General features: G+C 39.5%; 4 protein-coding genes and 1 long non-coding RNA gene across 7 annotated transcripts in view; 3 read left to right on the forward strand and 2 right to left on the reverse strand.

Moving 5' to 3' along the window:
* Positions 1-631: 631 nt before the first annotated feature.
* LOC124291802 (ER lumen protein-retaining receptor 2) lies at positions 632-8910 on the forward strand. 2 transcript variants are annotated; one of them, XM_046728875.1, is made up of 5 exons: positions 632-814; positions 2752-3011; positions 3355-3607; positions 4836-4863; positions 6605-8910. In XM_046728875.1, the coding sequence occupies exons 1-5, from the start codon at positions 724-726 to the stop codon at positions 6654-6656; spliced, it is 684 nt and encodes a 227-aa protein (XP_046584831.1). In that variant the 5' UTR covers positions 632-723; the 3' UTR covers positions 6657-8910. The 2 variants fall into 2 exon arrangements, with proteins under 2 accessions (XP_046584831.1, XP_046584832.1); XM_046728876.1 differs by lacking the exon at positions 4836-4863.
* Positions 8911-8913: 3 nt separating this feature from the next.
* LOC124291801 (DNA polymerase subunit gamma-2, mitochondrial-like) lies at positions 8914-31063 on the reverse strand. 2 transcript variants are annotated; one of them, XM_046728873.1, is made up of 11 exons: positions 30859-31063; positions 29887-30095; positions 29460-29564; positions 28461-28513; positions 27658-27799; positions 27327-27432; positions 25422-25591; positions 22157-22310; positions 19747-19922; positions 11490-11586; positions 8914-9487 (listed from the first exon to the last, which is right to left on the reverse strand). In XM_046728873.1, the coding sequence occupies exons 2-11, from the start codon at positions 30048-30050 to the stop codon at positions 9428-9430; spliced, it is 1227 nt and encodes a 408-aa protein (XP_046584829.1). In that variant the 5' UTR covers positions 30051-30095; positions 30859-31063; the 3' UTR covers positions 8914-9427. The 2 variants fall into 2 exon arrangements, with proteins under 2 accessions (XP_046584829.1, XP_046584830.1); XM_046728874.1 differs by having other exon boundaries at positions 22157-22306; positions 25418-25591.
* Positions 31064-31195: 132 nt separating this feature from the next.
* On the forward strand, positions 31196-67088 carry LOC124291800 (diacylglycerol lipase-beta-like). Its single transcript, XM_046728871.1, is given in 15 exon segments — positions 31196-31362; positions 38594-38741; positions 38743-39080; positions 39662-39752; positions 40381-40443; positions 40446-40684; positions 44041-44170; positions 45056-45139; positions 45922-46077; positions 49305-49435; positions 50150-50291; positions 57419-57574; positions 58290-58307; positions 60851-60951; positions 66204-67088. Coding segments are annotated over 15 exon segments (2082 nt in total). The 5' UTR covers positions 31196-31267; the 3' UTR covers positions 66394-67088.
* A 2569-nt stretch (positions 67089-69657) lies between these two features.
* LOC124291804 lies at positions 69658-71580 on the forward strand. Its single transcript, XR_006902281.1, has 2 exons — positions 69658-69797; positions 69916-71580. It is a non-coding gene; the product is annotated as an uncharacterized LOC124291804 (long non-coding RNA).
* A 580-nt stretch (positions 71581-72160) lies between these two features.
* The window catches only part of LOC124291803 (E3 ubiquitin-protein ligase SMURF2-like), a 74877-nt gene continuing 2858 nt past the window's right edge, over positions 72161-144179 (reverse strand). The window contains 19 exon segments of the mRNA XM_046728877.1: positions 72161-75941; positions 77884-77948; positions 77950-77969; positions 78420-78621; positions 79286-79406; positions 89252-89389; positions 89760-89938; positions 91637-91751; positions 91923-92026; positions 93543-93650; positions 93653-93707; positions 94427-94597; positions 100367-100451; positions 100903-101114; positions 104205-104288; positions 120815-120983; positions 124718-124839; positions 128730-128850; positions 129317-129355. Of these exon segments, the coding sequence (XP_046584833.1) occupies positions 75842-75941; positions 77884-77948; positions 77950-77969; positions 78420-78621; positions 79286-79406; positions 89252-89389; positions 89760-89938; positions 91637-91751; positions 91923-92026; positions 93543-93650; positions 93653-93707; positions 94427-94597; positions 100367-100451; positions 100903-101114; positions 104205-104288; positions 120815-120983; positions 124718-124839; positions 128730-128850; positions 129317-129355 (2210 nt within the window). The 3' untranslated portion in view covers positions 72161-75841.

Below are 144179 nucleotides of genomic sequence, written 5' to 3' on the forward strand. Positions count from 1 at the left end.
GAGCCAAATAACTATATTTTGATGAAATACGTATCTATGTTTATGTTGACGTTGAGAGATATTTTGCCATTTAATGTCACTAAGACAGTCAGACACTATGGCACAACATAACCCTTATCACTTGAAGCGCGCGCACACACACACACTATAAACTCAAACATTTCTGTGTGTATGTGTGTGTGTACTTACACATGGCATCACACGATAGCTGTTGTGCCATTTAAACATGAGAACATTAAGTATGAGATCACGTACTTGTGTGTGTGCGTGTGTTTGATCTCACACCTAATGTTAACATGGCACAACCCCTATCGTTTGAAGACTTGCCACATGTCATTGTAATCAGACCCAGCTAAAACTGTCGAGTACTTCCTTTCGAATCACTGATTGCCGACGTGTACACTTGTAAGTGGCATACTCATCATTGCCCCACACTCTTCTAAGAGTAGGGAAACCAATCTATAAATCTCCATTATTATTATATCCCTTCAAAATATATATCCGGACGATGCATACGTTTGTCGAAATGCCTTAAACTGTCTATGATGCACCACCTTCCCATGAACGTGGAACAATTTTTGACACGACGTTTATTATTTACAGGTCAGTTTGATTATTCGTTGTGAATTATTTCCCTTGATAACTTCCTTTCCCATAATACAGTTCGAGCCACGTCCGCAGCCGCCATAGTGGAACGTGTGAGAGCTAGCAGACGCATCCAACATGAATATCTTCAGACTTTGCGGTGACATGTCCCATCTTTTAGCAATAATATTGTTATTGCTAAAGATGTGGAAGACAAGATCATGTGCAGGTGAGGTATTCTTTTATTTTGTACGTGGTTTGGGTGATTTAAATAGCGACAGGACAACCGGCGAATACACCGGTGACACGTTAGCTGCCAAAGTTGCTTGGTCCCAATAGGTGTTTGTAAATAAGATACTGGAGAACTTTAAACATCAGTATATATTGTTATATTGTATGTTTTTTGTGTTATTGTAAAGTATAATTTTACAATTCCATTTGTTGGTGCTTGGTGAAATAAATTGCAGGATACATCTTTCGTTAACGAAGTGTAATTTGATCCCCCAGGCCGAGTCAAATCCTGAGAAGTTCCAGTGTACACGTAGCAACCCTTTGCCCATTGGCAAGTGGCACTGACGTGGCACCGTCATTTACCATTTTTTTTAAAAACAACAACACACGATCGTTTAATTAATAGAAGCGTTAGCATCTGAGAAGCCATGAAGTAATGAACAGTATGGGCATGACATTTTGCCTGAGAGAATGTTTGTTTTACCTCAACTTAAATAGTTAGTTTCCCCCCAACATGATCCATCAATTTTGAATATAAGTCCCTCTCCATTTAGAATTGTACCTTTATGGTATATTTCATATCATTGTTATGAGTGATATGACTTGTTGGTCTGTTTTGATTGAGTACCCAATGTATGTACATTGCTATATATGGTAGTTTTATTCACACCAGCATAATCAAGGTACATGTAGATAAAGGGCTGTACAGGTTTCTTTGGCCCCAAATGTAAGACTTTATGATTGTGTTGCTTGAGGTGTTCGTGATTATTTATGTAGTGTAAAGATATTCATTTATCTTTTTTTCCCTTAAGATGCTTGAACTAAATCAGTTTACCAACAATACCAATGTAAATTACAAACAGTCACATTCCAACCCTTGCCCATGTTGATTGTCTTTTGATCAACAATTCACAGCAGTTTGTGTCATTACTTTTGTTACCAACACTCCAATAATGATCATATTATACCACAACCTATTATTTAATGAGCCAGATATTGATGAAATCTGTAAGGCAAATTAAACTGATAATGTTTCTTCATTCTTTTTTGCATGTTGCCTATATCACCAGAACAGATACATTTAATCTTATCATGCAAATGCTGTAATATTCCAAAATGTGTTTTTCCACAGCAGGGATTATAGCCTTTAAAACGTTGTTAATTTGGACAGTAGTCTCTTTAGATGCAGAATTTGAATTTTGAGGGCTGAGCTTTACCATATTTACTACTCTTTAGATGGTGAAACGAATATGAGTTTATGACAAGTATCCTTGATTAGTTGGGTTTAACTGCATGTCAGGTTGAGGCTTTTTTATTATTACCAGGAATGTTGTGACAGTAATGGTCAGTATGTTCAAAATATTTAACTGTTTATTCAACAATACGAAATATGTGGAACAGAGCCTCCCTGCTAATGATGCTTAACTTTTACCAAGTTTCTTCAGTCGATTGTGATGAAAGCAGTGCAAAGCACCTGCCCTATGGCTTATATAATGTTGTGCGTTTTGTTCTATTATGTCAGTAGGTTAGCATGCAACAGAGAGTATCTCAGCCAAATGGTTTCTAAGGATGGCAAACTTTACAATAGGAATTTATTGGAAATGATATATTGGTGAGGGGTGTCGGCTTATGTACGAAACATGCCTTTTTGATACTGATTTTAAGGGTCAAGTTGGGGGGGGGGGGGGTGTCTGCTTATCTATGAGATTGGCTTATCTACGGTAATAGGTTTTGACAGCACAATATTTAGTGAAGTGTTGATTGTTGTCATAAACCCTTTTATGAATAATGTTGATCCAAATAACGCGTTATTTTTGTTTGTGTGTAATTTTATAAGATAATTACGACAAATAATTACACACAATACCTGCTCGGTGGTTAAGAGTTTAACCATCATTAATAATTTTGACCAACTGATAATTAATATATTTTCAGGTATCTCTGGCAAGAGTCAGATTCTTTTCGCCCTGGTCTTCACCTCGCGATACCTGGATCTGTTCACATCATTCATCTCTATCTACAACACAGCCATGAAAATCTTCTTCCTTTCATCATCATTCTTCACAGTCTACCTTATGTTCATGAAGTTCAGGGCCACTTATGACAGTAACCACGATACATTCAGAATGGAATTTTTGGTGGTACCAGTCGGTGGCTTGGCCTTCCTTGTCAATCATGAGTTCTCTCCCCTTGAGGTTTGTGGTTTTGTTGTTGATTTTGGTAGTCAGCTTTTTTGCGTTCTCTTAAAGGGAAAAGAGCTAGGGGGGGATATCATTCTATTAATCATTATTATTCAAGCAAGCACACTTTTTTTGTGAGAGATGAAATGTCAATTCATAGAATCACAGCAGTGTGATTTTTCATAACGTGGTAATAGTTTCGTGGTGTTGCATCGTCAAGCTTCTGAAATGGCTTTATACGTTTGGAACAAGTATAATTTATTGTTCATTATTTATTCTTGTATACTTAGTTACATGCTTATTATGTTCAAATCTGTTGTTTTTGGCTATAATTTTGATAATGTCATTGATTGTACAGATTCTGTGGACCTTCTCCATCTACCTGGAGTCGGTGGCCATCCTGCCACAGTTGTTCATGGTCAGCAAGACCGGTGAGGCCGAGACCATCACCAGCCATTACCTGTTTGCCTTGGGATCCTACAGAGCTCTGTACATCTTCAACTGGCTGTACCGTTACTACTTTGAGGGATTCTTTGACTTGATAGCTGTGGTCGCTGGATGTGTACAGACAATATTGTATTGTGATTTCTTCTACTTGTACATCACGAAAGGTGGGTATTTTAGCAATATTTTTTATTTTGGTTTAGTAACTGTTCGGTGCTGTCTTCTGTGCTCTGTTGTTCTGAAAGTGCTCCAATATAACCCCATGATTAGGCAAGTACATGTAGTTGGCATCCTACCCTAGCATGAATGACAGTGTGCCTGAAATGAACTTGATGTTAGTGTTCTAGTCACTTTACTGATTTGGCAAATGGTCATTGGCTTTGTGTTGAATTGGCAGTGTCAACAGCACTGCATTAATTTGTTGCATTGTTACACTAACATATTATGAATTCTGTGTTGTATTGAAAGATTAAGACAGTTTAGACTGTTGAAAAAGTTGTAAAACCGACTCCAATTGTTTTATCTTCTTTAAAAAGGCCTTATCTTCTTTTTCTCTGCAGTTATGTTTTGTGGGGGATAGTTTAAACTCATTGGGAATAAATGTCCTGATTGTTGTGATATGTAACAGGCATGTTGATGCGTGTACTTAATTCATGTTTCACACATCCTGAGTAAACTGTATTGTATCCTGTAATATGGGTCATTCAGTATGTGTTCATGACCGGTGCTGAGGAAAAGTATGTTAAATCAACATGTTGCCAAATCTATCTTGTGGCATGTACAATTTATAATTCTGTTCCTATGGTTATTGGTTGTTTCTGTAAATGTTTATGGTATGTAGAAGATACTTCTAAACCAGTTTACGTGTAGAACACCCATTGATAACATTTTCATGAGTGTATGATTGATGTGATAAAGACAGGTATTCTGTTGTTTCATGTTGATTTTGCCAAAATCATGGGAAAGTTGTCCTTTGCCAGAAATCAGCCTCTTTAGTTCAGAAAAAAAGGCTGATTTGAGTTATTAATATCAATATACCATCAAGGAATCTAACTGTTTGAGTATGTAAGCTGCTATGACAAATTACTTGGCATCATTTGCTGATAAGATGACACAACAGAAAGGGAAAATACTTTCCAAATTTTTGGCCCATTTCCCCTTTGTGCCTTTATTTTGGATGTTTGTGAAGATTTGGGATCTCTGTACATATATTTGAAGAGGCAAAGAAAGATGTACATCAACCTGTTCATTTAATTACATTAAAACGCATCACAATTCTTTGGAAAAAATTATAAAACTGGTCAGGGGAAATTGAATGTTTATATATTTTGATGCCATCCCAAACAAAATTCTTCTAACAGATGACATGAAAGTATTCAAATTAATCATTTTCAGGTCAGTTCAAAGCATTAAAGGATATGAGGTACGAAAATCGTGGGAATGATACATGTTGCTGCCTTCTTGGTTTGCATGGCTAGAGTAGCATCATTGAGAGTCTAGGAGACAAGTGGCTTTGGGTCTCTCTTCCATTGGTTTAACCTTCTAGTTTTCCCACCTGCATTTTAGAACCTGGAACTTCCATGGGAAATAATTTCCGTTTATTTATTTTTTACTCTCCAAAAGCACTCCAAAGTTTTACTGGAGGCAAATTGTTTGGGAGCTTTTCCACAATGTTTGTTACTTGTAATAACAAATTTGTCTTTATCCTGTTACCACTTTCAAATTTCTATAATATGGACCAATGAGCTAGATTGAAACCTTGCCATATCCACCCACATCATTGTGAATATAACACTTAATATTTGATGGTATTTTTGTAACATCCTTTAATCATGTCTTTCATGATAACTGAGCATTCCTGTACACTTCTCAGCTTTTTGCACAATGTACTCACATCTTAACCTTGTAATACATCATTGTACACGAAATGATACAACAAATTGGATAGTGGTGCTGTACATACCTGCTGCTTATAGAATTACATTCAAGGCATCCACCTTGTCAAAGATCTTATAATTATAATAAGCATGGTTATTCTAGTTTGCATATTTCCCATATTTATGTCATTAACTGTAAGACACAGTCCTGGACTACAGATGGTTTCCCCCTTAACTACCCACCCACATGCATGATGGACTTCCATTCTAAATGTGCTGTAGTGTATACTAACCCATGATTCAGAGACAAATGCTTTATGCGTCAACATTTTTTAGGATGCAAACTGCATATGAATCTCCATGTGGTTATTCCAAATTTTCTTCATGATCGATCAAAAAGAATTCCACATTGCTCCTTAATTTTTATATTCTGAGATCTACATAAACAATATGTAAGAGGTGACTAATGAAATCAGGTGATCACTGACTTGGTTGACACATGTCTTCGTGTCCCAAGAGAGAGATGCTCATACGAGTAGTCATAATGTTAAACAAACATAAACAATGCATTGGATATTTACATGCCAATCATGTGGGTTGCTTTATTTCATTTTTTTTCTTTTGCTTATGATTTCATAAGTTTCTGTCATTCATTGTAACCACACCCATGGTTGGAGTTCTTTCCCTGTGGACATTGTATGTATTTATATTGCTGACTTAGTGTTGCTTTTGTATGTGTTTGGGAATGTAAATAATGTGTACATGTTGATACGTGTATCTGTTTGTGTGCATTTGCCACAGTTTTCTGTTTACAAAATGGTATTGTCACCTAGGAAAATGAAGTATGATGACATTATAGGGTTCAAAATAATGTGTGTTTCTCGACATGTATAAATGGCATGTGACTATGCGCTCAGTGAGCTCACTGCACCTCAAAGTACCCAGTACTATCAAACAATTACTAGTCAGTGTCCTTAAACTTCATTTGTGTAGTATATGTCAAATTTATCAATTGTCTGTTTTTTCAGTGTTGGTATCAGGACAAGTGCTAATAATTTTTTTGCCAAGTTACACCAACTTCATACTGTTGGAAGTTAGCATGGTTTGACCGTGCAAGTATCAGAATGGAGTACACTTGTGTTCTGAAACACGGATGTCAGTAGCTTACCGGTAGTTATATTGGAGCATTTTCAGAAATCTATTGAGCTTGAGTAATCAACAAATGATAATCACTTGTTATATATGTTCTTTATCATGCAATTTTCATTTTATTTCTTTTTGTTTCAGTTTTGAAGGGGAAGAAACTAAGCCTACCAGCTTGAGGATAGATATTGTCTAGAAACTTTCCTCATGTGAATACTGAGGGCTGGAAAAGGGTCAAAGTTTGTGGACTGAAAAAGTAAGGCATGCTTCAAGAAGCCTCCAGGAAGTTCAGAACAGAAATTGGATATCAACCTGCTTCCAGTTATTGACCATAGCTGCAAAGTATATCCTATATAAGATATTTTCATGAACAAGGACTATAAATAATGATTGTTAGCATTCTTGTGTAAGGTAGTTGGAACAATTATTCTATCAGAGAAGTGAAATGATATCTGTAAATGGCTTTAACATTTGCTGCTCAGTTTTTGTTTTTGTGTATTTACAAGTAACCAGTGATTTTGGTCTTGACATGACTAGGACACTCCAGCGATTGTGTACATGATCATGTACCTACTAACACTAATCATGAAAGGTCTCTAATCACAAGACAAGTGACAGATCTGTACACTTCCCTGGTCGTTGTATCAACAAAGGAGCATGCTTTACTTGATTGGTCAGTTGCTATGAAGTTGATCATGCTGCGGTATTTTAATATAGCCATCAGAATGTATGTTGTGTATGTTTGCCTGCAAGGTAATGAAAAGTATTTTATAAAAGGACTTTGGGCTTTTTTTCTAACTGGCCAGTTGGGCGTTGGACTTTCTGTTCTGAAATTCTTATTGGTATGTTGATGTGATGGGCACATGTCTGATTTGTTTTGTCCGAATTGTTCTGAACTACAAAAGCCTACTTACAGAAACCTAGGCCTGGTTCACCACTAGATTAAATATCTTGCTGCTTCCAAGTTAGATATGTGCCCCTCAGGTATGTGATGTGAACAGATACTATCAATTCTATTGTTCTATATTATCATTATCAATAGTTTTAGTTTTGTTACAATTATTTTATAGGATATGCTTTTGTTGGTTCCATTGTTTGCTAGTATACACACTAGAGGTACAAGATAAGACCTTGTATCAGACTCCCATGTTCAAATTTTGACAGATGAAGAAATACAAAATTGCATGTATTTGACTACCAGTGATTCAAGTTGAGGATGTTCCGTGAACAAGCAAATAATTCTGGACTTAAGGGAGCAGCATACTGTAGTCTAGAATGGTCTGTGTGAATGTAAAGTTGTTCAACACTTGTTTTGTGAGTCATGTTAACATCAAAACTTCAACCAGCAGTAGGATTGTATGAAGCATATCTGACTTCCATGAGGGATATAAGATAGTACTATTTTCTTAATAGGTGCATTTTGTACATATGTCATGTCTACTGATGCCATATTGTCTGTGTTTGGTGTCTCTAAGGGGACCAGGGATGATGATGGTGGAAAATATTATGTTGGTGATCAAGTCACTGTTTCTTGTTATCTAATCTCACTCTTACAAGCATGCAGGACTTGTTGCATAAGGTTCTGTTAGGTTTGCTTGCTGCGTTTTTGTAAGGGCGTAAATGCGACAATGTCCCTTCTGGGATTCCATACGAGAGACTAAGGAATCATGCAAAAATAAGTATGTAAATTCAGCAATATGTTAAGATAATGTCAACCTGTATTAACGGGCCTTGATTTTTCGATCACTGATATGATTAACGTACTGCCAGTCATTATGTAATGCTAGTGAATTCTTTTGAATTTGTTTTCCATGGTTTGTAAGAGTGGGAATCCATGTTGGGGCATCAAGTAGATGACTGGTACCCCAATGATGATAGAAACAGCGCTACCACTAGTCTGTACTGTACAAGCATCCGTCTTAACTGTCGAGGCAGGGGTCCTGCAGCATGTACAGTATTCAGCCTAGCCAGAATCCATCAAGATGTTTCACAATTATTATTATCTTCTGTTAGTTTTTTAAACCTTGTTAGGTCAAGAGGTGTGGTGTTTCTTTTTCTGCATCCATGAAACTAATAATTTTCACTGCTTTGTTTACTGCTGATGTACTCAACAAGACTTGGGTTATTCAGGTACTCTCCATATCAGAAGTTCTAGTTATCTGCACTCTAACCACTGGATACCATGGACCCCTGTCGTCGTCTCCTGTTATTGCCATTTCATTCATTTGTACAGACTATTTATTCATTATTTCATAATGGTGCCTGGATTTGATTCTTCGTAACAGCTGTATTCTACCATATTAAACCATGTGTAGACTGTTGCATGCAAATAGAGTAGTTATTCTTGGTTTTGTTGTTAAAATGATATGATATGCGACATCTTGTCAAAAACCTTTCACCAACTTGCTGTAAGCAACAAATGAATTGTATAAATAAAGACAAACACTTAACTGAATTGTTTTCACTTTTCATTTTATTCATGGATGTGCTTTACCAATGGGGTCTTGTTTAATTTTGACCTCTGTAAATTGAGATCAATGTCTATTGAAAATTCAGGAAATTATTACAGATACCAAGAGCCCTTGCATAAATAGCACTATGCAGACAGTGTTTTGTTATATTCAATAAATAGTTTCTCCATACACATAACAGTCCACATTTTTATTGTATGATGTTTTTCAACTGATGAAATATTTGTGTAATGGCAGACATGTAGGGGGTAATTTACAAAAGCAGTTGTTATCCATTTGTATTTCAGTACATATCTCGCCCATTACACATTCACTCTTTAATCTTATGTCTACAATCAGTGGGATAGAAGACAAAACAAGTACTCTGAAGTACCACTCAAGTTCAACTGAAGCACCACAAAGATATTGATTATCCAATATAAGTTCTTGAACAAGGAGCCTTTTGTGGTGAAAGATCTTTATATATATGCACTGTCACCCTTCACACTTCTTGTCATCAGACCGGACTTGTGTAGCGAACCAAGCGCTCCTTAAATTTGGCAATGTGAACTTGCTCCTGAAACAAAGGCAGTATCTTGAGGCATCAGACATTCATTCTTCACACAAAGTGATCCCTAGTTTGTCACACTGTAGGCTGCCATGATATTGCTGGAATATTGCTAAAAGCAGTGTAACAACTCACTCACTCGGGGGCAATCTAGTGGTTACAGTGTTCGCTCGTCAATAGCACTCTGAAGACCCGGGTTCGATTCCTCACATTGGTAAAATGTGTGAAACCCATATCAGGTGTCCCCGCCGTGATATTGCTAAAAACCGGATAAAACCGCTCACTCACACAAATCTGAAGTTATTCCCTATTTCAAGGCCCTGACTACTCATTCAGAGGGCTTGTAGTTCATTTAGCTGCTTCTACACATGTTCTAGCTTCACTGTTGAAAGGACCCAGAAGTGACAGTCCAGCCTGTAAACATAACTGTAGTGGCTCAAAGTAATAATGCCGACCCTAAACAGTCTTTGAATGGCATTTAGAAGTGATACACATATAGGCGAACATTTATGGATGTCAGCTTCTCTATTTGAGGAACCTGACATTTCGGTGTATATATTTACTCCTTCATCTGGTGAATGAAAGACTAGGAAACAATAGTTATATATGTAATGTGAAACAACAACAGTGTTAAGAAAACAAGGGATGCCAGTAGTTAATTAGCGCTAAATTGTTAAGGTGGATGGACTAGTAAAATAATGTGGGCCAGCTTTACCACTGACTGACATCACTGTAGGAAACTACTGCCTGCTCATTTTTCTGTGGAGGGCTGTGTAGGAAACTACTGCCCGTTAATTCTGTGGAGGGCTGGCAAAAAATAAATCTTACCAGCCCGACGGCCAGGCTCAAATTTTACGTGTGATCAAGAGAATCTCATCTGTAATGACACTGTTTCTTTTGTTGGGCATTTCAATATATATGAAAGCAAAGATACTTAATAGGTTTTTTTTTTATTATTGCTGAGCTGAAATGTGAAATTGAAGTTGGTCTGTCAACTTTTGGGAAGGGCTGGTAAATTTTCAGAGTTACCAGTTATGGTGTCTGGTAGAATTATCTGTTAAGTTTCCTACACTGACTGACATGAGCAATGTCCCATGCTGTTGAGGTACAGTAACAAACAACTACATGTACTAGGTGTACAGGTGACAGGAACCAGATATGACCTGGAATACCTGCAGACTTCAAATACATAACTAAAACTATACTGGTCCCACCAGTTCAAATAACAAGAGAAACTACCTTGAGAGAGATACAGTGAGTGAGTGAGTCAGTTTGGTTTTACACCACTTTTAGCAATATAATAGCAATATCATGCCAAGGGACACCAGAAATGGGCTTCACAGATTATACCATAAGAGATAACACCAATTATAAACATAACAGCTGTTTTGTGATGTTCCCTCTTTTAACCCTGACAATAAACCTTGTTTCATGACGTGTACATATTTAAGGTTTGGTTAGCCAGCCAAGCATCCATTGTATCGTGGAATGCAACACATGGTGGGACAATTGTGGGCCCCACATGTCTCCCAGATCAATAGAGTCTAATTTCATGTGGTACTATTCAGATATTCATTGTCACACAGAGTTATTTACAGGATGTGGTGTACTATTAACTCCATAAATGAGGTACAATGATAAGCCTGCAACATCTTGTTCCAGTGTACCACTCTATGCTTCATAAGGATATTTTAACATTCCATGATACTCAGAACTCATAACATGTCAAGTGGATGTTTAAACAGAAGGACAAATCAGATTATCCCTGTCAAAAGTTGAGTAGACTAGTTCATATTTCATGAATGTGTAATTTGGGTAACCTTGGGTCTGTATGTTCAGAACAATCATATTAAATGATGTTTGTGACATTTTTTTTAGATTTAAATGTTCAATTACTATGATTGATTAAAAACCCATTTCAATATAAAAAAATATTTTGTAAAGGTTAGTGCAGGAACTGCATTCCACATGAGACCATATAATAGATCATATGGTCACTGATTCCACCTACCTTCAACATGGTGTCTCGATGACGTATGGTGATGACTCCAGTGTCGAGAGTTTGATCATTTAGCACTACAGTATATGGTACACCCAGCTCATCATTTCTGTAACATGAGGACATGGTGATTGGGATATGGAGAGCGACTAAAGATTGTATGGAGCAGTAAGCTACAGTACAACCAGAAATTATTGAGAAGTTAAGATTGTAATTTTTTTTTTTTCACTCATTACTCACGTATTAAAAGTGAACATTAGCAGAACATAACTCCAGACTCAAAGACAGGTGAACAGTTAGTATTTTGTCAAGTCACCATGGGCAGCAATGCAGGCTTCAATGCATCAGGGCATACTACTGATCAAAGAAGTTAGAAAGTCGTGGTCCATGCTGTCCCAATATCGGACCACCTCTTCATTCATTTCAGCAATATTTGTCAGATTTTTCTTATTGACACTTTCCTTCATAAGTCCCCAAACATTTTCTATTGGATTTAGTTCAGGGCTATAGCTTGGCCAATCTAATAATGTCATATTTTGGGTCCAAAACCAGGCCTGTGAATGCTTTGAACGATGTGTTGGGTCGTTGTCCTGCTGGAAAATCCAAAATTTTCCATAGAACACGTGAGCAGATGGAAGTAAATGTCCCTCGAGAATATCTGTGTACCGCTGACTGTTCATATTCCCTTCAAATACACAGAGGGGCGTTGCCCCTAACACAGATATGCCATACCACACGTTAAATTTCGGACTGTACTTTGGGCGCTGATACAAAGGTTTTTCAGTTTGTTTGGTCTAGAATTTCAGTGTATTAGGAAACAGCCACACAGAACTTTCATCTGAGAAAATCACATTGTCCCAGTTAAAATTTCTATGCTGTAAGCACCAGTTCAACCTTCGCTCCTTTTGTTCAGGTTTCATGATTGGTGATGGAATTCCTCGACTTTTCTGCCAACCCATTGCATGCAGCTCAGTTCTAATTGTCTCCTTACAGACAGCCGTAGTTCCTCTATCAATCATATCCAGCCTTAAGTTTTCTAAACCCCTTCGTTTGTTTTTAGAAACAAGAATACCAAGCCGCCTCCTGTCACCGACAGTCAATTTTCTGGGCCTACCTGCGCCTACCTGGTGCTCAATGCCATATCCATTTGCAATATTTTTCAAAACACGATAAACAGTGGACAAAGGGATGCCTGTTCTACTTGAAATCACTTTAGCTGATCTGATGTCCTTGTTATAATACTCTAAAATCAACTTCCTCTTCTCTAAATCATCCATACTGAGGATCACTGAAAATGTCAGCTGCTAGCAAGTTAACAAAGGGGGATAACTCTTCACAAACTAATGAAAAATGATTAATGGAGTTGTCTCTCTTGAATGAAACCAAGCACTTGATAGCTGGTCAAGGTTGTTTATACTAGAAATCCAATTAAACATATTCCTAAAATTCTCAATAATTTCTTGTCATACTATATATGGGTCATTCCACAAATAGAGGCCCAAACACAGTCCATGGTGTTAAGCACTATGTAAAAATTTAATAATTTATAAAAAAATTATGTTTTTGCTGAAATGAAAGATGTTTATACATCCTTCAGTATAGTATATACAAAAGTTAATTGAGAATAAGTTTTAAAATGATATATTTTGAAAATTATTGATTGAAGTATGTATAATTTCTCATGTCCCAAGCACAGCTCAAGCATTTTCACAAGTCCATAAAATCAACATATCAAGTTAAAGAATTTAAAAAGTGATATATGGACATTTCTGTATACCCCGTTTATGCACTGACTGGTTTTTAGGTTTAGAAAAACAAATTTGATTAAAGAATTTACATTTTCACAATTTAAAACTTAATGTCCTGAGAAACCCTGTCACTACCGTCACAGCATCTAAAAATAGAAATTCATGACACAAGGGAGGTCATTCTCACTAGCCTCCTCATCCTCTGGAAAAGCAACATGGCTACCATCATGACAAGACAATCTTAGAAGGTAAGGTTTTGTCTAAATAGCAACAAATATTAAATGCATTGCACATATATGGCGAGTATTTTTATTCCATGTCATTACCAAACGCTACTTATTGACAAAAGTAACTACTATTTTGCAAAAATAATAGTATATGTCACCAAAACCACATCTTCATTTGCCATGTGCTCATGAGACACACCAATTTTGAATTTATATTTTACTGTAGCTTCTTTTCAAATATTGAAATGTCACTACCGTCACAGGTCATTACTGTCACATGAAAAAGTGATGGTAATGACACGCTGTGACGGTAGTGACATTTCTTTACAAGGAAGTTTTAAATCCACATTCAATAAACATTTTCATATTATGTATGATAAAACCAATAATGATAATAACATTGTCTTTACTACAATGATGTGTTGTAAAGTCTATATGGTTCTAGGTCATATTTGTTTCTTTATTGATCTTCAGATGCCAGAACTGAATCATGAAAAAAGACTTTTATTAGTCCTAGAAAAAGACCTGACTGAAACTACAGAGAGGTTTGACTATTTCCTACATTTCCATCCAAGAGATAGTGCTGTGCGTGCAGCATGGGCTAAAAGAATTGTAGATTTGTATGAAAAAATACAAATTACTAAGGAAAACATTCATCAGATTATGAAAGAACAAAGGAAGGACAGAGAAAATGGCTATGAATGCAGCAGAAAGGGCGAGGAAGTATAGAGAAAGGATAAATGGTGACCCCAAGAAAGAGAGCAGCCTATCTAAACAAAGAAAAGTTAAGAAATAAAAAAGAAGGAAAATGGCATAATCAAACCAATTTCTGAACATTCATCACGGAGTCAACGTGAATCAAAGAAGGAGATGGAGGAAAAATCAACAAAAAGTGAGAGAAAAAACAGCGGAAACAGGAGAGACTCACACAGAACCTGTTGACACCGCCTGGGTCTCCGTGGATGAAGCTGTAGGAGAGCTGGAGGTGATCAGGATGGAAGAACGACACACGGGTGGTAAGAAGGTGCATAGAATGAGGAGTGCAGCTTACAGAGAGATTTTGAAACTGAAAGTACAGTTATCAAATACCAGGAGACAAAAGGAAAAATACAGGAAACAGATTTACAGGCTTAAAACAGCAGCAAAACTTAAGGACTCGCCACAGAAGAAAACACAAGAACTCCTTAAAGGCCAGAAAGTTTCAAGTAAGGTCAGAAAGACCTTGCTATTCCATAATGTCGTCATCAAGGCCATACGGACTAAATATCAGAGTACAAGTCCTGAAAAGCAGAAGCAATTGTTTTCACAAATGTTTTCTGAAGCAATTCTCAATAAATACAGGTTCAAATCAAATGCTGCTGCATCTCTTTCATTCTCAAGAAAACGCTTCAAAACAATAGGACAAAAGGACCAATAAAATACAAACGAAAGAAACGCAAACTCTTTTGCTGGAGCCCTGAAAGCCACCATCTTACAGTTCTTTGTGCGGGATGACAACAGCAGGCCAACATCCGGGAAGAAGGACACGATAACCAAGCTCAAAGTGAAACGTCAAAAGAGATACCTGAATGATACTCTCAAAAACCTTCACTCAAAATTCCTGTCAGAAAACCCTGAAGTAAAGGTATCCTATTCACTCTTTGCCAACCTAAGACCATTTTATGTGCTAATACCTACAGCATCAGACAGGGAAACATGCATTTGTAAAACACATGATAACCTGCAATTGAAGGCAGATAAACTGTGTCAGCTTGGCGTTTTAGGAACATGTGATCTTATGAAGATTGCTGCAGAAATCTGTTGTTCAGTTGAAGATAGGAAATGTATGTTTAGGGAATGCGATGAATGCTGCAGAAAGAACATCCAGAAACACAGTTTTGATGAGGGAAGTCAGATCTTTTGGTATGAGTGGCAGAGAAGGGTTGAGACAAGAGAGAAGGTAACTGCTGGCAAGCAAGGGACCATAAATGTTCAACTCACAAGAAAAGAAAAAGTAATGGGAACTGTGGCAACCTTAGTGGATGACTTTGAGGAGAGTCTGAAAGTGTCTTGCAGACATCTTTATACTGTATCGCACCAGTACCTTGCCATCCACAAATTGAAAAAGAACCTAAACATGAATGAGTGCATCATTCACTTGGACTTCTCAGAAAATTATGCCTGTAAATATGCCAGTGAAATTCAAAGTGTTCACTTTGGTGCATCGCATCAACAAGCTTCTCTTCACACAGGTCTTGTCTACACCCATGAAAAGTATGACAATCTGCCTTTCTGTACCATTTCGCCATCATTCAGACATGATCCTCCTGCTATATGGGCTCACATGAGGCCAATCTTCATGCATATCAAGGGCAAATACCCAGACATTGACACTGTCCACTTTGTAAGTGATGGGCCTACTACTCAGTATAAACAGAAGAAAAATTTCTCTATGTTTGTGAACAGACTGTATGCATATGGATTTGTAAAATCAACATGGAACTTTCTGGCTGCCGGACACGGCAAAGGACCAGCTGATGGCATAGGTGCTGTTGTGAAAAGGACAGCTGACAGACTGGTAGCTCATGGTGAGGATATTCCAGATGCCAAAACTCTATTTGACACCTTGCATGGAGAGACCTCAGTTTGTATGTTCTTCATGTCACCCACAGATATTGAGGAGGAAGACAAATATATTCCTCCAGACATAACAGTCATACCTGGGACAATGAAGATCCATCAAATATCTACCAATGAGAAGGGAACATTAAGCTACAGAGTCCTCAGCTGTTTCTGTTCCTATCCTGATCAATGTGTATGCCACAGCCCATTAACAGTGCAGGTGCAGTATCAAGATCCAAACTTTAGTGTTCAAGCTTTAGACAGTACTTCTCGTGACAAGAACACACGGTCAGGTCTCATGGACATTGGGGATATTACTGCTGATCTACATGGAAAGTGGTGTGTAGTTACTTATGATGGGTTGCCGTACCCAGGAATTATCCAGGATACAGGCGAAAATGAAATCGAAGTCATGGTTATGCACAGAGTGGGAGACAATCGTTTCTTCTGGCCATCTTTGATGGATGATATCCTCTGGTACAGACGTGATGATATATAGAGAATCTCACCCAAGTGTCTTCTGATATCAATTATATCAACACGAGTTGATAAAGTTACAAATATCCGAGGCTTGCCGAGGATATTTTTACTTTATCAACGAGTGTTGATATATTTGATATCAGAAGACACGAGGGTGAGATTCTATTTATCATCCAAAATCACTCTTCTTTAATTTTCAATGAAAAATGTACATCTCTGAACATGGTACTGCCAAGAGACTTGCAGTGCAGCGATGTCATAGCATTGTGACGTCATCAAGTACATGACGTCATAGCATTGTCAGGGCATTGTACAAAATCTACTGTCAAAACGATATCTCCTAGGAGATATCGTTTGATCTCACATAAGCGATATCTCCTGTGGAACACAGTTTTGGATGATAAAATAACCCTCATCTCACCACCAGAACCAGTAACCAAGCGTCATCACCAGATTGACAAACTTATTTGGAAAGCTATCACTGAGAAACTGGATCTCTAAGGATCCTTACACATCCACAAAACTTTAATCCGTGACATTTCCTGTTAGCTACTAATGAGTTAGATGTTACTGTTTAACCTATCCGTGAGAGACTGTGTTGAATTGTTTCAAGTCTGTAGTGAATACATATCAACTTCCTTCAGGCTTTATTTTGAGAGTTTGCGTGTTTGGACGGTATATATTTGAAGTTGGTTTGACTTTAACTGTTCAATTCATAGTTGCATTTTTCACACATTGTGTTTATCTGTTAGAATAAATGTTATAGGTTTCAGGGTTCATAGTACCTGGTAAATATGGTTTGAACGATGTTTAGGGAGATAGCCATCAACCTTTGATTAAATGATTAAGATTGATGACTGACGTTTCTTTATAGTTTGTTCAGAAACATGAAAGTGTAATAATAACGCTAAAATGATAAAGATGTCATAACAAATTGTCACTACCATAACAGTCTGTCATTACCATAACAGTCCGTCATTACCGTAACATGCCAAGATATTGTTAAAAAAATATGATAGATTATCAGGTTATTGAAAAGACCTTAAATGTACTAAAAGAAAGGTAACAGTTTTATTAGTTAACATAATTAACTTTCAAATACACTTTGTTTTAATGATTGTGCTATTAACTTCATAATTACTGAAAGTCACATTTTATGGACGAAGTCAATGTCACAAATGAATTTCATAGACTTGGACCTATAAAAGAAAATGGTAATGTATTCTTTTGTTGACACACTTTTGTCATTGAAGACCTATGACCTTAATAAGAAGGATTTGGTTTAATTGAAGTATTTTTGTTGTTAATGGACAAAAGGGTTGTGTGACGGTAATGACACATTATATAGGGGACAAAAACATACATTTTTTAATTGAAGATACAGAGTATAAAAATGCGTCAAGAATACGACCACTACTTGTTCTGATAATATTAAACACTTACAAATGATAATATTGCCAAAAAGATTCCACAACTGAATGTTTAATTTTCAACATTGCTAAAAGTTGTTTGGGCCTCTATTTGTGGAATGACCCATATCCAGTTTTAACATGACATCCTAGAAACAATAATATCTCAGTCAGGTGAACCAGTGGTTGACAGCAGGAGCAGCAATACTCGCTGTCAGGGCAAAGTGACACGAAATCAGCCAGGTCGAACATTGTGACCTGTTGATGTCTTCTGATTTATTAAACAATAAAATGAAATAACATAATTGTTGTGATGTTTCAAGCCTGGATCATCAAAAGGGATGGGCACACTTATTTTCACAAAGGCACACCTAAATTATCTCGTGCCCAATGGCACCCTTTGAAAAAATTGCATTTCTATCCCCTGCAGAGATACAGATGTGACATCACTTCTCAAACAAAGTCGAAGTAGTGAAAGAGTATTGGTCAACCAAGAGTGAAATATGCTTCACAGGCCTATAAGTATATTTTATAACCAAGTGGGCATATGGCAACAAATACTTTTTTCAAACTAGCCCATGCTAAAATCAAGAAATCAAGCCAATATTGTAGGTAGACCAATACATCTAAAACCTTTATTTTATTATGTACAAGTCATAAATAACATTAGTCTTGGAACTGATAAGTAGTCACAAATACTTCATTGTTTCTTTAAGTAGCATTTATTTTATTTATGAAGCCAGTTGGACAAAGTATTGAAAGGGTTAATGTTTACTGGTCAGGGATCAAATCTAGAACCACTTATGTTGCCTGGATACAAACTGGTTGACACGGTGACAAGCAAGGGGTACCAAGGACCTAGTCTTGAATCACCTGTGTTGCCTGGATACACACTGGTTGACATGGCGACAAGTAAGGGGTACCAGGGACCTAGTCTAAAATCACCTCTGTTGCCTGGATACACACTGGTTGACATGGCGACAAGCAACCGGTGCCAAGGACCTAGTCTGGAATGACCTGTGTTGCCTGGATATACACTGGTCGACATAGCGACAAGCAAGGGGTGCCAGGGACCTAGTTTGGTATCACCTGTGTTGCCTTTGGTTAAATGCTTTTCTTTATTCTAGTCAAGTTCAATCAGAGCTATTCTACTATTTAATATATTTGATCAAATGTAGTGAACTGAACACTTGTGTCATTTAAAAAAATCTGCACCTGTTGCCAACAAATATTAATTGGCTAATCATATGGTGAATAGAAGTCAGGTTTGCTCCATATTAGATCTATAAACACACTGAGATAGGGAATGTCATCATGCTGTTCAAATTGATCATACAACAACAATGCAGTAGAAATTATACGACCACAGCAACTGAGGGTAATGCAACTAGAGGTACTATGAGACAGGGGCACTATTACCCGCCTTGCCCAAACCATCAATGCAAGGTGGTTAACAATAAAATCCATAGAAGGACCTGTGGCAGTTAAATGGCTATACATCTCTGGTTAATATGTATGTATTATAGAAGTATGAATAATGGTGAGGTGTCTGTAAATGGTGCAGAAAAGGTAAAAAAATCAGACAATTTGTTATGTGTGTTGAGACATATGCCTGCAACATTGAAATATGGACTAAAAGAAGACACCACATTGGCAAGATTATTGAATATTTAGTTGCCCATGTGCTTTGTTATGAAACCTATAAAATGTGGTTTCAATGATTAGTTGTCAGACTGATCCAACACCATCTACTATAGCCATTGATTTCTATAAATCAAGTTATTTTGACAGCAGTTTGTCATACCGCTTGAACTGAGCTTCCTGTGTCAGACTGACATCAGCTGTGTCTAGCACCCTCAAGCCTGCCTCTCGCAGCTCCTGGCACCAGTGTGTTGTTATGAGTCGTAGCTCCCTTGACTTGGAGCCCGTGTTCACCATGGAGACATTGTATGGAGCTAAATGTGGATGAAATTGTAAAACCTGGGAAAATATGAAATTGAGACAATGGTCATCCCGATTTCACTCATAAATTATTATGCTTTTTACGGTTAAACATAAAACTATAAAGTGTTTTCACTTGTAAAAACAGATGTCTCCCCCTTCCCCCAATTCAACGTTGAGACCTCAAACAAATCATTGGATTCCTTCAATTTCAAAATCTCTAAGTATGAAAATACATATTATGGATAGTATGTTATTATGTTTGTAAAGTCTTCATTTAATATTTTTATATTCAATTGAACCTAATTGCTTATCAACAAATCAACAACTCCACAGTTATATTTTACAAAACATTCAGAATTGTAAATGATTCTATTTCGAAATGCATGAATGAATCTGTTGTTTTTCAGTCACAGAGTTGTCTCTCGTCAATAAAAATTTCAACAAATCCTGAAATCAAAATCAAATTTTATCACATTCAGTTATGGATGTAACTTTTTCACTGGAATCTAATCAAGAACAAGATAGGTGATATCATGGAAACTGTAGTAGCATGGAACAACACCAGATCTTCAGTATGCTGTATCTCTCTCATAAGAGAATAATACATAAATATGATCAATAAGTGAAAAAGACAAAAAAATAAGAAGAGAAAGTCATCAATATCCCGCAAACGGCAAAATACTATTTATGAATATGTCTATGAATACTAGTTACGATTATGTCAGATGTTTTGGAGTGTATATAGCAAAGTGGAAAGAGAGTATTGAAAGGTTTTAAGATCTGCTCCAGAAAGGAGCACTACCACCAAATTCAGTTGAAGCCTAACTTGTTGCCATGGAAATGCAACAAGATGACATCCTCATAGTCACAGCCTAAGTCACACTTCCACAGAAACCACAAAAAGTAAATTTGTATCTGGGTCTAACCATCAAATGGCATATCTATGGATCATGCTTGATATGTGTACCAAGTTTGATGAAGCTAGCATGTATAGTTTAGGAGATCCTCATAGCCACAGCCTCAGTCACGTTTCCATGGAAACCACAAAAAATAAAATTCATATCTGGGTCTTACCCCCAAAAGGCACATCTACGGATCATGGCTGACATGTGTACTAAGTTTGGTTAAGCTATCACGAATAGTTTAGAAGATATGCTTCGGACAAAGTGTGACGGACGCCACGGATGGAACTCGTTTGTATATACACGCAACTTTGTTGTTGCGGGGGATAATAAAATTGAAAGAAAAGTCCAAACCCCAAAAGGCACATCTACATGATATGGAGGGGCAGTATAGCAAATTTGGTGAAGATTGTTCGAGTAGTTTTAGAGTTATGTTCCGGAAACAATAGGAACACCGACACCAATGCTGACAGAAACTCAACCAAAAAAAATATGTCTCCAGATCCTTCGTGGGGAGCCATAAATATTTTTAGATGTATTAGATATTCTAAGATGCTTCGGTGAAAGATCAAAGGCGCCGACAGTACTTTATCAGACGATAATGTGCACTTTTTTTAATTACGTCACAATGTATTGGCGTCACTGCGCTATTCTAGTGACGATGTCACGTTGCATGTCATTTGTCATCGCCTCATACAGCCTCCTACAGTTAACTACTCCGTTGCATCCCTTATCTTGGTTTCAGTTGCTTCAAGCAGCTAACATCACTGGTGGAAACGTTAAGTTTATGTTTTCCGACGTTTAAAATGCCTCAATTCGACTCACAAGTTAACGTTTGCAATGTTTACATTCCCACAATGCAATCGTGGAATGTCGCTTGACTACTCAGCTTCATCTGGATGTTCTGATCTGAACTTACGTTGGTAGTAGAAATGCGACGTTCATATTGCCCCATATGGTTTACGTTAATCACAGATGTAATTAAAATAATTTAGAGAAGATATTTAATACGAACATAAACCGTCATCAAACTGTTTATCATTTGTTTTTTCTGGTAAAGTTTGTCTTAACGTAGGGGGCAGACACATCAATAGAACAGTGCGCCAGTCAGCCCTGTGCGAGGATTTTTAATTTAGATCACAGACACCATCGTTTGTTTTCTGCCTTAGATTAATCGTAATTATCCTTAGAATGTATTAAATTTGGCATCTTAGAAAAGAAATACAGTTCGCTCTACCACCATGTATAGTGTAAATAAAGCATACTTTCGTCCTGAACTATTATAACGTTAAAGCACTCGGACGCAAGCGTCCTTGTGCTTTAACTATAATAGGTGAAAAAAACTCAGTAAAATAGCTTCACTATTACCATTCTGGCACCATTCTGCTTTGTGGTTTTGTTTGTAGAAAAGATCTGTTTCTCCTGGAAAGCATCAGCAAGAAAAGCTGCCATAGCATCTTCTAGTGATGTCTGGCACTCAATGACATGGGGATACACCATCTTCCTGCTGGCTCGAGCCTGGAAGCAGACACAACAACCATGATACATCATACTCATGCTGGATCTTGTTGACACTGGGTCAGGTTCACACTGGATCATATATACTGGGTAATGCTTACACTGCATCACATATGTTGGATAATGTTTACACTGGATCACAACCCTGCTGGATCATGTTTACACTGGATCCTATATACTGGGTAATGCTTACACTGCATCACATATGTTGGATAATGTTTACACTGGATCACAACCCTGCTGGATCATGTTCACACAGGATCACATATGCTGGATCATGTTTACACAGGATCACATATGCTTGATCATGTCCACACAGGATTACATATGCTGGATCATGTCCACACAGGATCACATATGCTGGATTATGTTTACACTGGATCACATATGCTGGATCATGTTTACACAGGATCACATATGCTGGATCATGTTTACACTGGATCACGTCTACACAAGATCACATATGCTGGATCAGGTTTACACAGGATCACATATGCTGGATCATGTTTACACAGGATCACATTCATGCTGGATCAGGTTTACACTGGATCACATATGCTGGATCATGTTTACACTGGATCACATATGCTGGATCATGTTTACACGGGATCACATATGCTGGATCATGTTCACACTGGATCACATATTCTGGATCATGCTTACACAGGATCACATATGCTGGATCATGTCCACACAGGATCACATATTCTGGATCATGTTTACACGGGATCACATATGCTGGATCATGTTCACACTGGATCACATATTCTGGATCAGGTTTACACTGGATCACATATGCTGAATCATGTTTACACGGGATCACATATGCTGGATCAGGTTTACACAGGATCACATATTCTGGATCATGTTTACACTGGATCACATATGCTGGATCATGTCGACACAGGATCACATATGCTGGATCAGGTTTACACAGGATCACATATGCTGGATCATGTCCACACAGGATCAGATATGCTGGATCATGTTCACACTGGATCACATATTCTGGATCATGCTTACACAGGATCACATATGCTGGATCATGTCCACACAGGATCACATATGCTGGATCATGTCCACACAGGATCACATATGCTGGATCATGTTCACACTGGATCACATATTCTGGATCATGTTTACACTGGATCACATCCATGCTGGATCATGTTTACACTGGATCACATATGCTGGGTAATGCTTACACTGCATCACATATGTTGGATAATGTTTACACAGGATCACATATGCTGGATCATGTTTACACAGGATCACATATGCTTGATCATGTCCACACAGGATTACATATGGTGGATCATGTCCACATAGGATCACATATGCTGGATTATGTTTACACTGGATCACATATGCTGGATCATGTTTACACAGGATCACATATGCTGGATCATGTATACACTGGATGACGTCTACACAGGATCACATATGCTGGATCAGGTTTACACAGGATCACATATGCTGGATCATGTTTACACAGGATCACATATTCTGGATCATGTTTACACAGGATCACATTCATGCTGGATCAGGTTTACACTGGATCACATATGCTGGATCATGTTTACACTGGATCACATATGCTGCATCATGTTTACACAGGATCACATATGCTGGATCATGTTTACACTGGATCACATATGCTGGATCATGTTTACACGGGATCACATATGCTGGATCAGGTTTACACAGGATCACATATTCTGGATCATGTTTACACTGGATCACATATGCTGGATCATGTCGACACAGGATCACATATGCTGGATCATGTCGACACAGGATCACATATGCTGGATCATGTTTACACTGGATCACATATGCTGGATCATGTCCACACAGGATCACATATGCTGGATCATGTCCACACAGGATCACATATGCTGGATCATGTTTACACTGGATCACATATGCTGGATCATGTCCACACAGGATCACATATGCTGGATCATGTCCACACAGGATCACATATGCTGGATCATGTTCACACTGGATCACATATTCTGGATCATGCTTACACAGGATCACATATGCTGGATCATGTCCACACAGGATCACATATGCTGGATCATGTCCACACAGGATCACATATGCTGGATTATGTCCACACAGGATCACATATGCTGGATCATGTTTACACTGGATCGCATATGCTGGATCATGTTCACACTGGATCACATATGCTGGATCATGTCCACACAGGATCACATATGCTGGATCATGTCCACACAGGATCACATATGCTGGATCATGTTCACACTGGATCACATATTCTGGATCATGTTTACACAGGATCACATCCATGCTGGATCATGTTTACACTGGATCACATATGCTGAATTATGTTCACTCTGGATCACATATGTGAGAGCATGTTCATGCAGGATCACACCTCTTCTGGATCACATCCATGCTGGATCTTAGAGGCAACTAACGGGATCTTGGTTGACACATGTCATCAGTTCCCATTTGAGTAGATTGATGATAATGCTGTTGATCATTGGATTGTCTGGTCCAGACTCGTTTATTTAAAGACCGCCGCCATATAGCTGGAATATTGCTGAGTGCGGCGTAAAACTAAACTCACTCACTCACTTCATGCTGGATCATGTTCACACTGGATCACATATATATATGCTGGATCGCTTTCACGCTGGATCACATCCATGCTGGATCAAGCTCAAACCTGATCACGCTCACATTGGTACCACACTCGCTCATACTGTATAATGCACACTCACACTGGATCACTCAATTGTTTTGTTCTTGAATGAGGTGAATAAAAGTTGATAATGGTCAGTGCAGCAAAATTCATGACATATCTAAGTAATAAAGTTCTGTCTGGAATAATAGGAGATAAGTATATACTACCTCTATGGGCCAGTGAAACACAAGATATTGAGGAGAAATGCTCTATTGTGGAGTCTCAGAAGCTGCCTGCTAATATTTTTTATTACCACAGTGAGCCATATTCAAGTAATATCACATCAATGTCAATTTTTACAGCAAGCATCTGGCCTTGGGAACCTATTCTACATCATACTCTACACAGACCACACTAGCTGCAGCCATTTTTGTACTTCATATTTTACTTACTTGATGGTTTAGCCCTGACTGCTCTTCCAACTGTTTGATATCATGATCACCATGGTTACAGACTGTTTCTATTGTACTCTGTCCCCATGGAAACATATACTCTATAGATGAAGAGGTTTTCCCATCAGGTACATCATTGTTGCTGGTCACAAACTGCGAGGGCTTGCTGGAGAACTGAAGATAATCACAAAAAATCAAGTTCTGAAACATTATACCTTGTGAAATTGCAAATTATAATAATATATTACCAGTTTGGAAAGAAATCCACCAATCACGTGTTTTAAGAACAAAGATGTATAGAATGACAAGAAATTATGGAGAATTTTAGGAATATGTTTAATTGCATTTCTAGTATAAACAACCTTGACCAGCTATCAAGTGCTTGGTTTCATTCAAGAGAGACAACTCCATTAATCATTTTTCATTAGTTTGTGAAGAGTTATCCCCCTTTGTTTACTTGCTAGCAGACGACATTTTCAGTGATCCTCAGTATGGATGATTTAGAGAAGAGGAAGTTGATTTTAGAGTATTATAACAAGGACATCAGATCAGCTAAAGTGATTTCAAGTAGAACAGGCATCCCTTTGTCCACTGTTTATCGTGTTTTGAAAAATATTGCAAATGGATATGGCATTGAGCACCAGGTAGACGCAGGTAGGCCCAGAAAATTGACTGTCGGTGACAGGAGGCGGCTTGGTATTCTTGTTTCTAAAAACAAACGAGGGGGGTATAGAAAACTTATAGGCTGGATATGATTGATAGAGGAACTGCGGCTGTCTGTAAGGAGACAATTAGAACTGAGCTGCATGCAATGGGTTGGCAGAAAAGTCGAGGAATTCCATCACCGATCATGAAACCTGAACAAAAGGAGCGAAGGTTGAACTGGTGCTTACAGCATAGAAATTTTAACTGGGACAATGTGATTTTCTCAGATGAAAGTTCTGTATGGCTGTTTCCTAATACACTAAAATTCTGGACAAAAAACCCTGAAAAACCTTTATATCAGCGCCCACAGTACAGTCCGATATTTAACGTGTGGTATGGCATATCTGTGTTAGGGGCAATGCCCTCTTTGTATTTGAAGGGAATTTGAACAGTGAGCGGGTACACAGGTATTCTCGAGGGACATTTACTTCCATCTGCTCACGTGTTCTATGGAAAATTTTGGATTTTCCAGCAGGACAACAACCCAAAACATCTTTCAAAGCATTCACAGGCCTGGTTTTGGACCCAAAATATGACATTATTAGATTGGCCAAGCTATAGCCCTGACCTAAATCCAATAGAAAATGTTTGGGGACTGATGAAGGAAAGTGTCAATAAGAAAAATCTGACAAATATTGCTGAAATGAATGAAGAGGTGGTCCGATATTGGGACAGCATGTCTTTGAATCTGGAGTTATGTTCTGCTAATATTCACATTTAATACATGAGTATTGAGTGAAAAAAATAAAAAATTTACAATCTTTAAATTCTCAATAATTTCTGGTTGTACTGTAATTATTTCTTAATAACTGAGTTAATTTTCACAGTGCCATTCCAGGTGTGTATATCCACAGCTCGGAGCACACTATATCACAGTCCAGATCAATAACAGTGGCATCTAATGATGAGGTATCAACCCATATATCACATCCATACTGTGTCGGCTTGTTGACAATACTTCATGATGACAAAAATGCACATGCTTTCTTCTGTGAATCAGTTTTTAAACAGTCCTTAACTCAGCTGAAAACTTTAAGACTTTATCGTAACATGATTTGTTTACAGATCCACCATCCCTATGACCATGGGAATCATTCTCACAAATCCAATCCAAACAGTACTAGTTTTCTCTTCCACTGAATACAAGCTTAATAAGTGTTCACCTCAGTAACTGTAAACCAGGAAACACTGAAGGCTTCATTACCTGTCTCCACCATCGAAGTCTGAGACTTAGCCAGTGATCATAGTTCTGTGAGGCACTGCCCGGAGGACTGTAGTACTGGTGGACCAGCTGTGTCTGGCACAGCCCTCTGTAACACAACAATATCATATTTCAATAATATTTCTAAACATTACAGGTTAAAGATCAAACTATCAGGTACAAAATTATACAATAACAGAGTATGAGTCCTACTGACCAAGGATGAAAATATTTGAAACACTGGTATCCAAACCCATGATTAGAGGATCAACCATGCACTGCTAAGGAAGTTTCTGTGCACAGTTTATTGCAGACCAGCGCGAGGACAACTTACTTTGAAAGAAGTCGGTGTTGGGGTGAATTGTTGTCCTCAGACTCGGTCCGACTGAACTGAAAGCAGGTACCGACTGCAGCCTGTGCAAGGGGAAGTCTTCTGTTGACTTGCTCCAGACTGTGAAGGTAGCTGCTTAGCAGATCTGACAACAAACAAACAAACTGTGGATATATTTGCAAGGATACTCATGCAAATAGTTTGATCAAAATAGCTCAGTAAGTTTTATTCAAAATCAATCCAAAAATTGTATTTTCTTCTTTGTGTGTGTGTGTGTGTGTGTGTGCGTGCGCATGTGTGCACATGTATGTGTTCTATATTCTAGGACCCTGTGAAGATCCGGGGTAGAATAGGTCTTCAGCAACCCATGCTTGCCATAAAAGGCGACTATTCTTGTCGTAAGAGACGACTAACAGGATCGGGTGTTCAGGCTCGCTGACTTGGTTGACACATGTCATTGGTTCCCAATTACGCAGATCGATGCTCATGATCTTGATCACTGGATTGTCTGGTCCAGACTCAATTATTTACAGACCGCAGCCATATAGCTGAATGCGGCGTAAAACTAAACTCACTCACTCACTCACTCACTCTATATTCTAGCATAATGCACCACTCTGAAACATTAAAGCTATGAGATCCTTCAGTGGTGCAACCTCTCATCAACACCAATATTGCATTTCACTTTCAACTAAACATTTTTTGCATGTGTATTCTTCCTATTTAGTCAGAATAAAAAGATAAACAAACATAATATTTTGAACATCACAAAATTGAGAAGAAAGACTGAAAGACGATGTATTTACCTTTAGACAAAGATGAAGTTAGGCCAACATCTGTAACCATACCGTTTTCTTCCCTGAGTAAGACAGAAGCATAATTTAAGAAATACTTTCTACATTGAGACACAATCAGGAATACAAGAAACAAAACGCTGAATCCTGCACAATTTCATCAATTCAGAAATTCAATTCATACTTAGACATTTCTGTTACATTTACATACATATAAATGTAGTGATTACATAGCCACACATAGACCACCCACCCATCAAACTTGTGAAAATCTGCAATTTACTTGGGTTTTTTTCCCAAATCCATTTACATACACACACCACATTCCTGAAATAAGCATGGCAGAGGCAAGTACAGGATAATGAGATAATGGGTGCACATTATACACAACTTAAGATGTGACTTGGCCCAGGGTACAGTTAACACGTAAAGAATCGGGAACAAACGGGTGTGGTGCACCCACTGCTCTCCTTTTCTGGATCCACCAGTGCAGTGATGGACTTCAATTAAATATCTACACATCAGAGTGAGTAGAGTTTTACGCCGCTTTTAGCAATATTCCAGCAACATCACGGTGGAGGACACCAGAAATGGGCTTCACACATTGTACCCATGTGGGGAATCGAACCCAGGTCTTTCGAGCGAACGCTTTAACCACTAGGCTACCCCACCGCCCCTCTACAGATCAGAAGCCATTATAAAGCTCCAAAGTTGTATTTTACATTGATATCACTGGAAAGAAACATTGAACATTACATATCTTACATGTCAAAAGGCCATAAAGGCTATCCAACACATATCCAAAGCATATTTGCTTAATTCAAAGGAGACTCCCAAAATGCCCTGGTGTTACTGTTGCAAGAGTCTGAGAGCCAAATTACCCTTCGGAGCATCACTTCAAAGAAGGTGAATAAGAAGGTGTCAGCAAGACAACACAACAGGGAGATCATGGGATTATTCCTCATCCTGCTACAATCCCTTAACAGAAACTAAAAACTAATAAATTTATACCTGGGTCCTAATGCTATACTGATCCCTGGGTCCGACAAGTCAGGGGAGACAACTGATGCTTCCACTGGAAATGTATTCTCTTGGAGAGAAACCATGTGATTCCACCTGAAATGGTACATCTCTGGTTGTCTAGAATGTCCTTTTCAATTGTAATGAAAGTAAGATTATAACATACATATAGAGACATATACTTAAAAACATATTACTAACAATGTTATCTAAATCATTTTTCACACTGGAAAGTTGTTGTTTTTCACCTTTACTATCAATGGTCAAAATCATCTTTACTAAGATACAAAGCAGTAAATACTGTAATTTCAATTGGCATCAACCTTCTGATATAATAATGTGACAACTTATAAAAACAAATCTGTCAAAATGTCTGTGTTCTTTACCTACAGAAATATTCCAGTCTGAATGTGCTTACCATTCACTGAGTATATTCTTCCTCAGTAGCACCCCAGGAGTTCCATAAGAGTACATGTGTGCCTCGGTTCCATTCACTGTACATATTCTTGACATGACAAATCTGTGAATTCGCAACAGCTCAGAGAGCTTACTGATACAACCTGTTGCTGCCTCAGTTCCCATTCTGCTTGCAGTGTATGTTGGCACTGTCAGAATCTGTTAACACCCCTAAATTAACAATCATATAAAATCAGTCAAATTCGCTCCCTAATACGTCTTTAATTCCACATGAATTATTTGCACTAATTCCGTGGGTATTGAGTTTACATATACTTAGTCAAACAACTCAGTCACTCTGCATTTTACATTTTGCACAACAAATACACAAATACTGTTTTCAAGTATGCTACAAAACCAGGAATGTTTCCGTTTGAAAAAACACAAGCTTTCATATTCTAACAGCTTGATACACTACAGTCTAACATGCTCATTGTCACATTTAAAAAAAATTAACTTTCTTAAAATGTGTCCAAAAACTGAAGTAAGTTACAAAAGTTAAACATTCTCAAGAAAATACTGCATGTATCAAGTACAACTTTGCATTTATATAATACAGACTTGTTCACTGGATCTTAAAAAGTGACAATATATTAAAAAAAATTTTTTTAATAATGATAAAACCAAGTCAGTGAATCCATTTTATCAAATCCTATCTTAATTGTTTTCTCAAAGACATATAAAAGCATAAAGCGCACAATATATAAAAGTCTGATGTACATGTGATATTACTTTATTTGAACGATGCCACCTAGCTAGCTATTAGTGCATTTGCAATAGTAACAACTGATCTTTTAAATGTAAATGCTTTAGATTCTGTGTATTTTTCCTTTTAGCCACCCATACTGTACAGTGTGCAGAAGAAGTATGCCTACCTACATGCATAACATGCATTCCCTCCCTGAATGAGTATTGATGTATCACATACACTTACGAGGATGTATTCACACAGTTCATTTTTATCAGTGGTTGTCTCACAGACATAAACCACAAGATTTGCATATTCCAGACTGTCTGCTAAGGGTAGGTAGTTAAATCAAGACTGTACTTCTCGAATACAATCTCATATGACACTCATGCGTCACATGTCAATGTCTCAGACTATTTTATCAACAAACCCACGTGTTTGACGCAGTATCACTGCGCATGCATGTATAACGGTAAACTTCCTTTAGTCCATATACCTTTCATGATTGGTTAATTTGTTAGGGAACCTCGCATTTTTAGCCAATTGAAAGCGTTATAATAAAACAAGCCTTGTAATTGCCTTCAAGGCAAGATGGCTACTGTTTTGCGGAAACACTGTCGACCACAACGCTGAACAAATCGTAAAGCTCTCAACCATGCCTGGCCTCGTGGCCTTCAACAGGCGCTGGGGTATAGGCAGCGATGATCTTGTCTTCCCCGTCATAATAGAAAACTGCTTCAGATTTGCATGGTAAATGCTTAGTGACATGTTTATTTGTTACACTTGTTCGGTAGGCGACTAACGGGATCGGGCAGGCTCGTTCGCTGACTTGGTTGACACACGTCATCGTATCCAAATTAAGTAGATCGATGCTCATGCTGTTGATCACTGGATTGTCTGGTCTGGACTCGTTTATTTACAGACCGTGGCCTTATAAGCTGGCCTATTGCTGACTGCGGCGTAAACAACAAACCAGACCAAGCTTTCACTAGTTTCAGTGGGTTTCAAGCAAGTTAATAGACCGATCCAGTCCCGGCCGATAAGCCCCGCCCACTTCGTTTTTGACGTTAGGGGGGACAACCACTGGCAAATCACAATGGCGTCACCGCCGGCGAAACGTTACGTGATTGCGAACGTTGTTGGTGAATTCTGCTTGTGATACTTTGGCATCCGTCGTTTGTGAATGTTATATAAAGAGACAAGTTAGACGTATGTGATTTTTAATATATTTTAGCTGGCAGATTACAACTGGCGAGTGAAAATGAGTTACATGCCCGATGAAAAAGCATCTCGACTAGCTGCTGAGACTGTAGGAAGCGTAATTTCTTTCGAATCAATTAATCTATCTGGCAATTATTCACCTCCGTCACAGATATTAGCAGGGGAAGGATAACTGAAATTTGTTGTTTGGGTTTATAATTTTTAAAACTTCGTGAACACAACCACATGTTCATGTTGCAGATCGCTTTAGGTATATAAATAGATTATCAACACTGCGCGTGCGGCTTTTACTCATCCGTTGGCGTTGTTCAAATTTAGTTCAATAATCTGAAAACATGGGTTTCTATCTTTTAATGAATTAAGAGAATGGTAAATAAAAAGCAGAAAATATTTCCCGTCTACTACTTCATGCACCTTATTTGTCTTTACAATTAATGTAAACAAATCAATCACAGCATAACCTATTTGATCTTATTTGGAAATCTGGAAAAGGTAATTGGGCTTGTAAACAATATGTTTCCATGGACGTATCTGGACATACCCAGAAGCAAATATTCAACAGCTGATCTGCAGCAACTCTCAGTAAAGTTTCTCTCTTCAAAATCTGTACACCATGATTAAAATGACACTGAATATAAGGAAATCATTTTTTTAATCATCATTTCCATTTAATTTTTCTATATGTACTTTGTTGTGGAATCCTTATTTACATACAAACTTCCATAATACTGGACTTCATGAACTGCCAGCGTTTATGTACAGGTATGTCACAGTACAAGAACACAAAGAAGATCCAAGTTACTGTCTGCACCTGTACACTAGCTGACCCATCTTCCAGAAATAGGAAACATGTGATGCAAAATTTTGGAACAGAGCATCCACAGTTATCCGAACAATTAACTAGCATTGAAATAGAATGTTACACAAAATACAAATGTAGTCGAAAGTTGATTCAAAATTTGGTAAAAGTCATAACAAAGGTTTAGGAAAACAGACATGAAAATGCCCTGAAGCGTTCACCTCCTACAAACCAGTGTGCAATTTAATATGAAGCTCATTTTGCAAATAACCATCAACAAACCTTGAACAATTTGTTAAATATCCACCATCTTAATAAACACTAGCTTTGGCTCAGTCTTCAAATATTAGTAACCTCCTAAAAACTTATGATTTATCAGAAGAATTGCATCAAATATGGGTTAAATATATGTTTCAATCTTTATTCCGCTACATGAAAAGTCAACTGAGATTTTTGTAAGTTATTCTGTTCCAGGACTGGATAATGCCTGACCAGGGTTTGACCAAAACGTAGCCTTTGCTTTTCAAATTTTCTGGATGTTGAAATAACTTTAATGAGTTATGATACTAGCAATCACTTTCAGAATTATCTTATTAGTAAATGTAGTATTTAAAAAACATCTAAAAGCAGGAGCCAAGAAACTAAGTTAATACCAAGTGATTGTCCTGCCATGATATGTATGGTGTTTGTTTGCCTAGTTCTGCCTTTAAAATCTAAAAATCTTATATGTCAATCAATTGAATAATTATTTATTATTGATTAGATTATTATTAATTTTATTACCCTTCCATCGCTTACTAAAAAACAGCAAGATTCTTAAAACATACCTTGCTATCATTTCCAGTGAATTAATCAAAATTACATTTGTAATATTACTCCTAAAATGTACCATTAATGTGAATAATTTATGTGGTAACAAAACTTCAAATAATGTTCTCGTAATTAAGATATACACTTTATTTCACTCCGTCCAATTCTCCAGAAAGTCACTATTCTTCTCACATAGTTTTCGATTCGATCAACATGGAGGAAGGTAATTCAGTTCAAAGTCCCATGCAACTCTTTATAAAAATCTGAAATTTTAAAGCATGGTTTTATAGGCACTCATATGAACTAATTTTGATACTTGGATATTGCATGATAGGCAACTGCTGACACTGACAGTATCCGCTTTGAATAAAAAATATTACTCCTCGAATATTTTGCTCTGTTAACAAGATACTGTGGGCCTTCAGATTGTGCTTATGAAACTTAAAACATCCTACAATGTGTGACAAATTGAAGAATATCTAAGAGCTTAAGGGGACAATATCCGCCACATTGTTCTTTCATGTAACAAGTTTTGCTATTTCGGTTGACCCTAACCGAAATGAAGATTTGTTTACATTGTGTCACGGCTTTCTCGCCTGTCTCATTTGAGCTTTATGGTGTACCAACTCAATGCCTAGTAGTGACTAAAAACGTTAAGCAAAAACAATTTTGTAGTTACAAGAATTGTCCGTGTTTATAACACTTGCAAAGTCTTAAACTGCTATTTGTTGTCATCAATTGGTAATGATTTTGCACATGTGCAAAAGTGTGCAAATTCGTGCAAATTCGCATCAGCAGGCAGACGTAGGTTTCCTGAACGATGGTGCAGACATTTAACTGATCGTTAGGCCTATCGCGTTTCTTGATCCGCCTCCATTTTTGTTGTCTTGGCCGTAATGGTTTCGTGAAGGTACACATCAAATCGCAACAATATGTAATAAATATAGCGAGTGTAAATGGCATAATTCGAAGCACATCGCTTCGGATGCATCGTTTGACCCCGGAAATAAGTCTGACAAATCCACACAGCGCGCCCGGCCTGCTGATTGGCCAAAATTGACGCATGCGCCAGTTTTGATTGACAGACTGGATCGGTCTATAACGGTGTTAAAACTACACCGAAACGTCACTCTGATTGTAATACTATGCCGTCCGGTAATTTAGCCCGCCCACAGCGATCGCAACACGGTAGCTATGGTCTCTTACTTTTTGTGGTTTACGTGACTAAACATGCTGGTAAGTTTTATTGACGACTATAAGATTCTAACGTTGCATTATGCCAGGGATACTCTACAACAGGGATAGGTCTCGCTTGCTTTCTTTACCATTTGTACTAATTAACGTGTGCCTCGTCATGCTCCAACGCACACAGTGACTTGGTTCGGTCCCAGCGCAACTTCGGCTGCGTTTAACAGTACTTCAGCCAGTGTATTGTATCAGTCGGAATTTTACAATGAATGAATGAATGAATTAAGAGCAAGAATTTTATGTGAATGAATGAAAGAAATTAAGAAAAAGAAAAAAGAAAAAGAACATATGTGAATGAATGAAAGAATAAATGATACACCACGGCCATCCCTCCCCAAACATGTTAAAGAACACAAAACTATCGGTAGAACACATATGTTAACATCAGCTGTCCATTTTCAAAAAAAAATTACTTTGAAACATGTTTTTACATTAGTAACTAATTCAGATATCTTATTGCATGTGTGGAATGACATGGGCATTGACAGAATGTTAACTGACACTGTCACAGACCCCTCAAGAACAGAAAGTTTAGAACTATCACAAAGCGCTGTAAACACCTTTCCAGTTTTGTCAAATACTAAGATCAACAAGAAAGAAAGAAGTTTTAGAACTATAACACTCAAGCATCACAAGCACCAATGGCGATATGTCATATTTTTCACACACCTCAAATACACACTAACAAAAACAAAAAAAAATTAAAAAGTATCAATGTTACTTGCAAAAACCTTTCACCTGATGGTATATACCCCTCATAAAAATTAAAGGTGTATGTGAAAGATGTTTTAGAACAATAACTAGAAACACTCAAACAACGCCCTGTAGTATTTCAATGGCAGATCGGCGATATGTCATATTTTTCACACACCTCAAATACACACTAACAATTTTTTAAAATTATAAAACTATCACTATTACTTGCAAACACCTTTCACGTGATGGTATATTCCCCTCATAAAAATTAAAGGTGTATGTGAAAGATGCTTTTGAACACTAACTAGAAACACTCAAACAACGCCCTGCAGTATTTCAATGGCAGATCGGCGATATGTCATATTTTTCACACACCTCAAATACACACTAACAATTTTTTTTAAATTATAAAACTATTACTATTACTTGCAAACACCTTTCACCTGATGGTATATTCCCCTCATAAAAATTGAAGGTGTATGTGAAAGATGTTTTTGAACACTAACTAGAAACACTCAAACAACGCCCTGTAGTATTTCAATGGCAGATCGGCGATATGTCATATTTTTCACACACCTCAAATACACCCTAACAAAAATTTTTTAGTTATAAAACTATCACTATTACTTGCAAACACCTTTCAACTAAAGGTATATTTCCCTTCTAAAAATTAAACGAATATGTGAAAGAAGTTTTTAGCGATATAATTTAGTCTTTCTTCGCTGTGTACTGAGAATTGAAGCCAGTGAGCTACATGCCCACTTGAAACTTTACTACAAAGCTACTGTACTTATACTGACACTAATAACAATTATTTGACTTGAAATGAAGTGACAGAATAGGTAACTTATCTTCTACATGTAGGTTTTCAGTTGTCACAACACTCAGCGTATGTAATCAGCTGTTGAAAATAAACCGGGCTCAATCTTAAAAACCACGCTGCCGCCATATTGGCTACACTGGTCACGTGACGAGCCGAGGCATAGCTTAGGAGCTTTCCGAGGAGTGACCACTCCCCCTTATAGAGTCTCCCTGATTATGCCATACGGTTGACCTTACCAGCGTTCTGACGACATCGCTTGCTGTCCGGTAATTCTGGGTAGCAACTGATGCACATGACATCCAGCTGGAGATCCGAAGTATGGAAGTGTATTAGGGCCAGATTATTTTCAAAAATCACTTCATCAATGTAAGGAAGGGTGTTTCATAGTATGAATAATGAAGAAAAAGGTTTAAAAGTCTGAAGAAAACAAGTTTTCATAAAACTGTCCATTTATCTGTCTATTACTGTTATTTACTTACCTTTAGTGATTAAAAGCCGGTCTCTTGTAGAAATGTCCCGATTTCAAGCGTAAATGTGGTAGCAGACGATGTTTACCTTTGATACGGAAGTACGCTATTGCAGCTGCGCAGAATTACAGGACGGGCAGAATTACCGGGCTCACTTGTAAACAAGTTGTTCATCCATATATTTGTTATCCTTCCAACTATTACTCTACATGACGTAAATTATTGTTAGGATGGTAATACGCCATTACAGACACATAATGAATAGGATTACAGCTTTTAACAGACATGTTCATTGAAGGATGGATGGCACTTACGCAAATTAGCTGAACAGTTCATACACCATATTGCCATACAGATACATCATCAAGTACATATTATTATGTTGGCTTACCCCAGGTAGTGCTACTAAGTTAACAGTTTGCTTAATCATTCACTGATGTTTGTTTTTGTGATGGTCCTTTCACCATTGTTATGCCAACAAGGGTATAGTTGCCCAGTAGTTCACAGAACTGAACCTGTTCAGCAGTCCTACCAACTTGTTTATGGTGAATTGGGCTAGAGTGCAGTTTATGGTGAGCATCCACTGACCTGCTGTATCACTGGCCTTGCTCAAACAGCAGTGGCTTTGATATGTTAAGCTTAGTCATAGTTTGCTTTAACTTTACTAGCAAACACCCCTTTACCATCTTTGGGGATCCTAAGCTAAGCCAGTAATATGGCAAAGTGCATTCAAACGACCACAGAACTAATTGGATATGAAAAAGTGTTTTGTAAAGTGCACTACTCCTGTAAATTGTATCCTTGTATTACAGGTTTTTGGATGCTGAAGAAACATTAATAGTTTTCCCGCTAATCAGACAAGGACTATATAACATCTGACTGAATGCAACTTCATGTTTAAAACAAGCCATTGTCTGACAAGTATTTACGATGTCTGTGTAGTGTAGTGAAACACACATATATGCTGCAAAACATATCATCCAGCAGTATTAACAGAACTAGACCTGCTTTAGTATATGTTTGATGTCTAATATATTCCATTCTGGTTTGAAAGATTATGAAATCCTGTAAGGGTTGGGGACCCAAATTTGACTTGAAACTTGCATGTGGCCCCTAAAAGAAATATACTTTTCCAGACAGACAACATGTGATACTACATATGTGTTTACCATCTATGGATATGTTACAATACTGAAACTGAAATGAGGTAGCCTGATTCGCAATGTTTTGTTTATTATTACTTTAAATATTATGAACCCAAACCCACAAACACAAAATGATGCAAACAATTAAACCTCACACCCTATGGTTGATTCTAAGATGCTTCGGAGAAAGATTAAAGGCGCTGACAGTACTTAAATTTGGCATCTTAGAAAAGAAATACAGTTCGCTCTACCACCATGTATAGTGTAATAAAGCACACTTTTGTCCTGAACTATTATAACGTTAAAGCACAAGGACGCTTAACTATAATAGTTCAGGGCGAAAGTGTGCTTTATTACACTATACATGGTGGTAGAGCGAACTGCATTTCTTAATCAGGAAAGCAAGATCTCCAATAATATATAGATATTTATCTCTTTTAACTGACATCCCTGGGGGAGTTAGAACTGGACAATTAAAACAACATTGCTGGTAATAGGCTGAAGATATGTTAGGAGTCATCATTGTCTCAGCAGACATGCAATGCTGTAGAATGAAAACCCTCTCCTATCAAAGTGAATCTAGCAGTTTATGACCCCCCCAGCAGTGATAACATTTATTATCACCAAAGGATTAGGCTATGGGATATGTACTGCCTGTGTGCCACCATTTATTTTCATTTGATTATATTACCGGTATTCCAAATTTTTGTATATAATTTGAATATTTGGATTATTTGAATTTGTAGTTTTCAATTAATTATCTACTTTTCAGGTTGATCGCAATATCTGTTGTCTTCCATGTGAACAAAGATGCTTTTGACTGCAGCAGTGGCCATCTTCTCCGTATTTACTTCATTGGGGTAATAACTATTCTGGTAACCAGTGCCGTCATGAATATAATTATAATTCACACCAGCATGAAGGGGAACAATCACAAATGTAAAGCCTCGTCGTGGTATTCCCATCATGCTGTACTTCAAGTTAGGGCTCCTAGTACCAGAGACTCTCTGGGTGGTACTGGGCACATACTGGGCATTTGGCAAATCCTATGAATGTGACCCAGCAGTAGTGTGGACTGTGAAAGGGGCAGTGTTGTTTGCCTGGGTGGCAGGCTTCTTCATGCTTGTTGGAATCCTCCTGGTATTTGATCCTGTTGGAACACAGAAACAGAAGAACAGGATTGCACGGAGGATGACCCATGGATCAGAGATGCGGCTGTCAGATTCCGTAGATGCTGCCAGCAAAGTGTGGGAAATGAGGTAACATTGCATTGACACAACATTCTTCATCATTTGTAAACACATATAGCTGATGTGCAGTCTAGCATTGCATTGTGTGATTTCTGCCATTGTATCACATTGAGGCAGTGTGTGCTGCTGTGGCACGTGTAGTGTACATTGTCAGGCGGGAAAGATTATCATTATTCATAGAATGGTAAATGAAACCAGTTATCTTGGTAGTCAGTAACCTTTTTGTAAACATCATGCCATGACTTGTAAGGGACGGTGGGGTAGCCTAGTGGTTAAAGCGTTTGCTCATCATGCCGAAGGCCCGGGTTTAATTCCCCATATTAGTACAATGTGTAAAGTCCATTTTTGGTGTCCCCCACCATGAAATGTCTGGAATATTGTTAAAAGCAACAAAAAAACCCATACTCATGCACTCACTCATGACATGTCATACATTGTAAATCGTTGTTCTGTCTCGTCTGTTGTGCCAATTAGGCATTACATAACATTAGATCATGATATTTTATCATTGTCAGTTGCACCTCATAAGCAGTACATTACATCAGAACATAGTACATTACATTTGGTCATGACATGTACATTGTTTTCAGATGTCGCCTGTTGTGCTGTTGTGTAGCCTTTAAGCAGGACAACCGAAATGCTTTCACTGATGTCTCTAAACTTGTGGCAGATTTCTTCCAGGTAACATTTCTTAAAGGCTCTGAGTTGTTAAAAATGAACACATTCTCTCATAAACATGTGAAAAGAGATGTTTTTTATGTAAATTCTATGTACACATACTGTACCATTAAGTCATATGTCAGTACATCGCATCATATGTGTTGTCTATATATATATATATGGAATATTTCTGAAGAAATGTAATATTTAAAAATTGAAATTGAAAAATCTACATTGTAGAGGATTTTATGGTTTTAACATTTGTCATAAGGAATAAAGTATTATCAAAAGATCAGTGAAGCTGAAAATCACAAAAAAATTAGATGAAGGGGGAAGGGGAATAGAGTGGGCATTAAAAGTACAAATAGTCCCAGTAATATTGATTAAAGTTCTTAGAGATAATAGAAATCTTATCATGTCATTGACCAATATGATCTTGTGGCTCAGAAATGATAAAAGTGTCCCTTAATTCTCTTGACCTTTAAACATCTTTTAGATACTGTTGCTGTTTTTATTGTGTTTATAGATGGGCACTTAAAATATGGTCCAATAGTTTTTAAACTAGTAGAGATCTAGGTACCTGAGAGATTCCTTTACAGGAATTTGTAGGTATTAAGACAGGTAAATCAGAATTATTTTCATTGTGCAGGATGTGGACTTGGTTCCGACTGACATAGCAGCTGGCCTTATCCTGATACAGCATCAGCAAATGCGCGTCGTGGGCGGGAACTGATGTCTGTAAGGGTGGAGGGGTCAGCTGGGGAGTTCCATCCGGACGGACCTCAGCCAATCAATGGTATCATGTCTGCTCCAAGTTGTCTGGTGCCTGAAAGTTGGATGACTGTCAAGATGATGGCTCACTTCATGAACTATGCCCTGGGGAGCTATGGCTGGCCCTTCTACATGTACACCAATCTTGCCACTGGTCTCTGCAAGCTGGCTACCAAATGCAAGTGAGTAGTTGATGTTTTTTTAAAGATTTTCACTGAGTACCTTGATCCATATTGTAGCTACCTTTGAAGGACACTGTTGCCCAAGTCCTGAAAGGTCACCTTATTCAGAAGGTCTACATGTTACCAAGCTCAACTGTGTCATGCCCAGTACAAGTTTGTAGTGCATTTGTAATGGACTATAGTCCATCCATTAATGCATGGTCAGAGCATTGCCACCATAATTACCCAGGTCAGTGTGCACTCTTTGGATACATAAACAACTGGTATGATCCAACCAAATGCAACCTCCAACTTCCTTAAAGATCAAACCAAGTGTGATAATGTATTACATATGAGACCTCTATCGTTAGTAATGTTGTGTACAGTCAACTGGTGATGGTTTTATTGCATGCTGTATTTTGTTCTTGGATACTTTGATTTTGAATGTGTTTTGACTGTTTGGTAATCATGTTTGTTGATCACGACGTTAGTGTTGTTCTGATCTCTTGATCATGTTAATCATGGTTAATGTCTGCCGTGTATCAACTCTGCCACTTTCTGAATTGTTCAAATGAAATGGCACACTTGTGATATGACAGCTGAATTTAAATACCCTTTATGAATCTAAATTTATTAGAAACATATCAGTGTAGAAAGTGTTATCTTTAGAACACATTCATGCTCCCTTTACTGTTGGGACAGTCGGGTAGCTTACTGGTTAATTTGGTTTTTTTGTAATGCCTCTGACTCTGTTTCTATTCCCCATGTGGGTTCAGTGTATAAAGCCTATCTCTTATGTCCCCTACTCTTAAGTTGCTGAAATATTGCTAAAAGCAGCATAAAAGCCTACTCATTCACTCACTCACTTTACCATGTTTACTGTCATGCAAATTAACATTGATGTCTTTTTTATTTGTATTTCAGACCAACTTCTAGTCAAATAAAATTGCCTCGTTTCCTGAGATCATTTATGAGTAGATTTGAAAAAAAGTCTTATTCGCCATTGTATACTGGTAATCCTAATATTTATAAGCATGGTCGATGGTACGAGGTTTTAGATGACGATGAAGATGAAACCCGACATCAATCATTTGAGTGAGTTGTAGGCTAGAGTAGGCTGCATCCTCAAATCCTGGGTAGTTTTATACCTACATATATCTGTTTTAAGCTCATCTGATTGTGACAAACATGATGAAATGACAAGAAGTAAAAGCAACGATGTTCAGTGAGGATTTCAAACATCCAGTATAGACACTTGCAAGGCAAGAGAAAAAGAATCTTTTCCTAAATTTGGATTCTTGTACAGTTGGTATTTTTTTGTTAATTTGTTGTACCGGAAGATTGAAATGCTAGTCATATATCTGAAGCAGAGTGTTATAACTTCCACCACTCCATTATGTGACCACCATCAGTTGTTCAGTTTAGTAATGTAAAAACTAAGCAAAAAAGACCTAGCCTTCTTAAGTCTACATGTTAAATGGTCCTTTTGTCAGTTAAATGCAAGTCACCTCTACCAACTGTACAAAGCTGTAACATAACTTATAAATATTTTAACATGAATTAGGAAAATGTAACTCCAGTTTTGGATTTTTTGCTGTCTTCGTGAAGCCAAATATCTGCCACGGAGCAGGTCTGGGTAAATCAGACTGTGACAGACTGTTGTTATCCATGTCCGCAGCAGTGAATAATGAATGGTTGTTAATTAATCATTGGTTATTGATGAGTCAATATTGATTCTGCCATATTTAAAGAGATGTATATAAAACTACCCTAAGGATGTTGAAGAGGATGAGCAGCTTCAGAATTTCCACGTATTTTGTTTCACTCCTCCTGACAAAATTCACCCCTTTGCTGGTCTTGGTGTGTTTTATTTTTGTACTGGAATGGGTGGTGTTGTAAAAATTAACAAGTCGTAATTATTTCTTTTAATTGATAGCAAGCTTCTTCTGTACCTTATTATGTTTCATATCATTCATATCACACTGGTGTAGCTACTTGTGTTGACTTCTCTTTACTCACCTCTGTAACACTTCAGTGTACCTAGCACAACCTTGTTGACTAACATGGTCTTCAATATAGTTGGAGTTCCATCTGTGAATCACATCTATATGATCGTTATTTTTCCTGATACAGAAGTACATATCCTGTCAATTTAAGAATTGCTTTCATATGTTTTGATGTTTCATCTTCATAAATTCAATTCCACACCCTTTTATGTAAGTACAAAAACACTGCATTCATCAGTTGAGGAACATCAGCAAGCAGTTTAAGGATTGGCTGTAGTGTGGAGTATTTTAAGTATGTTGGTGTTTGTTTGCCTGTGTGCTTGGTATTCTATGTTTATGCATTATGGGATTTTTGTCTTATTAGGCCAGACCAATTTTATTTCTTTTTTTACGGATCTGCCGGTCATATTTTTTCAAGAATAAGAAAGAAAACAAAATTAATTTTCCCCGCTCAAAAATTAAAATCCTCATGTTTTTATTGGCCAAAAATGTAATGTTTTGATTGTTTTTTGCCTCATATGCACTTCATAAATTGCCAAAAATATAATACTTTTAGTTTTTAAAAGGAATGTTACTTTAACTGGTGATTTTTATTTTTAATTTTTTTCCCTCCTGCCTTTAGGTTTTCTGGGGACAAAAATCCGTAAAACAAGAAATAGAATTGGTCTGGCCTTAGCTAAATTTTAAATGGCTGTAAGAATGTTGATGAAACTCACTCAAGTCTTTAAGTAGCTTTTTTCATGTGTGTGTCTAAATTTTGAATTATCCATTGGAATGTATCAATAATGGCTAACACTGAGATCATCTGACAGACTTGTAGTACAAGAGTCCCAATTTGGTCTGTCAGTGCAACAAAGTCAATACACTACGATAGGGGGCACAGGTGGCCCGGATGGCCCACTCATCTGAAGTACCACAATTTGCTGTGCTGAGTTCCTCCCCTTAGTTGAGCCAGAAACCTGTGATCATGGGTTCACACCAACTTACTTTTTAGGTTTGTCAGCACTATTGGTGCTAATGAGTTTTCACCAAAGGGGTAAATGACTGAGACAGACCCCTTACGGCTTTCCTTCCATGTTTAGCTAACACACCAACTGTAAATATTGTTCAAGGAGATTTGAAACTAAAATTCACTCACCCACTTGCTCTGCCATTGCAGGCTGTGTTCCCTCATAATCTATCACATGCATAATTTGTGGGTTTCCTCCAACATTAGGCATGACACAGTGTGATGGGACTGAACTACTGCAGTATTAATCCGAGCTCACTCACTTTTTTGCCTGTCCTTACTTGAACTTACCGGTAGATGACTTTTTAAGGGGATATGTTTTTACTGCAAGGAAGATCAATGCTGCGTCAATTTGTTTCCAGGTGTTGTGCGTGTATACGGTCCAGTGAGAATGTTAATTTTGACAATGCCTGTGAGTGCCACACAGCTGCCATAAAGAAGGTGACAGGAATCAGTGACCAGGATCTCATCTTTGTCAGTTTCCATAACAAGGTGAGCCAACCGTCAGCTGCCAAATGGTCATGGACCCTGTAGATCTCATCATGGTGAGCTGCCAAATGGTCTCGGACTCTGTAGATCTCTTCATGGTGAGCTGCCAAGCGGTCATGGACCCTGTAGATCTCATCATGGTGAGCTGCCAAATGGTCATGGACCCTGTAGATCTCTTCATGGTGAGCTGCCAAATGGTCATGGACCCTGTAGATCTCTTCATGGTGAGCTGCCAAATGGTCATGGACCCTGTAGATCTCATCATGGTGAGCTGCCAAGCGGTCATGGACCCTGTAGATCTCATCATGGTGAGCTGCTAAATGGTCATGGACCCTGTAGATCTCTCATCATGGTGAGCTGCCAAACGGTCTCGGACGCTGTAGATCTCTCATCATGGTGAGCTGCCAAGCGGTCATGGACCCTGTAGATCTCATCATGGTGAGCTGCCAAATGGTCATGGACCCTGTAGATCTCATCATGGTGAGCTGCTAAATGGTCATGGACCCTGTTGATCTCTCATCATGGTGAGCTGCCAAGCGGTCATGGACGCTGTAGATCTCTCATCATGGTGAGCTGCCAAGCGGTCATGGACCCTGTAGATCTCATCATGGTGAGCTGCCAAATGGTCATAGACCCTGTTGATCTCATCATGGTGAGCTGCCAAACGGTCTCGGACCCTGTAGATCTCATTATGGGAAGCTACCAAAAGTTTTTAAGGGGCCCTTATAGACTCCGTGTCAGATCATGGAGGGGTGCGTTTGGGTGAGATGTTTTTACTGTTCTCTTAATGTTTCCACCATATCTTGGGTAAGGGAAATTTTATGTTTTGAAGATTCATAACAGTTTTCCTATAATGTTTGGATGATATGGAGTATCCCTTTATTACAGTTCAAGGAGATCCCCTTCTATGTGGCAATAGACCGAGAACACAAGAGTGTAGTGATCAGCATAAGGGGCACTCTGTCGCTGGAGGTTAGTAGATTACTTCCGGGTCATCCCTACAACATTCGTTGGTTTCACATTAATTTTCGACTCACTGTGCGCATGTGCAGAGCGTGTAAAAATATCCACGGGCCAACTTCCGGTTTGGTCGTAAGCTTTACCGATAGTGTAAACACACTCTAAAGAAAGCAAAAATCAAAATCAAAATATGGTTTTATGTCGAATTTAACTGATCTCAATTCATTTATGAATGGAAGGGACTGGAATTAGTTAAATAAATAGCTTAACGTTTGTTAACAAGCTCTTGTATGAACACATCTCACCACCACCCGTCCACTGTCCTTCCTGCACATCCCCTTCTCACAAGTAAAAAAACACATCTCTGATGCAATGCCACCAAAATAGGACATTAATTATTGAAAAGCATAGGCAAATGGATGTATGTACTCAACTATGAACAGTTGTCACGCGTAAATAATATTCATACAACATTTATTTAGAGTGTGTTTACAATATCGCTAATACGACCAAACTGGAAGTTGACCATTGGATGTTTTTACACGCTCTATGCATGTGCACAGCGAGTCGAAAATTAATGTGAAACCAACGAATGGCAGTCAATTTGAAAATTTAGAACAATAGTCATCAGGGAATTTGATATACATTCAGTCCACAGCACTTACTTTGTCATAATTCCTTATACTGAGTATTTTAATATTTTGTTTTCTTGTAGATCTTGAATTTGGTGATGATACATTTTTCACATATCCAGGATCAGAGACTAAGATGGTATAAATGTTTGTATATCCCAGGATGCTCTTGTGGACCTGTCAGCAGAGGGTATGCCAATAGACATTGAAGGTGTTGACAATGCATATGTCCACGGAGCCATGCTGGACTGTGCTAACTATATCAAGGACAGGATCGATGCTCTACAGCTACTGTCCAAGGCCTTTGACACGCTGCCAGTACGTTGACTGTGTTGTTACAGCTATGTTGGAGATATTTCATGAATAGGAAATAGTACGAATTAGAATAAGATTGAAAATTTCCAGGACTCCAAGAAGAATAGGTCTTAAAGAACAAATAAACTTTGTTGTTTTTTTACTCTTTTAACTATTACATATGAAAGATTTGTGGTTAGTCTTATGCGGAACACTAAATTCATTCTTTAAAAATTCTTAGAACCGAGCCATTAAAAGTTGCCAAAAAGTCGCCTGCTTCACTCTCGCCCGCCAACGAAACCACAGACAGGTTACGTAACTCTGTCGCCAGAGCACTGCAGTGACGTCATATGAGGAAAGATTGTCAGTTAGTTGTATAGAAAGTGTGTAGCAAGCTCGTCAGTTTGATGATTTTTCGACATCAACGAAGACATGCCATATCGTTGCGTTGTCGTAAATTGCTCCCAGAGGTCGGGCGATGGTGTCGCCATGCACAGATTTCCACAGAACCCCACAGTTCGTGCAAAATGGGTTATGTTTGTGAGTGCGAAGAGAGCGTTGTGGAAGCCTGAAACGATATCTTACTTGTGTTCAGATCGCTTCACGGAAGTTAAAGAATCAAAACTACTTACTAGTCGTAGTAAAATATGTATATGATTGATGACCATAAAGATTTTCCATGACACAACTTGTAACACAACGATTTCTGCCTCAGAAGCGAGGTTGTGGTCGAAGTAACAATAATACTGTAAGTACATGTAGTATTATATTGACACTCACCTCGCTTCCGCGAGAGAAATTGTTATGTTATACGCTATGTCATGCAAAATCCTATTGGCCATCAATCAAATACATATTTTACTACCAGTAGAAAGAAGTTTTGATTTTGTAACTCGGTGAAAACAAACCTAAATAGCATTTATACTCAGACTGGCGGATGTTCGTGAGAGGGCGCCGCCATTTTTGAAAATCGTGAAGATGGGGGCTAAAGTCTGTTAGAATTAATGAGATTATGGGTTGTTTTCATCAAGTTAGAAAATCAAAACTACTTTCTACTCGTAGTTAAATATGTATTTGAATCATAACCAAAAGGATTTTGTATGACACAACTTATAACATAACGATTTCTTCCACGGAAGCGAGGTGGGGGGAGGCGAAGTGACAATACTGCGCGACAAATTTCTTGCTACATTCACGTGGTTAACGTGCACTCACCAGTATGTAGATACTAGTCAATGTACGTCTTTATATTTGGTCTTATAATCCTAATTAGTTTATTATCATACTTGTATGCATTTTGAAACTAAATAAAAAGCAGACGATCTGCTGATACTTATAGTGCAGTTATAACAGGACTGTAATATCTAGGCATTTTATAGTTTGCCAATGTGTATCATAATTCGCACACACACCCTAGTGTGTGTCTCATTACACTTCACGGCGAAAACAACGATTCTGTTGAATGCTACGACAAATGAATAAAAACAAAATCCATCAATATCCACAAAAACGAGTGATATGCCATTCATCTGCAGCTGTTCCAAGTAATGTGTCTTTTAACAGTCTAGTATACGAAAAAGTGACATATCGTTTCAAGTATTCCACATTGGTGTATAGTCTCATTGGTCACCCAAGATAGCACACTTGGCAACTGATTGCATAATGTCCGCCATTCTTTAAAAACGGTAATTTAGTTAGCCAATAATGAGCAATCAATCACTGTATTGGCGGTTAAATCCTTTGAAGGAAGGACGTTTTTACGCAGACACAGACACGACAGAGTGTATTCAGTATAGATTGGTAAATCTACATACATAAACACTACCTTTTAACAAATCCACTGTGTAAGATAAAAGTAATTAATCAATCAGCGTGTTATCGGTTAATCCTTTGATCGATGTCTATAATGTTGAATATTTACTCCAGACACAAGAAATGCCAAATGGGAACCTTTGTCGGGTAATCTAAGTGGTGCTACCACTAATTATACCTGTTATAATTTCATTAACTGACCATCAAGTGAATGATGACAAATAACATGTGTAGGTTTATACCACCTAACACGGGTTACAACGAGGGAGTATTAACTGCTGGAATGCATGCAATTTTAATTGCATGTGAAAACTTATGGGCCGACACTGTTTTGAGAATACAAACAGAACTTCATTGTTGCATAAGAAATACAAATAAGCATTTGCTGTGTGCTAAAACTGTATGTACCTATTTACCTAAGTAAAATTTCAGATTCTTCTAGCAATGGCAAAATAGGGGTGTTTAGTTAACCGATTCAAATAAACCAAATGTCAATTTTTAATATCATACGTAATAGACGTCATATTTTGTCACGACATGATTAAGTATCGAGGTAAAAAAACACAGAAATGGGATCAATTTGGATCAGTCATTATACAAATAAGGCCTAACGACACCAAGCGATTTTGACGGAATCGTCTATGAAAACAAGTTGTAACTCGGAATCTAGGCAATGCAGAAGACAAAATTATATGACAGTAGATTGTGAGAACATATAGCTTTCATTTTCCACAACAGTTGTCACGATTTCAGGTTTATACAAACCTGTAAACAAGATAATTTACCCCCCTGAAATGAAGATGAATTCTGCATCGGCCCTCATATCTATTCCTCATATGACGTGGTGTCCCCCGCCGTGATGTTGCTGGAATATTGCTAAAAGCGGCGTAAAACCAAAACTCACTCACTCCTCATATAACGTCACAGAGACGCCCCGCTCTGATTGGTTGAAATTTCGTTTGCGGGTGAGAATTGTGCACTGGTGTCAAAAAGGTCGATTTAAGTTGATTAAAGATCGAAGTGAGTAGTTTTAATGACTGGGTTTCATTTATAGCGATGCCAGTTATTGATTTATGTATTTGTAACCCCCTAGAGTATATGTGATCTTTAAGTTCACTTTTGTGTGTCATTATGTACAATGAAGCAGAATTGCTGGTTTTAGATATTCAAAATTATCACTTAGCAAGCTGTCAGCAAAATCGAGAAAAAGTCAGTCATAATATGTTCCACCACCATGGCACGCTTACAGCTTTAGACTGGGCTAATTTTGGTCAGATATGAACATATAATATACTGAAACTTTTCCCACTCTGAAGGCTATATTCATTTGCATTTGAACAAGATCATGAGATGTTCTTTTCAACATGTAGCGTTTGTTGAACGCCATCATCCAGTTTACGATCTCAGACATGGTCACAATTTCTGTTCTCCCTCATCAGGAGTGCAGCCGCCTGGTCATTGTAGGGCACAGCCTGGGGGCAGGCGTGGCAGCCATCTTGTCCATCCTGCTGAAACCACAGCATCAGGACCTTGTCTGCTTTGCTTACTCCCCACCAGGGGGACTCATGAGGTAGGTGAAAGAGGAGCTACCTGGTGACTTGTTATGTGTGTGATTTATGGATACATATAGATGTCATCAACTAGATATTATCTTTCATCGTCCTGAAACGTTGCATCCTAAATATTTGGAGGGGAGCAGACTGGTTTGTGTCTGAAAGTGATGACATGATGAAAAGCTAAAAAATAGATAAACAGTGTCCAAAGGTCACACAAACACTTTAACATTCTACATGAAAATTATTAATGACTTTTTAAAGTGTTTTCAATGTTCCAGCCCCTCTGTATTGTCTAAGAATGTATAGGTTGACTTTCCCATTGTAGTATGGTCGTTTCATCACAACTCACATCCGGAGTTTAACATAATCTCTTCTCTTGTTCCCTTTTGAAAACTCACAATGGTGTTGAACAACGCTAATTTTTTCTGTCTATTCATGCCCTTGATTTACAAGTAACAAGAGTGAGTGAATGTTATCTTACAGGTCGGTTTTACAGTGTTGTATTTTATCACGGTGGAAGTATTGTCTGTATGTTGTTTTGATTGTATTCAAGTAAACAGGACTGTTACGGTATTATTGCCTAGTAAAAAGACTTTCACAACATACATGGGTACTGGTGACATAACCTGAGTCTCCACAGTGGCCAGCTTACATTGTTGGAGACATGACCGATGTAGTGTTATAAACGCTGGAGAGTAGATATCACCAGAGATGTTTCTTCCTGCCAGCCCATCAGCAAGTGCCCATGTCCAGAGCTACGTGTGCTCAGTGGTAGTCGGCAAGGACCTGGTGCCGCGGCTAGGAATGCCCACCATGAATGACCTGAAGATGAAGATCATGCAAGCTCTGGATGATTGCAAGCTTCCCAAGGTCAGTACCAGAGTACCCCTCATGGGGACTCCATGTTTGAAGTGAGTCCAGCAACTCAGTGGCTTGGCTGGTACTGTGTTCTCGTAACCTTAAGGCGTGGATTGTTGGTCACGACATCAATCACTGGATTGTCTGGTCCAGGCTTGATTCTATATTACATGCTGCACCATACAGCTGAAATATTGCTATGCTTAAAAAAAACAATCAAACAGACCAACTAGTTAGATTTCATAAAGTAACTGGTCTAAGTCATAAAGTATCTTTCCACAGAACAAGATGGGTATTGGGTAAAATTTGAGATTTATGAATGAATGATTACTAAGCAACCAATGAAGAAAATATATACATATAAAATGTTAAAAGCATTCGCTTTCAGTACATTTTTGTAAATTACAACAAATCAAATAGTGAAACTCACAGTTGGTATTTAGAACACTTTCCAACACAAAACACCAAGTAGGAAACACTGAAACACCAATGGACCTCTCAACATGTCTGTTATGAAACTGTTGTGTTGCTGTACATGTTATGCTTTGTCTGTTTTATCCTTAAACACAAAACACAAAATATTAATACTCAGCGCTCTCTAGGTAGATATGTGTATGAAGCATTCCGTGGAAGAAACAACTTTTAACTTATTAATAATGTCATCCTCACCATCCAACATAAATATTATCTATACTGTATTGTATGTATGTCCAGAGGCCCATGTGGCTTGTGTCAATAAATTTAACCAAACCTGCAGAGGTTTTCAATTCTTTGAAGAGAGTCGTCCTTGGGGTACATATTATGCATTTTCCGGCTGAAAAATGTCCTGTGACAGTTGTATCAATGTTTTTTGAATAAAAAGATTGAACAATAAATAAACTCTTTTATTTATTATACGGCCCCTACCTCACGGAGTTACCTCCCTTAGCGCATGCGCACCAACTGGGTAGGCTCCTAGACCCGTATCATCATTCCTTCTGCTGAATATATCAGTGAACAGAATTGCGGGGAGGCGGGAGGCCCTACCCCAGGATCGACTCTCTTCAAAGAATTGAAAACCTCTGCAGGTTTGGTTAATTCTTTTTCAGAGAGATCGTCCTTGGGGTACATATTATGCATAAACACAGACTCCCAAAGACCGGAGGCCAGGGAGGAGGGAATTCTGTCCAAGCACACACAAATATAGCGATCGTATCATGGAAAAAAAATGAACAGACGCCATAACACTCACCTGTCACTTGTCCCAGTTTTGCTTCCGCGAGAGGCATTATGGGAGGGGAACTGACAGGGAGGAATTGTGCTCAAAGACGACCTCACTAGCATAATGAGGCATTGCACGTAGTGCGAATGTCAATGAATCCCCACCCACTAAGTGGCTTTTACATAAGAGCACCGTAGGGGGAATGCAAAATACCACTCACTAACGATATAGTAACTCCGTAGAGAATCGAAAGGGGGTACAGGTTCTCTGAGTGAGCACACAGTAGCAGACATGTCAATAATGGAATTATTGTACAGTAGCGTCAAAACAAACCAATAAACCAAGACTCACTCGGTCAGGGTGGCAGGACACTGTCCACTGGAGAGAACAGTACGGCCAAAGCTCGCGACGATTACGGAATGCGTATCGAGCTGATAATGGCGATAAACGCGTGCTTGGCCGGCTCCAAATAGCTGGCGGAGCAGATCTCTTCAATGGGGAGTGCCGATGCAAAAGCTTTTGAGGCGGCTACTGCCCTGACCGAGTGAGCCTTCAACCCCTCAGGGGAGGCTTGCCCTTAGCCTGATAAGCGGCACAAATACGCCAGGCGAGCCAGCGAGACAAAGTCTGCTTGCTGCTGGCAGACCAGCCTTCCCGCCACCGCGTAACAACAGAACAGCTGGGTACCCGTATCGATTCCCTGCGTTAGTTTGATATAGACTTTGAGCTGCCTTCACGGACATCCAACGGGTGAGTGCTCAGAGGGAGTGGTCCCCGATGTGGAAGGCTGGGTAAGAGTAGAAAGTTCGATAGGAGCTGTCACATGGAAAGCGTGATCGACCTTCGGATCGGTAAGTATCTGGGAGGCTTAATACTGACACGATCCGCGTGAAACACAGTCAGCCGGTCGGACGACATAGCATGTAAATCGCCGACCCTACGACCAGATGTTACCGCCACCAGAAAACAGCTTTCCAGGTCAACAACTGAATGGAAATAGCCGATAGGTGTGAGAAAGTGGGACCGGACAGCCAATCGAAAGCACGATCGACAAATCCTGCTGTGGACTGGTTCGGCCTGAGAGCAGGTCGAATCCGTTCCGCACCAGCTGAAAGCTATGCGAGAGGGTGCTGCCCCAGAAGAGCACCATCGACAGGGGTGTGAAAAGTGGAAATAGCGGTGGAGTAGAGCTAATGGTCGAAAGCCGCCAGGCCTTCTTCAAAACGAGCTTGCAAAAACTCCAATACTCGGACTAAATCCGCAGAAAAGGGATCTGCAATCCCCTATCTGAACACCAGCGAAGCATAGCGGACCACCTATCCTCGCATTCTGAACGCTTTGTCAATCCCGCCTCGGAAGCCAGAATTGTGTCTGCAACTGCTGCAGGAATTCGCGTGCCTCGAGGTTAGACCTGACAGAGGCCAAGCCACCCACTGAATCCGTGGATTTGGGTGGGCCCCGCTCTGAGTGAGAATGTCCGGGTCGCAAAGTTAATAGAACAGGAGGCTGAGCCAGAAACCTGAGAATTACCGAAACCAGCTCTGTGACGGGCCAAAGTGGTGCCAGTAGCACAAGTAGCCGAGCTGGCTGGGTGGACAGCTGTGAAAGGACACGGGGGAATGAGTGGTAACGGCGGAACGCCCAGAGCACTTTGCCCGTCCAATCCAGCAGGAAGGCGTCGGGCAGCCAACGCCCTGGGTCCGGTATCCGAGAGCAGAACACGGAAGTTCTGATGCGCCCCGCCGACGCAAACAGATCCACCTCGAACGACCCGCATAACTGGGAGATTACTGTGAATATCTGCCTGTCGAAAGCATCCACTGCAGTAGGGGCCAGGATCCGCGAGAGAGAGCGCATCTGCTCGCCGCTTCTCCAGCCCGGAGATAAACAGGGAGTACCTGACAATCGTATTGGTCGCACCAGAGGAGAAAGTCCCACGCTTCCCCGGAGGAGCTGGGGACACCGTGCCTCCCTGCTTCAGGATGTACGACATGGCCGCCTGGTTGTCTAACTGAAGACGGACTACCTGGCCACGGACATGCTCTCTGAAGCCAATAATACCAACGCGCAGCTCTCAGTTCCAACACGCTGATGTGAAGGTGGGCTTCGCTTCGACCAGAGTCCGAAGCCGACAGACTGCCCAGAACACCCCCAGCCCGTGGAGGGACGATCGGTCTGAACTGTGAGAGCTGGCGCCGATTTCCAAGGGAAACCCCTGGTGAGATTCCCGACATTTGTCCACCACTGAAGGTGAGGTGTCAACCACTGGGGGACTGTGAGACTGCGCCCCAGATCCTCCGTGGTGAGTCCACAGCCGAGCCAAAGCTTGCTGTATGGGGACGCATCCTCAACCGCTACCGCCACACTACTACAGAGATCGCCGCCGCCATATGGCTCCAGTAGACGGAGCCAAGTCCGTGCTGGTGCCTGGGGCTGGGAGAGGAATGAAGATACCATCTCCTAACTCTGGTGACCCGGTCGGGCGACAAGGAAACGAGATCCTTGTTCGCTTGAATCGCTACCCAAGAAAACCAAGTCCTGGGTGGGTACCAGGTCGGATTTCTTGAGGTTGATGATCCACCCCAGTCGAAGTTAGAATGTCTATCACTGTGTGAGTAGCAGCTTGACTGCGCTGGCTGTGTTAGTGCTCGAGCAACCAGTCGCCTAGGTAAGGGTAACAACGCCTTCCTTAAAGAGCGAGCTAGGGTAGCTGGGACTAACATGAGCTTGGTGAACACCCTTGGGGCAGTCGATATGCCGAAGGGGAGCACCCTGAATTGGTAATACATCCCGTCGTAAGAGAACCTAAGGTACTGCTTGAACGATGGATGTATGGGTACATGCAGATACGCGATCCTTTAGGTCGATTGACGGAGCCAATCGCCGGGCTGAACAGATGAGATCACCGAAAGCCGCAGTGTCTCCATCTTGAAGGATGGTACTTCGAGCATGCGATTCAACCCCTTGAGGTTGAGAATCGGACGAACCCGCCGTCTTTCTTTGGGACGAGGGAAGTATGTGGAATAAAATCCCGCCTGTTCCTCTCCCCGGTGGAATGCGCTCGATTATGGACTTGTCCAGCAGAGCCTGAACTTCGTTAGCGCAATATGTCCGCCTCTGGCTTGACATGACGGCACCGGAGTGCGACGTATGCCGGTGAAGTCGGGCGGACTCCGCCCCACAGTGGGAGATGGCCTATGCTGACCGTGGCCAGCACCCAGCTGTTGTTGGTAGCCTTCTCCCATTCCGGCAGGAATAGAGAGAGGTGGCCTCCCACTGGGATATGGGGTAGGAGCGTGTGTAGACCCGGTAGCGGAGCTGACTGGGCGTGACACGGCTTGAGCGGCAGCCTGATGGGTTAACGGAGGTCGGGCAGACCTCCCGCCGCTGTGAAGGCTGGGAGCTAGTCGAGGACTGCTCCTTGCCCCTACCCTTGGCGGACCTGTTCCTCCGCCTACCCCTACCAAGCGGCGAAGGCCAGCCGGCAGACTCGGGTGTAGGCTGCACCCCGGAGGAGGAAGGTGGCACGGGAGCGCTGGGGCGACACCCCGCTGGTGCTCCAACAAGGCCTTAGAGTCCTTGAAGGAGGTAGCTGCAGCGGCAGCCTCCCGTATGACCTGCTGGGCCCCTGGAAAGAGGGTCGCCCCAGACGGAAAGGGAGGGCCAGCAAGGTCTGCTGTGTTGCTGCCGAAAGTACCTAGACGTTGACAGCCACAGCCTGCGCATCCCCATGACTGCGCGACATCACCGTCGACACAGCAGACCGCAAAGAGTCGCTGCGCCAGGTGAGCCTGCACTTCCAAGCTGACGGAGCAGCACGACATATGCGGCGACATCGCCGCCAGCATGCCCTCCGCCTCCAGGGCCGACCTCTGAACCGAGGAGAGGTAGGCCTCATGGACCACCACCGCACCTGCTGCATCGCTGTTCCGCAGACCTCCTCGTAGGTCCGGTACGCCGCGTCGCAGGGGATGCCCGCGAGGGCAAAGGTGGAGTCAGGCGCCTTGCCGAGCAGCCGGAGCTGCTCGAGGAAGCCGAGCCTCCCCAGGGCGTACGGAAGTGAACACACATTCGCTCTACAATTGGCACAACGAACAGGGAATCCTCCCCAAGCTGGTAGCGCCGACGAGATCCGTAAGTCAAACCGCACTCGGCACCAGACAAGAGGGGATCGACCACGTCCGAGACCAACGAAGGCAGAATGCGGAGCTGCGTCTCGCGAGGGTTGCCTAGGGGCAAACGCCGCCTGGCAAGCGGAACTCAGTCGAAGTCCACGCAACCAGCAGGCACCGCTGCCTGGGGTAGGCCCTCGCAATTCTCTGCCGGACTCCCGCATGAAGGTCGCAAAACGGAAGCCTCCGTCCTGCTCCTCAACCTCCCCTAAGCTCCATTGCCTCGGCGCCGAGCCCGAAGTCAGAGGCTGGGTCTCCTCCGTAGAGGACCCGAACCCTGACCCGGTGGACTGCCTAGCGCTAGGAACCACAGGAAGGGAAGAACAGACAGACGGCTCCACGCGTCAGCGCCAGCCGGGCGTGCGTGGACCCCGTCCCGAGACGCTGGAGGCAGGCCAGGCAGAACTGGTGCCTCCGCTCTCAAAGGCGGTGTGCGCAAGGACCGGAATACCAGGAATACTCAACGGTCCCTGCGCTTAACTCCGAGAGGGGACTGGGAGCACCTCCCTCTCCGATAGCAGCCGAGGCGTCCGGATCCGAAGCCAGAGGCAACGGATCTACAGACGCTCAAGGCTGAGGGATCGAGCCGAGCCCGCGATCCCACCCGGACTTCTCAGCCCCGTCCGAGTGGGCGAGGAACTCCTGCCGAGACCTCCAACCGACTCGAGCGAAGGACTTCACGGAGTCCATATGCTGCTGAAACATAGAGTCCATTACCGACATGTCAAAACCACTCGAAGTGGTAGGAGAGGGGAAGGGCCTCAGGATTTTTCCTTTTTGACGTGCGCTTTGTTTTAGACGGGGGACCTGCGCCAGGTCCCTCCCGCCTCCACGCATCTCAATGATAAAACAACGTGATCGGCCGCCCGCCTCTTCTGGGCCCGGGAAAAGGCCAGACAAATAGGGCAGGACTCAGCGTGGCGGCCCGCCTTCTCAAGACAGGCAACGATAGCTCATGCCTGTCGGCCCGTGGAATTTCTCTGACCACAGACCGAACAGGATGAAAAGGCCTGAAAGCAAACACGCAAGCATGTAGCTAACAGCCGCCAGCAGCATATAAACACGCGAGAAAACATTGAAAAATACGCGAAGGTTACCACGAAAGTAATAGTTGGTTTTAATACGCAATATTATTTATCACATGGCACGCTAAACTTCCCGCCATGGCAGAGCAACACGCGTAAAACCACGGAAAGTTCGCGTAATTTGTATTAATACAAAGTCACAATTATGAAACAACCAACTGTAAAGCTTTACTGTTCCTTGTTTTAGGCAAATAAAGACCATACATACAGGTGGTGTCTCAGACATAGCTTTCTTAGTAGCTTTCAGCACTGTCCGGCTCATGAAGTGTGTTCTATTATAAACACGTCTGTTCACGGCAGTGACAGCAGAAGGAATGATGATACGGGTCTAGGAGCCTACCCAGTTGGTGCGCATGCTCTAAGGGAGGTAACTCCGTGAGGTAGGGGCCGTATAATAAATAAAAGAGTTTATTTATTGTTCAATCTTTTTATTCAAAAAACATTGATACAACTGTCACAGGACATTTTTCAGCCGGAAAATGCATAATATGTACCCCAAGGACGATCTCTCTGAAAAAGAATCTGTCTGTCTGTCTGTCTGTCTTAAAGTTTTAGAAAAATTGATCCCAGATTTCATGATTGATACCTTAGCCTGAAACTGAAACTAGCCAGACATGAATGTAGTTGGAACAACACCAGTGAACAGTCATTGTAATTGTGCTGTAATCTGCCGTGTGTCAGCACCGGATCCTGGCCAAGGGGTGTATGCGGATTGCTTGTGGCTGTCTCACCAGCCCCGAGGGTGATGCAGACATGGCTGCCAGGCAGGAACCTCTGCTGGACAATGGATCTGGGACTCGCTACTCCACAACTGCAGGAGAGGATGCAACACCCAAGGTGAGTCTGAGAATCAGATATTCAATTGGAAGATTGTTAAATCATTGCCAGGTCCATGTTCAGCAAGGTTACCTTAGTGTTATTATCGTAAATCTTGTGGTTTAATTTGGACTTACGTTAGTCTTAGAGCAAAGATAGCTTTGTGAAATAGAGGCCAGACTACAAAGTGTCCTTTCTATGCTGATGTCATAACGATGGGATTAATGTCACACTGTCAGAAGATGGCGAACTTATGTATGCATAGGGTGTACCTAAATTATGATAGGGATAGGTTGGTTTTGTATTCATTATGTAAACTGATTTAAGACGGACCTGAAATGTCTCAACTGGTGCAGTTTCCTGTTCTTAGGTTATTTGTGAAGTGTGTTATTATGCATGTCAAGCATTACTCATTTCCTGCATATATGAAGCCAAAGACTTAGCATGGATTCCCATTGAATATGTTGAGCAATTACACAAATGGAATGCATGTGTACTAAACTGTCTGTTTTGAATTTGACTTCTGCTCTATGGAAATATTCATTCTCATGTTGTTAAAATGAGATTCTATTGTTGGTTTATGTTAAAGATAAATTGTTATACTGTCATCAGACATTTCTTAACCTGTAAGCAGATATCATATGTGATAGCTTTAGGCAGGGATAGCTATGGTAGGTTCCTGTTCTACACTAAAAGATATTCCCCATATTTACCAAATATTATTTAATTGATTCAGCATCGGAAGAAACTAAAGGTAATATCAATCACTATTTTGTCTGTGTATAGTCCTCAGTCTTGACACATGTCAACCATTGTCCCATCACTCACTTCAGTATCGAACCTATCACCTCATGTTACATAAAGACTAGTCCTGTGTTTTGGGGGAGGGGTAGGGAGGGCCAGTAAATGAGGGGGTGGGATAATGACAATATGACTCACATTTGTCACATCTACAGTGGAGGCAATCCTAAAACCACACAGCTCTATGCTTCATATAAAATAGTCATACATTTTAACATCATTTAGGGACTAGTCATTTATTATAAGGAGTGAGTGAGTGAGTTGGGTTTTACACCGCTTTCCAGCAATATCACGGCGGGGGCCACCAGAGATGGGCTTCACACATTGTACCCATGTGGGGAATAGAACCCAGGTCTTCGGCGTGATGAGTGAACGCTTTAACGCTTTAACCACAAGGCTACCCCACCGTCCTCATAGGGAAACAGAAACACAGAAACATGTTACATTTATTTAGGGGGGGCAAATGAGGCTAGGAAAATATGATACAGCCCTAACACCAATCTCACTTCTATAATGAATGGACAGTTCCTAATCAATGAGTCCTTTTAATGAGAACTATTTTGTTGTAAATCAGCTTTGATACTTTGTTTTAAACTTTTGCTGTAAAGAACGAAAAGCTTAATATGTTGTCTTGAGCATGCTGGTTGTCTTGGTAACATGGGAACATGTCTTGTTGGTATCCTGCCTGTATTATATTAGCATGGGTGTGTCAACAGCTTTGATACTTTGTTTTAAACTTTTGCTGTAAAGAACGAAAAGCTATATATGTTGTGTTGAGCATGCTGGTTGTCTTGGTAACATGGGAACATGTGTTGTTGGTATCCTGCCTGTATTATATTAGCATGGGTCTGTCAAGTGAGTCACTGTAGATGTGGATGTCTCGATCAGACTATCTTCTGATACCATACTTGTTGCAGTATTTCTTCACTGTGCAACATATATCACCATTATACTAAATTAAGTAATGTTCCTGATTTTTATGTTTTATAGGGCATAGACACTTTTGAAAATGTTTAAAACCTTTTGAATACCTTGTCCCCTATTTGAAAATAAGAATTACTCACTTCAATCAATGCTATATTTCAAATATAACTTGAGTGGCAACACTTTTGATTACATCGAAGTTTAGAATAACATATAATCATGATGCTATGCTATTTCTCCTGATGAAACAATACAGAATATTATCAGTGTGCTATTGTACTGGCATTTTCCTAAAGCAAAGGCAGTAACTGACTGCAAAATTCAAGTTTTCACCTTTGCCAAATTAGTATTCATGGCTGGTCATAGAGGCACTGATTGCTGTTACAAGCTATGTCCCTTCTATGTCCCCCATTTTTAACCAATTAGATTCCACCTCCCCTATCACATGCATTTGCTTCAGACAAAAAGGCAACATTAAGAGAGGACAATCTGATTGATTATCAAGGTTTTATCTTACAAAATGCATGTGATCACTTGAGCATCTTGAATACAAACCTGAATAAATTTGAAAAATATCTGTCAACACCTAGTTAATGGTACATTGTAAATGGTGCAGGTAACAGAAGTATGCACTGCATCACCATGTTGTGGACAAACTGGATGATGATTCTGTGAAGCTATTATGAGTGTGGACTTTATATGGACATATTAGTCCAACCAAAATAGAACTCCATAATTCCAGCCTTGTATGCATGGGTGGAATGTGGACTTTTATAGTCCTTGCATTGAGAAGTTGTGTTGGTAAATCGTGACATCCTTACTGTGTGTGTTGTTGCATGCCTTCTATGTGATTGTGTACACAATGTTCCTTAGCCAATGTACCATAAGCATTATTCACTGAGACACTGACATTCATATATCAATACTTTCACACATTGAATTCCTCTTTCATTAAATGGACAATGCAGTTTATAGAGATATTGGAACTGACTGATTATAAAAACATGGTGGTTGAAGGTGTCCTCTGTTTACCTGCTGCATGTTTTGACTTCATTGATCTGATTTAGGCAGATGTTGCATGTATTTTTCACTTCCTTGTGTCTTTGCAGTTTCATTTGTGTACTTATTGTTATCCGTAATTATTGTTTCAATTGTAATATGGAATGTTTTTTAAAAGAAATACTAAAACTATAAGAGTGAGGTAAAAAAAAATTCTTGATTATTTATCTAGTATCATACTTGCCATACTTTCATGATTTGGTGGCGATATTTTCTTTTCATTGGAGCACTTTGACAATGTTAAACTTTGTCACTAATCACAACCAATGCTTTACCTATCACAATAATCCCTTCGTCAATGTTGTTTGACTAATTTAAAAATACTTTTGCGAGAAATAATATGTGTCTCTTAATAGTCATCCAGGAATATGACTTAAAGTTTCAACTAGATGTAAACCTGTCATATTTGATCCTCTAAACCGATGGCTCACAAAGTGTCTCAAGGAGCCTTATGGGCAATTGTAATAATCTGTTATGATACATTTATCACTGACGTGCTTTGTCTCATATCAGCAAGCATTACGTGAGGCAGTGATGAACTGCAGCACAGAGACGGAATGGTTGATGACTCCCCCAGGGCAGATCTTGCACATCGAGGAGGTAGAGGAAGGGGGGTAAGTGGCTGCAGCTGTTCATTGTAACAAAGGTTGTATTCTTAAAATGGTGATGTAATATTAGAATGATACAATTTGGGTATTCTTGATTTTCCCCTATCCACTATATCAACAGAATAATGATAAAAGCTGCATAAACACACTCATTCTGATGTTGGTTATCTCCCCTACATTCCAGACTCTGTATTCTGATGTTGGTTATCTCCCCTACATTCCAGACTCTGCATTTAATGTTGGTTATCTCCCCTACATTCCAGACTCTGTATTTAATGTTGGTTATCTCCCCTACATTCCAGACCTTGTATATTCTGATGTTGATTATCTCCCCTACACTCTAGACTCTGTATTCTGATGTTGGTTATCTCCCCTACATTCCAGACTCTGTATTCTGATGTTAGTTATCTCCCCTACATTCCAGACTCTGTATTCTGATGTTGGTTATCTCCCCTACATTCCTGACCTTGTATATTCTGATGTTAGTTATCTCCCCTACATTCCAGACTCTGTATACTCTGATGTTAGTTATCTCCCCTACATTCCAGACTCTGTATTCTGATGTTAGTTATCTCCCCTACATTCCAGACTCTGTATTTAATGTTGGTTATCTCCCCTACATTCCAGACTCTGTATATTCTGATGTTAGTTATCTCCCCTACATTCCAGACTCTGTATTCTGATGTTAGTTATCTCCCCTACATTCCAGACTCTGTATATTCTGATGTTAGTTATCTCCCTACATTCCAGACTCTGTATATTCTGATGTTAGTTATCTCCCTACATTCCAGACTCTGTATATTCTGATGTTAGTTATCTCCCCTACATTCCAGACTCTGTATATTCTGATGTTAGTTATCTCCCCTACATTCCAGACTCTGTATTCTGATGTTGGTTATCTCCCCTACATTCCTGACTCTGTATATTCTGATGTTGGTTATCTCCCCTACATTCCAGACTCTGTATTCTGATGTTGGTTATCTCCCCTACATTCCAGACTCTGTATTCTGATGTTAGTTATCTCCCCTACATTCCAGACTGTATTCTGATGTTAGTTATCTCCCCTACATTCCAGACTCTGTATATTCTGATGTTAGTTATCTCCCTACATTCCAGACTCTGTATATTCTGATGTTAGTTATCTCCCCTACATTCCAGACTCTGTATTCTGATGTTAGTTATCTCCCCTACATTCCAGACTCTGCATATTCTGATGTTGGTTATCTCCCTACATTCCAGACTCTGTATTCTGATGTTAGTTATCTCCCTACATTCCAGACTCTGTATTCTGATGTTAGTTATCTCCCTACATTCCAGACTCTGTATATTCTGATGTTAGTTATCTCCCTACATTCCAGACTCTGTATTCTGATGTTAGTTATCTCCCCTACATTCCAGACTCTGTATATTCTGATGTTGGTTATCTCCCTACATTCCAGACTCTGTATTCTGATGTTAGTTATCTCCCCTACATTCCAGACTCTGTATATTCTGATGTTGGTTATCTCTCCTACATTCCAGACTCTGTATATTCTGATGTTAGTTATCTCCCTACATTCCAGACTCTGTATTCTGATGTTAGTTATCTCCCCTACATTCCAGACTCTGTATTTAATGTTGGTTATCTCCCTACATTCCAGACTCTGTATATTCTGATGTTAGTTATCTCCCCACATTCCAGACTCTGTATTCTGATGTTAGTTATCTCCCCTACATTCCAGACTCTGTATATTCTGATGTTAGTTATCTCCCTACATTCCAGACTCTGTATTTAATGTTGGTTATCTCCCCTACATTCCAGACTCTGTATATTCTGATGTTAGTTATCTCCCTACATTCCAGACTCTGTATTCTGATGTTAGTTATCTCCCTACATTCCAGACTCTGTATATTCTGATGTTAGTTATCTCCCTACATTCCAGACTCTGTATATTCTGATGTTAGTTATCTCCCTACATTCCAGACTCTGTATATTCTGATGTTAGTTATCTCCCCTACATTCCAGACTCTGTATATTCTGATGTTAGTTATCTCCCTACATTCCAGACTCTGTATTCTGATGTTGGTTATCTCCCCACATTCCTGACTCTGTATATTCTGATGTTGGTTATCTCCCTACATTCCAGACTCTGTATATTCTGATGTTGGTTATCTCCCCTACATTCCAGACTCTGTATATTCTGATGTTAGTTATCTCCCCACATTCCAGACTCTGTATATTCTGATGTTGGTTATCTCCCCTACATTCCAGACTCTGTATATTCTGATGTTAGTTATCTCCCTACATTCCAGACTCTGTATATTCTGATGTTAGTTATCTCCCCTACATTCCAGACTCTGTATTCTGATGTTAGTTATCTCCCTACATTCCAGACTCTGTATATTCTGATGTTAGTTATCTCCCTACATTCCAGACTCTGTATATTCTGATGTTGGTTATCTCCCCTACATTCCAGACTCTGTATTCTGATGTTAGTTATCTCCCTACATTCCAGACTCTGTATATTCTGATGTTAGTTATCTCCCTACATTCCAGACTCTGTATATTCTGATGTTAGTTATCTCCCCACATTCCAGACTCTGTATTCTGATGTTGGTTATCTCCCCTACATTCCTGACTCTGTATATTCTGATGTTGGTTATCTCCCCTACATTCCAGACTCTGTATTCTGATGTTGGTTATCTCCCCTACATTCCAGACTCTGTATTCTGATGTTAGTTATCTCCCCTACATTCCAGACTGTATTCTGATGTTAGTTATCTCCCCTACATTCCAGACTCTGTATATTCTGATGTTAGTTATCTCCCCTACATTCCAGACTCTGTATATTCTGATGTTAGTTATCTCCCCTACATTCCAGACTCTGTATTCTGATGTTAGTTATCTCCCCTACATTCCAGACTCTGTATATTCTGATGTTGGTTATCTCCCTACATTCCAGACTCTGTATTCTGATGTTAGTTATCTCCCTACATTCCAGACTCTGTATATTCTGATGTTAGTTATCTCCCTACATTCCAGACTCTGTATTCTGATGTTAGTTATCTCCCTACATTCCAGACTCTGTATATTCTGATGTTAGTTATCTCCCCTACATTCCAGACTCTGTATTCTGATGTTAGTTATCTCCCTACATTCCAGACTCTGTATATTCTGATGTTGGTTATCTCCCCTACATTCCAGACTCTGTATTCTGATGTTAGTTATCTCCCTACATTCCAGACTCTGTATATTCTGATGTTGGTTATCTCTCCTACATTCCAGACTCTGTATATTCTGATGTTAGTTATCTCCCCTACATTCCAGACTGTATTCTGATGTTAGTTATCTCCCCTACATTCCAGACTCTGTATATTCTGATGTTAGTTATCTCCCCTACATTCCAGACTCTGTATATTCTGATGTTAGTTATCTCCCCTACATTCCAGACTCTGTATTCTGATGTTAGTTATCTCCCCTACATTCCAGACTCTGTATATTCTGATGTTGGTTATCTCCCCTACATTCCAGACTCTGTATTCTGATGTTAGTTATCTCCCTACATTCCAGACTCTGTATATTCTGATGTTAGTTATCTCCCTACATTCCAGACTCTGTATTCTGATGTTAGTTATCTCCCCTACATTCCAGACTCTGTATATTCTGATGTTAGTTATCTCCCCTACATTCCAGACTCTGTATTCTGATGTTAGTTATCTCCCCTACATTCCAGACTCTGTATATTCTGATGTTGGTTATCTCCCTACATTCCAGACTCTGTATTCTGATGTTAGTTATCTCCCTACATTCCAGACTCTGTATATTCTGATGTTGGTTATCTCTCCTACATTCCAGACTCTGTATATTCTGATGTTAGTTTCTCTCCCTACATTCCAGACTGTATTCTGATGTTAGTTATCTCCCTACATTCCAGACTCTGTATTTAATGTTGGTTATCTCCCCTACATTCCAGACTCTGTATATTCTGATGTTAGTTATCTCCCCTACATTCCAGACTCTGTATTCTGATGTTAGTTATCTCCCCTACATTCCAGACTCTGTATATTCTGATGTTAGTTATCTCCCCTACATTCCAGACTCTGTATATTCTGATGTTAGTTATCTCCCCTACATTCCAGACTCTGTATATTCTGATGTTAGTTATCTCCCCTACATTCCAGACTCTGTATATTCTGATGTTAGTTATCTCCCCTACATTCCAGACTCTGTATATTCTGATGTTGGTTATCTCCCTACATTCCAGACTCTGTATATTCTGATGTTAGTTATCTCCCTACATTCCAGACTCTGTATATTCTGATGTTGGTTATCTCCCCTACATTCCAGACTCTGTATATTCTGATGTTAGTTATCTCCCCTACATTCCAGACTCTGTATATTCTGATGTTAGTTATCTCCCCTACATTCCAGACTCTGTATTCTGATGTTAGTTATCTCCCCTACATTCCAGACTCTGTATATTCTGATGTTAGTTATCTCCCCTACATTCCAGACTCTGTATATTCTGATGTTGGTTATCTCCCCTACATTCCAGACTCTGTATTCTGATGTTAGTTATCTCCCCTACTTTCCAGACTCTGTATATTCTGATGTTAGTTATCTCCCCTACATTCCAGACTCTGTATTCTGATGTTGGTTATCTCCCCTACATTCCAGACCTTGGGCGCGTTGTTCAGCAAAAGTTTGCAAGCTTCGCTGCGCTACGCTGCCTGCTTTCCCGTGCAACGGACTGCTGTGTGAGCTCTTCATTCAATATGGCGTCGTCCAATATAAACACATCACCGATACTAGCCACACTTTTGGCACACGAAGCTGCAGAAGATATTCCATGCAATGATTTTGAATTGTATGCGCAACATTAAAAACTTGTCCCTATTGGTCACAGAAGAGCAGACAAGTTTTCTCTGTTACCTTGCAGAATGACATGCCGTGACGCCATTTTGAATGTCGCTCACTTACGCAGGAAGCACCTCTCTCAGTCGCTGCCGCCCGAACGCTCACGATGCATGCAGCTGGCGTTGTTCAGCCAATAGAAGCGCAGCGCTGCACAGCGTATCGGCTAAACAACTCACCCCTTGTATATTCTGATGTTGGTTATCTCCCTTACATGTTGGTTATCTCCCCTACACTCTAGACTCTGTATTCTGATGTTGGTTATCTCCCCTACATTTCAGACTTTCTGCTAATGCTGTTAGTGTTATCTCCCAAATATTTGAGACTATGAATTGAAATGCTGGTTACTTTTGTTAAATTTCAGACTATGTGGTGGAACCCCAGAATACACTGCTTCATGGGTTCCCCCTGACAGCTTCAATGAAATCCTGATCAGCCCCAGCATGGTATTGGATCACTTCCCAGATGTAGTACTGGATGCGTTACAACAGCTCAATGACAGGAACTATGTTCCTCAAGCTCAAACAGGACGCACCTCTGATGTGACGACATAATCACTCTCACCACTGCATGCCATAATGTTGCAGTTGCTCAATGAGGAACTCCTGTACACTCACATAGAGTTATACATGCACCTTTATCGGGCAACATATGAAGCCTTAAATAATTGTATTGGCTTTACTTTGTTACCAAATAATATATATTTCTTAGGGGTTATCATTTAGTGCATTGTATCCTTTGCAACGAAATTGTATGAACTAAAATACTTAAATGATGCATGGGAGTGACACAATTTTGTTGATATATTGCTGGCAAAGTTTCACATGGTAGTTTTATACATGATAGTTGTATTAGATGCCTATGCCCTAAGCCATCAACAGATCTATGTTTCACTTCACGTATATCAGTTTTTAAAAAATAATTTATAAAGTAACATTAATGACCCCCTATTGAATATACAGGTTATTCTTACCTTATGGTAAATTAAAATTGGTATTCTGATTGCTGTTAGATCAACCGTAGCCTTTCCATCTAAAACATGAAGAAATTGCAAGCAATGCCTGCAAATTAAGTATTCTAATATGCATCGTATCATGACTCAGATATCATATATACTAATACTTACAGCAGTATCATGACACATTGCTAAACTGTTGCAATACTGATTACACAATGCCATTTTTAGAAAGTGGTCAAATGTAACATATGTTATATTTGGGATTACACTTTCTTAGTAAAGTACAAATTCGAGTACTTTTGGGGTTGAGTCCCATCCGGGATTCCACACCCTCAGAGTCAGGCACCTAATCGCCAACTCACAAAATCAGCCGCCTAACCCATTCAGCCACCGCGACTTGCACAAAAATGGAAGTCGGACAACTGGTAGTCTAGACTGCAGACTTTGTGTACCCCCTAAATTGGCACAGCTCCCACGGCCAAAAGCTATGATTACACAATGCCATTTTTAGAAAGTGGTCAAATGTAACATATGTTATATTTGGGATTTCTTAGCTGCAATACTAATTGTCTGAAATACTCAGGCTCCAAGCAGAATTCCTGACGGTATTATGCTGTCTAACATGTGTTCCTTTGCTAGATTTGTTTGTTTGCTTGGGATTGTGTCAAGAGTTAAGGGAGGTATCTCCAGTTGTATATGTGATATGAAGAGATAAAAAGGAATGGAAAGGTGAAGAAAGTTGTCCATCATTATTCTCAGTCATTTGGCGAGTTGGGGTTATCAATTTTGTATCTGTTTTGTACGAACAGCATAGCATAACTAGCAGTAGTGAAATGAAAAGATTATGACATATTTTCAGGTTCTGTTTTATGTCTAGATGTATAGCCAGTCGACAGTGGTAGAGGAATACAAACAAGGACAAATGTTACCTTTTGTATTTTGGATTACCCTTTTTCAGTACGAATTCAGGTTCAGCAGCTGAGGCTTCCACAGAGATGAAAGTCAGAAAACTGGTAGTCAAGGTCACATACTCCTAGTGTAAATTGGCATGGCTTCCATGTGTATTCAGAAGGAAGTATTATCATATTTATATGATGTGGCCAAAATATATAATCGTTCCTGAAATTCAATGTAGTTTTATGTTATCAGTGCCCCAAAAGGTATTTTCAGGTTTCGCAGCTTAAGGGTGGGTGGGTGGAGTAGCCTAGTACTCAAAGCGTTCACTTGTTACACCAAAAACCAGGGTTTGATTCCCCACATGGGTACAATGTGTGAAGCCCATTTCTGGTGTCCCCTGCTGTGATATTGTGCGAATAAAACCACACTCACTAGCTCACAGGTTTAAGATGAATAGAATATAGACTGTTACTGAAATTCAAGTTGTATAATGCCACTTAGTAATTTCACCACATCTCAAAGTTTAACATGTTAGAGAGAAGTTTTCTAGTTTGGTACACTGTTGTACCTGCAGTAGGTTCTTTAAATTGTATGACTGAAAGCATCGCAACACCGGTAGATTAGTACCTGATGTTGATATACTCTGTACGACTAATTAGAGTTCTTGTCAAAGATTTTAGAAAGTCACTTCACTAGTTTTCCCTTTGTGTTATCATAGGTTCATTAACTAATTCATGTATGCTTTTGTTTCTGATTCAGGGGTGTACATTGTAAAGATGCACAAACCATTTCCGGCCTATCCATATATTCTTGTTGACTTATGATATATTCCTGCCATGTTCACACTGTCATAACCTTTCATATTTTAGTGCTGTTTTTGTATGAGTTTTTTTTGCTGTTACAGGGTGTTTGACATACAATAATATAATGTTTATCTAACACTGCGTCTCCTTGAAGTCCGGGTTTCGTAAATGCTGTATTTATAGCTGAATGCCAAAATATTCAACCGCAAGTAGTATTATTTATATCTTGTCTACTTTTAGAAGTTTTGTATGTGGCTTGTATTTTCCTGAAAGTGTTGACAAATTGCAAATAGGAGCAGGTGTCAGAAATGTGACATCACACATCTGTATGTGTGAAACATGTTGTGTGCATTGTTCGGTTAAGATACTATAAATTTAGATGAAAGGTAGTTTTTGCTGACAATCTCAATAAAATCCTTAGTCATGTCTAGTTCATATTCTATAGATCCGAGGCCTTTTTTAAGACACTTATTCACAGGATTGGTATCTTATTGTTCAAACTTTCATCGATGTTAGTTTTGACTATTATGCAACATTTGTGATACTTTGTTTAGATTGTAGATACTAGTAGTGATTTGTTATAGACTGTGAGATGTACACCTTGATATACTTTGAAGAAGGATCTGTTAACTATGAATTCTATCTATGCAAAGTGTGTATGCTACACAGACTGTACAGGGGCTGATACAGCTTTTTGAGAAAGGGGGGTGCTCAGTTCATTTTCACCCATTTTCATGAGAGTTTCAATGGTCATTTAATGAACTTACAGGACGAAAGAGGGGGTGCGCATCCCAACAACACCCCCAACAACACCCCCTCACCCTCACCCTCACCCTCTCTGGATCCGCCTATGCCCTCTTTTCACACCCTTGTTTTCTGCCACCTAGATATTAGATGTCTGTCTGTATCTAGAAGTTTGGTCACATATAGTGAATGAATGTTGTACTTGGTAACAGCAGTGTCTACATGGTGTGTGTCAGTTTCCTTGTCTCCACAGTACATCTGTCTCAATCTTCCTTCATGTCATAGTGTCTTCAGCTTCACAAACAGTTGAAAAGTATTTGAATTTAACCATGAAGAGTGCTTCATTTTACCAGCTTGAAAAGTGCTGGAATTTTATTCGAAGGTCTGGAAAAGTTCTGAAATTTTATTCGAAGTGCTGGAATCTTTTTAGAAGGTCTTGAAATTTGCTGGACTGTAACTTAAATCAGTCTAGTTAAAACAAAATTGTTACTGAAAATTCTTAACAATTAAGTTTCTGTCTTTTATGGGTTGCATGCATTAATTCCCTTTATGCCTTGTACTACTCAACTGTGTGGTACTGTGCAGTGGCACTGGTGTCACTTGCTGCTGAACAGTGATACTCCACCCAATCTTCATTAAGATAAGTGTTTATGAAGTGCTCTGTATCATCCCAGTGTAAATATGAAATTCAAGTATTTCGAAGGAAGTAGATTAAGTTATTTAGTACTGATAATGATTTCCTTCTTGAGGCCAGACCAATTTTATTTCTTGTTTTACGGATCCGCCGGTCATATTTTTTTCAAGAATAAAAACAAAAATAAAAGTGAATTTTCTTGCTCAAAACATAAAATCCTAATGTTTATGTGATATAACTGAATACCCTTGAAATCAGTATGAAACCTAAACTCACTCAACTTATTTTTAGTTGATATAAACAAACCAAAAGAGTTAATATGGATACTCATGTAGGTTGTTGCTTTGACTGGTGATTTTACTTTATTTATTTTCCCTCCTGCCTTTAGGTTTTCTGAGGACAAAAATCTACAAACAAGAAATAAAATTGGTCTGGCCTTATCTCTGAAATTAGTTTCTGTCCACTGGACACCCCCATACTGATGTGTTAATGCCAGTCGTCAAAGACATGAAAATATTCAGTACTGCTACACAAGACAGGTGTCGCTGGCTGATTACCAATATATAGTGTCAAAATTAATGCACATGGGTCAAATGAATTTATTTTTTTCAAGCAGTGGTTTCAAAATAAGTATTTTCAAGACATTTACCAACATCCAAGGTCTTTTTCATGGTTTGTAGCCAGTGGACCATTTGTTGTCAGATGTCAATAGTAATGTATGATGAACATAGACAATCGGTAAGTTTCAACCAGTACTTCTTGGTGCCATTTGTCATACCACAGTCAATATACCTGGAATCTATAGCAGAATGTTGACAAGATACTCTATTATATGAGAAACACACTATGAATGTTTGTACCTTCAATTGTTTTATTGTTTGTTATAGGAATTATATGACATCTGTGGTAATATGTATTTCACCATCGCTCAATTACTTTCTTGTTGCTAGGTACTGCTATTTATATTGTAATCATTAATCCTCCAAAGCCAACACCTGCCATCTCTTGGTCACTGTAAATATTATTTTTAATTTGGGTTATGTTATTGATTATACATTTTGTTCTAAAACTGAGAAAAGGAACTCGCTGTTACAAATGGCATAAAATGTAATTAGTTCATCCATAAAACTCTTTCACAATAAATGTCACGAAATTGTTCTGTTTTAACACGAACACGTCACCTTATTGCAGCAATTGCAATAACCACTTTTCTGTGATATTTTTTAATTACAATATTTTGATATATACATCCTATATCTTTATAACACCCTGTTTCACAAGGATTACAGAAGGTATTTGAGATTAATACCTTCATTATTATATTGAATTCATCACATTAGATTATTTCTGCTAGATCAACCTATCTGATCAGTAATTAGTTGGACAGACCTCGCAGCTTGTTCCAGTACATTCATTAAAATATATTTATTTCATCAAAGATGTAAATTTCAAGATATTCTTAATGCATGAAACCAGTCAACTAGACATTGCTGTTCTGTGTTAACATCACAAAATTCCCAACAATGAGGCTTTGCGTTACCATACTTGTTCAGTAGTTGAGACCTGTTTGTCCATTTGTTGTTGGCTTGCTTTGGATCTCTTGTGGCCATGTAGAATTCTGGTAGTACTGTGTGGCAACATGTTTTATCTGATCATGTCTTTCATTTAATTTACAAATTTGAAAATAAATATATATTTTATACAATCATGTCTTGTTATCAATTCAGCTGGGAACAGATTTTGCAATGATTTGAAGCCTGGAATTTCATTATTCGTCATCATCTGCAAGTCTGTCTGCATGACACAAGAAGAAACAAATTGGTGTTGATTTAAAGCCTAGCATCAATACCATCTGCAAGATGTATTCAGATTAAAATAATACTGGTTTAGCCCATATACCATATTGTTACAACATTCAATATACTCACACTGAAGGCCCTACTTCAATACCCCACATCAGTACAAAGGCCATGTTCAACCTAACACCCTCACATAGTTTAACCTTTTGAAAATGGCTTTAAGTATCTCCATGTTTTTGAAATTTGAACTTGAAATTGTTCTAAATTTGAAAACAAAATCAGGATAAACTGAAATGAACAGCCATCAATTCATAATATAAAAATACAATCGACAGTCAAAACTGACAAAATCATGACATCCTTGTTTGTGTCGAACTCTGGTTAAGTTCTGCTGCTGTCAAATAGCTGGCTTGTACCTGGCAGGCTGCTGGTTGAAGTGTTCAACACATGACATCCTTAGTACACCAACAAAGCAACTACAGTGTAAAAAACTGACCACATTTATTTCACTTATTGGAAAAAAATATTACATTGGAAGTGTGGACTGTACAGAGGAGGGCTTTAGACAGATGGACGTGAAGGCAGACAAACGTGTGAGGCGCGGAGCAGTCCACGATGGGAAGGAAACAAGTAGTCGGCTCCAGTGACTAGGACACGACAGTCTTGAAGGGATAACTCCTGATCTAAAGGTGGTCAGAGTTGAACGACATCGTAAAACATGTGAATGCATTTATACAACGTAAAAAATTGTATCAAAAGCATTTTTATCCTTATTTTTTTCAAAACACATCCAATCCACATCACTGAATGGCGACCCATGGACCATACTGACTTTGATACAAGTTTGCTTGTGTAACTGGATGTGAAAGAGACTTAAATAACATGGAACTGCAATTCTGTATTTGTACTGAATAATGGAACAATGTCTCTGAATTGGTTGTGCTTACAGATATGAAAAACATAAAAAATGACCAAATATACTGAAGAAATTCCTATGACATGACAAAACTTAAATTGTCAGTGAACAGATATATTTCAAAATGTCTCGTGGAAATATGATAAATGGTCTGAAAAAATCTTTTCGCATGTACTGAAAACATATCTTGGTTGTCCTTTGAAATGACATGGCATGTCTGAGTGATCACTTTTACAGTATGAAAGATTCTTGGGAGGGGGCTGGCAATACACACTAACAGATTCATAACTCTTTGAGCATGTCAAGACCCTTGAGGTACAGTTTAAAGTGAAAGGCACACAAATCATTAATGGGTTACCTCCCTTTATACATATCACTCAGTCCAAATATATTCTATGGAAGTGGAAGTGTTACACATTATTCCAAAGTTTGAACCATTTCTTAAGTCAAGTATGTTCATTCAACAAGAATATTTTATTCCTTTCTTATCCAAAAATGTTCATGAAACAAATGATGTATATTTGGGATGAATTTTGTTATGTCTACTGGGAGATAACCCATCTCACAAAATCAATGAATAATCAGATATAACCACTCATGAGTTTAAAAAAAAAGGAAAATACCATGTACATCAATTGAGATCACTAAAAGTAAAACAAATTTACCAGGATCTCCTTTCACAATGCTTATACATCCTTGAAGATAGTTCAAGGCAAAACCGAATCAAAATGATATACAATTATGTCAGTATAAATAAGGTAATGCTTCTACCTGAATTACCACATGGAACAATCCAAACATAAGCTTGGAGCATCCCATTTCATAAATGCAGGTAGTAAGGTAGCTAATATGCCACAAAATTATTTTATGAAAAGCAATTTACAGCAGGATTTGTTCAGATGCAGGATGTGGAAAGAACTGAAATAGTCACAATGAAATCAAAACAGGCTGTGTGAAAGATTTGATAATGCAAACAAGTGTCACATCAGTATTGAGTAAACTGTGGTTAAATTCAGGTATCCTGTGCTTGCTAAACATCTAGCTGTTAATAAATGGCTAATAAGCTCTCACATCCTAAAAGCACTTTCAAACTAAGTTCTAAAAGTCATGTGGAAGTTTCTTAAATACTTTAGCAGATTACTGGCCCAAAAAATCATTCAACATATTTCTCTTCATCATATTATTTGAAGTTCCAATATTTCATTGGCATTAGAAAATATTTACAATGAAATGAGAAATTGGTTAAATTCACAAAACAAGTTTACCAAATGTGTATCTGTTTTAAAAGTCAGGGATGGCTAGACTCATTGACAATCGCCTGGAAAGTAACCCAAACAAGTGGCTACCTGATTACTGCTCAAGATCCTGACAGACTTGAAACAGCCCTGTCAAACAAAATATCCCCTACAGTACGCTTCTTGCAAGGCTCTCTCCAAAACAAAAGAATATTCTTTCGGCCTTTCAGAAATCCTATTTTTCTGCACATGTTCATGCACTGTTTCCATTCATTTTCATTGCTTTCCGTTTTCATAAGTATTTCAAATAGAAGTAGACAGTAGTCCTGCACTCCAAGAAAAAGACCAGGAAGGGACATTCTGAACATAAGACATCCAAGTTCCACAGACTAACCCAAGCACTGATAAAGATCAGCGAAATCACCCAACCATCACCCTTATCCTGCTAAAACACTGGTAAGGAATAATGTGAGTTCATAAAAAAATACTACATAAAATCACAAAGTATTAACCAAATCTAAAATCTGATGTGTTAAACAGATATCAGCATGTTTGACAATCACATAACATGCATCAGTGAAGCAGGAACTGTACATAGGAAAACATACACGTGTACAATCATTAAATATCATATTTGTATGACTTGAGTATTAAAAATAAGAGGATTTCTTTAAAGGCTTGAAGGGGCATCCTGTGTGTCAAGTAAAATGATTTTGACAGTAAAAACCTGCTGTTTAATTCAAGCCATCTTCACCATTCATACAGATGTCCGACTGGACATACTTGTGCTGGTCTACAACTGTCAATGTTGATGTTTGATTACTACTAGTATCCTGATTTGTACCAAGCAGTGGCACATTAAAACTAACCTAATTATATATAAAACATGGAACTTTTTCAATCGCTTAACTTAATGTTATTATTCACTGAGCATATGCTCATTCCCTTATTATCAACTGTTCTAATTACACGACAAATTACAGGCATAATGTTATACTCTCTGAAATTTCTGTACAACAAAATTTCACCAAACACAGAAGCTTATGGCTGCATGAGGTATTAGTACATAGCCTATCGGCACATTTACACACAAAAATATTGTGCATGTGTTGGAGATGTCTGCTAGTCAAGGACCCATACTTCTCATACACAATCCCTTCCACCTTGCACTATGCCAGATAGGGACTAAAAAATATCAGAATTATCTTCTATGCATATTTCACATAAAATTCAATGTGAGGTATTCACAAAATCCATTTAAATATTATTGCTTTCATTATTAATAATGGACAGATTTACCAAAGAGAAACGTACATGTCTACAATCTTTGGCAAATTAATATTTTGGAAGATGTGAATCAGTTCAGGATGTTGGCATTTCGATGGAACTTGCTAGACAAATAACTGATGGTAACGAATGTCCCATTCATAAAATATCCACTCACAAAGTTGATTTCACACATTGCATATGCAGTCATATGCAATCATATGCAATCACGCAAGCATAGTTGTCTGTAGAATGCTATTCAGATTCACACAGCTACATACAGGTTAAACCAAGTGCTCAAAGAGACTTGCACGCTGCTCTACACTGAGATGTTCTATAACAGACCCTATATGTTGGATCATGATGGTCACATAAATACATGTATAGTTGTCACAGACTGTACACAGAATGTATCTATGGTGCAATGCTGGATTCAGTACACCACCGCTATCTACAAATGGTGTTAACGTTTTTCTTGCATTGTTTGTTCACCCACAACCTGGGAGGTTCGCAAGTCCGCAGTTTATGCGGCAATTGGTACATTGCGATTATGTCCATGTACACAAGGACCTCCTGTGTTCTTCAAATCACAACTCGCTGGGCAGAAAAGTTGGTCCCTGTTGAAAACTGTTTTGTTTCCTTGCGGGACCGGACACTTTCCACTTGACTGCCATGTTAGGTTTCCTTAGCACTACTGCAAGTCAAGATTTGTTGACAGAGCTTGTACCACACAAATGTGTGTGGCTTGTGTTATTCTACCGCAAAACCACATGTCTCTTCAACAGCACAAGTCAATTTACTGAGAAACTTCTCGTAGTTCTCATAAGGAGGGATGTCAATTCTGTTAAAGCTGAAATGATGAAGAGGAAGTGTTGGTCATGCATTGTATAATGTATTTAAAATATGACACATAATTCAGGTACAATCATCTTGGCCTTTTTGTTCAAAGATATCTTATCCTATGACAGTTCTAATTCTGCTCTGTGTGAGTTACAATTGCTGTAACGATAAGATTACTTTGTGTGAGTGAAGCTTACACCTAAAATATCCATATTAACTCTTTCAACACCAGTCAACCAGAGGCATTTACTGCCGTGACACCGAGTTCCCAGAGACCCTGAGGTCATAGATGAAGCCTATGTTTATGAAGGAAATCATAAGCTTGTAAAACGTTATTGTTACTACATCCCATACACCATTTAAAAGATCTAATCCTACTGTTGATAAATATGAAGTTTATTTTTATAATATTATTCAAATAATACAACTACAACTTAAATAAATGTATTTTTGAATGAAAATGCAAGCTTACATTTATAACGTCCAGATAAACCACGAAAGAAGCAAAAACTATGGCGATTTTTTCCATTTGTGACATGTGATAACATGCCCGTGCCTTTTCTTTTATATTTTCATTTTTACGTCATCAGAAAATTATTATAAAAGATTTCTTAAATAATATGTATGGTCGCCTATTTCCGATATCTGTGGCTTTCCTTCGGTAACATGACATAACAACGGAAAATACCTCCGTTTTGAAGCTTCATTATGCATAACATGTGAGGCGAATCGTTTGATGGCGGGCATCGTTCGAAAGCTCAGCACATCAACAATATCACTGTACCCTTGCCAAGAGTATTTTCACAGTTGTAAGAAGCGATTTTATTGGATAAAGATTGGTTTCTAATGGCGGCTTTTTAGCCACAGTCTGCTATAAGGGTCGTGATTGGTCAAAATCAGACACGTGACCTAAGGCAGCCAATCATATTACGGCAATGGATACCGTCCCTCGTGAAAATGAAAACCTTCAGATTTAGACAAAAGTTTTGGGTAAAATAATGCTATTCTGAACATATTAAGCAAGAAATGCGCTACCTGTAATGTAAATTATGGAACTTATTGGACGATGTCGTGCTAGGTTATGACCTGTGACAAAATGCTTCATGTATATATTTTTCGCATTAAACATCGTGTCCGAAAGTGAAGATTGAGGAGCGAGCGAGATGTCACTCGTCAGTGACTTGACTTGCATTACATGATCGCACAAAAAGATGGAAATAGTAATTTTATATGTACGTTTGACAACTTTTATGAATGTTGTTGTTGATTTTATTCATTAGTTTATTCAATTTATTTAATGAATTCCTCGAAACATCGTTACTTTGCTCTTTCACAATGTTATTGTAGACCCTCTGCGAAGCATGTGTCGAGAATCGTTGTTTTCAATAACATTGCGAAAAATAGTTTATAATTTTAATTCTGCTGATAATATATGATAAATTGAAATTTAATAAGTGTTTTCAGACATTGTGAAATGTGATAGATTTAATATATGAATCATAAGTCAGGTAGGTTCCTAAAATTATGTCTCATTTTGACGTGACTACTGCCTGGCCGCTTAATCGGCCTCCGGTGTCTGGGGACTCATAACGTTGTGGCCGCTTAAGCGGCCTGCGGTGTTGAAAGGGTTAAAGACTATGAAAACATAATTACCACAAGTGGACATAAGGACAAGTGAAGAATTCTATATACAGCCCCATCAATGGCATAGTAGCATCATTACCATAAAAATTACCACTTTATAAGGCTAATCAATTTTTAACAAGCCAAGTAAGTAACCAAAATCAATAAATAATAACACAGATTTTGAGGAAGTGACTACAAGCAAACAGATCACAATACTTTCTATATGAACAGGTAGAATTAATACATCTGGTATAAGTTAGTCTAAACAAAGTAATCTGCTGCTGCTGCTGCTGCTAGCCTTGAATGTACTTAAGGCTGTGACCTACCATGTGTGAGCCTTGGGCAGGTTGTCTGTTTGGACATCCACCTGATGTATAGTGAAGAGGCGGGGGTCCAGCAGCACCAGTTGAGCCTACACAGATAACACACAGTACAGGACATACATACAAGCGGATTCAGCTGCATACAACTCCACAATGTCGGTTGTGTCAAGCTGTAGGAACTCAATGTTGCAGGACCAAAGCTAGTTAAATCTATGAGCGTGATATTATGCTAGTTGAATAAGGACTTTGATCAGAGAATACCCAAAACCAGCAGATCCTCGTACGACTAAGGACTACAACTCTTCACAGCAAGTGCAAAGCCTTCGATCAACTAAGACACTTTGGGTATATGGAATCTAATCTGCTGTGTCTGTATACAGACAGCAACAGGGATTTGTGTTGGGAATATCAGAAATTTAAACACTTACTGTAACATTTAGTTTCAGTCTAAATATAGCAAACATGCTAGTTTCATATTATCAAGTTTCTGTACATGCATGCATATATTTTGGATGCATTCTGAATTCCTTGGTACACACCTTGTAAAGCTTTGAATCCCTGCAATGGTACTCTTGAGCTGCCTGTAACAAATTGTAACAGTCGAGCACGCATTTCATCATCAAAGCTGTCGACTGCCCGCCAGAACCACTTGCAGATGTTGCTCTCTGCTGTACAGTGCTTTAGTCGGGTGTGCTTCTTCCAGTCATCAATATCAATCTTGCCAAGCCCGCCAATCATCAGCTGAGGAAGCAATGCAATCAGTAATGAGTGAATGAATGTTGATTTAGGCCAGTCACAAATACTACAGACAAACCATTGCAGTCATCTGAACTGAGGATAATCTGAGGTGGTCTACAATATTATATTTCACAAAGCCTGTACATGTAATGGTGATACTACTTCATACTAACACAAGAGACAAGGCACGATATACTTGGTTGGGCTAGTTTGGCTGAAAATAAAAACTTCAACAAAAGAAAACTGAAGAAGTGGAACAATGATACAGCCTAGGACTTCTGAACATTCAAACGGATTCAGTTGCATTCAACTCCACAGTATATCAGCTGTATTGTTACAGTGAGTTCAGTTGGTTTCATGCTAATAGGCCTTGCGTAACTGACTGACTTGTCAATATATCTTCACCAAAGAAACAGCATGGATAAATCCTTTGGTTATACTTAACTATAACAGAGGGAAGTCCACCTAACAATGTTTTGTGAGATTAATAGGGTACATCTATGAATGATAATGCAAACTATTCTCCCAGTTATCAAAAAACCAAAGTGACCACTTTCAGTAAAAATGTTCATAGGATCAATTGTTCAACCCCCATTCAGGCAACAAATCTGACAATAATTTAGATTAATTACAGACTATTTGTCTTTTATTCTCGTCCTCTACTCACCTCTAATTCCCGTTCATCAAAGAGTCGTAGTAAGTGCTGGGGAATGATTTCATTGAAACCCTTCTGCAATGCCAAGAACTGGGCCTCTATGCCGCGCATGAATCGCCAGCTGACGTACAACCTGAAAATATATTTGGCCACTAAAACGAGGGAACTCAGAAGAAATAACAAGTTATGGCAATGAATGCTATCGCCCAAACTATGTACAACACTTGCAAGATGCTCACAAATATTTTCCTGCTCTAGTCAGTGCCAATAAGCAGCATCACATAACTCTGACCAAAGAAAGCATCCAAACAACAGAAGACTTGTTATTTTTTCATATCATAAACATACAAGCACTACTATCTGTAAGTAATGGACGGCTTGGGATTGGTTTTCCTGCTGAATCAAGACAAGACCAAAAAAGAAAGAAAAAGAAACAAAATATATGACTTTTTATACCTGACTGATGGGTAGAAACTCGAACTAACCTGTAGAGGTTTCAGATTCTTTGAATATAGTCCTCCTTGGGGTACATATAAGCATTTAAATGTCCATTTAAAAATCCCTACGACAGTTGTAACAATATTTGAATAAAAATATTTACAAAACAAAAAACTATATTTTTGTCTTGTGAGACCACCCCTACAGGGCCCCACGGACCCCTACAGCCAAGAGCAGGTAACTCTAGCCTATAACCTCGTACCTCACTTTGCATGCTGAACAAATCAGACAGAATGTGGGGAGGTGGGTGGCCGTACCCCAAGGAGCACTATATTGAAAGAATCTGAAACCTCTACAGGTTAGTTCGATTCTTTTTCATATAGTCCTCCTTGGGGTACATATAAACATAAGACAGACACCTAAAGACTGACCTAGGGAGCAGTATTCTGTCTGTATAAACACAACCCTGACAATGAGAGTAATTCCTGAGCTAAATATAGCAGAAAAGCTCACTTACCTGGTCACGTGTCCACCACAGCCAATCGGGCGGGGGCATGAGCCAGGGTCAGGGGTCAAACATATTACGTTTATAATGCGAAACCTCACTAATGTAAACTGCTCCAATAATCCCCCCTCCCTCCCGTAAGTAGTCGGAAGCGAAGATAAGGGAATTTATCAATAAACCTGAGAAATATTTTGCCGTACAATACAAGCAAAGGTTTCCAAGGCAATAGGACTAGAGCAGTACTGAGGAATGCACAGTATATAGGATAAAACCACCAAAACCACCAAACCAAGCACGCTCGCTTGAGTGTCTGTCAAGTTGATAATGACGGATGAACGTACTCGGTCGGCTCCATATAGCCGCTGAGCAGATCTCCTCAATGGACAGGGCTGCAGTGTATGCTTTCGACGTAGCCATTGCCCTAACCAAATGAGCCTTCAACCCTTTAGGTGGTATACGACTGACTGAATGACTGACTTTGGTTTTACGCCGCTTTTAGCAATATTCCAGCAACATCACGGCGGGGGACACCAGAAATGGGTGGTATACGACCTTTGTGCGTATATCCCATACAAATGGCAGAGACAAGCCACCTAGAAATGGTTTGCGTGTTCGCCAGAAGACCAGCCTTACCCCCGCCATAACAGCAAAACAATTGGTTATCCTTACGGATACCCCTTGTTTGTTTGATATAAGCCTTAAGGGTCTTACGGGCATCTAAGACGTGAGCACGTCGTAGAGAGGTACCGGGCAGGGAAGGCTGCATGAAAGCCGGGAGCTCAATAGGCGCTGTTACATGAAAAGCACTATCTCTCTTAGGACGGTAAGTATCAGGAAACCGAATGCTAACTCTGTCTTTATGAAAAACAGTTAGCGCGGGGTCAGCTGACATTGCATGAATATCGCCTACCCGCCTGCCCGAAGTTACCGCCACAAGAAAAGCTGCCTTCCACGTTAACAGCTGGAGGGAAAGAGCCGACAGATAGAGGACCAGACAGCCAATCAAGAACGACTGAAAAGTCCCACGGGGGACCTGCTAAAAAGTGCTGAACAAGAGGGTGCTGCCCCAAGAGTGCACCATCAACAGGAATATGAAATGTCGAAATAGCCGTTGAATATCCTCGAACGGTTGGAGCCGCTAGACCGGCTTCAAACAAACTGGAGGAATTCTAACACAGAGACTAAATCTGCAGAAAAGGGATCGAGAATCCCCCTGTTGACACACCAGCGTGCATAACAGGCCCATCTATCCTCATACTAAACGTTTGTCGAATCCCTCCGCGAAGCCAGAATTGTGTCTGCAACTGGTGCAGGAATTCCTCTCGCTTGGAGGTGATTCCGGACAGCGGCCAAACCAACCACTGAATCCTGGGATTCGGGTGGGGCGCTCCGTTCTGGGATAGGAGGTCCGGTCGAACAGGTAATAGTACAGGAGGCCGAGCCAGAAACCTGAGGATTACCGGAAACCAGCTTTGAGCCGACCAAAGGGGTGCAAGGAGCACAAATAGTCGAGCTGGTTGAGCGGCTAGCTGAGACAGGACCTTGGGAATCAGTGGTATTGGTGGGAACGCCCACAGTACCCTGCCCGTCCAATCTAGCTGAAAGGCGTCCTTGGCTATCGCTTCTCGGATCCGGAATCCGAGAACAAAACACAGGAATCTGATTCGTCACCCCAGACGCAAACAGATCCACCTGGAACGACCCGAACAACTGGGAGATAATCCCGAATATCCCCCAGTCGAGCATCCACTCGTGTTGGGCTAGTATACGCCGTGAGAGAGCATCTGCATGCACGTTGTCTACCCCCGGGAGATAAACAGGCAAAACAAGAATGTTGAACTGGTCGCACCACAGTAGAAACTGCCACGCCTCCTGAACAAGTGACAGGGACACTATGCCGCCTTGCTTTAGAATGTAAGTCATGGCCGTCTGATTGTCCATTTCGAGACGAATCACTCGGCCACGGACAAATTCTAGAAAGCTCTCGAACACCCGGTGGACTGCTCTCAATTCTAACACATTGATGTGCAGGCTGACTTCTTGCTCCAACCATAGGCCTGAGGCTGAATAGTCGCCCAGGACCCCACCCCCACCCTGTAAGGGAAGCGTCCGTTTGAACTGAGAGTGAAGGTGTAGGGGTGTCCAGAGGGATCCCCATGGACAAGTTCCCGACTTCCGTCCACCACAAGTGAGGAATCAACCACTCGGGCGTCTCGAGTATGGACTCGTAGCTCTGCGAGTGGGACAACAGCTGCACTAACGCCTGCTGAATGGGTCTCATCCTCAGACGCGCACGCCAAACCACGTCCACTGTCGCTGCCATGTTGCCTAGCAACCAAAGCCAAGTTCGGGCTGACGCCATAGGGCGACTTGAGAAACTGTATCACAGTTCTCTGGGCTTTGACAATGCGGTCTGGAGCTAGGGAAACAATCCCCTGCTCCGTATTGATCATTGCTCCCAAGAACACCAGATCCTGCGCCGGAACGAGTTCTGATTTCTTGAGGTTGATAATCCAGCCCAGTTTCACCAGAATATCCATCACACGCAGTGTGGATTCTCTGCTTAACTGTTGGCCTAGTGCCCTGAGAAGCCAGTCGTCCAGGTATGGGTAACAGCACCTGCCCTGTGACCTGGCTAACTGAGCTGGGATTAACATAAGTTTGGTGAACACCCTTGGCGCCGTGGAGATGCCGAAGGGGAGCACACAAAACAGGTAGCACATCCCGTCGAAGGAGAACCGAAGGTACTTCTTGAACTCGGGGTGCATCGGTACATGCAGGTATGCGTCCTTGAGATCGATTGACGTAAGCCAATCCCGTCTCGACGGATGAGATCACTGACCTGAGTGTCTCCATCCTGAAGGACAGCACCTCTATTAATTTGTTCAATCCTCTGAGATTCAGAATGGGTCAGAACCCTCCGTCCTTCTTGGTCACTAGGAAGTAAGTGGAATAAAACCCCTCTCCTTGCTGACCTTTCGGAACCACCTCGATGGCTGCCTTGTCCAGTAAGGACTGAACCTCGGCACGGAGCATGTCCGCCTTCTCTCTGGAGGCTGGCACTGGCATGTGTCGAACCTCTGAGAAGGACGGTGGGTCTCGCCTCCACTGTGGCAAATGGCCATCCCTGAGTGTGGACAGGACCCAGGGATTCGAAGTGGCTACCTCCCATTCCCGAAGGAATAGGGAGAGCCGGCCGCCTACAGGGGTGTTTGGCAGAAGGCAATGCACCCCCACAGTCGTCAAGTCTCCACTTGCTTGTGTGGGGTGCAGTAAGGGCTCTGAGGGAAGAATCAACGGGAAGCCGGGGCTGGCTTCCCCTTGCCCCGAAAAGGCTGCTGTGACCGAGCAAGCCTGCCCTTGCCTCGTGCTATCTTGCTACGATTGCTCCGCAAAGGGGCAGTCCACTTTGCAGGCTCCCTTGCTGAGGCAGAAGGATACGCGGCAGCAAGAGGAGAAGGCCGTTGGTGAGAAGTGGAGGGGTGTTCTAACAAGGGTTTAGAATCCTTGAAAGTTGACACTGCCTCAGCGGCCTCCCGCACTACTTGTAATGCCCCAGGAAGTAGGGAATACCCCATTGTGAGGCAGGCAAGGAAAGTAGCGTAGCGCCTCTTGCGTGGCTGGAGAGTAACGTGCCACTGAAAGCCGAAGCCTGCGCATGCCCATGACAGCACCCATCATCTGGCAGGCACAGCACCCAATGCTGTCCCTAGCCAGATGAGAGTGAACGTCAGTATGCTGGCGTGCGAGCACGGGTGCCGACAAGTCGTCACCGGTAGTGCTCTGGTCCACTAGCTGCCCCTGTAAAGCTGACAGGTAAGTAGAGTGGACAGCCACGTGTAATTGCTGAGCTGCACACCGGTAAACCTCCTCAAAGGACCGGTATGCAGACTTCAGCGTGGGTGCATTGGCTTGAAAAGGTGGTAGCCGCCTGCCTTGCCTGGACGAAGCCAGGGAGGACGTGGACGACTCCCCGATGGTAACTGAGGCAAACACACACTCGTCCACCACTGGCGGCTCGAATAGTGAATCCTCCCCCAACAGATACCGCTTGCCTACGTCCGGTAAATCAAACCGAGACCGTGCATCAGTCAGCAAAAGATTCACTACCTCACTCACCAGGGATGGCAGAATGCGCAAACATACCTCAGCGACCCGGCTAGGCATAAAAGCCTCCCGCGGGAGTCTAAACTCCTCGGGATCGGGCGCCTGAACCAGTATAGCCACCTGGGGCAGCACTTCCGCAATACGTTCGCAAACTTGCTGCTGGGACGACCCGAAGGAGTACTGAATCCCAACTTCTGACTCCTCTCTCTCCTCATCCTCCTCCATGTCGACATCTACACACTCCTCGGCTACCGTACTCTCATAATCAAGAGAGGTCGCCGAGGGCGCCACTGATGCAGAACACGAAGTGCTCAGAAGATCAAGTGGAGCCAAAAGGCTTTGGCCGCCCTGCCCCCTGGTGGAACCCACGCCGGGGTGCCGAGGTGCCCGAGAAGAACCTGCCTCTATAGGCTTCCCGGGCAACCCAGACTGCACACAGGGCGCCGAGGTGTCCCCGACCCAGTCAGCGCCAGGGCGACTGCCGGTCGGGGCACCAGGCGAAGACAGGTCAAGACCTGATTGCCGGCGCTGGGCACCTGTGACGAACCTGAGCACGAAGCTAGGTTGCCACAAGGTGCCCTAGGCAAGCTATCTCCAGAGCCCAAGCTCGGATCCAGCCGCCCGGAGGGAGGAGCGATCCCCGAGCCTAAACTCGGGCCGCATCCAACCCCCTCAGATGCGTCCGATCCATCCCAGCCGACAGGCGTGCTGAGCTCCATGCGGAACCCAGCTAGCACCGTGTCAATCAAAGATTTCACGGACGACATCTGCTCCTGAAATAATGTTGATAAAGTATTGAATGTAACTACAGGTGCTGAAGTAACAGTAGGTGTAGGGGAGGTAGATACAGGGGTAGAGACAGGGGTAGTAGAGGTCTCCTTGACGACCTTAGCTTAGGATACAATGAAAAGGTGAGCATAGCGAAGGTCCCCATCCACCATCTTGAGAAGCACATGGCAAGCCGACAGGGACAGGTACAATGTTACAACAAGAGATGAATGAAACATTTTCAGAAACAATCTCTAAATCGCCCATGCAGGGAAAATAGAGAACCATACATACAGTAGCTGTTTCGGAACCACTCATCTTTAGCAGGGAGTTTTCAAAAATCAACTCTCTTGTAGATCTGGACACCACGTCTAGCCAAACGACAGCATGGAAAGTGAGGTACGAGGTTATAGGCTAGAGTTACCTGCTCTTGGCTGTAGGGGTCCGTGGGGCCCTGTAGGGGTGGTCTCACATGACAAAAACGTAGTCTTTTGTTTTGTAAATATTTGTATTCAAATATTGTTACAACTGTCGTAGGGATTTTTAAATGGACATTTAAATGCTTATATGTACCCCAAGGAGGACTCTATGAAAAAGAATGTCACTAACTCTAATATGGTGTCTTAAAGGCACATCCAACCTGGCCGTGTCCATACAGTAGGTGAAAAATCAGTATGATACTGAAAGCTAACTTAATCAGTGCCATACATCAACTATGAAATAAAAACTTTCTGTGAGAACTCAAATATCAAAGCCTTTATTTTTCCTTAATATAAAATAAACACTATGCCAACAATCATATGGAGGTGTGCATCATCACATTATCCACAATTTGTTTTATCTTATTGCAATACTTGGCAGAGATTGTTAGAATAATACACACGATTAGCACATGTTTATAAGCCAGCCACACCCATTCCAAGCAGTGGGCCAATGATATGGTTCAGCCCAGCATGACACTGCACAGATGTTCTGAGTGCTTCAGGGTAGGCCAGGGTGCAAAGACAGAAATAGCTTCAGTACACCAGAATTTTGTACAACTAGACCTTATAACAACAGTTTAGATACATAACTTTCCATTCTCATTTTTCACAGATAACACATTGCCTTCATCCCGTGGCAAACATCTAAATATATCCAACGACCCACCACATGCACAACAGATATTGTTTACAAAGTACAGAAGTAGTGTGCCATGCTATTGTCGAGTACACAAGCAGCAGAAAGACTAATTGTTCAACTGGAATTGGAATTTGATGAAAAACAACCTAGAAGTTGTCGAACTGCTGTTTAAAACTGGTAATGGATGTAATGTGATCTGGAGTGAGTAAGCTATGTGCAGCTGGGGAATAATTTACCACATCTGTTTTCTACAATTAGACCTTCATGCAAAGATAGTTCACATGATAACTTGAGTGTTTTTTGTCATTAACACAATAGAGATCACATACAGACACATTCTTTGTCAGTACCATTCCCACGAAAGCTGACTACATTTTGTCGTGTCATCATCCAGAACACACACCAAGTGTTACATTTAAGTCAATTCCCGGGATATCAGATATCATGGGGGCCTGTAAACAATGTCAGAGTCTGCCAGTGGTTAATACCACGAGCATGCTTGTAGACGGGCAAAGACCTGTTAGTCCATTACATGGAATTAAAGCCAGAATTTTTGTCTGTTTCCTTGGCTACAGATTTCTGGCTACACATTTTAGGTTTCAAGTGAGTATGTTAAGAAAAAGAATCAAATTTCAGATATATTTCTTTACTTCCTCTTCAATTTGTCAGTTCATTGAATTTAGAAGTTTGTAACATAAATATTAAACAGGTTTTAGTGAGTGAGTGAGTTTAGTTTCACGCGGCACTCAGCAATATTCCAGCTATATGGCAGCAGTCTGTAAATAATCGAGTCTGGACCAGACAATCCAGTGATCAACAGCATGAGCATCGATCTGCGCAAGTGAGAACCGATGACATGTGCCAACCTAGCCAGGGAGCCTGACCACCCAATCCCGTTAGTCGCCTCTTACGACAAGCATGGGTTACTGAAGGCTCATTCTAAGCCGGACATTCACGGGTATAAACAGGTTTTAATGAAAGTACTTTAATTCTATTAATAACGACAATAAATGAGTTACTTTAACATTTGACTGAATTCTGGTCTGAGGTACAATAAAAAAAACAAGAAAAAATTGTGTCCAGGGACATGGATGCCCCCGCTGACATTCATAAGACATATAAAGATCAATAATTGAACAAAATTCACGAACAAGTTCAATAAACATCTATGCCACTATGACATGCACACCTTTCGAGTCTCAATGAAACACATGTATAAGTTTAATCAATTCTGTTGAGCAGTTTTTGTGGAGAAGTGGATAGACTTAATCCCCTATTTCACTATCATCAGAGAGAAATTCAGGAAAAATTATCTAAGTTCAAAATTCTCTAAACATACAAAAAATTATAAAATACGAAAACAAAATATGAGATGCACACCTTTAGAGTCTCTATAAAAGACATATGTAAGCTAAATGGGTTTTGTGCAGTGGTTTTTGAGGAGAAGTGGATAAAGTACACCCCCTGTTGTATGGGACGAACTGGATGAATAGAGCCAATTCAAGTTCAAACATCTGTAGAAGTGACAAAATTAAGAAACTGGATGAACAAGGTATGAGACGCACACCTTTAGAGTCCCAATGAAACACACATAGAAGGCCAATTCTGTTGAGCAGCTTTTGTGGAGAAGTGGATAGACTTCATCCCCTATAACACTATATTCAGAGAGAAATTCAACAAAATTTATGCAAGTTTAAACGGCATTAAAATTGGAAAAATAAATGAAATACAAAATCAAAATATGAGATGCACGCCTTTAGACTCCCTATAAAGCACATGTGTAATCTAAATGAATTCCATAAAGTAGTTTTTGAGGAGAAGTGGATAACGTACACCCCCTGTTGGATGGACTGACTGACTGAGTTTAGTTTTTCGCAATATTCCAGCTATTAGCAATATTCCAGCAATATCCATCACGGAATATTGCTGGGGACACCAGAAATGGGCTTCACACATTGTGCCCATGTGGGGAATCGAACCGGGTCTTCGAAATGGGCTTCACACACGAGGGAATCGAACCGCGCTTCAACCACTAGGCTACCCCACCGCCCCCCTGTCGGATGGAACAAACAGACTGAATAGAACAAAATTCAACTAAGTTCAAACATCTGTAAAAGTGACAAAATTAAGAACTTTGATGAACAAGGTATGAGATGCACACCTTTAGAGTTCCAGTGAAACACACGTAGAAGCTCAATCAATTCTGTTGAGCAGCTTTTGTTGAGAAGTGGATAGACTTCACCCCCTACAACACTATATTCAGAGAGAAATTAAACAAAATTTATCTAAGTTCAAACGGCATTAAAATTGGAAAAATAAATAAAATACAAAATCAAAATATGAGATGCACGCCTTTAGACTCCCTATAAAGCACATGTGTAATCTAAATGAATTCCATAAAGTAGTTTTTAAAAAGTGGATAACGTACACCCCCTGTTGGATGGAGCGAACACTGGCTGAATAGAACGAGATTCAACTAAGTTCAAACATCTGTAAAAGTGACAAAATTAAGAAATTGCATACAAAATTATGAAATGCACACCTTGAGAGTCCCTACAAAAGACATGTAGAAGTTCATTCAATTCTGTTGAGCAGTTTTTGTGGAGAAGTGGATAGACTTCATCCCCTATTACACTATCATAACAGAGAAATTCAGCAAAATGTACCTAAGTTCAAATGTCTCTAAACTTACAAAAAAAACCAATAAAATAAAAAAACAAAATATGAGATGCACACCATTAGAGTCCCAAGAAAGCCCATGTATAAGTTCATTGAATTCCACAGAGCGGTTATGGTGGAGAAGTGGATAGAATACATTCCCTGTTTCGTACGGATGGACGGACAGACGGACGGACACCGAGGGTAACCCTATATGCCCCTGCCACATATGGCGGGGGCATAAAAATACTCAGACCTTACATTTGTTTGTTTTTCATTTCCATCTTGGGAATTTGGGATTTCAGGATTTATAAACCAGGCTTTAAAGAAAAGTCGGGCCTTAGTATACTAAGCACACTCAACCTGACAGTATGACCAACCTGACATATTCCTTCTTGTTCTCTTCTGTGACCTTGATAACCTTTCCCCCTGGACGGAGTTCATGTTCCTGGACTTGACCGAAGGAGTTGTGTTCCACAGAGAATGTGTGGTCCAGCACTGCCTCAATGTTGTTGTCCCTGAAGGACAGAAAACATTCATCATAACCTCAACTGAACAGTGAGAGACCCTGTGAGAAATCTGTCAGTGAAGGAACCCACAGCATTACTGTTCCAGATATAACACTCCAGGTAAATTATGAAGTATGGCCCAGCAAACTTGTGATTGACAGCATGAGCAATATACATAATCAGATAGGATGTAACAACATCAGTAGGTCATCCCTACCCCTACTTCTACCCCATACACATAGGTTGTAATATGTTGCATGGGTACCGTGGCCTATTTATACACTGGAATGCCCCATAGTGCTGTAACAGTGAAAAGAAATGAATGGTGGAATGTATTCTATTTTGGATATATATGTCTTCAATTCTATGGAAAACTTACAACATCCACACAAGACTTCTGTGCAGTTCTGGATCCACACTCTCCAGGTCGTCGAGGGCAACAGGTTTCCCTAGTAACTGCTTGTAAAACGGCATGGTGAAGCCACCGTCCAAGTAGTGACCATGAAAGATTGCCATCCCAATTACACGGCCAACAAAATGGAAGTAGGACAGGTGCTCCTGGAAACAAATGGATTGAATTACATATAAACTGTGCTATATGTACTGTTGGTCCCTTTTCTTGATCAAACTGAAAACAACCCGTGAAGGTCCGGGTTAGAACAAATCTTCAGTAACCCATGCTTGTCGTAAGAGGCGACTAATGGGATCGGGTGGTCAGACTCACTGACTTGGTTGACACATGTCATCGGTTCCCAATTGCGCAGATCGATGCTCATGTTGTTGATCACTGGTCCAGACTCGATTATTTAGACCGCCGCCACATAGCTGGAATATTTCTGAGTGCGGCTAACTAAACTCACTCACTCAAACTGAAAACTACCCTAGTATGCAACATCAGGATGCATTTCAAATATGTGTAATTATTTTTATATCAATATCAAAACAAATGACAACACAAGTTATGAAGTCCACTAGAAGTTCACAGGCACCACTGAAGTACACTCTTTTTAAATATTTTTCAACTTAACAAAAGCACAGGATGGTTTAACATGGTAGACTCCAAAACAGTCATACACAGCAACCATTTTGCATGGCTGGGTACAAAGCAATGTTAGTGCTGAAATTAGTGTCATTCCCACACTTTCACATCAAAGATTCTAAACTAGGAGCCTTTGGAAGGCAACATGGGAAAAACTGGGGTTTTTTTTGTTCAAAATTGCGTCTATTTCCCCAAACCATTATAACATTGAACTTGCCCACTGCATTTGCAATAATGTGTAAGTATTCACTAAAGACAATTTCTGCCTTGTTTTAAATTGATGTACCAATGACATTAGTTCATAACTGACAGCAAAAACTGGTAAATGTTTAATTCTCGTGTGGAATATTTACGGCTGACTTTGGCTGAGAACAGTGCTACATAAATGTCTGATGAACGTGGACTAACAACTGCTGTAGCACGGAGACAGTTTCATGGAAAAGACCCCACTTCCCTTAAAAGGGAGGACATTTTTGGTTTTGGTTTCAACTCTGCACTCAGTACTATTCAAGCCATATGACGACAGTCTTTAAATAATTAATTCAGTACAGGAAAATCCAGTTATTCTTGCCCAGTAGTATGAGCCATAATCCAAGCTGCCAGGGTCACTATGACATGTATTTTTGACTCCGAAACTTATCTTTCATGTCTAAACGTAAAAAAGTATAGGATAGCGTTAAGCAGATTGAGACGTTCTTCACATGATTTATCTATCGAAAGTGGAAGATTTAAAAATGTCAAAAAGGAAAAAAGAACTTGCAAACTATGTGATCTTAACCAAATAGAAGATGAATATCATTTTCTTTTAATTTGCCCTGCTGATAATTCCATCAGAAAGTTGTATATTAAGAAATATTATTGAGCCCATCCAAACCTTTATAAATTCTCAGCATTGTTGAATAACAAAACCCATACTATACTTCAAAACTTGTCAATGTTTGCTTACTATGCCATGTTGTTTAGGACAGAATATATCTCAGAACACAATGTAACCTAAAGTTGATTATTTTCCCTTCTTCATGTATATTATCCGTGCGTGTAAATATTGATTTATAAATGCATTGCACTACAGGCCTGTGGCCTTTCAGTACCGGAAATAAAATTATATGAGTATTGAACCAAGTCACCAAGTCTAACCACCCGATCCACAAAGTTGCCCCACAACCAGTCGGGGATGTTGGGGCCTCCCAATCCCAATGACGGTAATGGAGACTTACTGGGTTGACCCCTGAGTCAGGGTTTATCTGGAGCGTGTAGATATCGTCCCTGGAGTACTGGAAGAGGCCGTAGTAAGGGTTCAGCATCTCATGCGACAGCAGGTAGAACCATTCCCTGCACAACACAACAATACAACAGTAGGAACAGGCATCTTCAGCCAAAGTTAATTTTACACCAACTTTCTTTTCCTTTTCTGAATATGCAAAGATACTTAATTTGATAATGAGTTCTGCATGAGCAGTTAGTAACATTCTCTTCTGCTACTGACAGTTCACTGAACATTACCTCGCAACACCACCATAGTCGAGACCTTCTTCGCCACGGAACTTCACCATCAGACGTTTCCGCAAGTCTTTAGAGCGCATTTTCATGACTTGTCGATAAGAATCCTGCCAAATGAAACAGTTTTTAAAAATCTATGCAAAGTCTGTTATTACTATCACTTTCTCTTAATCACTTACTATAGCAGTCAATAGAGGAGGTAAATATAGAGAGTAATGACTGTTTTCCGTCAAAATATCTCTTAAATAGATTAGTAAATGGGGGTTATTCTCTTGCAGTACTATCATCATATACTGACAACCTGGATATAGTCCAGGCAAATCAGTGGTAAGGCCAACTAACTGTCATCATGAGAGCATGTGGTTCAAATGGATCCCAATGCAAGCACCTTTTTCCATCATGATCATTCAAGCCCTATTGGCTCTAATGGGAAGTGCAACGGTGTACCAAGGTATCTTATCCCTGGAGACCTGGACCTCCATCCTGCAGTGTCCTGTCTGGGGCCATTACCTGGTTACATCTACCATCTGTGTCTACCTACCTCGAATATCTCGTCCCTGGAGACCTCCATCCTGCAGTGTCCTGCCTGGGGCCATTACCTAGTTACATCTACCATCTGTGTCTACCTACCTCGAATATCTCGTCCCTGGAGACCTCCATCCTGCAGTGTCCTGCCTGGGGCCATTACCTGGTTACATCTACCATCTGTGTCTACCTACCTCCCTGAATATCTCGTGTCCCTGGAGACCTCCATCCTGCAGTGCAGTGTCCTGCCTGGGGCCATTACCTAGTTACATCTACCATCTGTGTCTACCTACCTCGAATATCTCGTCCCTGGAGACCTCCATCCTGCAGTGTCCTGCCTGGGGCCATTACCTGGTTACATCTACCATCTGTGTCTACCTACCTCGAATATCTCGTCCCTGGAGACCTCCATCCTGCAGTGTCCTGCCTGGGGCCATTACCTGGTTACATCTACCATCTGTGTCTACCTACCTCGAATATCTCGTCCCTGGAGACCTCCATCCTGCAGTGTCCTGCCTGGGGCCATTACCTGGTTACATCTACCATCCCTGTGTCTACCTACCTCGAATATCTCTGTCCCTGGAGACCTCCATCCTGCAGTGTCCTGCCTGGGGCCATTACCTGGTTACATCTACCATCTGTGTCTACCTACCTCGATATATCTCGTCCCTGGAGACCTCCATCCTGCAGTGTCCTGCCTGGGGCCATTACCTGGTTACATCTACCATCTGTGTCTACCTACCTCGAATATCTCGTCCCTGGAGACCTCCATCCTGCAGTGTCCTGCCTGGGGCCATTACCTGGTTACATCTACCATCTGTGTCTACCTACCTCGAATATCTCGTCCCTGGAGACCTCCATCCTGCAGTGTCCTGCCTGGGGCCATTACCTGGTTACATCTACCATCTGTGTCTACCTACCTCGAATATCTCGTCCCTGGAGACCTCCATCCTGCAGTGTCCTGCCTGGGGCCATTACCTGGTTACATCTACCATCTGTGTCTACCTACCTCGAATATCTCGTCCCTGGAGACCTCCATCCTGCAGTGTCCTGCCTGGGGCCATTACCTGGTTACATCTACCATCTGTGTCTACCTACCTCGAATATCTCGTCCCTGGAGACCTCCATCCTGCAGTGTCCTGCCTGGGGCTGCAGAGCACTGAACTCCTGTTTCAGAATCTTCATCTTCTGGACCAGGTCACGCTTGCCTGGTCACGCTTGTACTTGGGTAGAGGCACATCATTCTCCTTGTCAGAATTTTTCCTGGAAAATGTTCTGCTCATACTTAATCTATGGCACTCAATATTGCTGGTCATACATCTTAAGATGATTAAAACCAATTTACGTTCATTGTATCAAAATATGGGAAGACACTGATCAAATACTAAGTAAATTCTTCATTTCAAGTAACAATCCTAGATGGCAACAATAACATGCCAAGCTAGGCAAAGTAGACAGATGAAACACCAACCTCTAACTTGGTATCTGTAGCAGTGTACTTATGTAATTGCTTTTGACAGAACAAATTGTTTGTTAAGATACCTTGATGTGTGTTAAATACAATGCTAACCATACTACGCTAATACTAAATCTGAACTACTGTATATGACTGCAGATAAGCCAAATTTTGAGGACCAGAGAAATATATGGCACAACCAACAAATCAACCACATATTTTCCCAAAAGAAAAATCACTCTGCACTTGCTATGCACACAAACAATGACAATAACAAATTCTCGGGGACATCTTTGAATTTGAAATATTCTTGCAGCAATAACCACCATTCTGAAGAGTAAGTCCATATGACTTTCCAAATTAAAGGAGATCTTGGTGTCTTTTAGGTGTTCTACACTTGAATCCAGGGCATTTCTTCATTATAACTACTAATATTGGGTTAGAATAAGGAACCCTTGATTTTTTAGCTAAATTTTGAACAATGCAGGACACAAGGAATCATTTTCTGGTCATATATTTAACTCACAATTTCTGTTGAATGAGCTGGATGTTGGCCGAGAGTCGGGGATCTGTAAACTGGGTGGTTCGGTTGATGTGATCAACAAAGTAGACACGACCATTCCCTGTTTGTCTTAACTCCCAGCCTCGAGGCATGGGACCCAGATCTTCCTCACCAAGATTCAGATTGGAAATATCCCTGAAAATAAAACAAACATTCTTATATGTACTCCGACATAGAGAAAATGTCCATAGATGAGTATAGATGAGTGTTACACTGTGTTTAGCTATACTCAAGCAAAGTCTATTTACAGGGGAAACTGACTCATAGACAAGCTGAGATTCAAACCAAGGTCTTACTTAGCAAACACTTTAAACATGATGCCAAAATAACCTCTCAATTCCTTAAATGCAGTACCCATAATTGTCAGTTAATTTGTTATGAGTTATCTGTGAGTCAAACAGAGAGCAAACTGTTTGCCTAATTAAAAGTACAAGGTGGTCCCACCATCAAAACAAAAATGTACACCAATGACGCGCCAATTTGAGCTGTTTCAAGTTTAAACTCTCACTGACACATTGACATTTTAATGCAATTCCCATACAGAAGAAAGAAAAAAAGAAAAAATATATATATTCCTAATTGCAAGTGTAACTGAAAAATACACGTTCATCCAGCTCTGATTACCCTTGTCATATCAAGAGATAATACTTTCTTGTTAACATCAACATCTACAAGATAAGGCCAGCAAACACTTTTGACTGTGAGAGTGGCGACAACACAGGCTCATCATGCAAAGTGAAGTAAAAATCTAATTATCTTCTATCATGCTTCATTACCCCAACAGCCTTAAATTTAATTACTTCTGTTTTACATCTTCTTGAATTCAACTCGTATTCAAAGGGCAAGCTGCCAAACTCGTACAAGTCTGGTCTGTTAGCGGTGTCCGTTAGCTTGAGCACACACTCGGTGAGATCAGCTATTTTTAACAGATAGTTTTTTTGTTTTAAGAACAACTGAAGAACAGGCAGCATTTGGTTGGGCCATCTGGCAGCATGTATATAGGCTTCCAGTGAAACAGTGACTCACAACACCTGGCCCAGCACAGGTTAACCAGATCCTGCTACTTTGCACTAGGGTGTTGCCCTCACACATTCAGACAGACTGATAGGGAACATGGTTATCGCCTGGTTATCATTGCTTTTCAACTTCAGGTGGATTTCAAATTTAGGTGTGTGAATTTTTCAAAGGGTTTTGCTATTTTCTTCACACAAGATATCTTCAACTGATAAGTCTGTTATATAAAACTGAAACCTCACCTAAATATGTACTACATATGAAACTGTAACTGGATTTCGCTCTGATGAAATGTGAAATTCACTGATGATTCATTTTAAATGTTTGTAGGATAGACATCATGAGATCAAAAGAATTTTGGAACCCGGTTTACTTTCGTACTGATTCCTTCTAAACATTCCACAAATCCTCAAAGAAAAGTATCAAAGACCAAAACACCAAAAACTTGACAAGACTGCAGCCAAAAGGTATTTTGGGAACAATAAGATATCACAATACCCAATCATAAAACTATTAGAGTTTGGTACGAATGAGACCAGCTGGAGCTTCCTGCATGGTGAGTATCAGGTTTGCTTTCATTGCTAACACCCACGGTTGTTCTACCCTTGGCTGCAGTATGGAGATGGATGGGTGTTTTTCAGCTAGCCCCTTGAGTACAGGCCCCGGTGATTTATTGCCAGTTTCAATAACAATAATGTAAACGATTTGTTCACATGAATAACTCAGCTTTGCTGAGACTTAGGTTACTAAACAGACTCTAAAAGGAATTACATCTGTCCACACACTGATCACAAAACAATTAACATACATGTTCCATGACATATAACTGCTGTATCAATCCTGCCTTAAACAAGATGTCGATACATGTGTCACTGTTAAATTACAGGCACAGTGGCACAAAACACTGACAAGTATTCTATGAACCAAATGAATTTTCAGGTTTTAGGCTGCTGTTAGTGAAAACATGGCAGCAGGACAGGAGTTGGCTTTGCAGATATATTTTGGAGAATCAAACCACATTTTAGGGGAGAAGAATGCCCAATTCCCCTTCCATAGATTCAGTCGTAGTGTTATACGTCTTATCACATCAGTAATCAAGAGAATCTGTGATCACCTGTATTTCATACGTGTTTCAACAGTATTCACTGTAAGTATGTTTAGAAAATCATTTATAACCCAAAATATAATCTGTTCAGAGCATAACAAATATGTGGTTTCCTTTAACTTGCTTTTAGACAGTGTTCCTTCTGGTGAAGTAAGTAGGTAAACCCCGGTTGTCATACAATTGCTGTCAGTAGTTTCTGTATGCTGAACACATGTGATGGACATTACATTATTAGGGCCGTATTCGGTGATCCAAAATGTATCCCTTCGTGAAATCGATTTGCTATTCACGATCACCAGAATCGAACATTCATTTATATTTTTTTAAAAAGGAGTGATTTTACTTCAATTGGGGCCTTATTTATCAGATGTGCAAAATAGTTATCCAAGCCATAACGTATAATCACCAACACGCTAATGTGGTCACTGGTCAAGGTCATGATAAATTAATCGTGTGAACATGGTCAATAATTTCTTCTGTTATTCTGTCATTGATTATGTTGAATTATGCATCAACTGCTGACTTGTTGTTGTATTACCTAATAATCATATTTGTTACCCAATATTCATGATATGTATCATATTCATCTCATAGTGGATTCGTTGTGCTAGCAGGACTAAGTTCTCGGGCAGACAGTGGGAACCGTTCAACGAATGGCAAACTCAGCAGTGTTTGGAGATGGTATGTTGGGTAACTGGCAGTTTACACACAGCTACTGGGTGGTACATTAGAACATTCTGTTAATAACATACGAGTGCTGCTCTTCTTCAAGGCCAAGTTAGTGCTGCTACTATTGCAGTTCCACCACAAAAACAGTTTCCCCGTGATGAATGCCAGGTTAAACTGTTCCCAGGAAACAAGCTCTGTTTCACTTCAACGAACCATCCTTACACCTTACAACTGTCATAATGCCGATCCCAGTCCTCATCATTACGTTTGCACTTCTTCAGTCAACATCCTTCATGAGTTTACTCTTATAGCTATCAGGTATACTTGAATGTCAACTTATAAACACAAGTGGTTATAAGTAGACAATTACAATGTGCTACAACGGCGATTGCAACCAGCATGTCATCCTTTGAAAAATGGGAATGTCATGTAAACGTCGACAAAGTTGTTTTACAAGCTGTGGAAACCCTCAACTTTGTACCCTTTAAGAGCAGGTATGGTTTTAATAATACACTCGCGTAACCTTGATTCGTGGATATAAGGGAAATGCGGTGAAAATCATAATCATAATAATATAGCATTCTGATAGTGATCTGACTGCTGCTGAGAGGTTTCCGGATACCTCCTTATAAAACTATGAATCATGTGCAGGTCCATTCAATGCATCAGACTCTGCATGAAAACAGACCCAGCAAAAGCATCAGCCATAGTTAGTGGTGTTTTCAGATTTTTATAGAAAATGGGCAAAACAAACCTAATTTCAAAAGGATTGTATATACTCAACAGCTACCAGCATAACGAGTAAGTGAAGCAGCATGAGGAAAACAGCTTGTTCCACATAGCTCAGATAATCTAACACAGGAATAAAGCATACAAGCCATGGTCTCATCCAATTCATTACACTGCAATTCAAAACTAGGAAATTCTGGAATTGTGCCACAACAATCAAAGAGGAATTAGTCTACTTTGTAGAGGCATCAAGCTCTCGGTGAGGAAACACCAAAGGGGGCTAGTCAACTTGTGTAGGCATCAAGTTCTCAGTGTTGAAACACCAAAGGGGGCTGGTCCTCTTGTGTAGACATCAAGATCTAAAAAAGAAAACACCTCGAGGGGCATGTCTACTTGTGTAGGCATCAAAGATTAGGTGTAGAAACACTGATGGGGCCAGTCTGCATCAAGGTCTCAGGAAACACTGAGGGGGTCAGTGTCTTTGAGTAGGCATCAAGGTCTCAGGTAACACTCAATGTCTCAGGCTTCAGTACACTGATGGGGGGATCAGTCTCCTTGAGTAGGCATCAAGGTCTCAGATCTCAGGGGAACAGTCTGAGGGGGCATCAGTCTCAGGAAACACCGAGTAGGCATCAATGAGTCATCAAGGTCAGGAAACAATGAGGGGGATCAGTCATCCTTGAACAATAGGCATCAAGATCTCAGGAAACAATGAGGGGGATCAGTCTCCTTGAGCAGGCATCAATGTCTCAGGTAACAAGGTCTCAAGAAACACTGAGATCAGTCTCCTTGAGTAGGCATCAATGTCTCAGGAAAACAATGAGGGGATCAAGGTCTCAGTCTCCTTGATCAGTGTCCTCAATGGCATCAAGGTCTCAAGAAACAATGAGGGGGATCAGTGTCCTTGAGTAGGCATCAAGATCTCAATGTCTCCTTGAAACAAGATCTCAGGAAACACTGAGTGGATCCTCCTGAGTAGGCATCAAGATCTCAGGAAACACTGAGGGGATCAGTCTCCTTCAGTAGGCTTCTCAGTATCAAGAACTCAGTGAAGAAACACCTGACTGGGCCATATCTAAACACCGACTTTCTATTTTAATAGGCATAAAGGACTTGCTGTGCAAACATTGATTGGGCCGGTCTAGTTGTGTAGGCATCAAGGACTCGAGTAGGCATCAAGGTTTTAGGGACACACAGTGGGCTAGTTCACTGTGGTTGAATGACAAACTTACTGGAGAAACAACTCTACTTTAAAGAAGCATTAAAGTCTAGGTGTAAAAACATCAGAAGAAGATGCTTGGTGTAAACGGCACTGATAACATCCTGCACGTACAGGTAATATCTTTGTAAACAATGACCACATACTGCTGCCATTCTTCTTGAACACAGCTTCAGATTGGAAGCACATGGTGTAGGTACACAACTGACTGATTGAGGTGGCAGTGGGTATGCTTATGGCATGGGGATGAAATTGCACATGGATTCAAGACTCTACGAAACCACAATTGACCAACAACTCTCCAATATGCTCTAACAGAAGTATACAATAATTGATTAAGGAATGTGAATTCAGACTTTTTTGTGTGCCTATCATCAGAAATTTAAATGTTTGGGAAGAAAATCAGGTAACAAAATGAACTGTTTGGAATAGCCAAAGACTTGTGATATTTGTGGCGTATTCGTCATTAAAACTGGAAAAAGTGACATATTTTAATCATGCTTCAAAAGCATGTTATCTTTCTCTGATTATTTTTTCCACACAAAAACACATTCCAAAAACTGCAGAATAAATATATCAGGTAAATCTTAACACTTCCCATGTTTTTGTTTACACAAGGCAATTACACTATTTGTCAGTAGTGGCAGTTCAAATTTTTTTATTCTAATTTCACAGGGAAAACTTTTGTTCATCCAGGAACAATGTTTGTCAGCGAGGGATACAGCTCTCATCTAGACTTTTTTACGTTCTATCTAAATAAACCAAATTTCATCTCTTGAAATTCATGAAACAGAAGTGTATCTCTACAGACACTGACTGACATATCATTCAGTAACCTCAGAATTTCATAGGTTACAGAGGAAACTTACTCTCAGATTGTAAACTCAAGTCACAGTTGAATGAAACTTCAACAAAACCCCTGTCATTTATAAGGTGGGATCATGGTCTTAAAACAAATACTGGTAACCAGGGTTAGGCTTTCTATTATTTCCACCAGTTCACAAAGATTATTGTTACCATGTTGCTGTGTACAAAACAGTTGTAAGTGGGAGTCCACAAAGAAATGTCACTAAATGAATTTTGGAAATTACAATTTAAATTTAAATTTAATTACAATGTAAATTTCTAACCCTGGTTAAGAGCTTCCTAAAGAGTTTGTTGTCCCTACCTGGGTACTCTCGGGTCATGCCATGTGCTGACCCCTGTCCTTGTGTGCAGGAAGTACACCTGACCTTGCTGAGTGGTCCGTTGTTCTGTAATATACACCATCATAATCAGGATAACAGGCCAGATAGGCAGGATAACTCACATAAATAAAAATTATGTACATGATTGAGTAAAAATAATTATCAAAAATCTCAAATCTGTTCATTTCAGGGCTGAAATTGGATGACCCTATCCTGCTTTAGTATAGACTGGCATGGGAATGGAATTCAGGTGACGGTTTTATTAACAAACAGGGTCTCTAAGAGAGATGTGCAAGTATGGTTACCTACATCAGCATTAAATCCATTTGCTTTCTCCAGCAACAACACTTATGAATGTCATAACATCACCATGAATAGTTGTTTTATGTAACAAACTGAATTACAACACAGATCAATTACCACAAGTATGATGATGACACACCTGAGACATAATCAGGGTGAACTTTGTGAAATAAAAAATAATTCTTGATAATTCTAGGTACATTAGATATCTTACCATATCCCTCTGGCAGAGTGACAGCATTGTGCAGCTCCGCCCGACTGAGATACTGTCGCCTGCGTGTTGACCTGCGCCTCACGAACTGGTGGTTGGATTGGTTGTTGCTGTCGTCAGGGCAGCTGCTGGGGGAGGATGATGACGATGATGAGCCAGGACTGCTCACCACAGGGTTTACCACACTCACAGGGCGGCGACACTCAGTGGCAGGCCTACAAAGCAAGCAAGGATTGATTTACAGTACAATGAATGAAAACGTAATACTTTAAAGTGATGGTACAGCCAAATAAACCATGCCATCCAACATGACATGACAACATGACAACACATTATCCCAATCATGAGATCGATTCAACCAACCTGTGCAAGTCCCTGAATTATAATTGGTCCCTAGCAACCTATGCTAGAATGAGTGAGTAAGTGAGTATGGTTCTACACCGCTTTAAGTAATGTTTGGGCAATATCAAGGCAGGCGACACCAGAAATGGGCTTGCACATTGTACCCATGTGGGGAATCGAACCTGGGTCTTCCGCACGGCAAGAAAAGGCCTTAACTACTACACTACCACCCTACCTATATACCCAACATAACATCAGTCTTAAAACACTCAAGTTCAACTTTATAAACTGAAGTTTTATACTCTTTTGAGAACACTTCCAGCAAGTACAACACAATTTCATGTAAACCCTCACAGATGAACACCTGTGTCCAAACTATACCTATATATATAATCCAAACATACATGAAAATAATTAATGTTGATGAAACTGGGAAGTTAAAGTGCAAAATAAGTCATAACGTGTATGAGCCACATCTACATTCATTCAGTCCTCAAATATGGCACCAGACCATTGATCAATCACATATTTATCCCCGAATCTGTTCCTCTGTCGCCCACATGACTGGCTGATATTGTAACTGCCGTTTTACATCCTAGCAATTCTACCTGACTCCCTTCAGGCAATCCCATACAAGGAGGGCAGAGTGTGAAATGGGAGGGTGGAAAAACCGAGCAGACCCTTACACAACAAATGTCATCTGCATACACCACTGGAAACATCACAGCCACCAACAGAGAGGTGGGTCGAAAAACATCTAGCTCTCGGGCAATAATGATGGAATTATTTGATGTGGGTTGACAGGCTCCTTGAAGATGTGTAATTCAGGTATGAGAATTTTTTTTTTCTGTTTTCGTCCCAGAGTACAAACAATATGTAAACACACAATACTGCCTGGAATTCTTCATCTCAACCTTGTACCTTTGTTAAAGGGCCAGAAAGGCATAAAAGATACACGATAACTGGCTCTAAAATCTGTGTTCCTAATTGAGGGTGCATTTACTGCTACAATATGAATTTTGTGACCCTTTATATTTGTACTTTTCAACCTTAGGTTTATGACAAGGAAACCTTGACTTTCATGCTTAATTTTGAACATTGGTAACCATGTAGGGAATCAAACCAATCTGTATGTCACAGTAAGCAAACACAGTAGCACCTTACCCATGACCCTAACAGCTGAGACCAAAGCCTGTAACCATCCACTGGTCCCAGTGACATGTTGGCAGGGCAGAGGGAACTGAGAGCTACACTGAAGCCTGACATTTGGCAAAGATGAGAATCCATCAGTGAATGGATGCAAGTATGCACATACACCATACTCCATGAGCACAACAGTTCAGACAGTGGGCCACTTTCCAGTGAGATTATCTAGTTGTTGTAGGAGAGTACTGAGCATTAATACCGCATTACTAATATCCATGTATTTACACAGGGACTGGGTATTCAGTTCTGCACATTGCTTACAGTCACAACATACAGCAGGAAGCTGTCAGGAATCCCGTCACTGTGCCAAGACTCCAGCTAAGTGATGGACAAATATCATTGATTTTCCAAAAGTGAATTAAGAACTCCCACTTTTGAATTCTTTCACCATTCAGTGCCATTAACAACAGCCTGAAGCTAAGGTCCAGTCAAAAAATGTAGAGTAAGGTCTGACAAGAATAGTCCATATGCTAAGTAGTGTCAGAAATTAGTAGTTAGGGTAGAAAGAATGAGTGAGTGAGTTTAGTTTTATACCGCACTCGGCAATATTCCAGCTATATGGCGGCGGTCTGTAAATAATTGAGTCTGGACCAGTCAATCCAGTGATCAACAACATGAGCATCGATCTGCGCAATTGGGAACTGATGACATGTGTCAACCAAGTCAGCGAGCCTGACCACCCAATCACGTTAGTCGCCTCTTACGACAAGCAAGGGTTACTGAAGATCAATATTCTAACCCAGACCTTCATGGGTAAGGGTAGAAAGAGCTTTGGACAGGTAGAAATGCGTTTTTTTTAGCAATACTGAAGACTGATTTACACTCCTTCAAAAATAATAATTTATTGCATTAAAATGTCATGCTTAAGGAATATAGCCATTAATCTAACTATCAGAATTATCACCACTGATAATTCAAAATCTGACAAGATTATCAATCTAAATTATATCAATGTGACAAAGTCACATCTAGGAGGACACAAATATGACACATGGCAACCACTATCACATACACTATTTAAGAACAGTCACAGCCATCATCAACCACATAACTATCAGCCATTCATAAATCCAGCAAAGCATATACCTGTAGCAAAGGTCACACCAGATGCAGCCACTAACCTATCGTTCTACCTGTGGGGGTGTTGCAAAAGGTTACCTTCCCTCCCAGGGAGCATGTAGAATTTCTCATTAGGGTTCTGGGTGGAAGAAGCAGGAGGTAGTGGGAGATACAAGGGTGAAACAGCACCATGACCTGATTCATAACATGTGTGTACTGTTGACATAGTGTACATATCCCTGGGAGTGGCAGAATGGTAGTCAGTGTTGGTAAGCATGTTAGTAGTCAGGGGAGATGGAGAGAGAAGAGGATGGAAGGTTACCAGGTGAGTGGGAGAAGCATGGCAGTCTGGTGTAATGTCTTTGTACATGGGGGTGCCCAGGTGAATGAGTTAGTGGAGCCTGGGAGTCAGGTGTGATGGCAGTCCAATGGGGTGAGGGAAGGGGTGGGGAGCACCAGATCATAGGATCCTCAAAGGGCACAATTTGTTTTAGAGGAAGTCAGTATGATTTTGGTTCATACTGATATCAGGATATCACTGATCAAATACAATAACCGTAAATAACAAAAGGTAACATAATATCATGTCAGCTTGTTGTATAATGCTGCACTCAACAATATTCAAGCTCTATGATGACCATGTGTAAATAATTGAGCCTGGTCCAGACAATCCAGTGACTCATATCAGTTACACCTACCTTGTGGGTCTGTCCCATTGTGTTGTCCTGGTGACATGATTTACATAATGTACACGGCCACTTGTTGTGCGACGCTCCTCCCATCTGAAGCAAAAAATATAATACTAAACCATACACGTTTGACATTGATACATCAGGGAATACATCATGTGATATATCAATCCATCAAGTGAGTGAGTGAGTGAGTGAGTGAGTGAGTGAGTGAGTGAGTGAGTGAGTGAGTGAGTGAGTGAGTGAGTGAGTGAGTGAGTGAGTGAGTGAGTGAGTGAGTGGCTTGGGTTTGGTTTTACGTCGCTTTTATCAATATTATGGTGGGGGAAACCAACCCGGGTCTTCAGTGTGACATGGGAACGCTTTAACCACTAGGCTACCCGACCAGCCATCTCCTATATGATCGATACATCAAGGATACCCGACCGCCCCCTGATACCCATCAGAAAATATGTATACACCATGTCCTATATTGATACATCAGGGAATATACCATGTCCTATATTGATACATCAAGGAATATCCCATGTCCTATATTGATACATCAGGTAATATACCATGTCCTATATTGATACACCAAGGAACATACCATGTCCTATATCGATACATCAAGGAATACACCATGTCCTATATCGATACATCAAGGAATACACCATGTCCTATATCAATACATCAAGGAATACCCCATCTCCTATATCGATACATCAAAGAATACACCATGTCCTATATTGATACATCAGGGAGTACCCCATGTCCTATATTGATACATCAGGGAGCACCCCATGTCCTATATTGATATACCAAGGAATATACTATGTCCTATGTTGATACAAGGAATACCCCATGTCCTATTTTTATACATCTCGGAATAACCAGCGATCGGCAAAGGTGGGTGGGTGGAAGTGTCTGGTCTTGTCATGATGTATTGTACTGTGAAGCATTTCAAGTCATCTTTTGTTCAATTTTTAATCCTTGCAACGACATGAGGGCCTGTCCCCCCTTCCTGTAGTGATATATCCTCCTACCAAACACCTCTAATAGAGACACCATCCCTCCTGTCACCCCTCCTACAGAGATAACTCACCCCTCCTATAGTGACAACTCACCCCTCCAATAGTTATAAGTTATCCCCTTCCCCACCGAGATATGTCCCGGAATACAGACATGATGTCCACTAGTGATTAACAAGCATACAATGACTAATTCATACGTAGGTTCAACACACAGGATCCTCCTGCGTGTACAATCTTATCCGGGATGCACAGCTTCTGCAAATGAATGATAACAAGAGATGGAGGAGACAGCATCTTATCCCCAGAGATAGCTTTCAAACATTCTTATCAAGTTTATGTTCAGGATCACAATTTTGAAAACTGTTCTCTTGCCTTTTTCAAAGACATAATAAAACATTTTCTGTACAAAAAAATTCACACAGCAAAGATTAAACCCGAGGGAAATATTGAAAATGAGAGGATGGTGATAACAAGTGTTATACTCTCACCACAAAACTTAAGTGTAAAAGACGGTAAATATCACAATACACAAATTAACTATCCAGAAAACCACTGATACTGACACCCATTGCCTACTGGTTTTGTTTACAAAAGTGCATCCAGTTAAATATAGACTTGCTATCATATATACCTAATGTCACATACCATTTCATGATGCAAAAGAAACCACAAAATAGCTATGAAGAAAGATTGTATACATGTCTTATACCTTGCAACAAAGCATAGTTTTCAGCCATCTTAGATATTAGTTTCAACATGTTCGTCGCATGTCTTCTCCATCTGTCAAGGTTGTTGACAAACAGAAAAATCGTAACAGAAAGCATGCATCTACCAGTTCCCACACAGGACATCAGCACAGTTAGTGAGCTTGGGGGGGAGGGGGCACGGCGCTGCTCAAGGATCATGTACCTTACACAACGTCAGCCATCTACTTGACTGACACGGTTTACCACCTGGATCCCTCGTCATGGACACATCAATAGTGTAATCAAGCTGTGGCACAATATGGAACACATTATATCTGCACAGCAATGTCACCTATCATCTGTTCCACCGACACTTAGAGGCGACTCCCCATGGCTTCTAAGCAATGGAGATAATTCACTTCAGATGCTTTAGCCATCATGTCATATAAGATTTATACTGTGGGCATGACAATATCTTGCACCAGCAATGACTGGAATAATCTGGCGTTGGGACAAGATTGCATCACAGACTGGCATGTTTTCCATTATTTGTAATGTTCTACAATATTGCTGCTGCTTTGTGATACTGAAGTGCTGTGTCATACAACTACTTCCTCCGAGTAGTTATTGAGCTCAAAGTTTTTAGTAGATAAACTCCCCATTGCCGATGTTTTACCAATGAAGAAAATGGTCTTAGCTCAGATCCATGACATAAATTAAATCAAATCAAATCCCTTTTTCAGCAATATTCATGCTACAACACCTAGGGGACAGACAGAAGAGGAAAGACCCCAGAAAGGGACACGACACACTGTACCCACGCGGAGAATCAAACCCAGGGCTTCAGTGCAACAAGCCGATGCTGAACCATTAGGCTAACCAACCTCCCCCAACATTAAGTAAGTGTGTGATTATTGAGAAAGGTATTTACAGTTTGTTGGGGAGGTGTGAGCATGTTACAATATTTAACAACATCACTCCTCTATCAGCCTTTCAGTGCTTCATACAAGCAATGTATCATGTGCATGTGTGTGAAGAACATCCTCATGTAGACAGATTCTGTGTGTGGCAAGACAAGAGCTTGAAATGCCTTGTTATTACAATATATAAACACTCAGAAGTATCTCAAGCTGCTAGAGTAAGAGAGTTTACAAGTGCACTTGGCAGGATGTGATCAACAAAAGCCTGCTGCATCCCTGTAGAACCAAAGCAAGACAAATAACTACGTCGTCCGTCACATCTATTTTGTTTATGTTGCTTCATGTTACAGTCATTCAGCTGTGTGACTGCAGCCTAACTTTCAGATCTGAACCAGTGACTGATATTGTGAGCTACAATCCATCAGGTTACGATGACAAGCAAGTCAGCGAGTCTGACCATCTACTCCATGTTTCAGGGACCAATTCTAACCCAGAAAACCACAGGAGAACAGATTTGCTGAACGACACACTCCCTGTCATATATACTCTTACATAATGAGACCATGTGCCTGGTTTGGTTTGGGTTGGTTGTTGTTTAATGCCGCACAAAGCAATATTCCAGCCATATGGTGGCGGTCTGTAAATAATCAAGTCTGGACCAGACAATCCAGTGATCAACAGCATGAGCATTGATCTACGTAATTGGGATACGATGACATGTGTCAACCAAGTCAGCAAGCCTGACCACCCAATCCTGTTAGTCGCTTCATATCAAAAGCATGGGTTGCTGAAGACAAATTCTAACCTGGATCTTCAAGTGCCTGGGAAATTGTATAACATGAACAATAGAATCCTGAATGAGTTGAATGGAATCTCTACACTACCATTAACTACAAACACATGTAAATGATCAGCCTTTCCTACACTTGCCAATAGTTTTTACCACCTGAAGCAAATATCATTTAAAAATATAAAGAGAATCATAAAAGCAGTTTCTTCTGTAATTTCCGGAAATATTTGTATTTGGGTAAAATAAAAACTTTCTTTGACTAAAAATATCAAAACTACATCAAAACGTAGAGCAACTATATTATCTTATCTCTGCATTTTCTTGTTTACTATCTGCCACTATTGTAAAGATCAGTGTAAAAATATGTCAAAGCTGTCGCCCATAACCATTGTAACACACCTGGCTCACAAGAAGTGAGACTACAAACAGCGCAAACATATAAAGGTTTCCATCTACTGGTACCAAGCAGTTGTTCCTACCAACAGCACGGTGTAGTGAAGGTCCTGGCTATACACGGTGGATAATCAGACCAAGACTATGGTGACTACCAAGGAATGGAAAAAAGATTCAACACATATACCCAGTTTGGCAAAGCTCCAGACCCTCCCCAGGTACTCTTCTCTCCCCCTCCCGCACCACAAGGCCAAGTTTGTTGTGTGGTAATTACATCCCATTCTCCTGGGTGCCTATCATTTCACCATCATCTTCATTCACCGTTTCCACTCGCCTCAAACTTGTCCTGGAATATAATCCTTGTGTAACAAATACATGTTTTTCCACCTTCCCATTTCTGATGTGTTCATCAGCCTGGGAGAAGCCATGCTCCTGTTTTTCTCAATCTGTATCTTATCTTTATGATTGCAGCTCCTGCCATTGCTAGATTCACCAACGATAACAGTCACAGATTTTATTGTGCCTCCTTTTCAAACATGATAAAACATGTGAAGTGCAAGATCACACTTAGCTTAACCCAATTACGTGTAAGTATCCAGAAAATGAATTAGAAAGATACAGAAAATAGTGTCTGATATTGGAATATTAATCAATTCCTAGTAATTTATGTACATATACCAGTAGGTTGATCACCTCGATTCCTAACCTGTAACATCTTGAGGATTAAAAGCAAATGCTTCACATCTTGATTAACTAATAAGTTTCCGTAACGTGAAGAACTGTAAACAACCAGCTCGACAGTAGTGACAAGATAACATTCTTGGCAGACCAACACAAAACAACCACCTATCTACATCCAGTGAACAGATCGGCCATTTTCATTTACGTTTATCCTCCAGAAATAAATTCTTTGAGAGTGTGAAAGGCATGATTAAGGACAAACAGATAAGATGATTATTGCAAAGAATACAGGAATTTTTTGTTACTTGTGTAGTTTAACAGCCACAACAAACCCATTGACATTCTTCAAATAACATTACCAGATCTTATATACAGTACACATTGAACTAACCTGCTGGCTAGATGCACCAATATTTAAAGAGAATTGTAGGTTTCACAAAATGTTTTAACAAAATGTCTTACATGTCAGGCCACTGATTTGTAAAGTGGAAAAGGGGAAAAAGAATATGATTTATTCATAAACATTGCTATTAAATTCTGAAAGAAATGAATAGAAAAATATATTGTACAGCAGTTCGATGAGAAAGAAAATGCATGGATCCCTACCACAGATGTACAAACTACTAGACCCACACTGTCAAACATGCCACTGTGGGAAAAGATCAAGCTATCCGATAGGTATCATACACATCAAGAACCAGGTGTTTTTTGTTACCTTGACAGAATTCCTAACTGCAAACATAAATATAAATTTCGTCAAAACTTTCAATAACTTAAATGGAGTTTCGCTTTGGTAATAACAAACTTGTCTTGTTCACAGCTAATTAGCAGTAGTTTCTTGACTTCATGCTGACATATTTATTACACTCAAATTGCTGCTATGCATTTCCCATGCAAATTGAAGTATGTTGTTTGGCAAAAAATCAAAATACATAAACTTACTTACACTTTAACATTTTCATAACATACCATTCCCCTTTTACTCCATTAAAATGAACCATGCCATTATCTGTCAATCAATTCCACTGAAGACAACAGAGATAACACACCACTACCTAACATATGAATCACAACTCTGTAATAAGCAACTAGGATTAATCATAGGTGTGAGAAAACTGCAGAGTTATTTTTAGCCAGTTTACAAGTTTTTGACAGACTGATAAAAACTTAGTAACTGTTGTATTTATTCTCGTCTAACAACAATTCTGTTGTCTGGCACTGCTAGTGATGGTAGCACAGTTAACATTCTTCACGTGGAGGGGAGCTGGAGAATATTCTCACACCAGACTGTATCATACCGACAGGTAACTGGAATATTTTGGGTATGGCACTGCACGGCCTCCAGGAAGAAAGTTCTACACACATGACTAATCCCAAAGGGTTTTACCCACACTGTGTAGGCTGCCGGTCTAAAAATGACCAAGTAATTGAGTATCATTTCAACATCAGCCATACGTATGTGTATACTATTATTCTGGTTTCCAGATTTTGTAATTTGAAGACTGAGTATTTATTGTGTACTTTGTAAGTGATACCATGGGAATCTGTTGTGTTCAGACTTGATATAATGACTGACATGCTATATTAGTGGTGGCTTTAAAGCATTTTCTTATGTTATTGGTTAAACATTGCTGATGTTCGAAAAATGTTTTGCTCGCTAACAACCTCTTCAAGTTTGGTCACAATTCTGAATGTAAGAGAATTCCAAGCATTTACTTCAACATTATCATGGTCACAACACTTGACTGAATGACATACTCCCCAAAACACTTAAACTGGCAATTAATGAACTGTTTGTCAAAACTGTTCAAACAACATATCCTTAAACTTATGTTACAGCTGAAATCTGTCTTAAATTGCAGACGTGTATTTAACTTTCCATCAACTTCAAAGAAGTACAGACGTTAATCAAATGTGTTTTCAATTTCACGGTTTGGGGTGTTAGTATTAAGTGGCTTTTCAGTGGCAATTTTGCCTTTTTAACATATACACATCATAGTTTTTCCTTAAAATGTGTCAGAATTGGGTTAGACCAGTTTATAAATTTGGCATATAGTTGCATTATGTCAGAGTACATGGAGCCACGAATAGTCTCTTTCAAACTTCTAAAATATCTATACAAAGGTAATTCATTTTCTAGAATACATAATCATGTAAATGTTGTTGTTTTTAAGTTTCATAACAGTACAACACAAAAAAATATCACTCTAATTATTATACAGATGTATACAGTTTGAAATGGTACAGTCATGATAAATGAGATTTTACTCCAGAGCTAAGACCATGAAAACATCACACTATCAACAGTCCAGGTTTCATACACCCACAATCTATAATCAGTTAAGACAGGATCACATTTGACTTATTCACGCAAGTATCCGTATCATGGACACCACTCTCTGTTTATAGTCTGTTCAAAATTGTACCAATGAAATGTCAAATACATCCACATTCGAAAGAAACAAATCGTCTTACATGACATGAAAGGTAGTCATTTGTCCATACCAAACCGTTACTATAATTTCAGGTGTTGGCATGAAAAGGAGGAAAAGTTGTAATATGAAGGAGATGACCATTTTTTTGAACTTTCAAAATACCGGAAACAAGCAGCAGTGCTTCTATGCCTTTCCGAACGTAAAATGAACATAACAAGAAAGAGTCCAGTATTTCAACAAAGCCAGTCCGCAAGGATCATAAGAAAAAAAGTCCTTGGTGAAAAAGTACCAGAAAAAAAGTCCTCCAGAAAAATAGTCCAAAAAGGGGACCATCTCCAAGCCTACTGAATTCGAAAGATAGACAATTATCAATCAGCAAGTGTTAGAAACACAATACAGTTTTTCTTGGAAAACAAGTTTATATCTTTGTGGATGTTGAAGAAATATATAGAAACTGAGCATTCTTTAACTGTGTCCAAGCACTGCCTCTGGAAACTTTTGGGTATGGACATACGAAAATTTCAGGTGACAGCAGGCATGTGTTATGTGAACAGAAGGATGAAGTGCCTCTGAGAAACAATTACCTGTGAACCATACACATGAAGCATAAACAGGGATATAAGGTGATTTTCCTAGACGAAACATGGGTCAATGCATGGCATACTGCACAACATCAGTGGAGCTAATCAGATGTGATAACCTCTTGTAAACTACCACAATATATACACATGGACTATACATTTACACCTGACTGTTGTTATTTCCACAAGTATCCACACATATCACACCTTGTAGACACGCAAAACGGGAATTTCAACAGGTTCAAATTATTTACAAGGCTATTCCATCAGCAGGTCCATATGTATCCCCAAAAATCACTCTGATCTAAAGAAGAAACTAGATGCAGGACAAGTAACCAACATGCATGGTTCTGACATGGACAGGTGCCCAGCATAATTTCTACAAATGTTGTTTCTTGCAGATATGTATACAGGTTAAAAAAATATGGATAGGTATAATGGTCTATTACCTCTCATGTATAAAAGACACTGTGTATAAGTCTACCAACATAATGCACAAGTAAGTTTTATCAGACAGCTTTATTACCAAATCAGGGAAATACGTTGGACAGGATTTGATGAAACACTGGTTAAGTTTTTTCTAACACAAGTGCTTTGAACAAGAGATTTGGTTGTTATGCTGCAATTCCTCCCTCTTGGCTCTCCACAGTGATGCCAAATCAACAATCCCTCTTTCATTGTAAGCAAAGGAATGAATGTAGAGTGTTTGTTGACATTGCAGCTATCTACAGCTTCTGTTGCAATCTGGCCATCATCTTAATTCATTTCAGTCTGCAGAAAGAACTTGCTGATTGAGCACACCAAGGAAAGAATCTAGCCTAGGAAATGTGTATTTCTCATTCTAGAGTTCTATCTGGTCTCAATAGAGGAGAACTCTCTAAGTCATGAGTCTGTTGGTCGGGTGTGAAAGGAAACAGGCTTTACAGTGTATAATGTAGGGAAATGAACTCAAATCTTGGGTGTGGCCAGTCAACGTTTTAACCACTTGGCTTACCTACCAAGAGAATCTATTTTTTCTTCAGGTTATTGGATTAGTGTCAGTTTTTAATGTTAGAGTCAGGAGTCGGATCATCATTCAAAAACCCTCACTGGTCAATGGACAAAACTCTTCCTCAACAACCTCAAATGAACATTTTTAAATGAAAGATCCAATATTTAAAGACAAATTCCGTAAGAATTGTCAGAGAAAAGTCAATGATAGACAGATATCAGTGACATACTTTCTTGATGGATTTGCCTGTCTATACAACATGTGAAAAATACATCTGAACAGGATGCCATATTCTGCCTCTGTAACAATCTACTTGCATTAGAATTTCACCCCACATAAACAAACACCTCAATAGTCTATTGTGTCAACCATAGGAACTCATCTTATCCATACAACAAAAGGCAAAAATACATCAGAGGAGAGTACAATGATGTGATAACATGTTTACATGCCTGTACAGATAATAAACATTAGGAGCAATGGGGACACAGGCCATTAAATATGCTGTAGTACAGTAAGATCAACATTGTAGTAGCAGTATTTTCACACTGTCATACACTGCCAGGGTGATGTAGGATGTAACACGGTCAGGGTGATGTAGGGCATGCTATAACACTGCCAGGGTGATGTAGGATATAACAGCCTGGGTGATATAGGGTACAACAGACAGGTTGATGTTGGGCAGGGTGTAACACTGCCAGGGTGATGTAGGATATAACACAGTCTGGGTGATATAGGGTACAACAGTCAGGGTATAACACTGCCAGGGTGATGTAGGATATAACACAGCCTGGGTGATATAGGGTACAACAGACAGGGTGATGTTGGGCAGGGTGTAACACTGCCAGGGTGATATAGGGTACAACAGACAGGGTGATGTTGGGCAGGGTGTTACACTGCCATGGTGATGTAGGATATAACACAGCCTGGGTGATATAGGGTACAACAGTCAGGGTATAACACTGCCAGGGTGATGTAGGATATAACAGCCTGGGTGATATAGGGTACAACAGTCAGGGTTTAACACTGCCAGGGTGATGTAGGATATAACACAGCCTGGGTGATATAGGGTACAACAGTCAGGGTATAACACAGCCAGGGTGATGTAGGATATAACACTGCCAGGGTGATGTAGGGTACAACAGTCAGGGTATAACACTGCCAGGGTGATGTAGGATATAACACAGCCTGGGTGATATAGGGTACCACAGTCAGGGTGTAACACTGCCAGGGTGATGTAGGATATAACACAGCCTTGGTGATATAGGGTGTAACACTGCCAGGGTGATGTAGGATATAACACAGCCTGGGTGATATAGGGTACAACAGACAGGGTGATGTTGGGCAGGGTGATATAGGGTACAACAGACAGGGTGATGTTGGGCAGGGTGTTACACTGCCAGGGTGATGTAGGATATAACACAGCCTGGGTGATATAGGGTACAACAGTCAGGGTATAACACTGCCAGGGTGATGTAGGATATAACACAGCCTGGGTGATATAGGGTACCACAGTCAGGGTGTAACACTGCCAGGATGATGTAGGATATAACACAGCCTGGGTGATATAGGGTACAACAGTCAGGGTGTAACACTGCCATGGTGATGTAGGATATAACACAGCCTGGGTGATATAGGGTACAACAGTCAGGGTATAACACTGCCAGGGTGATGTAGGATATAACACAGCCTGGGTGATATAGGGTACCACAGTCAGGGTATAACACTGCCAGGGTGATGTAGGGTACAATCCTGCTCGACTTATGTAGGATATAACATGCTGGGGTGATGTACGGCATGGGTGATGTAGGGCACTATAGTGTATAACGTTGTTTGGGATGATAATGCTAGAGTGATAGAGAGTACAACATCACTGTTCTGTGTTCACCTATGTGGACTGACAAACCATCAACAATGGTAGTATGTGTGTACTAACAACCTTTCTGCACCGTGACACTAGAGCTATTTTCACACACAATGAGCCATCAATGAGATACTAAAGATACTCCTGTGAGATACATGATGCCAGTCACCTAAATCAATGTAGTCTACGTGTAATGCAGACAGCAGTAAGAGTGAATGAGAGAAGTGTTTATCTTCTGGTCAAGATGAATATTCTTAGAATGCACGAAACCAATTTGCTAAAAATTCCAGTAAAGAATGAAACCTTAAAAGTAAACAAATAACGTGGTAGTGCAGAAAGTCAGGTCTTTACTCAACATAATAAAATGACAAGAATGTCTTTGTATAGAAAAAGATTTGGTGTAGGTGTTTCACTTGCAGCAATACCAGGGAAGATGTGCATATTTCAAGCTTGGCCTGATCAATACAAATGACAACTGACTTTCATATATTTTCTGCAGGTAATTGTGAAAAAAAAAAGGGGGTAAAAAAGCTATTTCTTATTATTTTTGGGAGTGAAACTGAACTTAAGAACAAATAAAACGCTTCAAAAATTATCATAACCTGGGTGTCATTACAGTATCTATCAGTTTTATCATGAAGCTACTGACATTGTTCCCAGTCACAGTAAAACAAATGGATTTATTACAATCTATACAGGAACAAAACTCTGTTTTTAATGGCCATCAATTAAACAAGTGAACCAAACACTGACGCCTAAAACCCCATTAACTCGCAGCTCTTCACACATAGGAACTACACGCAAGACGCACAAACTACCGTACAGCAAGCTGTTACAAAGCTTGCTTCCCTAATACACTCATCAGCTTGTTAGCCAATATAGCAGCACCTTTTCCTCGAACTGTTCAATTAAATTACAAGCTTTTCCCATTACCGATCTCTCCTTCTCCCTTTTACCGCCAAGTGTTAATTAAAAGCACAAGCGGCCCTGTCTAACGAAGCCCTCATTTGATGTGGCTTCTCAGTGTGGTTCAGGACTCCAGAGGATAATCCTTCAAACCTCATGGCATGCAGTTTTACGTACTTTTAAATTCTAATCATATGTGGCTCTTCACCCGATGTTGCTAGTTCATGTTGGAGTTATTGCAACAAATGGTTTCTTGGTGGGATGCCAATATCTGTCTTGATCCCTCTCCAGGAATCTTCACTATGGGATCAAAACATGTGATGTGAAATGTGTGTCGACATTTGCTAAGCCGGGTTTGTGGCAGAAGGTAAACATATGGAAAATGTACCTGCCCATGTCTATTAGTTCTGCAGTACATGATTACCTTCTCCAGTTTGTGGTCACATATCTCATAGCCTTGACAAAGAGCACTGTACATGGCCTACTGCTATGATCAACATGACAACTACTGAAGGGTGCAGTGAATATGAAAATATGTGTGACAAGATGTAACCAAAGCAAGAATAAGAGTGAGTTTAGTTTTGCACCGCACTCCGCAATATTCCAGCTATATGGCGGTGGTCTGTAAATAATTGAGTCTGGACCAGACAATCCAGTGATCAACAGCATGAGCATCGATCTGCGCAATTGGGAACCGATGACATGTGCCAACCTAGCCAAGGAGCCTGACCACCCGATCCCGTTAGTCGCCTCTTACGATAAGCATGGGTTATTGATGGTTCATTCTAACCCGGACCTTCACGGGTAGTAAGAATAAGAATATCTAGGACATGTAAAGAGGACTTCTAGGGTAACAGCAGTATAACATCATGATGATATAACCATATTGCCTCTGCAACATCACAGCCCTAATACTTCACAAGACAATATCCCAATAACAGTCCCATAATGATAAACATCATTACAACTGCCAATCTAGATAGTAATATCAGAATCATGATAAAATGGCGAATTATGATGTTCCAACATCACAAAACTATTGCCATAATATCCCTAAATTTCGTAATAATGCGGAAACATGCATTTTTTACATAAAAATAAACTAACTATTTAGCATACATGTTTTACACAGTGCTAATTGTACGCTAAAATCAGTACATACCAATATATGAAATACAAAGTTTACAGACATAAATGAATCCACAATTTGGAATCCCCAGTTGTTAATATTATATCTCAGCTAAATACAGTCAACTCTCGTTAATCCGACACTTGTGGTTGCAGAGAAATATGTCGGATTAATGAAAATGTCGGATTAATGTATTTGTGTGAAAATATCAATGTTTACTAAATGTCATGATCGTCATACTGTTGCATGCATATCAGAAATGGTAGATCTAGTTATCTTCATTGTATGTAAAAAATATTCACAGAAATAAAAAATACTAACAATACATACTTGTTTTCATTAACATCAAACACATCTAAGTGGTGTGTCAGAAATGTTTGCAAAGTGTTCAACGATGTTTTAGCCTCAGATAGCTTGAAGCATTGAAATCAGTCATAGAGACGCTCAACCACTAAGCAGACTGCTTCAGGATGTCAGATACGGTTGATCGTCCAATCTTCACATCAAACTTCTGCTTCTGATTAAATCGTCTCAATTAATTATCCTGTGTTCCTAATTAACAAGTTTGATGTTCACTGACGCCGCCGCTGTCAAGCAGCCAGTAAGGCACACGCAAATTATCACTAACGTGTGATTGTTTGTATACGGTCGGATCATCTGACCGGCTGTGTTGATTGTCGGATTAACGAATGTTTTTACACTGTATTTACAATAATCAGCTGCTAGATTGGTGTGTCGGAGTCAGAATGCGAGAATGTCGGATTAACGAGAGTAATTATCACTGTTTTAAATGGTTCCCTAATTTTTTTGTCGGATTAACGTGATTGTCGGATTAATGAGTGTCGGATTAACGAGAGCTGACTGTAGTAGCAAATCTCAACTCTAATCAGTGATCACACATCACGTGTCACACAAAACCCACACTTCCTATGTTGGTCTCTTTACAGAGAGTTCTTTTTCCATAATAAACACACCATGGCATATATCCCTTGCAATATGACATCACTGATGGCAAATGATAAATGAATGATGTCACTTGACCTCATTAGACCTGTTTGCTCCAAGTGGTGTAGGTACAAGTGTGTAATAGTCAATGCATAGCCTACTGTTTACATCCACATGTCACCTTGACATAAATGTTAACCTTCTTCTCTCACTTTGGTGTTGATTAAACTTGAGAATACATGCACATACACACAAAAGTATTTCACAGTTCGCTGTCACTGTAGGGAAAACAAAATTACCAAAAAATCACACTAATTTTGTGACACATTACTAATTATCTTTCAGTGTTATTTAGTGCATGTTTGAGAATCTAAACATTGAATATCTACTCAGAATTGAAATTAAAAAAGATATATTAGTCATCACAGGTATTTGTTTGGTTTAAACAAGTCATCAATGATCATTCTTAAACATAACAAATAACCATAGAATCACTTAGAATGGTTGGAAAATATGCAAACACAAATGCTGAAGTGAACTTTCCACTATACTGCATAGCTTTTATAAAGTCACATTTAGCCTCTCACATCACATATAATGCACACTTAACTAATACTACAAAGTCCCTCCGATTTTCTCAAACATTATACGATCAAATGACAAATGGTCTTTGTCACCAATACCAAGGGAAATCTACCAAAACCGACTAATGTGCTCAGAAAACTGCACTTGTTTGAAATGTAAACAAAGTAAAAATAAGATTGTATTTTAAGAGATACATTCGGTTTTGCACCTCCTGTTCAATACTTTAAGATGATGCATTGAAAGAGTATCAAGGTGGAGATCTAAGGTGTCCGGTTCACTTCTGAAAACAAAGGCCTCATAATGGCATAACATTTCAACACTTACATTAAGCTTTCTACTTACAATGGGAGAAAAATTAGTGAATACTTGAACTGTACACATACTTATACACATCCCTATTACCTGTTTAGTACAGTGAAACTGTTGATACATTTGTAAATCTACAATAGCCATAATACTTACAAAGGGGACACTTGATGAGTTTTTATCACATAATATTTATCACCCGCAGAAATCGGCGCCAATTAGTCATATGGCTTATTATGTGTGCATACATGTGTCAAAAACACTGATGAAGTTATACAAGAGATGATAGTACTGCTTTGTTATACCACAGAAACAACCTAGATATGAAGTACATATTACTATTATATATCACAAAGATGGGAAGCAGGGGAAGGGGGACACACCACAGTCTGCCTTAAGAACACTGCCAGACAGGGTGTTATCTCACTCCCGTATCACCTCCTCAATATCTGATACTGGTAATCAAGGGTACCACACTGTGACTCACCAGCATTCACTGCTGGGCCCTTTTTTCACCACTCTTATCTTTATTTCCCTTAGTTTAAACAACTGATTCATCAGTAGTTAATGATGTTAATCCCTCAGCAGATGGTTGAACTAGAGAGGATATAAAACAAAACTGACATTACAAACAGTTGAAACTGCTTGTGTTTTAATCTGACTGCATGTTTCTTATACTTTCAAACGAGTGAGAGAGTGAGTTTGGTTTTATGCCGTTTTTAGCAATATTCCAGCAATATCACGGAGGGGGCATACCAGAAATGTGCTTCACACATTAAACCCATGTGGGGAATCTAACCCAGTTCTTCAGCATGAGGGGCAGACGCTTTAACCACTAGGCTACCCCACCGTCCTACTTTCAAACGAAAATCTCAGTACATCCTTTCATGATTATCAAGAGTTCAGTGACTGTTTCAAATGTGCAGCAAGAGAGTGGTTGCAATTTACACAATTAATACTTATTAATATAAAAAGATATTGAATACTTTCTGCCCCCTGATTATGCAGATCCTAATTGGCCCCTTCCTCGACCCTCATCCATCCCACAAATCTCAACACTAAGGTGAACATAGCACCCATACGTGGACCTATGATGAGATCTATATGTGGGACAGGGCCATGGTAAACTTCAGAAACATTTAGAAACACAACCTGCGCTACTTCACATGTGCACAAGGCAGTAGGGAGCAGGTCGTATAATCATATGTTGAGTGTCCTGCGTTATTAAGCACAGACAGTGATACGTAAGTTGAAAACTTTTAATAAAATTTGAAACAAAAATATACATGCAATTTACTGAGATGATTTAACTTTTAACCTAATGTGTACTTTAACTCTTAACAAGCACCATAGACAATAGATTGAATTAAATCAACTATCCATGGGAAAGCTCAGAAGAAACACACCGCTTGAATCAGTATACCCTGATAAAAGTGTTAAAACCTGTAACCAACAATGAACACGTAGCCTTTAGAATAACAACCATATTTATAACTTAACATAAACTTGATAGCACTAGGTAGACACCATATTGATGAAGCACACATACACTGTTATGTTATTATCACCACAGAACACTTTCATTTCTCTACCAAGATTGCAATGTTACACAGGTTCTAGAGACTTAACCTCAATGGATCTACCAGTGACATCTTAACCTTATTCATGTATGACATTATTAAAACTTCAGCTGAAACATATTCTTCACAGACACCTATCTGTGTATCAGACTGAAGGTACCACTTTATAGTTATTCAACTAACAACAATATGGCTGACTCAAGACTGGCACAGTGTCAAAACATGCTGTCAATGACAGTTTTTCTCCATGTTGGAAATACGTTGCACAAATTCCATGAAATGAGTAAACTCCTGCTGTCACCACTCAGAGGAGTGGCATGGTGCTAGTTCAACAGATTGTACAAATCTAATTTAGTGTTAGGATCCAACACATCTCATCCATAAGGCCATTCCTGTTTACGTCTGTAAACAAACCCAAATGGTCCCTTTTATCTCTTACATCACTGAGTACATCACAACATAGCCTTGACCCGAGGCTGTACTATATCATTAGTCCAATTTATTTCAAATTTGTGTTGAGTTTTCTTTAAAAGTAGAGTGGTGTCTCACACAATATGGAAGCGGAAACATCTGGGCCTACTACGAATTCTCTGACCCTTGACTGTTGTGATTCTTAAAGCCAGACATGACAAAACATCATGTGACGAGACCAGTCCCTGTTTTATACACACAATGTCAAAATATCATCTGAAATATTCATGGACTAAGGACAAATACAAGGCCACACTCTCAGTATTAACATGTAACACATATGTTTAATGATAATATGCTTATGATTATCCTGATGAGAAAGAAGCATGAACACAGTACATACCCTTCTGGCAATTCATTTGGATCGTAAGGTATCGACGGAGGTATCCCGGTGGCATCGGTGTTCATGGGCCCTGAACCTCCACGGTCTCGCGAGATGAGGCTGATGACAATCTGTCCACGGACAGTCTCGCTGTCATCTTGACTCTGCCGTGTCAAGTCCAATCTTTGAACTGAAACATGAACGGCAGGTGTGCTCATACGCCGGCGAAATGTATAATGGCCATATTCTGGGGCTGTGTAACCGTAATCATTCACTCTAGTTGTAGAAATGTGCTAATTCCATGTGTAAGTGAGAGCATGACAGCAGGTCGGTAGTCAGTACGTTGTCCCGACCAGGTTGCTGGTACAACACACAGTGTGATACTCCTGATGTATGAAACAGTATGTATGTATCTAAGCTGTACACAAGCAAGCCAGCTAGCTGCAAGATGAGGGGCTTCCTCAGCTACTGACTAAGGGAGATCACACTGGGAGCTGCATATAGCTACAGATCGCGTTACAAACAGCCTGTGAGCTCCAACCAACTACCTCTCTTCTTCACTATAGCACCCTATCTTTACCATTAGAGCCAATTATAAACAAATATGTCAGACTGCTAATGAAGAGGGGGGTGATAAGATAATCCAGTCTGCTTTGTTTTAAGTTGAGTCACTGCAGGGACATGAGCCTTGATTCATGGTGATTACCCTTGAAGCACTATATTGAGGGGGCACTGTTGGTGTAAGTATTTACCTGTGTGAAGGTTCGAGAAAATTCAGGGTTGTGGCTCATTTAAGCAAATGCTTACCTAAAGGTTACGTTTTCTCTTGCTTGCTTTGTCAGGGTAACGTTTCAAGCAATGTTTTGCTACATTTTGTCAGGCTGGGCTTAGACCAATGACATTCAAAAACCTACTTGTTAAATATTTCTATTCAAGTTAAGTAAAGACTGATTAGTGCAAGCAGCTCTCCTTGTTTTACTGAAAATACAAAAAGATCCCACATGGCGGAGAATCACTTACAGCAGTAATAAAATCCTAATGTCATCCAGATGTCAAAATTCCAAAACAATTTTGTCAAACTTTTTCCATCTAAATAACTCACCAGATGAATTCATACTTTTATATGGATCTCTTAACTAGTAAATGACTTTCTTAACTGTTGAAATTCCACATTCTATGTCAGGTACACATTCACTTAACAAAATCGTCTCAAATAATCACTATAATATTTATTCAACATGTGCAAAATAAATTAAGCTGAAATGCAGCACAGAATTTTTGCAGAACCATCACAATGTATTTTAGGGTTAGAAAGGCAGACATTTCCACGGTAACAGATTTACTGCCACCTGATACCTTTCAGCTCTGTACTAAGTATAATATTCATCACTGTTTTTCATATATATGACATGTTTGCCCCTGCCACAAGATTAGCCCAACCCTCTTATTACTTGGGGCTCTACCTTGAAAGATGATCAGGTAATACAATAGATGAGTTTTCAGGGAGTTATATGAATGTATGTGCACATGCATGCATCTTTATCCAAATGTGTCCACTGTATTTTGTAGGTAACATCATGCATGTACAAATTAGTACAATTATATCAACTACAGTTTAAAGAGACTGGGAAACAAAGCCACTGTGTAGTTGTGACATGTTCACTACAGAAACTGTACAGGTGACAATAACTGAACAAGAGGTTGTTTCACATGAAAATAGTCCAACTTTAGCTACTAGTTAAAGTCTCAAGTCAAATTTAAAAGTTCATAAAGTCCAGCTAATAGAATCTGTACTTTACTGAAAAAGTGTAATCCCAAATATAACATGTTACATTTGATCACTTTTTAAATGGCATTGTGTATTTACAGCTAATGGTTGTCCCAAAATCTACTGTAGACATTAGAACAAAACCATAGGCAAGCAGACTCAAGAAACGTTTAAGACAGACTCATAATTCACATCAAAATTATCTCAACATTCATTATAATTGATTTCAATTACATGCATTAGCTGAGCATAAAAGACTGAAGGTAAGTTTACGAGACACTGGCCTTCAACTTGAGACTGAAGTTACAGACTAATACCATACATCACCAACAAACTGGTGTGAAGTCTGTGCACTAAACAGTCTGCATTCTACAGAATAACCATTGACAGTTCTAGGAGCAGCCATAGTTTCGTAACCAGCACATGGTGGGGCTAATGGTGGGTGTCACTCAATGAGCTATATATACTGAGGGGATGGGTACACAAACAGTACAGCTAAGTCCTAGCACACTTATGGTGTAAACAATGGCACACCTGTAAACATTAGATTCATAGTAATTTTATGGTTTCTGATGTTTTAATAAGTGAGTTTTACGCGCACTCAGTAATATTCCCGCTATATGGTGGCGGTCTGTAAATAATTGAGTCTGGACCAGATAATTCAGTGATCAACAGTGATGAGCATCGATTGGGATACGATGACATGTGAGCCTGACCACCGGATCCCATTAGTCACCTCTTACGACAAGCATGGGTTACTGAAGATCAATTCTAACCTGGATCTTCACGGGTTGAGTAAGTGGGTGAAGATTTAGGTGAATCAGAGAGCGAATACTGACGAACGCTAGAAATTTTTAGAGGTCCTGAGGTCCTTTTTGCCTTTTTCTTCATTTAAATGACTTGAATGTTGTGATCTTGTGAAGTCTTAAACATAAGTATGATGACAAGAATGCCTAAAAAATGCCCAGAAATGCTTTATATCCTTCAGCAAACCTTCATCACCTCATACTAAGCCCTTGTTAAGACCAACTATACAAGACAGGTCTATCTATACATATGTGACAATTTAGTGTGTGAGCAGCAGCCTATAGGAAGGTCTGAGACCGCAGCCTATACACATACAACCCTACTCGTCATCAAGATGATCCTAAGCTACAGACAAGTATCCTTGATATGTTCCGGGCCTTGAGCTGACTGCATTAATATGTACTCCAGTCTGTGGTACAACTGGTAGACATTTGCGAAGTGGCTATGTTAACTGTGTCACTATCAGTAAGGAGTCTGTTGGTGTTGTATTACATGGCAGTCAGAAGTATTCCAGCTGATCACAGCAGCCTGTAAGTAAACCAGTCTACACACACAAACCTGTGGTTGACAGAATGAACATCAATCTTTGATATAGGACACACAACAGTAACACATTAAGACTACTAGGTGTGACACGATGACCATGTCACGATACGAAGCGTATCACCATACATTTTCATGATACAATGTATTTACCTCAAACCATGAGGAAACTACCTCTCATATTAAATATTATTTCAAAGAAGGTTCAAAAGGAAAAGCAAGCTGTAGAAACAAGCTAGTAGCAGTTAGTTGTTGTGTGTGGAAGCAAGAGGGAGACAGTAGTAATGTCATTCACTGATGAACTCGTGCATCATCGACAAACTTTGCACGATACGCTACATAATGTTTATTATCAATTCACAGTTTGACGTATATCGATTATTATTTTGAGAAATATCTTAAGTTTCCAGTTTACTATGAAAGAGGACAGATTATAAAACAGTGGGCTTATAACATTTGTCTCTTGTAAAAAGATTTTTACAGAGCAACAAAAATGACTTGACTTGGTGTGTGTGGTTGATGAGTTATCTCTAACTACAAAAGATATGACTTTAATTACTGTTAACAGGTACCTGGGGACTGGTGAGCTATGGTATCAACTTGCCATCAACGTAATGGCTGCTTGTTATGCGCAAAATGTCAGGAATGCAGTATCGCGCTTGTATCGTGAAGTCCCTTGGAGACAGGGAGACTAAAGAGGGGGACTTCCTCTTAAAGGGGTTCATGTCCCTGATGTTTTACACTATGGTAGTATTATTTAGGTACTCCTTACAATCTGACATGTATAAGAAGGACTGCAGACTTACAGCCGGTGTCCTTCAGCTGCTGGATGACATTGGACATGATGCGCACACATCCCAGGAAGCCCGCACCCTGCTTCTTGTGGATCTTTTTGTGATTCCATACACTGATTGTGATGGAATCCTTCGTCCAATGTACCTGCAACAAACACAGTTCAGCTGAGTTCAAGACAAACAAATTAGACAAAGAATACCAACTTTTTGCCATTTCTACCCTCGAGCAGCACCTTGTCTGCCATGAACAATCCATGCTGTTTCTCATTTGTACAAAAAATAGCTCTTCATAGATTTTTTTTAAAAGCAACCTCACATTCTCCAATTTACATTAGCATAGACATAGGGTGATATTGTTCAGATAGTATTGTTCAACAACCTGAAACTCACTCAGGGACAACTAAGACTCCTGTAAGGATTCTATGTTCTGACCAACTTCTTTCACTGTTCCAGCAACAGATGATAATGTTTTATGTCTGTCGGTAATAAAGTTCATGTTTGCTCAAACATCAGTGTTGGTAACACATTTATTGAGATTGTAGATTGCTATGTTTAGATGTGATGTACATAAGCTTGATCATTATTAAATCATGTGTTTGTTTTTAATGCCACACTCAACAATATGGTTGTAGAGTGTAGGGATATGAACATTTAAGTGTAGTTACATCCCATTCCAAACACTGTGATCCTTCTTCTCACAGTAGAGAAACAGCAACCTAAAACCTAACACAATCATTTATTTATTTCTTGTTTCGCTCATGACAGGAGATTCTAAAAACATTAATGACTAGATTTTTATATTTTTCCACTTTTGTCAAAGAAATCTGGCATATTATATAAAAGAAGTAATATAACAATTCAGACTAAAACATTAAGAAATTTCCAGGTGCCTCAAGAATTCTTTAACACTGAGAAGATATCTTTACACTGACTAAGTTTGGTTTTACGCTTTTTAGCACATTCCAAGAGCATCACACACCAGCAATGGGCTTCACACATTGTGCCCATGTGGGGATTCGAACCGGGTCTTGGTGGCTAACCATTAGGCTACCCCACCACCCTCGATATCTTTAAGACTCATTTCTGGCTTTTTTATGTATGACTTTTATTTTCATGTTTGAGGTCATCTCTAGATACAGATCAACAGTTCTGGTTATATTTACTCTGCAAATAAAATACTATGAAGTGTTGCCCTTGTAAGTTAATGTGTCTTAATGACAACTGAGTATTGTAAACAGACTATATCTTTCAACCTGGCCAGTCCATCATCTGAAACTGTGAAAATATCCCCGACACTGTCTGGACAACTTAACACATTGAGCTATTCATCTCAACAGAGGTCTCTTTCACCAATGAAACCTAGAACACTTTGAATTCAAAGTTTACATTTACATGTGCATATCTTTCAATAACATTTCATCCTGACAACCAATTGCTAGATCTAATATGTTCTTCAAATATTTTGTTGGAGTCACAGCCAATCTCCAAACACAGCAAGCCTCCCTGGTCTTCTAACACTGGTTACTCACTGTCCTCACAGATTCTCCACACACTGAACATTAGGATGGAGATAAAACAGCACTATGTATACAAACGTGATGGTATCTATTATGAATACAGACAATATTATATTCCCCAACTATTTGTAGCACCAGCGTGGAGATGAAACAGGCTGATCACGTTAGCCCATAAAAGCTGATGCCATGAGGGGCAAAGACTGCTCCATAGGGACCATATTGGCTCTACAGTGCTGGATTGTGCCAGTGATTGAAGCCATCTCCCATGTACCCCAGTCTGCAATGTTTCTCCAAGTGGTTGCGTGACATTTAGTTGATTCACTCTCATCATCTCCCATTGAGTATGAAGCCAAAATAACATTCGATTCTTTCATGTCACACTTTTCTATGTAATGTTGGATGGAGCTGCAGACAGTGGCAAGAATGCCACATTTCTGTTTGGAAGACCCTCATCTGTTATCCCCTATCCACATCCACAGGAATGTAATGTGCTCCACTTAGTGCGTGGGCACCTGTCTGTGGTCCCGACCGCCCGACAGGTACAACCTTTGCACTGAAGTGGGGGGATACAGTGGTTTGATCATGTTTCCAACAAGTTCCGCAGAGTGCAAACTAAGTGTGGCATTTCAACAAAAGCATGTTCCTGAAGCTAGTTCTGAAGACCAACAGGATGCAACACTTTATGGAGTAAAGATTAGACGATGTATGCCAAAGTCTGGGTCATGGATTAAGAAATAATAACTTAAGTACAGAAAAAACAATAGGTCCTCATCTGCAGCAAGCTCCCATATTATTGTTGAGAGAATGCAGGGCCCAGATCAAAGAATATGCAAATCCAGTCCCACATTTCTTATTCAGAACAGCTGCCTATTTGTTATTACTATTTTGACTGACTGACTGAGTTTGGTTTTACGCTGCTTTTAGCAATATTCCAGCAACATCATGGTGGGGGACACCAGAAATGGGCTTCACACATTGTACCCATGTGGGGATTCGAACCCGGGTCTTCGGCGTGACGAGCCAACGCTTTAACCACTAGGCTACCCCATCGCCCCATTACTATTTTGACAAGATGGAGATAATCAAATGTTTATCCACCCCACACTAAGGTATTTCAGAAACCTTTTCTACAAATCCATGAATCAAATATTAAGTGAGTGAGTAATCTGGGTTATTACCAGGCAGCGGTAAACATCACAGAAATATCATGGTCTGTCAACTGTGGATCACTCCTAGTTTCGAAACACTGATGTCGAGGCTTTGAAATTAACATAAATCTGTTCAAGGCAAAAATAGATTCAGATCAAGTGACAATTTCCTTGTGGATGGACTCTTTTGCCATTAGTCGAGACCTCAGATTATTTATGAGGACGAGTGAAAATGAAATGAATTACTAACTAATTACAGAATGCGACAAATATCTGCATACTTCATGATAATACATGTGAAAATACCTATCACCTAAATTCAAAGTCAGGGAAAAAAAGAGAAAAGATTATCTTTTCTGTGTAATTATTTTTTCTACTGTAAATGTTATCTTAAAATCAGATTTAATATCTGCCATCAGGTCTGATGACCAGCATGTGTAGATAATTAGGTAATCAGCTCTAAGTACAGCAGAATAAGCGAGTATCTTTTCACGCTTTTAGCAACATTCCAGCATTAACTATGTGATTTATGACAACAATGGAACTAAATACACATAGATGAGTCATGATTATGTATCTACTTGCATTTGTACACCAGAACCTATCAATCAACACATACATCATAGATTATGCTATGACATTAAATGTAATAATGATACAAGTAACACCTTGGACTGAAGAGGACTATTTTGGTCCTCAGTAAATGCTGAGTGTTTTAAAAGATGGCAGAAAGTGTATGCGACTCATACCTGATCACAGACAGTTTGAACATTGTTACGTAACAGGTACTATACTGAAAGATCAAGAATCAAAGTTTGGGGGGTTGTTTTGTTTTTTTTAAACATTTTTTTAATCTAGGCATGCTCAGATGTGGATATTCGACACTAAATCTCCAATAAATGTAAATTTCGATCCCCTAAAAATTCTACCATAGTTTTGTAGAGAAAACTCATATGTCACTGATGACAAGACAAATGGATGGTGCTCTAATGATTAGTTTTACAATACTGTATTAAATGCAACATTAAAGTACATAAGAATTTGTGGAATAAATATTTGACAAAAATTCTTATTTTGAACAAAATATCTATTTATCCCAAACAGCCAGCCTCTAGGGTTTATACCTAAGATCAGTTGGCAGAACACCCACAGACAAGGCACATAATTTAAACGGCATCGCCATACTCAGCTTGGGAGGACTAGGAGAAATGTTATTATTCCTGTCTGAAATCTGAGCCTAGAAATCAACTTTCAGTTTTACAAACTAAAAAGGGAGCCAGTTTAGCATCTTTCCCCCATAACGAACATGACAAAAGACAACAAAGGAGAAACATGTTGTTCTAGAACAGAGACAATTATGTAGGAACTCACAGGTCATAATGCTGATTCCACTTTGGATCTAGTGTGTTCCTGCAGGTGTCAGTTGAATGGCACTGGCCTGAGCCATCAACGCTGATCTTGGCAAATGGATCAGGCAATCCTGGAACAACAAATAATGCATCTCATGACTACAAATAATATCGATATCAAAGTTACCATGATATCAAAGGAGACAAAAAATCAGTTGTAAATCCCCAGATCAAATGTTGATCTCATTGGTTAAGTCGTATTCCATACAGCTAGACAATACACCAGGACAAGTATGCACCTGTTTCATGATCCTAATTGCGACATAAATGAGGCCAGCAAATATTTAAAAAATAAACTAATGATTTATCAACATGTTGCTGGCAGTTTACAAATATTGCTTGTAAAGATAATATCCTAGTCTGAAACCATTGTAAGAATGTATTCATTTCAGGTATTTATAGCACTGAAAGCAGTGACTGAGAGGACTGGAAGAGTTATCTCCCTTTGCCTGCAGCCGCCCACTGGCACTTCACTCACTACTGTTTTTCAAGCACATTAAGAGACAAGGAATGTCATATCATGAAAAATGTACTTACTGAAAAAGTCCTTCTTGCCCAAGTTTTTGGCACACAATACTGAAATGAAAAAGACCTAGGATTAACTTTCAACATATTAAGTCATTGTACAGATGTTCAGCCATTCACATGAGTAAGCATAATTACATCATCATCATCATCATCATCATGAAAACATTTATATAACGCCAATTCCAGTCCAAAAGTACTGCTCAGTAGCGCTCTTACATACATACACTGTGATGCCCTACCAATGTGTTAGCTCTCTATAGTAACAAACAAGTGAAACATTTACACAAAAATGTTGGCAGCAAATGTCTGCTGCTCTCAATGTTTATGGAGAAAAGACTGACAGGTATCTGTATTGGAATAGATACTGCCAAATATTTTGTATATATTGTAAGCTGGTGTATTAGACAGTGATTGACAAAGATTTAAATGTTTTTAATTTCCTTTCACAATTTACAGTTCCATAAAGACAGAAACGATTGGCCAACTCTACAGGGTAAGAAACCTTTCAAAATTGACTACAGGACCAGTGAGTGGACAATAATTAGTGGTCCTGTCTGCACTTCACCGTTCCAAAATAACATTCGTACATTTACTTAACTATCAATACAAAATTCACTGGCCACCAGAACTAGGGGCAACTATTGATGGGGAAACAACTATTGCGATAGAGACAGTCTATTGCAACATACTATTGTGATAGAGACAGTCTATTGCAACATGCTATTGTAATAGAGACAGTCTATTGCAACATACTATTGTGATAGAGATAGTCTATTGAGACCAACTATTGCAATAGTTTTTTTCTCTCCTTGAATTGTCTCATTTGAAGTCATTTCCCAAATGAACGTGTAGTTAGTAGGAAATAAAAACAACCTGAAGTAGTTTCAGTCTCTTTTAATAACTGACAAGAAACTTGAAACCCAGATCAAGTTTTTTTAAGAGGTAACAGTGACGGATAACTCTAAATCAACGTGAACGAATCTTGTACTTCCTGCATTTTGTCCTGCGCATTTATCAACGGAAGAGAATTACTAAACTATCGATAGTCACACATACTATCTATGCAACGATAGTTTTTCTTTCTACCATCAATTAATTGCTATTGGAGACTCAACAATTGCAATGCATCGATAGTTCGATGCATCGTTACAGACCTAACCAGAACCACTGCAAACTAATCATTTAGTGGTCCTGATGAATTTTCACTAGCCAGGGACCATAGGACCAGTATAATTTCCACACACTGCTCTAATCTAAGCTCTGTGTAACTCTATCATTTCATGAAAGGGATATATCATTTGGAAAACTAAGATGTACATGTATTTCCAAAATGACAAACATCTTTTTACACGATAAATTTATTTCCCGAAATTTTATTTCCAAGTTTAGATTTTATGATCTGTATAATAGAAATTTCCAAATCATACATATATATTTACTTCATTTGCATTTGATTTTGCACATACAAAATAGCAAAATTCCTACCTAGCCACTACCAACTACAAAGTGCTAGAATATGCTGATAGTGCAGAACTATAAATACATAGCAGAAGAAGAAAACTTGGAATCCCCATATACCGCAAATTGTTTCAAATGACACTGGGTACAATGTGTGAAGCCCATTACTGATATCACCCGCCGTGATATTGCTGGAATATTGCTAAAAGCCATGTAAAACCATACTCACTCAAACAATACAAATTGCAATATATTTTCTGAGAACCGCTATATTAGATAGCTATGAAACCTAATTTTGTAATTGCTGTATATATTATGTATCTACAGGGCCTTAGTATGTAGAAAATAGGATCTGCATGTACAATCAGTGTCACTCACTGTCAAACACTGTAGCGCCAAATATATTGCAATACATATCATAATAGATGTACATGAATTGCAGAAAAAATAACAAGAGGCCAACAGCAACAGCTCTGACTGTGTATAATCATCAGGACAATAGACAGTACATAACCAATGGCATATTTCAGTGCAATAATACATATCTGTTAGTAGCCAATCAGAAGACTGCAGAGGACAAGCAGGTGTGGTCATCATTGTTTTGGTTTTATAGCAATTTATACAGTCACAGCTAGACAAACCAGTAACGTGATCAATGATCCATGCTATAGGGTATGGGGATGTTTAACAAGCCAGATGCTGCAATGTAACCACCAGATCTCAATTCATGTAGGTTCTAACCACACGTGAAGTTTGCAAGACTCATTTTACTGAGTGTCATTTACACACTGCTGTACGTAAATGAGCCCACGAGATGCATCAATATTTGTAATCACTGAAACATCTGAGGGATGCAGCGGAGCACACAAACTGAGTACATGTTGTAACTGGGAAGGGAACGCACAGTCTGCTATTTCCACAAGTCACATGACTGAAAAACACAAACCAACAACAACACTCCTCTGAAGTCTGGCACGCTTAAAAAGTCCACTTATCTTTTCCCTTCTATTATGAGAAATCAATTAACAATTCATATTTTCAAATCACTCTAATCTGTTCAAAGAACAGACTTTCATCAAGTGGAAAAATCTGAAGAAAATCATGTACCATGTATTAGATAGATGTCGAACAGGACAAAGTGTTTGTCCAACAACTAAAAAGCTACAAGAGACAATGTCTTCTCAATTTCTAAAATCACAACATTCCACACAAGCATACACCATTATAAAGCAAACATGAACATGTTCAAGGAAGTACCGAAGAGCTGAGTAAATATCCTCTGCAGGCCTATACAAATGACGTACTAGAACATACCCTTCACTATAATGCAAGTGAGAACTTATGGAATTCAAGTAGGCGTGATCACACTGCAGCCCTGGGGAAGACAGCAATCTCATGTCATACAGGCTTCACAGCTCACTTAGACATGTAGCGTGATGCAGTCATTAATGCTTTATGTTTAGGCTACACATATGCCTTGTTAATCACATTCTGTAGTAACAGTAGACACGCATTCCTATCTAGGGATTACTGCTGTCAAACAGATTAACAAGACCATTAAGTAGATGTAAGCTGGGTCATCGTGACATTCGATGCAAAGGTGGAGAAAGATTCCTACTATTCAGTTCTGTTAAATGGGAAGAACAAAATGTCTTCAGGGTATGCATGTTAGTTCATGATGTTGATGCAAACAGAAAGCTTTCATCTGCAACAGATGGTTCAAATTAAACTGAAATGTGAGCAACAGGATATCTTGAGGGCATGTAATAATGTATATTTTCACAGATGATATAGTTCTCATACGCACCTGAGTATAAATTCATACTGCACACAGATGGTTCATTTTGATTTCACAGGTCATTCATAACTTTTTCTCATTTCAACCAGTAGTAGAGGATCCAGGAAGAATTTTGTTCAGTGCATGCATTCATGTCTGTAAGTTCAGGGTTTTACATGACGCATGATTCCTGCATATTTGACGCAACAATTTTGTAAACGACTCTCAAAATATTATCATACGAGTCAAGCTTAACGCAAGTTTTATGGGTGGCCCTCACAATTCAGTTCCATAAATCGATTTTGATAAGCAAAAAATGATATTGTTTGATGATAGTTTGACTTTTACAGAAATGTCAGATTGTTCCAAAGAACTCAGAGGAGACAGTAATCCTGGCTGTTTGAATTGAAAAATGCTGTAGTTTCATTTGGTGGTGTGACATAGACTGAGAATGATTAACACAAAGAAATATTAACATTTTCATGACTCACAATATTTATTTTTGGGAGTCATTTTCAATATCTGGGAGTCACCATGACTCCCATTTTCAAAAGTAAAACCCTTTAAGTTAATGTCACACCAATCCTATGCAAAATGATGGCAGTCTGAAATCAATCCAGACTAGGCAATCAAGTGATTGACATCAAATCCATCTATCTACACCATTGGGATACTTTGCCATCAATTCAACTAAGTCACTGAGCCCTAATACTCAATCCCTTTAGTTGCCCTTTACAGTGAGCATAGGTTACTGAGAACCAGTTTTGTTGCCCAGTAACCCCACATGTATTTAGTATCTTTATCTGAGGAATCCTACAACTCCTGTAACATGAATAAGAGCGACCAGTTTGTTATTTGCTATTTTTAACTGACACGGTCATGTAATATCGTACTTTGAAAAGTCCATAGTGCAAATCGTCACTTCTGTGCTGTTTAGGTGCTCTCTAGTTAGCATCTGTACATGTGCTTCCCCTAGAGTCACATAGTGCAGACCTGTGCATTTATAACTGTGTTAGTGGAGAGTTCATGTAGATGTGATGCATTCACACAGTAAGAAAAGCTCTGCAAAGACATTCATGTAACAATGCTGAAAATGCTGTATCGAATCATGCAGTGTTATTATACTTACTATTGGTATATCATGTTTCTTCATGTGTATTTGTACACAGGCAAGAAATGGAATACTAATTTGTTTAGGGTAATTTTGTTTGCATATTTTCAGCAAATATACAGCTTGTCTGGAGCTCTGTCCATGAAACATGCCACATCTGATATTACTTGGTATCGATGCATCTGATACACTGTAATAGAAACTTTAATCTTGTTTTGGCATGTTACATCTTGCTTTGATACAAAAGATCTGTAAAATGGTGTTATGCACTTCCTCTAAACCAAATAAAGATATGAAATATCCCCGACCAATGTTGGTCACAACAACATCAGATCAAAATATTTTGTCAAATTGCCTTTACTTTCTTGACAGCACTTGTCATGTTCAATTGGTCCTTTCAAGAGATTCATGAAAAATAACTAGTCCCTTTAGGGTTTTACTAATTGTAACCCAAGTCATAATTCTATTTCAGTCCTTCTATCTTGAGTCGACTGTAAGATAAGATAATGATTTACACAATGCTTAAAAATATCACATCATATGAGTGAACTGGGTTTAGCTCCCTGTTGAAAACCATCCTGCTCATATAGTGAATCTTCTTCTTGGATGAAATCCCCATAGTGGGCTAGGGCCACAGCTTTGATTTGTAACACTGAAATTTATGGATTTGTGAGGCAATTTTACATCAGAATATATGTTCAAACCTTTTGACCACTCTGTACAAAAATCACCCCTGGGTTCTTGGCCTATAATTGATGCAGGTCTAAGATGTTTACCACTTTGATGGTATGGCGCTGACAAACTGAGGAACATCAGAGAATAGCACTGGAGCCCACAATCACAGGTGACAGCTCTGTACACTGAATTGCAACAGTTTATAGTGGAAGCTGTCAAAACCGACAGCTGTCCAATCCGGCAAGTTGTCAACATCGGCATAAAATCTCAGTCCCATCCATGGCTAGTACATATATCATCATATAAAAGCTCTGCAATCCGGCAGCTGTCAATTCCGCATATCGGCATGAAAAGAGCGGCCCGAATGTGTTTATACAGTAATCAGTGCTGTAAATCCGGCGCATTGCAAGGAGTCAGTAATCATGTGTTGAAACTACATGGTTGCCGACAAAGATAATTTAATCTTCAGTATGGGTGTACTTGTACATGTAATTAGTGAGTTGAGAGAACCACATTATACAACAATGTATATGAGAGTGATAAAACTGGTTTAGTTCTAGTCGTAGGTAACCATAAGCAGACAGGTCTTGTCAACATGGTCAATACACTGCGGCAGAATTATGATTTTTGGACAGCATGATTTACAGCCATGGTCTTGATGATTTATCGCCAATATTCTGTTCGTTTTGAAGTGGTATAGTGGAGAAAGAGAGTCATCATTGTTTCATTTCAAGATTGAATCTACTCGATCTCATCTCATCATAAACTGAGTCAGCTATTCATGATTGGTTTCGGTGTTGGTTCTGTATACTTGATGAGGGTCAAATGTACTGGATACCTGGGAGTGAAAGCAGTTTATTTGTAAATGTAAGACATGTAAATGCTTATATGTACCCCAAGGAGGACTATATTCAAAGAATCTGAAACCTGTACAGGTTAGTTCGAGTTTTTTGCTGATTGAATTTGTTTTCAGTGTATGTTACAATTTCCATAATTTGCCATTGGACATTAGGAATTTTCATACAATGCACACACTAAATACCTGTACAATTACCTAATTACAGGTAGTATATTATGGGGGTAGCACTCGCCTAGTCATAGACAGTGGAAGCTGTCTAAACCGGCACTGATCGGGACTGAATAAATGATCCGGTTTTGACAGCATGCCGGAATGTAGAGCTGACATGGTTACCTACGACTAGAACTAAACCAGTTTTATCACTCTCATATACATTGTAGGGATGTTAAATGGACATTTAAATGTTTATATGTACCCCAAGGAGGACTATATGAAAAAGAATTTGTTACAGTATTGGACTTTGGTAATTTGGTGATACAACACTGGTGAGATAGGATCTTCTAATTTCCAATAACAAACAATACGAAGCAGGCGACATAGGTTCAAGAGATGAATGGCAGAGATGATTAGATTACCCTTGTCTTGCAAATCGTGACCTTACTTTCTAAGTGGGTACAAATAAACTGCTTTCACTCCCAGGTCTCCAGTACATTTGACCCTCATCAAGTATACAGAACCAACACCGAAACCAATCATGAATAGCTGACTCAGTTTATGATGAGATGAGATCGAGTAGATTCAATCTTGAAATGAAACAATGATGACTCTCTTTCTCCACTATACCACTTCAAAACCAACAGAATATTGGCGATAAATCATCAAGACCATGGCTGTAAATCATGCTGTCCAAAAATCATAATTCTGCCGCAGTGTATTGACCATGTTGACAAGACCTGTCTGCCCAGCTAATCAGTAAGGGTACAGAACAGCCTGGGCTGGTCCCAGACATAGCCAAGAGGCACGGGTATTGTACTTGTTAATTCTCCTGATGTTTGAACAGTCGGTCAAGATCTCAGTCTGTCCAGTTGGGCCTGATTACCAGAGGCCAGCCAGTCTGTCCCTGCCCGCATACCATAAATCATTTCAACACTATTAGCCTCCTTCGACCTGGTCAGCAACACCTTATCTGGGCCACCCAGTGCAAACAGTGTTACTTATATAATATAGCCACCTTGTCTATCAAAGACCTGTGTAGGGGCTAGGCTTGCTTTGTGTGCATTCTTGTGATATGCTTACTCTGCTGCCTGGCTTACTGCTGAAGGTTATGCCCATCAAATGTTAGCTGGGGAAACACATTAATGGTGTTATCAAATGGTAGAAGAGCCATTCAACAGGAAACAGCTGTACTTGGACGCTAATCAGAGCGTAACCTGCAATCACAAGCTATGAATTGTGACCTGGACTTCCACCAGAATTTGTTCAATACAAGTTTCAGCATACCAAGTGCACCCTTTAAGAAGCTGTTCAAATTTTGTCAAGTTATTATGTGTTGTACAGTGATAGTATTCAAAATAGCTCTGAGGTAATTCCTTGTTACTGATGGATAGAGCATGCCTGCTCTCTATCCAGACATCAATATCCACAGATATTAATATCCTTTGTTTGAAAACAAACAAGTCCCAATTTGTTTAGCCATGCAGAAATAGTTTATTGATTGATATGAATTTCAAGCTACGATGTTAATCAAATAGTTTGAGTTGAGTTCAGTGTAAATCCATTCCATAACCACTCAAGCATAAATTGAGAAATCCCTGGTTTCAAGGGCAAAGACTTCAAACGACAAATGATCATCAGGATCATTAAATCTGTACATTTGATGTGAAGCAATAGCAACCTGTAACGAACAAGAGCAACAAAACACTGGCTGATGACTCAGACTCATTGCTGAATCACAAAAGAATATTAGACCTCAGACAAAAACTTCTCAAATTTTATGGGGTTTTTCACAACCAGAAAATAAAAAACAAAAAGCCACACAAAGAACTGATGGATGACAATCCATATTAACACAGAATGTACAAATTAACAGATTGTAATACTGTATTTCAGTAGCCAAAACATGTTCAGTATTGTTGGTTCAACATGATATAACGTGTTATGTCACAAAAGGAATATTGCAGGTGTACAGAAACTACTTATATCACAGCCACTAACAGACTGTATTTGATGTATTAAGCATCCCAGTTCCCCCGAACGTCTACACCAATCTGCAAGCCATCTTAATACGTTCCCTCTACTCACTTCTACTAAGACTGACTGTATTTAGTTTTACGCCGCTTTTAGCAATATTCCAGCAATATCACGATGGGGGACACCAGAAATGGGCATCACACATTGTGCCCATGTGGGGAATCGAACCTGGGTCATCTGTGTGACGAGCCAACGCTTTAACCACTAGGCTACCCCACTGGCCCTTCTACTAAGATGTAGATGCCAGTCCCCAATTCTTGCACCCGCAATGCACCCTTTTGTCTATTTCCCATTGTGCTATTTCACTATTCGTAACTTATTAAGAAATACTGTTGTTATTTTATGGGTGTGACCTTTTTTATGATTTTCTTGATATCCTTCACAAGTACTGCATAGAGTTTCATGAATGGATGTCATTAAATGGTTGTTTTCATGCTGGCCTTGTAAAGGGCTGTCAGTCAGGCCTGATAGACTGTATTGACCTTTGGCGCTGCCTTGGAAAATAATGACCCTCCACCAATGATTTTTTCTAGTCTTGGATGTCCCTCCCTATGTCCTTGTCTATTTTATCCCGACCCTCTCCAAATGTGTGCATTATTCTCATGACCCTCCCCAAACAAGTGTATTAGTCTTAAGGCCCTCCCCAAGAGCAAGTAATATTCTCTTGATGGGCAGTCCCTCATCCATACACGTCCTATCCACCATCCCCCAATAATAAAATGACCAGTCCCGTGATCTACTTCAGCAGATGGAATGTGTACCATGTTTGGTGATTACAGTAGGAAGACTGCCAGTGTTGAACTAGCATTGCCTACTTAAACAGAGCACATCATGTCTGTGTACTCAATCAATTCCGTCGATGACCAATTTATTTATAGTTACTACGGAACTCTAAAAAGTTTGAAATTTTGGAAAGACAGTAGCTGAAAAGCCATTTATGCAATTAAATTTACATAGTTCATATAACACAGACAAGTGTGAAACGACAAGAGAAACATTGATACCAAGATGTGTACATAGGAATAACAGACAACGAAACTCATGTGGGTATCTTCTTTCATGCGGTGGGAGAAAAAATTGCTTCTGCCTTTCTCATCAGTTATCCTTGAAATGAGAATGCAAGTCAAAGTTTATGGTCTTTGAAATATACGGCCACATCATTTAAAAAAATAGAACAGGAAATTAGCACGATTTAAGTAAAATGAATATTTCATTCTATTACATGACAAAGAATCATGCAGTTTTTTAGTTGACAGATGAAATATCAAAGAATTGAGTAAACCCAACCTTTGAGTAGTACAGAAAGCAAGATCTGAAAAGAAAAAATCAGCCAGGCTGCCGTCGGGACTCAACAACTTAAACTCCAGTGTCTGACGAAACTCTTCAGATCCTCTTTTAAGTCTTAATGAAAACAATTATTCCAATTCAAAACAAAGAATATAAAGGACATTTCTGAACATTTTACTTGATACATTATACAGGTTTTGAATTTGAGTGTGAAATAATTTGGACAACCAATTATGACAGGCCCCTTTGAATACACCTGAAATGCTCTTGACCACGCTACACAGGTGCAAGCTTACAGGTTATAGGTTATATAAAACCAGGCTACACAAATTATATTATACCAACAGGAAGCAATGGTGACACCTATAGAAACCAACGTGCAAGCTGCAAAGCATCTTGTGGGACGAAAACTAACAAAAAGCGAACACAAAATAAAGAGCAGTCCATGTGACAAGTAAACTGCCACTTATTAATTAGTAAATAATATTTGAAATAAATACTTGAATTAAGAAATTTTATGTTTCACAATTCATAATTGTCCCCCCAGTTAATTAGATGTGGTATGGTCACAAATCGTTGCCAGAGTCTCATGTACAAGAAACTGTTCCTGAATAGTTTTGATTCTTAGATGACAAGTTGTCACTTGTCACTGAACAAGATGAACATATACATGATTCAGGATATGCATTAGAGCAGTGTTTTCCAAAGGTATTGTGATATATATTCATTGGTATTTCATTGTGTAATATTTGTATCACTATGCACTGACCTCCAGTTGATTGATACCACGGGGAAGACAACTCAAGCACTATGGTAAAATATCTCCATCAAATGAATAGGATATCAATCTACTCTACTGATATCATCATAATATATGTTGAACCAAGATCAAACTACCATGGTTTACACCTAAAACAAGAGTAAAGTGTTCTGAAACTTAACTGAAATGCAAGTTTTCCCAGTACATATGGTATATCTTTCAGAATTCTTTCTGGCAACATTCTTTGTAGTAATGTTTAAATATTTTGGTTGTAGTTTGATTCACTATTGATGGATTTTTTGTGACATTTTTGTATTGTACAAATAAACATGAAAAATCACCACAAGTACATGTTCAGCATTACGTTAGTTTTGTAAATGATTCTGCCAAAGTGACCAGATACAAGCATGGTTTACTCCAATAAAACACATGCTGTACAATGCTAGCCATGTCTCCCAGGGCAACCAAATATACCTCACAACATATGGACAATATACACTTTGTTAGATACGCTGTGTAATAAATATAGTATATACCACAGTACTAAGATTGTGATCAGGTATTTATCTACACCTGCTCAGACTGATGGCAGGCCCCGAATCTGCATTAGGTATTCCAAAATTGTAATTAATGTGAATCAATTATTAACACAGTTTTTACCATGATTAGTATTTTTCTAGCGTTTCAGTGATGACCTCTATGTCAATTAAAATAGAAGCAAGCAAGTGGCAGAGGCTTTTAGATTATTGCTTTGAATGCAATGACAGAATAATATGTTCATAATGTCAAGTACAAATCTTGAATGCAGTAGTGATTTTCCCAAATTTGCCAAGCAAGAGCACTTAAGGATATGATAGCATTTTTCATTCACAATACATGAAAAAATAAAAACCAACCCCAAAACAACTCAGTAAGTTAAATGTTATAACAAAGCGTTAAGAAGTGTTCACATAGTAAAGAGATTAGGCTAGGGCAAGGTGGAGTCCTGGCAGTCAGATGGTCTGAAAACACAAAATTTTGTAAATCTTCTTGTCAATGAAAAAAAAATTTTAAAAATAATTTTTAAAAATGGCACCACAATTTCAAATACGGCAGTGACCAAAACGTATTGACTCTGACCCCAAACCAAGGAACCTGGGCCTAGATTTTCGAAGCTCTCTTAGCTCTAAGATAGTCGTAAGTTAATGTTAATGTATGGCACTTACGACTATCTTAGCGCTAAGAAAGCTTCGAAAATCTAGGCCCTGGTCTCTTCACAAATTCCAGTGTGACAATTGGGTTCCAGGGTGACAGAAGGAAAGCCACAATATTCCAGCCATATCACAGCAACCTGCACACAAGTGATACAGGGTCAGCCAAGGGACACTACAAAAGGCCCAAACAAAATCTATTGCTATTAAACTGTCCATTCACCAAACGCATGACATGATTGTGATCACTATCAACCATTGTGCCTCTTCATCACCTACCGCATCAGTGATCAAGCATGTCAGTGGAAAGTATTTTTCCAAACCACAAACAGTTCACACCTACCATTATGAGTACAATTTAAGCTGTACAATGTTGATTGATTGACATACCACTTAACAAACATGACAGAGGGGGTCAGACATTGTAACAATGTAATTCAGAATTATGTACTATAATGTAGACCACGATATACATGGTAAGAGACAGGCCCTATTCAGACCTACTTTTACATGTTTAACTCAAAATGAGAGGATTTCCTCTTTACAAAATGACATGCTGATGACTAAACCACTGTGTTACATGAATGCATTGTTGAGCTGGTGATCTGATGAATATCTTTCCAAAGACGGTATGCAGAATTAAAGCATGGTTAACAATATACCCACAGCCATTATAACTAATAAGGCTAAGATATCATTGGTCAAATGTGGCGGTTTAGGAAATGAAACTGTATTGTCCTTTTGTTGTTTTGCTGATCCCAATATCATGTTTCAATCATTCTTAAACAGAAAACTGATCATGTTGTGCACACATGATGGCTTGACAGGTCATATTAAAGTAGTCCACAGCTGTTTCAGAGATGTGATTATGTAAAATAGCTGCAGATAGATATGGGCATATATCAACTTGTCTGTCGAGATGAATTACTAGTAGGGAATTAACATGCCATTAAGCATCTCTATGCAGGTCGCCCTCATGATAACTGAAATAAAAACAGATCAAAGACAAACAGTGAAGAGTTTATGGTAGTGGTGGTCCAATCAAATTAGCCCATAGCTCATTTCAGGCTGGAAAATGGCTAAATTTTGATTATAACACAACTAGTCCCATGGGATTTCACCTGTCACAGACCAACCATGTCATTGGACGAGTAATTGAGTCTTTCGCTGCACTATTGTGGACATGTACCAAAAAAACTACACAATACTCAGCAAACATTGTAGCTATCTGATCTCTATTTTCCATAACAAGGACTGACTCCTGCATGATGACAGAAAGACCGGCCCAAGCCCAAATGACAGGTCACTTTGCATACTTCCTAAGTGTGACAACCAAACACATTTTGGGGATATTGTTTTATGTTATCACTATGCTTGATTGACAGCTTGGATAACTTAGACCACTGCTTAAAAGTTGTGTGAATTATACGTCCCAGACCCTGAAGCAAATGTGAGTAACCCTACCAATACTGTTATACAGAATAAAGAAAAATCCAATTCACATATTTATTGATGTTATGAAGATGTTAACTTGTTTTTCAATGTTAATCTGACAAATTATGCAGAATGAGATTTAGTGCCAAATTTTATATGAATGCCATGTAATTTAAGATTGATTCCTTTTGATTTAGAAAACGTAACCTTTTTCAAAATAACCCGAGCCAGCTTTGTTACCTCCAATATATTGTGTGGTTCTTACATATTCAAACTTTGATATGCCACGCAGATGGCAGTTTCAAGCAAATCCCAAGCAAATGAAAATTGCATATTCAACATAGCTATATTTAGGATCCTTGTACTCCTTGCAAACAAACAGTATGTTACCATAGTCAATTAATGATGTGGATGTTTCCATGGGATTGCATACACACATTGGTAACATCTGTCACATACCAACCACAAGATATGTGCCCTGAACTACACAACATGTAATATACAGACCTAAAATATAACTGGTGTGTAGATAGCTCATAGTGAAATAATAAGTAAGTGGCAGTCTCTACAGGGCTACACACAGCATCAAGGACCTGGTGACTCTGTACCATCGAAAACAAAGGGAGGTTTCAGACTAATAGACACAGAGGACCCCTTACTGGTTTGAGATGGAAGGACATAGGCTTTTCCATGGATCAGTGACCAAGGCCCTCTGGCGATCTGAAGCTCAACCAAAATGTCCCTTGCTTTATAAATTGCCTCAAGATACAAGGATCTCTACCAGTAATCTCAAGCACTGTATCTATCAGTACAAAAACAATTTGTAAAGTTACATGTATATGTCAGGGTAGAGACTGTGATCGGAGTCTCTACCAGTAGAGATTGCGATCGGAGTCTCTACTGGTAGAATCTCCGATCCTACTAGTAGAGATTGCAATCGTAGTCTCTACTGGTAGAGACTACGATTATATGGAATAACCTATGCAAGCAAGTGCAAGCTTATGCAAGCAAGTATAATAAGTGGGGATTATGTTTTCCTATTATTTGCCAGTTATAATTTAACTTATTTATTGTTAATATATCTTGTTAACATTATTTGTTAAGTCTGTTTTGGAGTAAGGTATTTTGTTTTTGTTTTTTGAGTGGAGTCCAAATTTGGCAGCTTGGTCTCATGATGTAAATACAGTGTTACAAACCATTTTTATTTTTTATTTTGATATTGTTTACAGTGAGGTGTTAAATGTTTGTTATCAAAGTCTCAGTTAAAAGTAGGAAGTTCATTCAGATGTATTTCAAAACTTAAGATCAGTAATTGTTATAAGAACACTGCTTTCCATTGAGGTTGGGAAATGACCAGGTGGGGATATGGCAGATGGGGTAATGATTTATATTAATTATTTGATTTATACAACGGTTGGACAGCAAGCAGGACACAAGGATCAACTGTATGTTCTTGCAAGGGGACCTGTGTAACGAACAGATGTAGGTGCAAAAAACAAGGAATGAAATGCTCAACAAAGTGCCACCCATCAACAACTAACGTGTGCCAAAATAAAGTTTAGTACTTATGATTATGCAGTTTTTGCCATGACGCAGAAAACCTGCGTATTTGACTCACAAATTATCTCAAATATGCAGTGAATTTATAAGCTCACGTCATTGTTGAGGCAATGCTCGACCTGGGCTGTTAGTTCAGTTAACTTTACTTTAGTTTAAGTTTGAGTACATATTGTAATTTATTGTTGTTTAAAACTTGGACCTGTTGTTATTAAACAGTTAATCTCTTGATGAAAGAAGTTGACTCCCAAAAACATGTCCATGACTCCCTCTCATGACACCAGGGAGTCATGATTTAATCACAACAAAGACTCTAAATTTTTATGCCTAGGGCAAACACTGATTATGCAATTGATCTTGCTTGTAATCAGTTTTGTAATATATGTATGTATTGTAATATGATCTCTCAAGACACATTGGTATTTTTAGTCCTTAATATATCTGTAGAAGTGGAAACAGTCTAGTGTTATATCTGAATAAAATGCATAGTACTGTTCAGAAAAAGTGTCTTTGATGTTTACCCACAGATCACTCGGAGTTTCTACCAGTTGAAGACGATTGCAGCCTCTACTAG

Source organism: Haliotis rubra, unplaced genomic scaffold, assembly GCF_003918875.1.
Source record: "Haliotis rubra isolate DU_JTF1 unplaced genomic scaffold, ASM391887v1 Scf5, whole genome shotgun sequence".
Taxonomy (NCBI): domain Eukaryota; kingdom Metazoa; phylum Mollusca; class Gastropoda; order Lepetellida; family Haliotidae; genus Haliotis; species Haliotis rubra.

Excerpts from the sequence above, each read along its gene's own strand:
- LOC124291801 (XM_046728873.1), bottom strand. The coding sequence starts at position 30,050 with ATGGGAACTGAGGCAGCAACAGGTTGTATCAGTAAGCTCTCTGAGCTG. Across the intron at positions 28,514-29,459 it reads AGTATAGCATTAGGACCCAG|GGAAGAAAACGGTATGGTTA; the intron begins GTATAAATTTAT and ends TGTCTTACTCAG. Across the intron at positions 9,488-11,489 it reads ATCGAGACACCATGTTGAAG|GAGCAAGTTCACATTGCCAA; the intron begins GTAGGTGGAATC and ends CCTTTGTTTCAG.
- LOC124291802 (XM_046728875.1), top strand. The coding sequence starts at position 724 with ATGAATATCTTCAGACTTTGCGGTGACATGTCCCATCTTTTAGCAATA. Across the intron at positions 3,012-3,354 it reads ATGAGTTCTCTCCCCTTGAG|ATTCTGTGGACCTTCTCCAT; the intron begins GTTTGTGGTTTT and ends TTGATTGTACAG. Across the intron at positions 4,864-6,604 it reads AAAGCATTAAAGGATATGAG|TTTTGAAGGGGAAGAAACTA; the intron begins GTACGAAAATCG and ends TTTTTGTTTCAG.